At 39.2% G+C, this 144,179-nt stretch overlaps 5 protein-coding genes, 2 long non-coding RNA genes, 1 other non-coding gene and 2 pseudogenes across 11 annotated transcripts in view; 8 read left to right on the top strand and 2 right to left on the bottom strand.

Annotated features, from left to right (window-relative positions):
• The first annotated feature begins 6,993 nt into the window (after positions 1-6,993).
• Positions 6,994-26,373, top strand: LOC123640613 (liprin-beta-1-like). The gene is given in 12 exon segments (XM_045555204.1): positions 6,994-7,100; positions 10,502-10,531; positions 10,534-10,706; positions 13,301-13,387; positions 14,493-14,591; positions 15,532-15,663; positions 19,597-19,689; positions 21,505-21,670; positions 22,531-22,678; positions 25,280-25,355; positions 26,086-26,145; positions 26,287-26,373. Coding segments are annotated over 12 exon segments (1,215 nt in total). The 5' UTR covers positions 6,994-7,036.
• Positions 26,374-26,514: 141 nt separating this feature from the next.
• Positions 26,515-33,479, top strand: LOC123640612 (annotated as a pseudogene).
• Positions 33,480-41,190: 7,711 nt separating this feature from the next.
• On the top strand, positions 41,191-42,150 carry TAS2R14 (taste 2 receptor member 14). The gene has a single exon (XM_045554392.1). It carries the CDS (start codon positions 41,191-41,193, stop codon positions 42,148-42,150), a length of 960 nt encoding a protein of 319 aa, XP_045410348.1.
• Positions 42,151-56,092: 13,942 nt separating this feature from the next.
• On the top strand, positions 56,093-57,004 carry LOC123640052 (taste receptor type 2 member 13-like). Its single transcript, XM_045554391.1, has one exon. It carries the CDS (start codon positions 56,093-56,095, stop codon positions 57,002-57,004), a length of 912 nt encoding a protein of 303 aa, XP_045410347.1.
• Positions 57,005-65,559: 8,555 nt separating this feature from the next.
• On the top strand, positions 65,560-66,058 carry LOC123640051 (annotated as a pseudogene).
• A 10,640-nt stretch (positions 66,059-76,698) lies between these two features.
• Positions 76,699-94,232, bottom strand: LOC123640049 (C-type lectin domain family 4 member A-like). The gene is made up of 6 exons (XM_045554389.1): positions 93,849-94,232; positions 91,829-91,945; positions 88,548-88,649; positions 79,030-79,175; positions 78,209-78,324; positions 76,699-77,207 (listed from the first exon to the last, which is right to left on the bottom strand). The coding sequence occupies exons 1-6, from the start codon at positions 93,928-93,930 to the stop codon at positions 77,066-77,068; spliced, it is 705 nt and encodes a 234-aa protein (XP_045410345.1). The 5' UTR covers positions 93,931-94,232; the 3' UTR covers positions 76,699-77,065.
• On the top strand, positions 82,180-94,245 carry LOC123640050. Of its 4 annotated transcripts, none has more exons than XR_006735860.1 (4): positions 82,180-82,426; positions 84,162-84,240; positions 88,732-88,910; positions 93,855-94,245. It is a non-coding gene; the product is annotated as an uncharacterized LOC123640050 (long non-coding RNA). The 4 variants fall into 4 exon arrangements; XR_006735858.1 differs by having other exon boundaries at positions 93,711-94,245; XR_006735859.1 differs by having other exon boundaries at positions 84,145-84,240; positions 93,711-94,245.
• An 11,885-nt stretch (positions 94,246-106,130) lies between these two features.
• On the top strand, positions 106,131-106,237 carry LOC123640832. Its single transcript, XR_006736075.1, has one exon. It is a non-coding gene; the product is annotated as a U6 spliceosomal RNA (small nuclear RNA).
• A 13,710-nt stretch (positions 106,238-119,947) lies between these two features.
• LOC123640611 (C-type lectin domain family 4 member C-like) lies at positions 119,948-132,751 on the top strand (the record flags this gene model as incomplete). Its single annotated transcript, XM_045555202.1, has 5 exons — positions 119,948-120,056; positions 122,573-122,686; positions 127,027-127,172; positions 131,107-131,222; positions 132,593-132,751. Coding segments are annotated over 5 exons (633 nt in total), but the record flags the coding sequence as incomplete, so codon positions are not given.
• A 10,279-nt stretch (positions 132,752-143,030) lies between these two features.
• Positions 143,031-144,179, bottom strand: part of LOC123640048 — a 1,368-nt gene continuing 219 nt past the window's right edge. The window contains exons 2-3 of the long non-coding RNA XR_006735857.1: positions 143,625-143,666; positions 143,031-143,053 (exon numbers count right to left, since the gene is read on the bottom strand). This is a non-coding gene — a long non-coding RNA (uncharacterized LOC123640048). The remainder of the gene's footprint in view (positions 143,054-143,624; positions 143,667-144,179) is intronic.

The following is a 144,179-nucleotide window of genomic DNA, read 5'->3' as shown; positions in this document are numbered from 1 at the left end:
CAGTCTTGAGTCTGTCCTTTCCCCCAAACACTATATCAATTTCTGTGAGCATTTCCATCAGAATAAACACAGGGTGATAAAAATGTGGATATCTTGTTAGGGGTGTGTTACTTAGATGTATGCATTTGTCAGAACTCATCAAACTGTACAGTAAATATCTATGCATTTCTCTCTCTACATTATAACGTAATTCATACACATATAATGTATCTTACTCTACATATAGTAAGATACATTTTATATTTAGTTAATATATAATAATATACATTATATGATTATATGTATATATATTTTTTACTATATGTACAGTCACACATACATAGCCAGGGTCCAGTCACCACCTCCACTGCTCCCACTCTGCCCTGAGCCACCAACAGGACACCTCTCATGTGAATTATTGCAATGGTTTTCTGACTGTTCCTGCTTCTACTTTTGCTGCCCCTGCAGTGGGTTCTTAGGACTCATAGTTTTTAAAGCAGAAGTCAGACCATGTTGTTCCTCATCTTCAAACCCTCCAATGGCTTCCCATCTCCCAGAGCTTCATTTCACTGTTTGCATCACCCCAAAAATAAGGAAACAAGGGGCTTCTTCAGTTTAAACTGTGACTTTGAACCCAAGATCCACCTTTTTGTTTTTGGTAGTTATTTTCTTTGTAGCTTTTTCTTCAGCAAGTATTCAAAGAGGTATGTATACATTAGCCATTTAAATCCACAAGTAAATCTTCTCCCTTGTAAGACTTGTTGGATGGTGAAGTTTTAATTTTCCAAATGGTTTTGTCTGCCCAAAAGACCAAATTATAAATAGCAGGTTTCTAGGTAAGTATAGAATGAGGATAAAGAGACCTGAATATTCTGTTATTTTGGACTTCAGGTACATATATTTGGATTATTCCTCATCCTTGATTTGTGACATATCATCATTATAGGTCCATGTGTGTCCTACCTATACTCATCCATCTATTTAGTTAGTTCATTTTTTGAATGTGATTTTATTTAGGATTTCTAATAATCACCTTCATTCCTGATGTTTCAAGTACAAAAAGTGTATTTGAAAAGTACTTGTAGGAAATATTGTTAGAGAAATGTTGGAAAGTAAAAGAAAGAAAAACTGATAAATGATGCATTATCAAACAAGTTACCAGTCTGAGAGGAGCTTAATCCTCTGTGTAAATCTGGCAAGTAGTGTAGATTACATGAATCAGGAGAAAATGTGCTCTGGGGTATTTAAAGTTGATGACTGCTCCCAGGGGATGGTAATTCCCTGGCATTTCAGACCACCATGTGCAACGGCAGAGGGCTCCCTGATATCTTAGTTAAAGGTTGGGCTGGTGTGCATGAAAATATGCATGGGGCACCAAAAACATCTGCCCCAGAAACTGAACAATGCTATTAATACATATGTTTTAAGGGAATTCCTGATGAAATAGACTGAGTGAATTTTATGCTTTCAACTTTTAGCCAGCAACTAATGGTTCTTTCCCAGTTAAAATAAAGAATTTAGATGGAATTGACATTGGGATTCTTAATGCCTGACAAGTTTTAAAGACCATTGCTTAGTTTGATGAGTTGGAACAAATGTATAGACTTGTGTAAGCAATATCCCAATCAAGATATTGAACAGAAATTTCCCTAGTGTGTCCTTCATTCACTCACCCTTTCTTACAAGTAATTATTGTTCTACTTTCTATCATAGGTTGCCTGTTCTTGACTTTCTTATAAAAGGAATCATACAATACATAGTCCTTTGTGTGTGGCTTCTTTTGCTCAACCTATCGCTGTGTGTATTATTTGTTCAATCTTATTACTGTAAGATATTATTCCATTGTATTAGAATAATATTTCATTATATTAATTAATTATGTGAGGAAGCCCAGGGAACTTCCTCTCAGAAATGTTTTTGAGGATATAGGAAGAGCATGGGGTTTTTTTGAAAGCTTTTTATTTTTATTTTTATTGAGACAGGGTCTCACTCTGTCACTTAGGCTGGAGTGCAGTGACATCATCATAGCTCTCTGTAGCTGAAGGCTTTTTATTTAGCCTTTTCATTTTAAAACATACTTGGACCTAGCCCTGAAAATTGACATAGCTTTATCAACACAGATGCCTGCTAAATTAGGCTGCCTCTGGAATAGCTGAAGCCATGGGCAAAGCAGAATTTTAGTTAAGTATGGACGTTCTATTCTTAGTATTAGTACTTTACCACTTCCGGGTATGGCTCTTACACTTCTGTGTAGTTCTTTAAAACCCATTTAAAATTTATTTTAACTTAGCTTGTGGCCTTGTATACATACCTTATCCTGGTGAATATAACATGTGGACTTGAAAAGAATGTTTCTGCATTTGGGTGTTTTGTTCTGTAAATTGAATTAGGTCAAGATGGTTGACAATGTTGCTCAAATCTTCTATATTCCTGGGTTTTTGTTTTGTTTCACTTTTTGAGACGGAGTCTCACTGTCTTGCCTAGGCTAGAGAAAAGTGGTGTCATCATAGCTCACTGCAACCTCCAACTTCTGGGCTCAAGCAATCCTGCCTCAGCTTCCCAAGTATTAACAGCTGGGACTACAGGTGTGTGCCACCACACCTGGCCTATTACTGTTTTGGTTTTTTTTTTTCCCCCGCTACCTCATCTACTAATTGAAAAGAAGGTTTAAAAGGAAGAACAAATGATAGATGGGACAAACAGTAAAAAATGGCAGGAAGTAGACTAAAATCCAGCCGTGTCAACTATTATGTTATATATAAGTGGACTAAATTGACCTAATTCTCCCTTAATTCTGCTGGCATATGTATTTTGAAGCTTTATTAGTAGTTACAAAAACATGTATGCTTGTTATGGCTTATTGATGGATTCACTCATCATTATAAAATATCTCTCTTTCTTTCCTTCTAGTAATACTTATTGATTTGTAGTTTTTTCCCCTCATATTAATATACTTACTCCTGAAAAAAACCTACTTCTGCTTTCTTATGCTTACTATATGCATAGTATATCTTATTTTTCATCCTTATACTAATATATTTATTTATATTTAAAGTACACCTGTATAAACGGCATATAGTTCTTTTTGTAAAACTATTCTGATGATCTCTGGCTCTTATTACGGTTTATTCCATTTATATTTAATTTATTTATTTATACAATTTAGTTTAAGTTTGATATCTTGGCTTTTTATTTTTCTTCTATCCCAACCATCCATTGTTCCTCCATTACTGCATCTTTTGGACTAAATGAAATTGAAGTTTTTATTAATATTCCAGTTTATCAACTCAATTGGGTTTTTGCTTATATCTTTTTTTTTTTTTTTTTAATAACATAGTCTCACTCTGTCTCCCTGGCTAGAGTGCAGTGGTATCATCATAGCTCACTGCAACATCCAGCTCCTGGGCTCAAGCAATCCTCCTGCCTCAGCCTCCTGAGTAGCTGGGACTACAGGTGTGCACCACCACACCCAACTAATTTCTTTCTATTTTTAGTAGAGATGGGGTCTCACTCTTGCTCAGGCTGTTCTTGAACTCCTGGCCTCAAATGGTCCTCCCACCTTGGCCTCCCACAGTGCTAGGATAACCGATGTGAGCCACCACGCCTGGCTTATGATTTCATTTTACAGTTTTAGTGGGTTACATTATTTATTCTTATCACAGTCTACCATGAATTAGTATTAAACATCTTTGTGTATAATGCAAGAATTTTACCCCCTTCTGACCTTTGAGCCAGTAAGTTTGGAGCCACTCTGCATCACATGGTTTGGGGGTGCTCACAGGTAAAAGCTGTATAAATGTGAATCTTTTCCATTATGGTTCCTTTTTCTTAAGAGCTAAATTCCCTCCGGTTTCTACCTGGTCAATCTCCAGTTTCTTCAAAAATGTTTTTGTATTTCATATTTCATCCACTGTTTTGAATCAGTATGTGGGGGACAGTTTGTCCAATAACATTTATTCTAACATTACCAAACTGGAATTATCATTTTTTTACTTTTAGTAATGTTATAAGCACTTTTGAATTCATTACGCCACTCAAAAACTTGGCAGTAACCTTGTTACTTGGTAAGTTGCATCGTTCTCTTTTTTCTTTTTCTACAGTTATATTGAATTTGTATATATTTATAAATTTTATATATATTAATATATAATCAATATATGTTTATAATCCATATCAATTAGCTGATATGTAACCAATTTTTTCCCATTATATTGTATGCATTTATCCATACTACACATGTATTTCTTTAGTTTGTTTTGACATCTATATATCATTCCATTGTGTGACTATCCCACAGTTTATTCATCCCCTCTCACGTTGATGGATATTTGGATTGGTTTTATATTTTTGTTCTTGTAAAGAGTGCTTCTATGAATGTTCGTGTATTGCTCTTCATTGTACCTTGGAGTAAATATTGGCACATTGAAAATGAATGTGAATGTTTAATTTTAGATGCTAATACCACATTATTATTGAAAGTGGTAGACCATCTTACATTCCCACCACCATTCTATAAGAGATTCTGTAAAGCTGGGCATGGTGTCACATGCCAGTAGTCCCAGCTACTTAGGAGGCTGAAGCGGGAGATTTGCTCGAGCCCAAGAGTCTGAGGCCAGCCTGGGCAACCTAGTGAAACTCCATCAAAAAACTAGCAAACAACAAAAGATTCTGTGGATCCATATCCTCTACAACACTTGGTGTTGTCAAATTTTTTTCACTAATTGACTAGGTTTAAAACCATGTGACCATGGTTTTAAATTCCTCAGTTATTAATGATATTAAGCATCTCCTCATATTTTTCTTAGTTGAAAAATATTCCTCTTCTTGTAAATGTCTGTTCATGTCTTCACTCCTCTCATTGCTTTTTATTGATTTGTAGGCCTTCTACACTTGGAATACCATGAAGTAGACCACCTATATTTGACTACTGTTAATTTATTAGAGAGATCTTTGGCCTTTGACTCTGTCACTGCTTCCTGGCCACCTATTGAATGTGCAGACCCCTCCAAACTAGACCCCCTTATCCTCTTCCATTTTTCTTCCCTTATCCCTACCACCTTTCCCATGTTATATGTGCCTTTGTTGCTCGTATTTACCATCTTTTCTTTATTAGTACATGTGGGCTGCTGCATGATAAATATAGAGATTGAAAGTAAGCATTTATGAACTTTCATAGCAACTTAACATCCTCATCATGTTTTCCTTATGTTAAACAAAGGATTATTCTCTAATGAATTAGAAATTTTTATAAAAACTGGTTCTTCACTACTTTGAAAAGCATGGTCTAGGATATCTCATACCTTCATGTGCGAACATTTGCAAAGCTCATTGAACAGAACAGAGAAGAACTACTACTGTCATACTTGAAGAAGTGTTTGTGCTCTACACAAAATATAACTGCTAACAAAGATGAATTTTTTTTTCTATTTTAGTGAGATGGTGAGTGTGTTTTTCTAATGTGGGTGTTACTTTGTTTTATTGGTATTCCCACGTTTAAAGCTGAGCCTGGTGTGTGTCTCTTGGTTTTCTCTATACACATATATCATATGAAATCCAGCTTAATCCTTTGTGCTCTCAATTTTTATGTTTTGTGTCTTCCAGCCTGAAGTATGGTTATTAAATGTGTGCCCCACCTCTTTGGATTGTACACTGGCTGAGTGTGCAAGTCAATTTGTTAGAACCACCTCGGTTCATAACCTACTTCTTGATTCCTTGGTTTCGGGGGTAACAGTAAATCCATACCTTGAGTATTTTTGTACAGTAGTATTCCACATAAAATGATATTTTATACCTTCTGAAGTGAGTAAAGTTCTAGAAAACCATTAGATGAAACTATTCTAAAACCAAAGTAATATTTCCCAACCAATTTTTTGTATTTTGTTAAAATAAATGTATAGTAGGGAATTGAGTGAAGAAACTGATACCAGAACTATAAACATATTTGTGAAAATAAAGTGGTAAGTAAGATCTGGCTGCTTGGAAACAGAGGGCAAAGGTTTCTGTTAAGCAGTGCGCCCTTTCTTTCCAGGTATTTGCTGTACTGCAGCATCTGCAAGGTAACAAGAGCCTCATTCAGGTCTGTTGGGAGATTTTACAAGGGTGCTTAGTCTGGTACCTGAAATGAGTTAATTAATGTCAAAAATCACATTATCTTACCTTTTTCTTGTCTATGACCAAATGTTTTACAAGCATAATCTCAAAATATTTTTGACAGGTGAAACAATGAGTAGATTGTCACACAATTTCAGCATAGACCTGTCCTTCAGATAAAATCAGATAAGCAGAAATTCAGTGTTATACTGGAAGTCAGACAAACCTAGATTAAAAGCTAGTCTTTGCTATATTTACTTGATGTGCTCCATGTAAAAATCGAACATCTTTGATCCTCACTTGTAAAATGGAGATGAATGTATCCATTTTATAGGTTTGTTATCATTATTCAGGATTATGGATAACTTATATAAAAGTGTAAGAATCACTATGGGCACTCAACTGATAGGTAAAATTACATTACAAAATACCACTAGGGGTTTGTGTGTGTCTGTGTGTTTAGCATATATGTTAGTGAATCCTTTTATTAGAAAATTCTTAAAGCAAACCCTTATGCAGAAAGAGAAAAGCAAACAAGGGAGCAGACATTGGTGGGGCTGGTACAGGGAGGAATGAGCCAGCACCTGTCATGCCCCCAGCAAGCTTCCACGGCCATGCCGGGTGCGCTTCACAGAGTCCTAGAGCTCTGGAGTAGATAGAGCACGGAGACCATTCCACTGGATGTAAAGGACCCTGAGGGCAAGTACTGAATCTTCTTTATTACCTGGCACAGGTATGGCATGTGGTCTTGTGCTACAGATGATTGGCCACAGCTTACTAAAGGGTTAGGTTGATTCAGCTCCACTACTTCTGAAGTTCTCTTTCCATATTTTACTGCGAAGTGTAGTTCTAATTGGAAGCTGAATTAGCAAACCCACGTGCAAGCCTGTGTCATTTAAAGGATACAATGACAACATCATTATTTTTTTCAGGTCTTGGTTGGAATTTGCGCTTGACATATAAGAAGATGATGAGTGATGAAAGTGACATGTTGGCTTCGGCACCAGAGAAGATGAATGGCATCGGAGTAGGTAATCTGCATCCTCTGAAAGATGGAATCATTGCTGGGCATGGTGGCTCTCGCCTGTAATCCAATCCCAGCACTCTGGGAGGCCGAGGCAGGAGGATCACTCGAGGTCAGGAGTTCGAGACCAGCCTGAGCAAGAGCAAGACCCCGTCTCTAGTAAATAATACAAAGAAATTATCTGGACAACTAAAAATATATAGAAAAAATTAGCCGGGCATGGTGGCTCATGCCTGTAGTCCCAGCTACTTGGGAGGCTGAGGCAGAAGGATCGCTCAAGCCCAGGAGTTTGAGGTTATGGTGAGCTAGGCTGACGTCACGGCACTCTAGCCCACGCAACAGAGTGAGAAAAAAAAAAAAAAAGACAGAATCATGACATTTACTCTGCTTGCTTGGCTTTTTCATTACAAGTCTCTTATTACCTTTTCACTTTCTTACTTTCATTTCTTGGCTCCCTACAGTGCCTTTGGGTTCCCATGGTTTCATTTCTTCATTTTCTCCTTGTTTTTGTCATTAATTATCTGGCAGAATTATTCTCAAACTTAATTTTAAAATATCAAAAATTCCACTCCCATCCTAGGTCTTGGGTCAAGGATAAAGTATCTGCACTTCAGGTGATTCTGGTGTAGATGGTCTGTGGACCACACTTTGAGGGACGCTGCACAACCCAATATCCAAGAATGTTCTCATCTCTTCCCTTGAATCGACGTTCACTTTCCACCAATGACTCTCACACTTATTTTGTTATTCTTTAGGGACAGGGTCTTGCTCTGTTGCCCAAGCTGGAGTGCAATGGCTGTTCATAGGTGCGATCATAGCTCACTGCAGCCTCCAGCTCCTGTGCTCAAGCGATCCTTGGACCCCAGCCTCCTGAGTGGCTGGGACTACAGGTGTGCACCGCTGAGCCTGGCTTGTTCAATTTACATCTATTTACTATCCCAGTTCTTTGCTAAGCTTCCAGTCCCTATTTCTAAATGACAACCAGATATCTCCCTGAAATGTCCTATAAGTACATCAGTGTTATCATTTAAAGCACTGAGCTCATTCACTGTCTTTCCTTGGAAGTTCCTCTAATAGTCTTTTTCTGAGTTCGTTTCGTAACACTCCATCCACACTTTCCTAAGCCAGAAATTTAAATCATTTTAGACATTTTGTCCCTCATGTTCCCCATTTAGTTAATTAAGTTCTGCAAATTCTGCCTCCTCCCAGATTCTGCCTTTTCTTTTTATCCTCTCTAAAATCTGTCCTGTCTGTCCTACCATTATCGTTCTATGGCCAAGTAACCTTTCCACGTGACGCCCCTGAGACTCTTGCTTTCCTGCTCTAGTCCATCCTTCTCGACACCACCAGAGTCTCTTTTCTAAAACACGGATCTCATCACATGACTCCCTTGTCAAGGATCTTCAGCAGGTGTCTATCGTGAAAGCAGAGCAAAGGCAGTAAACCAGCACAGCTTTGTCTCGCACCAAGGCAGACGGGACTGACTAGCAAGTGAACCCTTGAGGTCTCCAGGAATGCTGGCTACCTGAGGTCTCATGTCACATTACAGTTTTTGTCTGAAGAGAGGAACTTTTATGTATTTAGGAACCCATTATAAGGAGGAGAGGGATGAATATGTACCAGTAGGTGGGGTTGTCACCCCGCATTGGTCAAGGTCAGAATGCAGTTGAGCTCTACTCCTGCTGGATTCTAGTTGTGCTGGCCCCGCCTGCTTATATTCTCTGGTCATAAATTTAACCTTATTCTGTTTGGTTGTTCTAAGTCCCGTTCACAAGGTTCTTTTTCTCCTGAGGGAGGTGGCATGCCATAGCTTGTTATACTTCTATGTGCTGGAGACCCTACTTCAATTTAACCTCCTGTTTTGTGAAGGCAATTTAACAGAAGGGGCTGTCACGGACACATATATTTTTAATAATATCATCAGGTGATGCTAGTGCTCAAAACTGCCCGAAGAGAACACCACAGCCTCCCTGGGTTTTAATGCTCTTGTGTTCCTCCCTCCCCCGGCATAGCCTTTTCAGTTGGTATTTTTCTGGGTTCTCATGTCAGCCTACGGGGCTCCTAGGGGATTGATTCAGAGGGTTGTGATGCAGCTAGCACTGTGCCTAGCGTGTCAACAGTGACCATGATTAGAGTTTGGCAGATACTGGTCTAAATCATTTGGTCCAGTATTAGGAAGTTCAGTAGAACAGACTAGCTGAAAGAATTTCTGTTTCCATGGTCACAATTGATCAAGCCCGATGGCCAACTGGGGAGAGAACGCAGGCATTGGTTTGTGTGTATCATCCAATTGCAGCCCTTCAAACATGTGAGGTGATAACCTGACCATCACAGTGACTGATTGGTTAGTATAAATGTAGTATGTATATCTGAGGGACCAGAAAATAAAAATCAAAGCGATAGACAGGTACATATGGTTGTTTTCATAATGGGTTGTGGGTCAGTCATATGAATTTAAAAGTAGTGGAATGTTTTCTCCTTTAAGTAATACAAACAAAAGTGGCTGTAAAACTTTTTTTTTTTTTTTGAAACAGGGTTTTTCCCTGTGTTACCCAAGCTAGAGTGCAGTGGCATCATCATAGCTCACTGTGACCTCAAACTCCTGGGCTCAAGTCCTCCTCCTGCTTCAGCCTCCCAAGTAACTGGGACTACGGCATGAGCCACCATGCCCATCTAATTTTTCTATATTTTATAGAGACGGGGGTCTCACTCTGTTGCCCAGGCTAGTCTTGAACCACTGGGCTCAAGCAATCCTCTTTCCTCAGCCTCCCAAAGTGCTGGGATTACAGGTGTGAGCCACTGTGCCCAGCATGTAAAACTATTTTTTAAGGCTGACATTAACAAGAGCATTTGATGCTGGGCTGCAAATGAAATCATAGGGGAAATGTTTAGACACATGTGCTTTGCGCATATATACACAAATGCACACATGTAATTCCATGAAATCTGGAGATTAAATTCCGGTAAGTTAAGTGGAAGGTGGCCTTCATGCCTTTGAAGTTGTGCTATGCAGCTTCTACTTCAGTATAAATCCTTTTCAGGGATTTTTGAAGATTTTATGGTCTGTATATGCATGGTTCCACTTGGCCTCATCTGCCACCTTATCCATGGTTACTGTGAGGCCAGCACACCTCACACCAAAGCCCACCAGGCTCTTTATCTGTCTGTGCTACACAGTTGGCCGCCTTGCTAGGTATTGGACCATTGATATTTACCCCCAATTATATGGTTTCTATTTTTGCACCAAATGGCTATGATTTATAGAGATTTACATGATTGAGTTATTGTTTTCTTGTTCCTTGTTTTGATTATTCCTCAGTGTGCTTAGACTGGTTTATCGTCTTCAGCTCTGGTATTTTATCTAATATAAATCCCATTGTCTCTCTCTGTGATTTTCCTTTAACCTAGATTCTAAGGCTCTGGAATATTCCAATGGGTTTCTGATTGCCAGTCTTCCACTTCTCTGTTCACAGGAAGCTTGCGAGCTCTGCACCTTGTGGAAGACCTGCGTGGACTGTTAGAGGGGATGGAAACAGAGGAGAAGGAAGGCCTGAGATGCCAGATCCCAGACTCAACAGCAGAAGTGCTCGTTGAATGGCTTCAGAGTCCAATGGTAGATGTTACAGGCTGTGTTGTGAATCTTTTGTTGCTTATTCCAAAATTCAGAACATAGCATAGGTGACTACAAAAAAAAAAAATTGTAAGGCAAGAGATTTACTCTGATTTTGTCCCTTAAGAGATTCCAATTTCATTTTGACTCTAAGGATAACTGTTTAAAAAGTGCTGTTAGTCTGCACTTTATGATTGCTGACAGGTCACCTGATTTTGCCCATCAAAATGGCTTTTAGACTGTGCCTGAATGACCTACAGTGGCTGACCACAAATAGTCCTGTACGAGAAAGAACCTTGCACATAACAGACGTTTTCTCAGTAATATTGGGAAGTTCACTCTAAAGCACCTGATGGCGATTCTGCATGGAAAGGGTAATGAACGGACACTTGAGAAAGCAGCAGAGGCTTGTGGCAGTGCTTGCTAGGAAGTGCCATCTAGTGGTTTGTGGCAATCATTTCAATTCTAGTTGTTGAATTAAACTGAGTTGAGTGTTACTCACTGAACAAGTCCTCTTGCTAGGCATCCTTCCCCCAAATTGATGACATGGAAGAACTGCCCTTTCTCTGGTCACAGTGGTAAATACCACAGTTTTAATATGTGATGATCACATGAAATCTAAAGAATATCACAAAAACAGATTCGAAGAGAAGGGTAGGAATGATATTATTTTGTAAGTGTTTAAAGGACCCTCAATTTTCAGTAAGATGCACTAATATGCTTGTGAGTTGATTGTGTTTATATAAAAACTAATGAACATTGTATGAAAGAATCGATTCTGATTTTGGATCTGTGATAGAAATGAAGCCACTTGCTTTGGGAACCTTGATAGTACAACCTGTTTGCATGTGATGTGGCACAAATACTGGTGCTCCCAACCAGTCCCGTGCTAAGTTCTTATGTTCCCACCCAATTTACCTCTCCACTTCCGAGTGCAGATAGTACCATCCATCCTTTTATGCTGGTACAGCCATACCACCTTCACAACCGGAGATATTTTACTTTTTAAAATATATGATAGCTTGCTATCATACTTTATATTTACTCTGCAAGTTTGTCCTGAGATTTAAGGGGCCAGGTTTGGTGATTTCTTTGGGGATGGCCTCCTGCTCTGAACTTAGATGTTTCCTTAGCCCATTTTACATCCTATCTCACCCTTCTTTACTGCATGTTTTTCTGAATATTTAGCATGTAGTGAGAAAGAAATTTACTATTGTTAGAGGAACCTATTCCCCTAGCCGACATCCAAAGGCCTCCAGTGACGGTAATAACTTAAGAGAGTACCTGTGATTAAACTGTTGACATTTTTTCAGAAATCATCAATGGCGCCAAATCTCATTCAGAGTAATATCCAAAGTGCTTACTGTAGGATGCAAGGCCTTATGGGATTGGTTCCCCGTGACTCTCGGACCTCACCTCTCTTTACAATGCTTCCCCCTTTTCAATCCACTCGAGGCACTTTGGCTGCTTCACTGATTCTCACACATGCCAGGTAAACTGGGCACAGGGCCTGGGCTCGAGCAATTCTCCTGCCTCAGCTTCTTGAGTAGCTGGGACTACAGGCAAGCACCACACCCAACTACTTTTTTCTATTTTTTCGCTTAGGCTGGTCTTGAACTCCCAACCTCAAGCAATCTTTCTGCCTGGACATCCCAGAGTGCTAGGATTACATCCGGCCTTGGTTGCTTTTTAAATTGAACTCTAGATGGCCCCATTTAACTATTTTTGATTCCAACTGGCTTTTATTCCTATTGTATTTGAATTAAGGAATCAGGAAATCTATTGGGATCATATATTTTATGGTTATGAACCATTTTAAAGCTATTAAAAGTCACATAAACTACTACATGTTTCCAAATGATGTTTTTTATGTGTCTTTCATGACTTGCATATGACAGCAGAGAAAAGAAAAAATCTATACTTTCTTTCTCAATCTATATTTCCTGTGGCATTTATACCATGCATAAATATACCCAAATCATATTTAAAAGCGGGGGCAGGAGGGAGGGGAAGAAAGAGTGAGCATCAATATATGCAGATGAGCCAGGTGCTAGGAAGGGCACAAGACAATTTACAGGCTCTGCCCAGGAGCTGAACATGACATTGTACAGACAAGCAAACTCACAAGAAGTTAATGAGTTTGAGGCAGAAAGGGATAAAATGCTGATAAGCGTGGCTGGTCAGCGCTACCAGAGACGTCATTTGTGGACTGAGGGTTTGAGCTTTCTGGGGCAGAGAGAAGGGCTTCAACAGTTGTGGGTGTGCACCGCACACTCCCAAAACTTTGCCTGCTCCTGGGCGTGTGTCTACTGTCAGGGAAGAATATTACCAGCCGCTGTTGCTTTGGGGTCATTATTCTCTCCTTGGTCAGAAATTGTTGTGTAGTTTGGCGAAAACATGCCTAAATGCTTCATGTGCCTGTCTTACCTATTTTGAGGTAAATGAACCGAATTCCATTCTCCTAATTTCTGTTTGGCAATGACAGCTGTGCTGAATTCAGTTCAGGCTCCTTGGATTAAAAACACGCGATTTTCATTTGCCCACAATACATGGATCTTAGGGAGGGTCAGCCTCACCCGTATTATTTCCTTTTCCAGACGAATGGACGCCTTCCTGGGAACGGAGACGTGTATCAGGAAAGGCTGGCACATTTAGAAAATGAGAACGAATCCTTCGTTCGTCAGGCAAGTGATTTTAAAGTGTTGATCTTTCCTCACAACATACCTATAAAGACTATTTTCAACTGGGATGGCAAATTCAAATGCTTACAGCCCCCAGACTGGTCACGGCAGCAAGTGCGGCAGGGAATGGTGAGGCCTGGGGCAGCCCAAGGGCGTGTGGACGCAGTCTAGAGGGAGCCGCCCTGACTCAGCCTCAGCTCCTCCAGGGCCAGTCTGAATAGAGGCCCAGTGTCATCTGATGCGACTTTCTGATCTCATCTGTCATCTGATCTGATTTTCAATATATAGCAGGATTTCAGACATAGGAATATCTATAGTATAAAAATCTGAAAGTTAGTATATATTTCTGAATCTGGATATAGACTTTTAATTTTTTAATTTTTTCAAATGATACCATGGGCCAGACAAAACACAACAGTGAGTGGATCTTGCTTGTGGGCTGAATTTGAGTTTGTTTCTCCATAATGTTTTAAAATGTTTGGCAGTTATTTGTCTTTTGTATTTTGAGCTAAATGAATTGAAGCATATTTACTAGGCTGGTGATGATTGAGGAAAAACTCAGAGGTTTGCAGTAAGCACTGAGGTTGAAGGAGTCACCCAGTCGCTAGATCCTCACAGGCCTTTGAATGTGTTGAGTTCTGATCTGAATCATCTTGAAAGATCTCATGGAATTTGAATTTTCTGGTTTCTTTTCCTCATTCTTCTTGAAGTATCCAAATTGGAATAGTCCTTGATAATTTCTCTTTCAAACATTAACTTCATTTCCTCTCTGAACCTCTAATACTGTCGTCCCCTGCCCCCAGAAAGATAATTAGTATGCACACAGTCTCTCTCATAAATGGTTGAAATGGTCTTAACCTATAAAGCACTGTACATCCCTAATCAATGCTAACTTTCTCCGAAATTGTATAGGACTCTTTAGATCAAAAAGCTACATATAAATAGGAATGTGAAGGACCACTGTCACCTTGTTAATTTTCAGATTATTTTTCTTTACAACCATCTGAGTGGGGGGATCATTGCAGTGCTTGTTCCATTTAGACAAATAAAGCATGCAATAGGACCCACATTCTTTCTAACTCGTTGCTGTATTTTACTCCAAATACAGATAAGTGTGTTAACAGACCAGCTGGAGGCTCATCGAGAGAAGATTAGAGATTTGGAGCACAGAGGGAAGTTGAATATCACAGAAGAAATGCTGCTGCAGGCTTGTGCAGAAGGCAGCAACAGGGTGGGCTATTCCAGCTGAGTTACTTGAGATGCTACATTTCTGTGTTGTGTTTGCTGTGATACAGCAGTAAATTTGGAGATTGACTTAGACCAGCACACTTTGTGCAAAAACCTAGAATAGCAGAGTCTCAAAACACACACACAATATAAAATATTTATGTAATTAGAATCTGGAATAAAATATTAATAGGATTGTAGGTTATTTTAATTTTTTTCTTTTTTTTTTTTTGGCATTCAGGTGGTTTTCTAACTCTCATCCAAGAGCATATATTTTATGATTAAGAAAAAAGACAAGTACCACATATGACTTTTGTTATTGAGGAAAAAACTGATAATGTATACATACATGCGCCCACACACGGTGCTCACATATGAGAGGCTCTGTAATATAGCAGATAATGTACACACTGGAGCAAAACGCTCAGGTCTGAATTCCTGGTCTGCCATGTCCTTGCTGTATAACATTTGGAAAATTCCTAACCTTTCTGTTTCTCAGCTTCCTCATCTTTTGAATAAAGATAATAGGAATTTCTACCTCATAAGATTGTCAGGAGGATTAAAAGACTATAGTCACTATAATACCTGGCACATAGCAAACACAATGTCACCATCATCATCATCAATGTTATCATCAGGCTTAAGAACATATAAGGTTTATATATGTGTGTGTATCTATATAACATGTATAACTATGTAACTATATAACATCTAAACTCCCCCAATAAACTGACATGTGTTTTTTGATTCTCAAAGAAGGGTAACTAAAGTTAATAATTTTTTAATTGTATATATTTAGTAATTATACTTTACTGCATCTTTTACTTGATTGGTGCTGGTTTGTAAACATAAATGAAATAAACTCACATGTGGCTGCTTCTAATAAAACAATTTTCAATGTATCTCTTAAATTCTAATAGGAACTTCTGCGCAGGACTTCTTTAAAAATTGAGAGATTTCATCTGCTGGCTGACATTCGTGACTTCAAGTCAAAAGTGATGGCTATGGAGAATGTCAACTTGGATTATGAAGACAAGTCTAGAGACACAGAGGTGAACCTGTCTCTCTGTCTGTCTCTCTTTTCCCACCCCCACCTCTCACACACAGTCCTATGGCAAAGTTGAAATTCCTTGGAGGTGTGTGCAGGGGAGGTAGTTAATTACTCTATGCCCTCACCCTGCTTCATCTTAAGAATAAACTTTAATTACATTGACATCTGATCACTAAATGCAAATGGCAATTTTTATTTAAAAAAATTCTTGTTAAGACTTTTGATATGCAATATTAATCTTTCCATTACCCTTTAAAAATACTTTTGACTTTAGGATATTTGGATCATCCATCCATCCATCCATCCATTTGTCCATACTGGTTTTCTTAATTTTGTAAATAATGCATTTAAATACATGGTTTTACTAGTAATTAATTATTTAGGCATCCTGATTATTTACTTAGTCATTAGATTTTCCTTATTTGTATAGAGAAGATGCTTATATTATCAAAATCACAGAACTTTTTGGAGGTCAGTTAATTAGGCCTTCTACTTTTGGTCTATTCAACACACAAATCATTCCAGTTAAATAAGGCTTACTATACTTTTATTAATTTGAGGTGTATTCTACAACTTGAAGTACCCATTTTAGTGGCTAAACAAGCTTTTTGTTTGTTCTCCCTATTTGATTGTTAATCTAGGCCTTCTAGTTTGTTTGTTTTGGGGGAGAGAGCATATCCCTTTGAAATCTATTCATTTGAAATGAAATGTAAAGACCTGCAGCAATTCCTTCTGAGGGCCATCTTCTCTCCTTTTTCTATTTCCTTTCTTTGGTTGGAATGTGGAGAGGTGTCACGCTGGATTAGAAGATGGATACCAAGAAGGAGAGAGGAGAGGAAATGCTTTATTCTTCCTCTCTATCTTTATCTCAGACATTTATTTTATGCTGACTGTATGCCATCATGATACCAGGCACATTACCTATGTTATCCACTCTATGAGAGGTCTTTATGGATTTGGAGATAATGAGGTTTACTCCATTGCTATTTTCAAAATCAAATTTTCTGTCAAAGGTCCAACTGTAACGGGAAGTCTTGGTATATGTCTTGCTTCCTCCCCAGCAAAAGGAAATCTCTTACTTGGTTCATGTTTTAATCTTAAAGCTCTTTGTCAATCACCTATATGAGCATGTTTCTCATCTGATTGAGACAGGAGCTGTTAAAATAAGACTTAGAAAGTTACTGAGTTTTAAAATTCCTGCTTTTGTGCTTTCTTTAAAAATCTGCTCTGATGTTTTCCTCTTTCTCCTCTTTTTTGTCATTCCCTGATCCCTTAGTTGCTACAGAGGGAGTAGCAGAACTCAGTCAACAGATGAGCAACACGGCAGTGGGGCTAGCTCTGCTGCAGGGAAGAAATTACGTAGATGGGCACAGAGGTGGCCTTTCTCCGTGCGCACGCAAAGTCTAGGGGAAGTCTTAGCCTGATGACTGTTGTTAGTTTAACTTGGGTACAAGATGGTAACGAAATGTTTTTGGTTTTGTTTTGAGGGGTAAGTCTCCAGAGTGATATTTACATCCCTTGAGTTTGGCTGCCGTTTGTATCAAACTTTTCCCCCACTGCTTCCTTACTTTCCCATGCATTCCCAATCACATGCAAAGTGATCTTGTCATCAAACTTCCAGTAAACTCAATGCCTGATCATTTTCTAATAAAAATTCAATGCTATTGGTAAAATGTAGTACGCATGTACCGGGAGATTATAGAATAGTTGATAAACTTTGTGATGTTATATATAAAAATAATTAAAATAGTCCTCAAAATTAAAACGGAATTGAATATTATTATGTTCCTGTTATTCTTTCCTTAATGAAAGCAACATATTTCCCTGGATATTTCATGAATTCAAAATATTTAACTTTGTCTTAGAATTTTAGATTATTTTGATATTAATTTCTAAGAAAATACTACCGTGAGGAAGAAGTATAGGCATTTCCAAAGGATTAGGAATAAAAGTCTTTAAACCTTGGAGAATTCAGGACTTGCCTGTCTCCGTTATTATAGATGGGAGATGGTTAGCGTCGCTCACCACTGCCCCCTTCTGGTGAGAACACACACGTCAGAGATGGAGTTCCTTGGGAGCTCTGGAGAGTTCTCTGAAAGGGAAAAGGGAAACTTCACAGGGATTTTATTTTTTCAAGAACTGAACTTTTGATAAGAAATTAATTAAAATAATTTGTATTTTATTGTTAAAAGTTTCACATGAAGGTGCTATTTCCAGATTTTCCAGCTTGAGTTGTCATGGGCAGATAAGATTTTTTTTTTTCAGATGGGAAATCTGTATTCATGTTTAAAGTGTTGCTCCAAAAGATAATGAGGTAGTTTTTTTTAAATAGGAAAAGGATACCAGTTTATAACTCCATTTTCTTCAGTTGCTTTTTCTTTGCAAATTGTCACTATTTCGGGAAGTGGTAAAGTATAACTATCTATGTATATGGAGTTGCCATACAAAGGAAAAATTTTATAAAATTGTGTAATGGCTATTTTGTAAATAAACATACAGCTAAGATTTCCCATTTTCCCTGTGTGTGGAGACCTTCGGGACACCGTGTAAATATATATCCACACACCCCATATTGATGAAGGGGGATCACTAAGGACTCATATCATGCAAAAATGATTCATTTAAACAAGTGAGAGAAACTGGCTTTTTTAAAAAAATTGAATTCTGAGCTGTTAGATAAGGAATCACAAATAAAATGTTATTGAATCATGTGAAACAGTTCTTGACCTCATTCATAAGAGGAGAAAATAAATTTTTCTGTTATTGAAATATAATTATTAATGAGTAATTACATAATAATGGTAGGTAGTAGTTTTCCCCACTTTACAAGAGATCACAATTTAGAAGCCTGTGGGTTTGCTGGGAAGTGTATTTCATTGTAGCATCCCTTTCCTAGTGTTTGTGAGCTTGAATTATTACGCTTGGAAGTTTAGAATAATCCCTGTTCACAAAGTTTTACTTTTTATAGTATTGTTCTGTTTTTTATTTATTTATTTTTTTTGCACTCTTGTATAATTCTATTATGCGGTTTATGAATTAGTAGCCCAGGAATAAATGTCTTGTAAAAAAAGAGGAGCAAAACATATTCACCATTACAGGGATCGTTGTTGCTTATAGTAAAAAAATTGCCTCCTACACAGAATATTTGAGCTTCTCTTTTGGAGGAGTTGTTACTGTTTAGCACTCTAATTTCCTTTTCCTACTTTCTAGGCTCTGGACATAAATATGAGACTAATTCTTAGAATATTTAGGCAAGTTTTACAAGTCAATTAGTCTTTTGTAAGAAGTGGCTATAGGAAAGGTGTCAAATTGTATTGTATTATGAAAACATCAGGATTGCTTTCTCTTTCATTTTCCAAATATAAAATTGTATTGTAATACCGAATATATGTGTAAACTGTAGGCCCTCATCCACCTTGAAGTTGAAAAATCTGATTAAAGGATTCAAATTTTACTCCATTCTCCCAGACTGGGTTGATAAGCAATCTGTATTTTTGTAGACAAATGAAGAAATCATAAAAAATATTTTTATAAATACCCATATATCACTGAAAAAGCCCTAAAGGTAAGTGGCATTACTAAAGAATATGGCTTATTTTAAAAGACGGAGTTCATGTAGTCAATTTTAGTCTAGAAATATCTAATAGATGATAGGAAGTCAGATATTAAGCTACCTTTCTTAATCAAAATTATAGTCACCTTTTATTTTCATAAGCCCCTCACTTTAGAGCAGGGCATTGGGGATTTAAAGCAGTGTTTCAATGGAAAGATGTGTTAGTTCTTAAGGAGATACGTCCATTTCCATTTGTCTCATCTAATTCATACAACTTTAACCTAGGCGCCATTGACTTCTTTAGATTTCCAAACTGCTATTTTGGAATAGATAACTGTGTTACCACTTTCCTAATGTACTTCCTTGTTTCTTTTTGGACAGAGGCTAAATCAGGAGGTCAATGATTTGAGGTTAAATGTCAGTGAAATGGACAGTGAAAGAACTGAGTATGAAAGAAAGCTTCAATCAACCAAAGTAAGTTTTCTCACTGGTTAAAAGATTTAAACAAATAGTTCTACTACTCATCTATAACCAGTAATATAAGTAAAATAGGTTTTCTGCTTAGTATGTGAGGAAGAAGGTATTTTGTAAGTGAATGAAGTTTTCCCCGGAGCTGGGAAGCTTCTTGAATTTAAACACTGCTGTTCTGAATAAAAACCAAGGCTTAACTAATGTGACAGAACATAACCTGTCATTTCTGTGAGTGACAGCTAACCTCCTTTCTAAACTGATGCTATTTTCTTGGTTATTTAGCTTGTCTTTTTCTATTAATATCTATAGTTTTCTTTCACTCCTCTGTCTCTCTACCAGTCTTGAATGGCCAAACTTTCTATCATGAAAATCAAGGTGGGTCAGCAGACAGAACAAAAATGGGAGAAAATCAACAGATGGAACAAAAATGGGAGTCATTGATGGGGCAGAAGACTTGGGTCATGGGATCCACGGCCTGTTGCTTTCTGTCTTATGTCTTTTTGCTGTGATGGTGGTTTTAGTGGTGTGTGCATTCGTTTTATACGTGCATCACCTGTTTATGAAAAATACATTTCAAGCTGATTAAAGGGATGGTGTGATCCCTAATATTGTTTTCAGAAAGATATGAAATAGTGAAAAATAATAAGCGGGTGAGTAAAAGTATTAATTTATAAATTAAATCTAACAGTCTCTGACTATCTGAGACCCAACCATGGTAAAGTAATTGTAGAAGCTCAACTATGAAAGAATTCTCTTGCATATCAACAGCAGAGACAGCTTTTCTCCTTAGCAACTTACTTGAAGGTAAATAAATATACAGTACTTTACTATATCATAGCAGTGAATAAAAATCACTGCTTAGAAACAGTATTGTGAGAAAAGGGCCGTACTTCTTGCTAGTGCTACTGAAAATTTCTTGTACTTGCGTCCACTCCTACTGTAAGTCAGCCTAACTTTTTTGGAGAGCTATGTTTTCACATAGTATGTGTAATAAATATCTTTAGAAACCTCTGAAAATGAAATGGGTTATTGAACATAAAGGTATACTTATTAGCATTGCATAACTATTTTTCATGTTAAATGCAGCCAACAAAAGTTAAATTTGCTAAAGCTAATTCTTTACTAAAGTAAAACTGAAATTAAAACATTAATAAATAGGTCAATGGACTAGAAATCTTTTACTGTTGCAAAGTTAAAAAATAAAAAGAGGACTTAAAAATGTGTTTCCTAAATGTATTTTTTCCCATTGTTTTTAGGAGATTCTGTTCTTTCATCTTAGTGATGAAGATGAATTATTTAGTTGTGAGATTTGGCTAACGTTGGTCATGACTTGCTACTTTACCCACTACATAAGCTCTCTGCTTGTCCAAGGAGCATGAGTGCTATCTTGAAACGCTGAGTAAATGTCAAGCAAGTCTTTTCCAATTTGGATTTTATTTTGCTTTATGACACTGAATATCTAATTTGATTATCTTCCTTGATTAACTTATATATGTATACATATTGTTTTTTAGTATTTAACATAAGATTTAATCTTTAGGGCTCTCTTGGCCTTAATTACACTGTAAAAGATCTATTTTTAATTTGATCACAACGAAACTTGAAATAATTAAAGCATGGCTATTATTCATTGGACTTCTATTAATAGTCTTGCTTCCTGCTTCTCATTGCCCCTGATTTCTGATGTTTGTGTCTAAATTCTTGTAGATTGTTGCTTCATCTGTAAAATCTAATTATTGATTTAAAGAGTTCAGATGCTTTCTGAATATTCAATTTTAGTCATAATCTACTATTTTAAAATGAATTTATAATTTATAGCATGAACTGGCATCTTCAAAAGAGCAACTGGAAGAAAAGGAATCTGAAATAAAAAGGCTACCAAAAAACTTTGTTTGCAAGATGAAAAGAAAAGAGATTGAAATTCTTGATAGAGGTAAGAATGTATGTTTAACATTTGTTATCTTGTTAAAATCCTCCAAAATCTGTAAAGAAACCGATGTTAGCCAATGTGTAATTTTAGCATCAAAGAGAGAGTACCATAAAGCAGCTAGGCCCAGGACTGCAGGGGATTCTCCATAACTCTTTACTGTGCCTGGGAATCCATTACCTTCCTCTTTTGCAGCTGGGGAAGGACAATTCTGTACGTTATTGGGTGGTCCTTTAAGATTACTAAATTGTAAATTCTCATCACAAGATGGCACACTGAATTGGGAATATACACATTAAGATACTGAGGCTGGAGAGAAAGTTGAGTCCCAGTCATTTTAATGCCACCCACTTATAAATGAGTAAAGCCATTATTTAGTGCTGAGCTTCTAGAGTTGGGTGAGCTTGTCAAGAGATCCTGCAGAGTGAACTTAGAACAGAATCTTGGAGCAGAATGGAGGAGGAGAGGAAAACAGGAGTGCTACAGCAAAGCAGGAACTATCAGTTGACAGATCTAGGAGAAGGAGAGTATCGTGACACGATGCTAAAGGAGATGATTTTAAAGGATGTACGAAGTAGTTCAAGGGTACCAAATGCCACAGCGATGTTGAGACTAATTTTACTAATATTACGAATTCAAATCACTTGAGGAAAGAATATGGCAATCCTTCACACACTTTTAATCTTCAAAGGAGTTGCAATTTTAAGTTTATTAACTTTACTCACAATAAACTGTAGAGTAGAACATACATTTGTGTTCCATGTTTAATATTTACAGGGTGCTCTTTGTAAATCACTGATTTATAGAGCAACAGAAGAAGGATTCTTAACAATTGCTAACACCAAGAAAATTAACACCTAATCCTGTTCATACCATATTTAAAAATTCATCAAGTCTTTGTTCTGTTCTTGGAACAGCTGACACAGAAAAGGAGACGGCAGAGCACCTAGATCGGGCTGTATCCTCTAAGAAGAAAGGTTCACGGGGGAACAGTACCTTTTTGGCATCTCCACCGTCTCAGGATTCCAAAAAGAAATTCAGAGGTATCATGAAACTCTTTCGAAGGTAAGTAAAAGAGTAAGCAAGTTGATTGGGCCTTGTCTTACATGTGGCTCAAATGTAGCGATAATTGGAAAACTGGCTAATGGGTATGGAATTGTAAGACTTTTGTATTTTTCTTATGGAAGGAAGGTTGTGATTTGGGATTCATTAACTCATTGGGTCTCAGTTAAAGTTTCAACTTGTATGTGTAAGTTAATGACATACAAAGAGGATAGGCTGAAATATGTGTGCCAGCTAAAAATGTTCTGATTAGCAAGTCTAAGGCCTCCTTAGGTATTAATAAGGCAATGTGTGTTGTGTCTTCTTCAGATGTAGGAGAAGTTAGTTGTCAACAACATTCAACCCAGATGGCATGTCTGAGTCTGAATTCAAAAGAAGAGGGACAGGGGCAACTTCAGGGTCCCCATTGGATTGGCCTTGAGATTTGGGACAGTCTAGCAGATAAGAACAGCCAAACTAATGGACTTTTGCATCTGTACTATTCCTCAAAGCTTCATGAGCTCCTGCAGTAGTACTGTCATTGGGTTAAACAAAGTCATTGGTTATGCTGGGCCTAGTGGACGGGTCCATCATCTATAGAGTGGTGCAATTTGTCAATGGTTGGTGAACAACTATACAGAAGGTGAGGGCTATGGGAACTAGTTGAGGAGCCAGAGCTAAAGTGTCAACAACATCTGTATTAGAACAGTTCTTGGACTTAAATTCTACATACACAATAATTATAAGTGCTCTATAGCATAGCTTTGGAAAGATGGGATGGCATGGTGGTTAAGAGTAGGTTCTAAAATGAGACAACTTGGATTTGATTTCTGGCCTTATGACTTTCTACCAGTTGAGTGACCTTGAGCAATGACTTCCGTGCTCTGTGCCTTAGTTTTCTCATCATAATAATTAGTCCCTACTGGAAAAGGGGATTTTGAAGATTAAATGAGTTAGTGTGTGTTAAGTGTCTGGCAGACAATAACTGTTCAATAAGCATTCGTAATTGATGGAGACTATGAAAGCACTCAAAGAAATAAATTCTACCAGAATTCTTAGATGTATCAAGACTCCATAATGTTTCATGTATTAAGAATGGTGGGCATGGTGGCTCATACCTGTAATCCCAGCACTTTGGGAGGCAAAGGCGAGAGGATCACTTGAGGCCAGGAGTTCAAGACCAGCCTGAGTAACATAGCCAGACTCTGTCTCTACAAAAAATGGAAAAGTTAGGTTGTGGTGGTCCACGCCTCTAGTCCCAGCTACTCAGGAGACTGAGGTAGGAGGGTCACGTGAGCCCAGGAGTTTGAGGCTGCAGTGAGCTATGAACGTGCCACTGTACTCCAGCCCTGGCAACACAAGACCCCCTCTCTATTAAAAAATAAATAAAAAAGACTGTAAGAACTATACACTCTTATCAAAGTTTAAGCTTAAAAGGGTGGGGTTGGCAACTATAAAGCACAAAGTGTTGATACCAAATCCTTTAAAAGAATAATGGGCTAGAAAGATTTTAAACACAGTCCCTCCCACACAGACAGAACACTGAACGCAGGTTTTATCAAGGAGGAAACTCTCCTTGTCTCGTTGGACATATGTTCTCTTTGGCCATAGCAGAGAAACTCCTTGTGCTAGTTTAAAAAACATTGTTTTGTTCATTTTCACATTTTTTTCCCAAACAGAAACACTCTTTGTGTGTCTCAGTAAAAGAAAACAGGAATTGTGCTTTGATTACTCTTTCCTATACTCAGTGATGGCTTATTGCCCTCTTCTCTTCAATGACCATCTGTAGAAAAACCATAATTTTGCTAAAGTTAATTCCAATTTGACTTGAGTTTCTTTCAGTATGAGTTTCCTGTTTGGGAATCCAGTCTTCAAACAACATTGGTTGTAACCGGCACAATGATTCATGTTGGTTCAACTTGATCTTTTTCTCCAGAACAGGTCTTGCTGTATCACATTAAATCTTTTGTGGTTTCATTGAAATAAAGACAGTGGTCTTAGAAGGTAACTTTCAACTCTGGTACCACTTCCTCCTCCAATATATACAAAAAATTAAGCTTTTCGTGGTCAAATGTGTATCACGAGGAAATTTCCGTGTCTATTGAATGTACAGTTGTTCAGCACTCATGATAAGCCAAAGCATTGGCTTTGGATTGTTTTGCTATCAGAGTCCAAATACTGATTGCAGTTGTCCTGTTTTTCCTATGGATAAGTCAAACATAAGAGGAAGATTTCTCCTTGTGCAGATTCAGCTTGTCTGGTTTATAATTGACCGGCATTGTAAATCAGGAAACGATACTTAAGAAATGATTCAAGGAAGACCAGCAGAGACTGGGTATTTCCTAACTTACCTGGATTTGTGGATGCTACCAAATTCAGATTATTGTTTCTTCTTTGAAATCATTCCTTCATATTCTCTCAATGAACATGTTATGGAGATAGGATTTACCAGCTCCTCCAAAAATATGTAGTGGATTCTTTTTTTGTTTTTTTTTAAGCCCCTCTATCTGCCTGAGCACCTTCTCTTTGGATCGTTTTCTCCTTTAAAAGATGTGCCAGGTTTGAAACCTCTGCAAGAGTCTCTTAAATTCTCAGTCATTAGCCTGATCGCCGTTTCCATAACAGACAGTCTCAGGGACCAGCCATTGCCTGCTATGGAATTTCTCTTCTAAGCATCACTGGAAGTTTTCTCTCCAAAAGAGTGAGAATTCTTTTAGCAGGCACTAGTCCTGTATGGAAGCAGAACAGGCATACAAGATAAGCATAGCCTCACCCAAAGAGACAATATAGTAAGGACCATTTTCTTTTGCTGATCTTTGTACACTGCACCTGCTAAGCAGGGATTATCTCCTTAGATATCTAAAAATAAAGATAATAAAATAATAGTACTTTCAGATCACTTACTACATTCCAGGTACTAGCCTAAGCACTTTCTAGATATTAATGTTCATGGAAATCTTAAGACATAGAGAGTGTTGTTATCCTCAAAGATAAGAAAACTGAGGCATGGAGAGCTGACATGACTTGCCCTAGGTCTCCAACCTGTCAGGCCGGTTCCAAAGCCTGTGCTATTTAGCTGTCTTATACCCTCTCAGTTTTAGGGAAATCTATGTATTGAAACAAGTCAGAAATGGACAGGTCATCCTAACCTTTTCAGATTAAACTCACGAGACTGCATATAGCTCTCTTAATCAGAACTCCTTTTGGTACTGTTACCAAAGTCAATACACTAGATATGTCAGTAAAATGTTTCTTCTAATTTTTCGCTTCTGATAACACTAATGAGAGGAGATTATCATCAAAAGTGCTCTGTTGCTCCTACCCCATTCAATACCATTTGAATTATTTCTTCTTAGAGTTTTGTTCATCTTGCTGCACATTCCTTGAAATTATGAAAATGAATATGTCATGTTGTGGTTTGTTCTTTGCAGATGGAAGATTCAGAAGTGAGACAAATAGATGCATTCTCTGAAGGCATCGACAATCTGACAGTAAGTTAGTAAAATGAATTGAAAATGTTATTTTAAAAATGTCTTTCAGAATAACCCCAAAGGACTGCATGCATTTTGGAGAATGCGTAGTTCTGAGCTCCTGGCTCTCACTGTGTGATTCCCTGTCTCCTTGTTTTCCAGCACCTGTTAAAAGAAGACGACATGTTTAAAGACTTTGCTGCCCACTCCCCCAGAGCCCGCATCACAGACAAAGACTCAGATGTTTGACCCTAGCACCTGGACACTTGCGAATGAGAGTGTAATTGTTTTTCCTCTATTTAATGTAAATATTTGTAATATATTCTATTTAATAAAGTGTTGCATTTAAGATGAGTCTTTTATTACAGTTTTTTCATTCGCATTCCCAGTATGGAGCATTTGGAGAGCAGGAACCAGTGTGTGAATGATTTTGTCACATCTGGGTTCACTGCAGCTATGTAAGTATGACATTATGTGCTTTCAAAATCAGTATATGGAATTCCTTTAAAAAGTATTCAGTGCACCCACTAAATGCCAGCCACGCCTCTACTTGCCTCTTCTTGTCTTTTTATGTATTTTTCTAAATATATGTGTACATACAGTACGGAGAAAATAGAGCATTTATTTTGTGACATAAAGAAGATGGTGAAAAGATCATATTTTAAAAAAAGTATGGTGATCCAGATTTCTTATACCAGCTGGTTCCTGAAGAGGTCAGAATGATCTTTCTTTCACCACAACTGAATTTTAACAATGTTGATTATTGGGGCTAAATTACTATATAGGAAAAACTCCTCTTTTGATGAAACACCACAAAATTGTTGTGCAGTTAAAGAATCTCAGCCATGATCTTGTATCCTTTTACCTCATAAGGAAGAACTCGAGGGACATTAGTATACTATTAACTTGACTATATCCAGAAGCTCCTTCTTCCAAAAAATTTGTAGAAATAATTTCTGAATAATCCAAAAACAAAACAAAAACCTTTACAGTGTTAAGTTTCTTATTTTTGTCTTTTTAAAATACATCATTACATCAAAACAATAATCTGTGTAAACATATTAAGTGTACATTTCTCAGGCTATCAATGAATGAAGCTTTTTAAAAATCTGAATATTTTTCTGAACATTTTGTTTCAATCAGAGTTCAAAAAAATTGAGGCTGCAAAATGAGTTTTATAATGGCTATTTTGTGATGATAAAATGTAGTTCATGTTTTTCTGTAGCTAGCAATGGGCCCAAATATTCTTTGTAAAGAAAACAGAAAGCTGCAACAAATATCTGCCATTGTATTTATTTTTTTAGGAATATTAGAAAAAATATTCTATTTTTTATTCAGTGCTACATAATTCCTCAGGGTAGCCTACCATTCATTATTTGGTACCTGTATTGGCCTCTTACTGTATTTGGGTTTTATTTTAATATGACTATGTGTCACCACTTGAAAAACTCAATTTGTTGTTATGAATAGAACCCGACTGAGAATACCAGGAGACTGTTACAGATGCTAAAAATTCTTTATTCAGGACAATATAACATAACTAACTGATGATATATAATAAGGTTGAAAAATTTTTGATGATGTATTTTATCTACAAATATCATTCACTGCTGGTATTACCATATGAAAGGAAATAAAGTTGATTGGTAATTGCCTCATATTTTTATTGTGGTTAGTATAAGTAGTCTGCCCTCTTCTATAGTTGTGTGATTTATTAGCAATGGCTGTAATTTTGGTTATTGTAGTTCTAATATGCAATTGGGGAGGGAAAACTGAAGGACTATTATTTTGGTAGTAAGAATAGAGCAATTCTAAATATGAACAAGTATATGCATAATTAGAACATTTCAAACTAGTTATCTTGAAAGATTCAAAATACTTATTTCTAACTAGATATTTTAACTTGGGAAAGTGAGCTTATTTAACTGAACCTTAAAATTTATTGTAAATATTTCTTTAGATGATGAGTTCACTGTATCAGCAATCACAATAAACTTTTTATTTAATTAACTATAGAATTTTCTTAGCTATGTCTGACTTTTTGTTTTCCTTAAGATGGTTTTAGTCCTTGAGCTTACAGAAAATGCGTTATTGTTTCATTTTTATGTTACCAAAAATCTTCAACTGTGTTAGAATAACAGGATCATGATTGATGTTGAACAGTTAACTCTGTGTTGTAAAATTCTCTGTAACTATTGTGTTGTCTTTTGGACACAACAGAAAGAACATCCAAAACTGAAAGGCTTTCAAAAAGAAAGGTAAACAATTATATACTTCACTATATCCTATCTTAATGGTTCCCGAAGTTCTAACATGAGACACGTATTCATTATGAGGCAAAGGGGTGGTGTCAGAGAAAGCTTTATAAGGTCATGTTTACGGGCCCCAGCTCTGGCCGGGGTTAGTCTTTGACTGTTTTTTTGGTCAATACCCAAAGAATGGATCATCTTTGAGAGGTGGGCTCACTCACATACATGCTCCCAGGAAACAAGTGTATAAACCAGAATATAGAACTATTTTTGGTGATGCCTTTAATGGTCTTGCAGCCTGGGATGTATGCATGAATGAAACCAGTTTAGTCTCACCCTGTGGGCATCTCTGTGGAGGAAGCCAAATTATAAGGTCAGTTGGTGAGCGAGGAGTCAGCGCAAAGGCACAGTAGTTAGAAGTTAAATGTTACCAAATTGCAATCATCTAGACCAGTCATTTTCACAGGAATATTACCTGCTTCTAGGACATGCACGACACTGGTTTTGATATTGCTTAGATGGGCATTGCTGAATTTTGCCACTTTAAACTCTACTTTTGTACGCTGGCCATCCCTTCCTATTTAATAGAGTTTTGTTTAAAAAAAAGTTAATGTGATGGAGTAACTATCAAGTACTAGTTTTTCCCTGGGCCTAGGAGAGATATAATTTCTCATTATGGATGTATTCAATCAGTTTTACCCTAATTTACTTATTTCCATGTACTTATTCTTTATTCTCCATATTCCTTATTTCCAAGTTCACAAAGATCCCTCTTGTACTGACTTCCATGAAAGTGGTTTTAGAAATTTTTCAAAAATGTATTAAGTGGCTCCTTCATAAACAAAATGTAACAATTTTGCTAAAAGTGTAGTTAAATAAATAAAGTATTAGTGAAGGAAATGTAATTTGAAAGGGGATCCTTGCCAGAGGGTCTGAGGAGAGCGTGCAGAGATATTTAAATAGGTTTAGTGTTGTTTCATTTGAACAACAGCAGCTTTGTGAGAGGTCAGATTCGACATAGGTTGCAGTTCTGCTTTAATTTCTTGTAGTTGCAGCTTTTTGCTTTAAAATTAAAGAATGTTTCTACTTAAAATAGGAAATTATTGTATGTTTCTTAGGCACTCCCTCCTAGGACAGAGGCAATGGCTGTTGACCAGGACTGGCCTGGTGTTTACCCTGCTGCAGCGCCATTTAAACCCTCTGCAGTCCCTCCCCCTGTTAGAATGGGCCATCCAGTAAAAAAGGCATGCCCATGGCAAAGGAGGGAAATTCAGAACTTTTAAAGGTAAGATAAGTCGTTGGTTCATTGGCTAAGACACCTAAATAAATACTGATCTTCCCCCCTTCTACCCTCCTTTATTTCAAGGCTCGGCATATAGTAGCAGCTTACTATATTTTAACTTAAAAATTTGTCCAGATCATAATGGATGTTGTAATTTGATTATGCATGTTAAAGAAGACTCAAAAAATCCTAAACCTTGAAAAATGTAATTAATGAGTCCTACGCTTCCCTTGTGGCCTTTTCTATTGAATCTTTTCTTTACTATATTTTCAAGCGGAACTAAGAAAAGTGAAATAACCTAATTTGAGATGGAGATTTGGGAGGTGAAGTTTCTGTTTTCAAAAAGGAATTTTAAAGCTTTCTGTCCAGAAAAATACAATATTATTCAGTAATATCATTTTAATCCACCAAATTTTACTTATATTTCTTAAAGCAAGATAGGTTATGCTCTCTTTGATAGGATCTACAGTGATTTATGAACTGTAGGTTTTTAAAAGAAAATAAGTCAAATTAAAAAAAAAAACTTTTTTAGAGACAGGGTCTTGCTGATTCCAGGCTGGAGTGCAGTGGCTATTACCAGGCACAAACATAGTGCACTGCAGCCTCAACCTCTCCAGCTCATGCGATCTTTCTGCCTCAGCCTCATTAGTAGCTGGGAATATAGGCACGCACCACCTTGCCTGGCTACGTGATAGTTCAATTGTAATGGGAAATATGAGTTAAGATTTAAACATCTGCAGTTTGAGATTCCATCATGACCCATGACAGCCCACTTAGTTTTCTCATTGTATAAATGGATAAAACAATAGTACCTGTCTCATCAGGTTTTTAGGACAATAAAACAACAATAACATAATAACACTGGTTATGTAACAAGCGCTATTCTAAGTGCCTTACATATTTTAACTTTGATTATTCCTATATTACAGATGAGGAATCTAAGGCACAGAGAGGCTAAGAAACTTTCCCAAGGTCACACAGATTGTATGTGTTGGACTCAGGATTTAAACTCGGGCAGGTACAGCTCCAGTGCCAGTATCTTCAACCACTTCATAGCCCTGCCTCTGGTGTGGTTCTGTACTTGGCACGTTAAAAGCCACTAAGAACTGTTAGTGGATACTATCCACATAAATATGTTAGTCAAGAGTTTAGAAATTTAGGTTTGGAATCTAGGCAAAATCCTAGATTAATGGATCATCCCCACAGGGCAGTTACATAAAGAGTGATGATAGATGAAGTGTCCAAACAAAAGTATGTAGAATAAAAAGAGAAGCAAGCACACAGTCTTCAGGGAACTCTTGACATTTAGAAATGGTCAGGCACAAGAAAAATTATTAAAAGAGATAGAGAAGGAACTGCCAGAGAAGTCAAGGACAAATGTGACCAAGGGAAGAAACACCCAACATGAGTGGACTGTCCATGTCATTCATGCAGTGATCATCCCAAGGGTGGGTCTGAGAAACAGCTCCTGGTCCAGCTGCCAGGTCAGTTCATGAACTTGGAGAGAGCAGTTTTAATAGCGCGGCAGAGGTGGAGTCTAGACTGCAAAAAGTTGTGGACGACATGGGAGAGGATGAGTGGCAGGTGGGCCAGTTAGTTCATCCTTTCAAGAAATTAACGGGTGGGGGGGGCGTCATGATAGATAGCTTGGGTGTGAGGAGGGTGCAGGTAGAGAGGATGATGTTAAAGAAGCGAAAGGCAAGGAGTGAGTGCAAGGTCCAGGGGAAAAGGACAAAAATGATAATCTGTGACTGCTTATTCAAAAAGCATCAAAAAAGTACCGTTAAAGGTACTAAAATATAAATCTTTTTCCATCTTCTACAGTCTTTCTCTTTTGACTGGTGTTTGTTTGCAACTAAATGTCATTCTAGGTGAAGAAAAATGATAATTATACTGTGAATTAAATTTTATAAATTAAAAATGGCAATTATCAGCACGAATTTTACTGCTCATCTTTGTATTGTGGAATGCCGATTTTAAATGCAAATATAAGAACATTGAACTTGTATGCAGAATTGCTGAAATCCCACAATTTGTATTTTGTAGTTTGTACATGCATATGTATATTGTTCTTACCAAACAGTAGAAACACTGCACAGAACTAACTCAGCTACTCTTATTTCACTTCTTGACATGCACACTGTATCAACACCCTACCTTTGCCTTACAGATGTGTAAGGAAGTACTGAAAGGAGAAGAAACTCAGTTGCCCTGTACTTTTCTTTCTTTGCTGTCATTTTTAGCATAAGTGGTTAGTTAATACAGGGAAGTGACAAGAGTAAGAGAAGATATGATAGGGTTACTTGGTCATTAGTGTTTTTTAGAAAGACATTTTTATGTGCAAAGCAAGTTCTGATTTAAATGGAAGGCTGTTATATGTACTGGATTTTAAAATTTCCCTAACTGACAGCTAAAGTTGCAGGACACAAATTATGGAGAGGTTATAGAAGGAAAAAATTGCAAAACAATGAAAGAGAATATATCTTTATTTGCAAGATAGCAAATGAGAATTCAACTTTCACTTCATCAGCCATGAAATATTCCAGCTATGGCAAAAACAGACAGTGGATGAATAAGAGTTCATATGAGCTGTTTGGTAATAACCGTGTTTTCCATATGGACAGCATCGAACTCATCCATTGTCATACTCCGGTGCTTTCCTGCTTGATAGTGGTCACTGAAATTAAAAGAAAAAAAGAACATTACTGCACATTTGTAAATTAAGTGCACATAGAATAGGTCAGGATATTAAAGGAATCACAATCCATGATATTATGCCTGCATTTTCTTTCTTTTTTTTCTTCTCCTGTTCAGACACAAGTTTTATACCTATTATTTTTCCATCCTAGCACTGGCAGAATTTGTTCTTGGAAATTTTACCAATGGCTTCATAGCACTGGTAAACTTCATTGACTGGATCAAGAGAAAGAATATCTCCACAGCTCAGCAAATTCTCGGGGCTCTGGCAGTCACCAGAATTGGTTTACTCTGCGTAATATTAAATTGGTATTGAAATGCGTGTAATCCAGATTTATATAATGTAGAAGTAAGAATTATTGCTCATATCGTCTGGGCAGTAACCAACTATTTTAGCATCTGGCTTGCTACTAGCCTCAGTAATTTTATTTGCTCAAGATTGCCAATTTCTCCAACCTTATTTTTCTTTACCTACAAGAGGAAAGTTAAGAGTGCAGTTTTGGTGATACTGCTGGGGACTTTGGTCTTGCAGTGGTAAACACGGATGAGAGTACGTGGACAAAAGAATATGAAAGAAACGTGACTTGGAAGATCAAATTGAGGAGCACTGTACATCTTTCAAATAGGACTGTATTTACGCTACCAAACTTCATATACTTTACTATGTCCCTGATATCTTTTTGCTATTAATCTGTTCTCTGTGTAAACATCTCAAGCAGATGTGGCTTTATGGCAGAATATCTCAGGATTCCAGCACCAAGGTCCACATAAAAGCTTTGCAAACTGTGATCTCCTTTCTCATGTTATTTGCCATTTACTTTCTGTCTATAATCACATTGGTTTGGAATTCTAACAGGCTGCAGAACAAACCTGTTCTCTTGTTTTTCCAAGCTATGGGAATCATCTATCCTTCAAGCCATTCATTCATCCAACTTTTAGGAAACAAGAAGTTAAAACAGACCTTTCTTTTGGTTTTGTGGCAGGTAAGTTGCTGGGTGAAAGGACAGAAATCCTCAACACCACAGATTAGTAAGAGGGACATTGAATGTTTTCTAGCAGAAAACAAACTAATGGTGTCTGAAACATTTTATATTTTCTGCTGGTTTTTCTATAGTATATACATTTGAAAGATTTCCAAAAGTATAACTGGAAGTATAACTTCTTTTACCTAAACTGATTATAAAAAAGAATGTGTGTGTGTGCATGTGTCTGAAAACATAAGAAATATTGACAATAACATATACTTAATTCTTTTCACACAATCTAATTATAAAAATATGGTAAGAAATTTCTCAGAATTATAAAGCCATCTGTATTTCATACATATTTTATGTCATCTTTCAATTGAAGAATTTATGATCTATATTTGTACGTTATTAAGAACTGACAATTTATCTCAGGAAATCATTGTCATTTCCCATTGTAATTTATACCACACACATGTACCGCACTGCATTTAGATTTCATTGCTTGAAGTTCTAATTTTTTGGATGGTAAGAACATTAAATTATAAATTAATAATAGGGATGTATCTTTGGGGTAAGTTTTATTCCATCATGAATCCTTATTTTATGTTTAGCATAAAGCAAACAATTGTTGTTAGAAAAAGATGCACACAATAAAATTCAAGAGTGACAAAAATACTTAGAATAAATTTTATGTGTGCCATAAACAGTATTGAGGAATATTAGATTTAATACAAGTATGTGAATAGTTTAGAAAAAAAAATTCCTACAATAGGAATGAAGAACAGGCTATGATCATGGCCTGTTTTCAATGCTGTTATAAGTTTCCATGTGCAGTTATGAAAGTCATTTCCTCCAGTTTTTGAATTAAAGAACACTTTTTTTGAAGTTGAGATCTGATGTCAAATATTTCAGTTTTTTTCTAAATCACCTCTGAGTTTCTGAATTGCCAATCATCTCCTTTATCTTCCATCCATAAAATTCTTTTTAAACTTCAGATAAGGCAACTCAAATCTTCCCTATCTTAAAAAATGCTCCAAATTATAAAAATAATATAGAAATTATAAAACATAATCCAATGAACCTTTCTGCAAATATTAAATGGCATCTATGAAACTTATAAATTAATTATAGAAAATGTCTTAAAGATCTGTTTTATTATATTACTATAATATTATATTACTATAGTATTTACTATATTAATTCTTGGTATTACAAAATGTTAACAATATTCTCTAAACCTTAAGATAAATCAGATCTGTATGTTATTTTTTTTTGTTTATCATATATCTCCCCCCCGTACAATGTAAGCGCTATAAAAGTAGAAATCAGTCTGTCTTACTTATTGTTGACTTCTAGGACCTAAAGCCAGCACATAGACTAGTTGGTCGAAAGTGATATTTTGATGAACAAATAAATTGGTGGATGAATGAATAAATGAACTATATTAAGGCTGATAAACCAATAGAAATGAAATCCATCACAAAATCTGCAGTTGCATGAATGTTCCTTTTCTGGTTTCATGCTGAGGTTATAGGCTTATTCAAATGGAAGCATTTCTCAGAGTAAATGTTTGGCTATTTCACAATTCTAGGGGAAATATCACTATAATATAGCCTTGATGCAGCTATATCAGGTGTGGTAAGTGAAGACAAGACGAAACATCAAAACTAGACAACACCTCTTACAAGAGTTTTTGAAAAGCTTGTAAAAGATTTTGATGTTTGCATTTTCATATTGTGAATGGTATGTTTTTATTGTGATATTTTATAGCTGGCTATTGTATACAAAAATGGCATTTGATTTTTTAAAAATTGACTTAGGAACTAGCTGCAGTTATTTTTACATAATATTTTTTCAGTATCCTTTCTAAATGAACTTTTTCATTGCTATATTATGAACTCATAGAAAAGTGAATAAATAATAATTGTACAACTGAATGAACATCTTAGCCTCAAGCTTTGAAAACCAGAGCCAATATCTGAGAGCAAAGTGATGGCATTTATTTGGGAAGGCAAGTACAGGGCAGCAATGGGGGAGACGTGGAAATTAAGGCAAGAGAAGACGTGAAACAATGTGATGTGACGTATGACTCTGCTGGTGGCCACTTCACAATGAGGGAGCAGCATGGTGGCCATGGTACCTGTGCACTTGCTCCCCGGGGCTTTTCCAGAAGGGCTACAAGGGGGAACCACATCTAGCATTAGTCCACGGAAGAGAGGAGTGGGAATGTATCTTCTTGGCTCTCTTCTGTCTTCTATTTCCCATCGGGCCAGGGTTCACCTGAAGTAGAACTAACAACTTTGCTTTTCCGCCTTACATCATTCAGCTCCTTGGTGGCCATTTAGCAAGTCAGGTCTCATGCCCACAGTGTGGCATTCCATTCAGTCCAAAATGGAAAGCTGGTCTGGACCAGGCAAGGTGCTGACCAGCAGAATAGGAAATGGTCAATAGAATCTGAGGAAGCACACAAGTTTGTATCCAATACAGTTCACTCCTTGTGCCACTCAGGTGTACTTGTGCCCTCCAATAGTGGCTGGATTTGTAAGTATATAACCTGTGCAGTTACACAGGGCCTTGTGCTTAGAGGGGCTCTGTGCTTGCTTTAATCCTCTGCACTTGCTGCTTTGTTTTTCAAACCGAGGGTACTCTCTGCTGAAGAGGGGATGATCTTGCACTAAATCACTAGGGGTTTGCTTTCCCCCTCTCCTATGGGCTTGTCAGAGACATGAACAGCATCCTGTAACGCCCACTATCCATGCCTCGAGCAGATTTGAATCTGCTGAATCATCTGGCACAGTGGCAGAGCAGCTTGCACCACACCCTGTATCTGCTGTAGAGCCGTCTCTTGTTCTGAGTTCCACCTGAAGCCAGTAGCTTTTAGGGAAACTCCCTACATGGGTCAGAGCAATGTCCTCAAACGTGGTATATGTTAGCGCCAAAATCCAAAGAGGCCCAACAAATACAGTGTCTCCTTTTTAGTGATAGGAAATATAAGATAGGACAATATGCCATTTACTTTAAAAAGGATGCTCCAACATGTGGACCAGACCACTGGACCCCTAAAAATGTCACCAATGTTATAGGTCCCTGAATCTTCTCAGGTTTATTTCTCTTCTTCTGATATTTTACTCTTGTTTAATGTTATAGTATTTTATGATGTTTAAGGAACTTGCCCCTTCCTGTTATGGGTACCGATTAATGTAACATTATTAATATATTGGATTAGCATGGTGTTTTGCAAAATGTCAAACTGAGAGCAGAAGTGACAGCCCTGCCATAAAACAGTACAGTAGTGCTATTGTTCTCAGCACACAAAAAGCATATTGTTTTGGTTTTCCCTCATGATGGGTGTAGATTAAAAAACATTCCCTGAATCAAAAGCCACGTACTAAGTGCCAGAGGCTATGTTCTGCTCAGTAGTGATACCACATCCTGGAGAGCATCTGCAAGTACCATTTAAGTTTATGACAATCTGCATTCATCCTATAATCCATCTGGTTTTGGCAGAGGCCAGATAGGTTAACTTAATAAGGCTACAAGAAGGACCACCACACCCTCCCCATATCTTTCAAGTTTTTTATGGTGGCTTCTATTTCCTTGGAGAATGTAGTTATTATTTTTTATTCATTGTCTTGACAGGAGGGGAAGGTTTCAGAGGTTTCCTCTTGGTCTTGGTTACAGCAATGTCCCTTACTCTACTGGTCAGGCAGTAATGTGAGAGTTCTGCCAGCTGCCAACCTGTCCATCTCAATTATCCATTCAGGAAGAGGTAAATTACTACAAATGCATTAGGTCTGCCCTGGGATAGACATGAGACCAAGCTCTAGGTAACATCTGATATTCAAAAACTCCCACTCCATCCAATGCACTGCAGCGTGTTTTTGGGTACCCAGTTATTAGTGCTAGTTCAGGTCCCACACCTAAAAGTCCCAGAGAAAATGAATGCATGCCCTTTCCTCTGGGCCCTGTTATCTGGTAAATGGCTACAGGTCTTGGAGAAAGCACCATGTGAATACCCCCTGAATACTCTTGTGAATTATCAAGGGCACTTAAACTTCCCTTCAGTCTCTGAACTTCCGTTGTCTGTATTGGCTCAGTCCTAAGAACTGGCTGAGAGACTTGGATTTGCCACTTCACAGACTAACTTTAGGAGTTAACTTTTCAGCTCTTATATTCCACTTGGTTTATAGTGTTGATCAAACTATGAAGCTTCTTCGGCTATTGGCTTATGAACCCACTCCAGTGAGGCTGTTGCCTCATTCAATCTGATCTTTGCAAGATCACCAGTGAGTCTGTGTTGCCAATAGTCAGCGTTCATCTCGCGTGAGCCATCAGCAGTATTGGACAAAGTTTACTCGCCTTCCAGGACACTGCCTTCTCCTGGTTTTTATCCTCATTCCCTGGGCACCACTTCTCAGTCTCTCTTGCTACTTTTTCCTCTTCTTCCTAAAATGAAAATATCGAACTGAGGGCTCAAGTTTTCAATTTCTAACCAGTTATGCTAATTTTGTTGGTGATCTCATACAATCTCCTTACTGATAATGTAGCCAAACAATTCAACTGAGATGAATAAGGCTTATCATTCATAGATACATTCATACTCATGTATACTATTTATTCACACATATTTACATATATCACATAACTATGTTTCCTTTAAATGTCAAAATTACATTCAAAAAGAATACTACCAAAAAACTAAGGAGAAAAAGGGAGCTTCAATAATATCTCATTGAAGTTCTGCTAAATCAGAGTTATGTTGACCCAGTATCTAATTTAGTTTTATTTAAAATAGCAATATAAGTATTGATAAATTGATGGGCAGGGGATTATAATTATAGATATTATGATCCAAGTAGAGAAATGCTTAGATAGAATTATCAATGATTAATCCATTATTGATTACTTGCATTTGGTATAGTAGTATATAAAACTTTTCTCAAATGCCAAAAATTAAAATGAAATACAATAACCTGTTCCACATACACCTAAACACCGTTTTGACACTGAAATGGATAAAGGCGCCGCTCATCTCAGAAACTGATTTCTGGATATAATGTGTGGGATTTATTCTTGTTGCCATTGTCAACTTGTCTCAAAAAGATTGTCACTCCCTAAGAACTATGGTTCAAATGAAAGCCTGGTGCTTCCAGTCTGGACTGCAGATGTTCAGGGGTGGGGGCCTCGGAGCCAGCCCCTCTGGGATGAGTGGAGCTCTCACTGGGGAGCTGAGCTCTGCTCTCAGCACCAGCACCCCCCACCCCCATAGTTGTTTGCATTTCTCTTCCTCTTCTTTCCTGAGATCAACTTTGTTACCTGGACATAGCCAAATCAGGGGACCTTCTTGCCTCTACATTGATTTTATGTTTGTGCGTTTATTACTAGGATTTTTCCTTAAAATTTGCCTTTTCAGTATGTCTCTTCTTTAAATGTAGGGTATTTGTGAGAATTTTCAAGATCTTTTGGTTTTATTTTCTTTGCTCCATGACACTTCAGGGGACTGAGAGTGAGGGTTAAATCTTCACACTGGAATACCCCACATCTTTCTCCGTCATCTTTGAAATTTATGATTTATGTTTTTCTGCTTTCTTTGGTAGCTGTTGCTGAATTTGTTTCATTGGCCCCTTGCTTTTTTAGCTGCGAAAGAAGAATAATCATGTCATGATACTTAGTCCCTTACCTTGTGACAACCCAAAATTAAGTGACTAAGCCAAAGATCTCAATCAATGGAGGATTGTTAAGCCAAAGTTTGATGATTCACCTGGGAAAAGCACAAGGGACAGATGCATCTGTGATTGTTTTTTTCTGAAGAGGGATTTGGGAACTCATTATTTAATAAGAGAGGATGTACAAAAAGAAAAGGGAGGAAGGGGGTGGGCAGTGGGCAGCAAATGGTTACATTCTTGTGTGACTTTAGTTAATGCCCAGGAAATCTACATTTTACATAAGATAAGGTGAGTGTTTGAAGAGGAAAAGGGAGTGAAGGAAGAATCAACATGTAGATAGATGTCCCTGAGTAGGTGGAAGGATGATTGACTCTGTCTCTGTTCTACACCTGGAAAGGTAAACTTACAATCAACATTATTAGTGTGAAATTGAACAGACTTTAGTTTTGGGAGCTGGTCTTGTCCTGTAGAACTAAAGTTACAATTTGCATGTCCTCCTTTAAGGGAGGCCAATAAGGAATTTCCTTATAAAGGATCTGTGGGGGAAGTGCCTCTAGATGCCTGAGGCCTTTTGCCTTTCCATGGGGATCTGGCTTGTGAATAATGTTAATAACAGGTATTCATTTGGAAGGAGGTGGTGTGTGACTCAGCCTCCAGGGTTGACCTTTTGCATGAGGAGTTGTTGAGGGGCAAGGGGTGGTCCTGAGATTTTTATTTTCTTTTACACTTGGCCAGGGAGTGTGTTGTCCATCATCTACATTGGTTCCTGTTGTGGAGGTCATGGAGAAGTGTTGCTGGGAGGGTGAGTGGATGTGGATAAAATCAGAAGGTATTTGGTACTAACTGAGGAATGTGCCCTACTAGGTAGGGGAGATGGATGGAATGAGGAGAATTCTTGCTTTTTGGATGAACTCATTCAGACCCAGTGACTGCTATATAGGACAACAGAAAGATTTCTCTCTTTTCAAATGCATAGAAAAAATATTACCCAAGTTTACTGAATATTTACATTTAATATTATGTAATATAAACTTGTAAGCCTTTTTAAAACAATGTCTTCACTATCACAATACTAAGCATGAACAAGATGCATAATAAATGTTGAAGAAGTAAAAAGCCTGAATTATTGGAAAGAGAAGGGGATTTAGATCCAAATAAATAAATAAATACATAAATCTGTGTGTATGCATGCACTTGTAAAACGTAAACAATAAATAAATATTATTCTTGGTGCCCAACATTCTAAGAATGATGACTTCTATGAAATTAGAAAACTGTTACTTTGTAGGAAGAGCTTTGGATAACTATGAATAAGTCCTTTTACAGAACTAACTTTTTTTAAAAAATCAAATCTTTTTAAAAAAATTTATTGTAAATTGACAAGTTATATACTTGTATATATTTACGGGGTACCAAGTGATGTTATGATTTATGAATCTAATGTGGAATAATTAAATCAAACTAATTAACATATTTATCACTTCAAGTACCTAAGTTTTTTTTTTGGTGAGAACATTTGAAATATACTCTCTCAGAGATTTTGAAATGTCCAATACAGTACTATTAACTATTTTAACCATAGTATGCAATAGATCTCAAACAAAACAAGGCTTATTTCTCTCTGAGGCTTTGTACCCTTTAACTGTCATCTTCCCGTTTTTCCCTACCCTTAACTTTAAAGTGTTTACAAAACCTCAGTGCTTAGGATGGGCTTAGGAAGCCACATATACCAATTTAGATTCTTGTTGCCTGCTGTATGTATTAGAATTTTGTAATAGTACTTACCCAGAACTCAGGTTGACAGACTCAAATATATAGATAAAGCAAAAAAAAAAAAAAAAGAAAGAAAGAAAGCAAATCAATGAAAATAAATAAATTTTTATTTGCATATTAGCAAATGAGAATTCAGCATTTCCTTCATCACCCACTACAAGAAACTTCAACCTACTGTATGTAAGGCACACAGTAATTGGATGAAGCTCAGCTGAGCTGTCTGGGGAACTACAAAGATTTTTATGAAGAAAGCTATCAATCCAGTCATTAGCTAGTCTTGATGGTTGCTGATTTAATATTGTGTACACACGTTTTTTAAAGGGAGTTTATTATTGAATTTTCAAGAATCAGATAAACATAATATTTTGAGATAAATGCATTAAGAAATCTTCAGCAGTGACATTAGACATTGGAGCATTCTCTTGCAGACAATGGGCAGGGTCATAAATAACACATTTGCATTCATTTTCATTGTGGAATTCATAATTGGAAATTTGGGAAATGGATTCATAGCACTGGTGAACTGTGTTGACTGGGTGAAAAGAAGAAAGGTCTCTTTGGCTGATCGAATCCTCACTGCTTTGGCAATCTCCAGAACTGCTCTGCTCTGGTTAATATTCTTAAGTTGGTACGTATCTATGTTTAATCCAGCTTTATTTATGTCTGAAAAATTCTCTAGAACACTTACTGTCACCTGGACAGTGGCCAATCATTTTAGCGTCTGGTTTGCTACAAGCCTCAGCATGTTTCATTTTCTCAAGATAGCCAATTTTTCCAACTCGATTTTTCTCTACCTAAAGTGGAGAGTTAAAAAGGTGGTTTCAGTGATACTTCTGGTGACGTTGGTCCTCTTGTTTTTTAATATTGCACTGATAAACATCCATGTTAATACCTGGATTAATGGATTTGAAAGAAACAGGACTTGCATTTCCATTTCAAGTAACTTTGTACAATTTTCCAGTCTTCTTTTATTCACCAACACTACGTTCACTCTCGTACCCTTTACTTTGTCCCTGACAACTTTTATCCTGCTAATCTCTTCCCTGTGGAAACATGTTAAGAAGATGCAGCATGGTGCCAAAGGATCTGCAGATGCCAGCACCACAGTCCACATAAGAGCCATGCAAGCCGTGATCGCCTTCCTCCTACTATATGCCGTTTTCTTTCTGTCTTATTTAATACCAGTTTGGAGCTCTGACTTGGTGGAGAAAAGTCTGATCATCACGTTTTGCCAGCCTTTTGGAATTGCTTATCCTTTAGGCCACTCATGTGTCCTGATTCTGCACAACAGTAAGCTGAGACAGGCCTCTGTTTCGGTGCTGCGGTGGCTGAGGTGCAGGTTCAAAGATGGGGAGCCCTCAGGCCATACACCATTTAGGGAATCCTCTTGAGTATTATAGAGGAAAATCAGTTTATAAGAAATTCTTGTATGTTATACAAATTTATACTTTCCCAATATTCTCCCATTATGTATAAATTATGAGTTTTATAAAAGTATGCTTGAAATAAACACTATCCAAACATATTACAACTTGGAAGAATATATATAAGAATGTATATTAACATACTTATACATAGGAGGATATGAATATGGACCACTTAAATATAGGAAGTCTTTATAGTAACATATCAATCTTGTATCAATCATTAACCTTGTTGAGATTTTTTAAATAAGAATGCAACCAGGTTTTCATAGGGACAGAAATTTAAAGTAACTCGTGAGTGATCAACAAATGCATAATTAGCAGCGATTTGATTATATGCATGTGTTATTAATATTGGTTTTATGGCAGAAATAAAAACTAATAGGTGAAAAATATAAAACAAATTAAAGGTGTGAGATAAAAGGAAGGGAATCATGGTTATGTGCTCTGTGTTTAATATTGTTAAATCTTCTACATAAGAGAATCCTATATATTTTTAGAAGTTATGAATTTACTCCTAGCCTATGTTCACAAAGAAATCCCTTCACATGCAGGCTCTGTGTTTGGAATGGATTGTCTTGTTGTCTTAATGTAGTTCATCTACTCATTTATTCATGGAATGTATCTGTGCTGAATATCTTTTGTATGTGTTTTTTAAAGATATTTTACTAAGAAACATATGCTATAAAATAAAAAGTGGGCCTATGTCATAGGTAGCCACTAAAAGAGGAAGATATAATATGTATGAGGCAAATAAATCTGTAATCTGTATACTTCATAACTTTCTAACACTCACATGTGAGTAACAACATTTTTCACATGAAGAAACTGAGGTTCTGTGTTACCCAGTAGTGAATGGAGACACAAGCTCAGAGCAGAGTAACAGTCCCCAGCAGAGGGAGACTCTCCCCCAAATTCAGATGACGCATCAGCAGGAACAGGCTGCTCATAACCACATCTCAATATGGTGGAAAAAACACATAAAAGAATATATAATTTTGGTGGTTATATTAAATGTTCTTAATTTTTTTCTATAATATTTGGTACCTAATTAATATGTTTCTAATTCAAGTAACTTTGTACAATTTTTCAATCTTCTTTTAGTCACCAACACTACAAACCAAAGTGACAGTTTCTGTTTGTTTATTGAGTTGGAAGCCAGCTTCTTTGCTAAACCATTACACGTGCTTAGTGTTTTCAGCTCACAGTTTGTCTTTTGCAGATAGAAAATTACATTATCTGCATTTATTGATTTATGATGATTATTTTTACTTCTTCCTTTTAATTATTTATAATTTAATTTTTTTGGTGTTGGTTTGTATAATGAACTGACTTGAACATTCAAAATGTTAAGTAATTGTGGTGATAACTGATATCTTTGTACATGGAGTAGTGTTCCAACAATGAACATACTGACTTTGGCTTTGAGATACATACCTTTTAAAATCTTTTTCAAAGAGAATCTTGTCTTATTTTTCTGCATGTGGCACTCTAATAAAATCTGTGCTAAAAAGCATCAAATGTATTTTGTTATTTACTAAGGTGATCTCTGACCAATTAAAATAATGATACTTGTTAACAGTGGCACCTAAAACAAAGGTATATTGTTAGAACAGGTTTCCCTCGGCCCCAGGAACAGAGAGGCAGAGTCACCGAGGCTGCAAAAGGCAAAGGAGTTTACTGGGTAGCTTGAGCTAGGGTCCAAGTCCCAGAGCACCAACGCAGTGGCCTCTCCAACAACCAGGACCCCGCCCTGGGGTAAAAATTAAGCTTTTATACTTTTCAGTAGGTTACATACGCTGGGTACACCATCCCTCCTCCCTCCCTCAGTTCATTTGTTCCTTCAAGACTGACTGACCCTGTTGGCTCCTGATTGGTCAGTTCCATGGTCATGTTAACTCTTGATTGGTCGGCTCCAAGTCTCAGGATCCTCCGGCGGTCATTGGCTCATTTCGGGAAAGGGGAGGGCCCGCACCGGGGAAACTGAAACTTAGGCCTATTCCAGGAAGCCTAGCCGGTCATGGAGTTACCTTTGCTCTTACAATATTTTCCTACTCTATGCATTCTTGATTTAATGAAATACCATATACACATTCACGTTTAGATATATTGAAACAAAATTTCACCGTCAGAGGCAAACTGGAATTTGGAAAGTATCTGCAAAGTAATGAGATAATCTCTAAAGGAGGAGGAAAACCTAATTTGAATAACAAGAGAAACCTTATCAAAAAATTATATGCCAGAAGATAATTGATTCATATTTTCAATGTGCTAAGGAATGTAACTATAATCCTGAATTCTTGGCTAAAATTTGGGATTGAATTAGATAATATTTCTGAATAAAAAAGACTAGGACTATTTACTAAAAATAAAGCTTTTTCAGTTTGGTGGAAAAAGCACATAAAAGAATACATAATTTTGGTGCTTATAGTAAATGTTCTTAATTTTACATCTTGAAGCCCTAATCCCCAGTGTGACTATATCTGGAGATAAGTCCTTTAAGGAGGCATTCAAAGGTTGAATGAGGTCATGACGATGGGCCCGGAATTCAGCGGGACTGGAAGACACCAGGAGTCCGTGGGCACAGAGGAAAGACCAGGTGAGGACACAATGAGAAGGTGGCCTGTCTGTAAGCCAGCAAGAGAGGCCTCATCAGAAACCAACCCTGCAGCCCTTTGTTAACTAAAAAGATAATGAGGGTTATACTTTGGAACAAGGAGAGCATTATTTCCCATAAAAAGGTCTTTTTACAACTGGCAGCAGCCATTCTGGCAAGCCTGAAAACACGCTCTTAGCCACAAGCCAGGTACACATGCTTAAAGGGAGAGAAAAAAGAACAGGATTTTATACTGATCAGGGTGGCTAAATATCCATATTTAACAAGCTACAGGAGGAGCTGTATTTATGAAAAGAGAAATCATGTGCATGTATAATTGTGCTTTATCTCTCCCATCCTGTCATGGCTGGGATCTCAGTTTTAAGGTGTAATGGGATTCCTAGGGCTAAGAGGGGTCCATTCAGTTAGCAGAGGGCTTAGGATTTTATTTTTAGCTCATATCCTTCATCTTGGATTTCCAGCCTCCAGAACCATAAGAAAATAACTTTCTGTTGTTTAAGTCATCCAGTCTGTGGTATTTTGTTATGGTAGCCTGAGTAGATGAATATAAAGACAAAAAATAAATTAAGATGGGAAAATTGCAATGGAAGAAGTGATGTTGAGCAAATAAAATGTTAAATATGCTGAGAAAATAAGTAAGCATTGGCTGCATGTAAGTTGTAATAAAATTGATATTTTATAGTTTAAAGCAAGCTAGTGTTAAAATTCAATATATAAACTGCGTACTCAAAATTACTAAACTTTATTCTACATAAATTATGCAGTTATACTTCAATATAAATGGTTAATAAAACAAAAAAACCTTCATAGCACATATTGGAAGGGATTGATAGTGCAAAGAAATTTTAAAACATGCCAAGAAATTTGCCTGGATTGAAAGAAGACAGTGATTTAATTGAAACATGATTAAAAAAAGAAACATGTTATGTATGTTAACAAATGTGTGTTTTGTAATAAAAAAATAGAAAAAGTAAGTAAACATCTAAATAGATGGCTTGGAAAAAGCAATAGCAACAATTCCATCAATCCAAGACAAAGCAGACAAAGAGAATTAGAAAAGAAAAGAGAAAGCATGATGAAAACCACAAGTAGGACATTAGAGATGAGTTCAGAGTTATCAAATATCACTACATGAATTAAGTTAGTGATTAAAAGGTAGAAACACTCAAATTTTAGATTAGTAAATATATGTTACATGTATTTATAACATATTAATATTAAATTTAATATATTTTATACATTTATAAACTTTATATATTTTAATTTCGTGTATTATATCTTATATACAAGAGTCACACCTAAAAGAAATAAAAAATGGTAGAAAATATGTGGGTAAAGATGTAAGAATACCAATGGTCAAAGGACTGCTAGGGACTTTCCAACATTCATTCTTCCCTTCCTGGTTCATGGCAGACCCCCTATATTATCATGTGCATTTTGGCATCCAAACTTTGGATCCTTTTGTTAGATGAGAGATAGACAAGCTTCCATCTAATTAAATCACTAGTATGTTTTTACTCATTTCTTTAGCTTTGTAATACGAAGCTAAATCTTAAACTAATATATCAACCAAACAAAACCTGATGGAGCAATATTAATATCAAATGAAATGCTTTTTAAGGTGAATTGTATCAGTATTTAAAGAGAGATATTTAAGTTAATAAAACACAATAAATAAGATATAAAAATTATGGCCATGAGTGCTTTTAAAAATATAGTATCAAAATAAATAAATCAAAATTTTAAAAATGGACAAAATGTTGAATCAATCTATAATAAAAATTCAAGTATTTCACAAACTGATAGATCAAGCAAAATTAGTAACTACAAAAAGGATGTGAATAACACAAGTAATAAGTTTAATTTAATAGATAAATGTAGAGTCCTTCACTAACAGAGACTGCACAATCATTTGAGTGAAACCTTTAACTTCTTCAAACCATAGACCATGTACTAAGCCAAAAAATTCTCAATAAATGCCAAAGAATGGCTATTACACAAAATATATTCGCAGATTACCATAATATAATACTTTAATGAAATAAGATTAACAGTAATAATATGCCATAAGTTGGGAAAGTAAATTACTCTCTAATTCAATCATAGCTATAAAATCTTTTAAAAAACCCTACACACATTAGGGTTAATCTCAAATTTAAAACCGAACAACAACTAAAGCACTACCTAAACTGAAGTTTGAAAATTTCAGCCAAAGCTGAAAAATTCATATCTATGAATGTATTTATTTAAAAAAAATTAAAAGATGAATGGGCCAATATTTAACTGAAGAAGATATAAGATTAGTGACAAAGTCATCTTTAAAAAGTAGAATGAAGTTAGAAACAAAATAATATTAATAATAATGTTAGTGTTAACTTAGTTTTATTGTATACAGACAGCTATACATCGGTTTTCTACATATATTATCATGATTAATCTTGAAAACAATCGTACTACATTAAATACTTAAGGAAACTGAAGAATAAAAGAAGCTAAGTACCTTGCACTGAAGAACGGGAATTGTTTAAAAAAAAAAAGAATGTGTGCTCTCTTTGATTCTAACAGATGCTAATTGCTTCTGTAAATATGGCTTGCTGGCTTAAGTGGAGCCGTGACAGGTACCGCAAGTTACTTCCTGATAAAAGGCTAGAGAGTCCAGGGGCCCTCCAACCAATTAACCATATAAGAAGGGCAAGGCATAATCAGAAGCCTGTCCCACAACTTAAAAAAACCCAACCAATCAAAAGCCAGTCCCGCGGCTTGAAAACCAACCAATCAGGAGCCAAGACAATCAGCCACTTTGGAAGGAGCAAATACATTAAGGGAGGGAAGGGGGAATCCATCGCCCCGTGCATGTACTCCACTAAAAAAAAGTATAAAAGACATGTGCCCCTGCTGCGCGGGGTCCCTGCCCATGGAAAGAGACCACTGCGTTGGTGCTCGGGGCTTGGACCCTAGCTCGAGCTAGTCAATAAAACTCCTTTGCCTTTTTGCAGCCTCAGTGACTCTGTCTTTCTGTTCCGGGGGCTGAGGGGAACCGGCTCTAACAGCACAAGATTACACAGATAGAATATGGGAAAATTGAAATGTTAGCACAAGCAATTTGGTTTCCAAGCTTGTATTTTTAACTATTTTATAACTTGCATATAATAAAGAAGAAATTGATGACATAGAAAACTAAAATAAAATACAGATGAGGGTGGACTAAAGGATTCTTTGGAAAAATCAATAAACAGACAAAAGCAGATATATTAATAGACAATGTTAGAAACATAATACTAGTACATAGTAAAAAAAGGTATATAAATACACTTTTTAAAAATTGTCTTTAATTTCTTGGCTTGGTAGCATGGGCACTTTCTGCAATACCAGGCTCTGGACTAAAAAGCTGAGTGTGAAAGAAAAGTATTTAAATCTAAATGAGCCTTCTGAGACTCATTTTTTATTTTGGAACTTACAGGACAATAATTTATGTCTTATGGCTCCTTAGAATTTTCTGTAAACTACATGAAATGTACGGGTGGTGGTGTGTGTGTGTTGGTGTGTGTCTATGAGTTTGTGAGCAATAAAACTAAATATAAGGAGTAGTTATCAGCTCCCAATGTGAGGGAATATTAGTTTTCCTGGGGATTCCTAGGGAGACTGGGAAGCTTTTGATAGTAAAAATTTGAAAAACCTATAGATGAGTTCCTTTAAGCCTTTCTACATGGATCTAATGTTTTTGTTAAAATAAACCCTTAATGGTAATGAGCCATTAAGGTCATCTCCGGATTACTAATCTCCATATACCAATTTAGCCATTTCCTGCACATTCTATGTATTAAGTTTAAAAATTTTAATAGCTAACATCTAAAATTTATGAACCCAAATTATGTAGAGGTTAGACAAGGCAAAAAACTGCAAAATGATGAAAGCGAATACACCTTTATTTGCATGCTAGCAAATGACAGTTCAGCTTTCATGCCAACATCAGCTATGAAAGATTCCAGCCTGTGTGGTAAGGACATGAAGTATATGAGTAGTAGTTATTTTGAGCTGCTTTGGGAATAAGAATGTTTTCCATAAAGACAGCATTGAATGTAGCAAATAGTATACTCTGGTGCTTTCCTCCTTGAGGTTGGAAACAGAATTTAAAAGAAAACAAAAACTTTACTGCACAACCAAACCAGGTGCCAGTAGAACTTAAGGTTAATATATTAAGGGATCACAACCACTAATAATAGGTTTGTCTTTTTTTTGCTTCAAGATGCAATAAGTTTACTACTGAGCAACATGTCCACTGTAGTAGTGCAGAATTTGTTCTTGGACACTTGCCAATGGCTTCATAGCACTGGTGAACTTCGTTACTGGGTCAAGAGACAAAAGAGCTTCTGAGCTAATCAAATTCTCACTGCTCTCGTGGTCTCCAGATTTGGTTTTCTCTGAATAATGTTATTAAATTGGTATTCAACTGTGTTTAATCAGCGTTATATCTTCTAGAAGTAAGAATTATTGCTTATATCACCTGGGCAGTAACCACCTATTTTGGCATCTGACTTGCAACTAGCCTTAGTATACTTTATTTGGTCGAGATTGCCAATTTCTCCAACCTTATTTTTCTTTACCTAAAAAGGAGAGTTAAGAGTGTAGTTTTCGTGATACTGTTGGGGACTTTGGTCTTTTTGGCTTGTCATCTTGTAGTGGTAAACATGGATAAGAGTATGAAGACAGAAGAATATGAAAGAAACGTTGACTTGAAAGATGAAATTGAGGAGCACTGTATACCTTTCCAAAAGGACTATATTTACTCTAGCAAACTTCATACTCCTTTACAATGTCCCTGATAGGTTTCTGCTATTAATCTGTTCCCCAGGCAAACATTTCAAGAAGATGCAGCTTTATGGTTGTGATGTGTGGGCCTGCAGAATTAATCCCACACACACATGGATACCACCACGGCTCACCATTGATGCTCTCTGGAGCAGCAGCACCTGAAGCTGCAGCTGCATCTGGTGCTGCTTCAGCCAGGGCTGCTTCAAGAGGATAAAATGTGGGGAGCAGCGCCTTGAGGTGGTGGAGGGAAGTGGCCTGAGGCCTGTACCTCGAAACCAGTCTATCCTCCTAGGCCTCTGGGCCTGTTGCCAGGGGCAACCTTGAAGAGCTTGGAAAGGTCTTCAGGGCCTTTTCCCCATTGTTCTGACTATTAGCACCAGGCTCCCTTTTATCCTGCTAATCTCTTTATCAAAAGGTCTCTCTGTGCATTCTAGGAGCCTCTCCTGAAAATGTTCTTTCTTTCTATTGTACATAGCCAGATGGTGAATTTTCCAAGTTTTTACACTCTTCTTCCCTTTTAATTATAAATTTGGCTTTTAGGTAATTCGTTTGCTATGATAACTGAGCAAAAGCTGTTAAAAGTAACCAAATCACTTCTTGTGCACTTTGCTGGTTAGAAATTTCTTCCACCAGACACCCCAGGTCATCACTCCTAAGTCTGGCCTTCCACAAAGCCCTCAAGCTTAGACAGGAGGCAGCCAGGTTCTTCCCTTCAGTGTAGCATGGGTGCATTTGCTCCAGTTCCCAGTGAGTTCCTCCTCATTTGCATCTGAAACCTCATCTGAACGGCCTTTACTTTCCATATTTCTATCAGCATTTTGGTCACAACTACTTAACCAACCTCTCAGAAGTTCCAAACTTCCCTCCTCTTTTTGTCTTCTTTTGAGCCCTCACCAGAATCGCCCTAATGCTCCGTCCCCAGCAACACATTCTTCTTCTGACCTGCTTCCCCAAACTCTTCCAACCACTGCCCTTCATGCAGTTCCAAAGCTGCTTCCATGTTTTTATGTATCTTTATAGCAACACCCCATTCCTTAGTCTAAGTTTCCGTCTTAGTCCATTTTGTGTTGCCATAACAGAATACCTGAAGCTGAGTAATTTATAAAGTAAAGAGGTTTATTTAGCTCATGGTTCTGCAGGCTGGGAATTTCAAGAAGCATGGTGCTGGCATCGCTCAGCCTCTGGTGAGGGCTTTTCTGCTGCATCACAACATGGCAGAGGGTTAAAGGGGAAAGAGACACAAAGAGGCAAAACCCGAGAGGTACCTTGTAACAGAGAAAATGGCTAAAAAATGATAAAAAGATTTTCTGTCTCTTTAAAACATTCTAACTCTTTTTGGGAACAAAAACCTACATGCCTGCCTCAGGCCAGTGGTCTGGAGGAGCAGGGGACAGTCCTTTGTTCTTAATATTACAGGAGATGCCTGGCAGAACTGTCCTTGAGGGTGGAGGTCCAGGTGGGCCTCCCAGATGGGTGGAGGTCATGAGATTGTCTTCCTGGGAGATGGGACAGATCAGAATGTAGCCTGAAGCTGAAAACTCTCCCTTAAAAACTTTGTATTTCTGCTTATTAGGAAGACGATGACATTTTTAGACAGGAGTCTCCATCCTCCTCATTTGCCACCAAATTAATAAACTCCTCTTTCCTTCTCATCAAACTGTTTGTCTTTGTTTCTCTGATGCAGCCTCGGGGCAATTGCTGAGCTTTCAGGAACACCTTGGCTTTATAAAAACACACACTTGCAGGAACATTCACACGAGAACTAATTCAGTCTCTCCAGAATGAGAATTCTCTCCCTGCCGCAAGAACAGCACCAAGCCATTCATGAGGGATTTTCTCCCATGACTCAAACATCTCCCAATAGGGCCAACCTCCCAACACCACCACACTGGGGGTCAAATTTCAACATGACTTTTGGTGAGGGCAAACCCAAATCATAGCAGGTTTATTATATGAAATACTGTGAAATACCTCAAACAATATTTTAAAAGAATATTTTTTAAATAAATAAATAATACATAGGTCTATGCCATACTATGTAATTATTAAGAAAGATGTTATAAAGCAGTACTGCTCAGTGGATTTCCTGAGGATCTTTTGTTAACATGATGTTGATAAATGTTGCATAGAAACAGTTCTCATTTTCAAAATAAATTTGGTAAGTACCAGATGAAGCACATTACACAATATTCTGTGCTGAAGAACCTCTCTGAGCACTTAATATGCTAAGATACTTTGTTAAAATCCAAGAGAAGGATGTGCTGTCTGAATTTCTTTGATCATAGAAACTTTTTCCTCTTATAAAACAACTTGAATAGCTAATGTTTATGACTTATTGATATGGAATGATAAGATTTTTATAGCATATTTGTGGGTGTTTGTGTATGTACACTCACATGAACATGCATTTAAGCTTTGTTTAGATGGAATAGAATATATTAAAATGGCCAAAACAATGGAATAAATATTCATGGTATTTACTTTTGTCTTTTAGCCTCTCAGTATGTTTTTTGAGTGTGAATATAGTACCTCTATGAGAATTAAAAATTAATTGCTACAGAAGTATTTATGACTAATGGTATAAGGGGTCTGATTTTGAATCCAAAGTGCTGGTTTTGAGTTCATTCCTGCTAGTAAATGATTTAAAATCTAATAAATGATGATGCTGGTAGTGATGGTGATGCTGATTGCCATCTCTTAATTCAGAAATCTGTCAATTCCATTCTTCAACCTCCTGCTAGTGTCCAAATTGAGGACTGTAATGTGTTCATAAGTTGCATTTAAGGGTGAACCAAACAGCTAAATCAGTGAGAGAAAACTGTCCATATTTGTATCTGAGAACACTAGACTTCATTGTTTGGGTGCTATTTTGAATATGGAAAATTATCACCTGTGGCTCTTATATAAGAAAGAAAATATGTGTTAGTATGGAAATTGCTAGCTAAATCATTTGAATAATGATAGCTATGATTTCATAAAGACCAATATGGCCCTATCCTACAGTAGAACTGATTTCTTAATGGCATTAAAAGAAATAGTAACAGAGAAGTACTGAAACAATAAAAATTATTAACCCCTTATTATATCAATCCCTTAATTAAAAATGAGAAATTATGATAAAATCATGGATTTTTCTGTCTGAAGAGAAGCCTAGTACAGAGGAGGATGTTTTCATGGTAGCTCTAATTGTGGGATTCACCACTGCCTCGGCTGAGGAAAGAACAGGGTATCGACTTCCATCACCTCAGTCATTCTCACCAGCTTATCTCCCAAACGCATTTCTTGATGGTAACACTAATCCATTGCTATGGGAGTTCTTTTAAGATCTTCATAGAAATGGTAAAAGGGCAAATGATAGTTTACTTGGATTTCTGACTGGTGCCTTGATGCATTTGTTAGGTTTCCCACATGCCTCAGGTTTTCTCTTTCTTGATGATGGCTCTTTCCTTCCCACTAACACTTCTCATAGCTAACATAAGGGTTATGTAGTTGGCACTGTTACCTTTCTAGGGTCTTGTAGCAGGGGCAGGTCTCCTTTAGGGCCTGTGAGAGTTGAAGGTGTCCTGAGAGGGAGGAATAAAGTAATTGTTATATAAAAAAAAAAGATGTACCTTTAGAATTAGGGGAAAAAAAGTGTTATCTTCAAGAGATTCTCAGGCCGGGCGCGGTGGCTCACGCCTGTAATCCTAGCCCTCTGGGAGGCCGAGGCGGGTGGATCGCTCGAGGTCAGGAGTTCGAGACCAGCCTGAGCGAGACCCCGTCTCTACTAAAAAAATAGAAATAAACTATCTGGACAACTAAAAATATATATAGAAAAAAAAAAAATTAGCCGGGCATGGTGGCGCATGCCTGTAGTCCCAGCTACTCAGGAGGCTGAGGCAGTAGGATCGCTTAAGCCCAGGAGTTTGAGGTTGCTGTGAGCTAGGCTGACGCCACGGCACTCACTCTAGCCCGGGCAACACAGTGACACTCTGTCTCAAAAAAAAAAAAAAAAAAAAAAAAGAGATTCTCATATCTTCTGTGGTCTCCCTATTATCTTCATAATATACTAAATCATATCTCTAGAATGGGGTTTTAGCTCAACATTTATTAAAAGGTAAGCTGAGGCACACTAAAAATTTATTTTAAAGAGTTTATTTGAGCAAATGGTGATTCATGAATTGGGCAGTTCCAAACAAGAAGTGGTTCAGGAGCTCTACTGAGGGAATTCAAAGGGGAGGCTTTGTAGGAGAGACACAGAAATTTTTCTCCACAATCCAAGGAAAATACTTTACACAGTCACACCTTTTATAGTCTTCTTTTCTTACCTGCTGTCTCCTTTTCCTTTTTAGTCCAGACTTCTGAAAAAGTCTTTCTGTGACTTTTCCCTAGCATCTATCCTCTTTCTCCCACAGAAGTGGGAGAACACTTTTCTTTAGTTTGTCTTTTTAATATTTTCTCTTATGGAAACATACCACCAACATGCAGCTGAAAATCACAACTCTGCTATGCATTCTCTACCTCTCTCTTATGTTTATGTCACAAGTTCTAAAGGACTATGGTATGTTTTTATATGCAAGCACTGCCCTGCAGCCCTCCCAAATTGCTGGGACTACAGGCATGTGACACCACATCTGGCTAATTTTTCCTATTTATAGTCCTCTGGCTAATTTTTTCTGTTTTTAGTAGCGAGAGGGGCCTCTCTCTTGCTCAGGCTGGTCTCGAACTCCTGAGCTCAAATGATTCTCCTGCCTCGGCCTCCCAGAGTGTTAGGATTACAGGTATAAGCCACCAAGCCTAGCCTCTGTTTGCTCTTAAAATGAAAAGGTATATAGGATTTCATCAGGCCTATATCAAGAGAGCAAATGGAAGTCTACATGCCACATATCTAAATATTTAATATTCATAAATGTATAAAGCTAACAAACTTAAAGAAAATATGTTCTATTCTACCTTGACAAATATACCATCATAGCAACAAAATAGAAAATATCTACATAGCTATTTTATAACTGAAATTTGCAAATCATCAAGGATGATGCAGTTATTTTGTGAATATCTGAGTGCTCTGTTGATCACCCAGCAAAGTTTGCATTAGTAATAAAATACAAATATTTATAATTCAAATAAATTATATATTTCTTAAATGAAAATAGCTTTTTTAATCCATCAAAATAGCTATTTATTAGACTATAATCAAAATTTTAAAAGAGTCTTATCTACATTAAGATTGAATTAAACAATCTTTCTTGAGTCTCCACATTTTCAGAATTTTGCTAATTCACTTCCCTTTGTATTGAGAGGGTGAGGTGGGAGGAGGAATGGTGACACTTCACAATGAATACAGGAGTTCCGCCTTATCCACACTTCTGCCTTCTGTGGTTTCAGTTACCTGAGGTCAACCACGGTTTAAAAATAAGTGAGTGTGACACAATAAGACACTGAAAAAGAGAGAGAGGGAGACCACATTCATGTAACTTTTATTACAGTATATTTTATATAAATAATTGTTCGATTTTATTATTAGTTATTATTAATCTTTTACTGTGCCTAATTTATAAATTAAACTTCATCACAGGAATGCATATATAGCAAAAACATAGTGTACACAGAGGTCGGTACTATCTGCAATTTCAGGCACCCACTGGGGCTTTTGGAACACATCCACCATGAATGAGGCGGAGTTACCTCCCGTGGGTAACGGAAGACTACCATTATCCGTTTCTTTGCTTGGCTCACGGTTTTGAAATTTATGACATAATGTAGTACTGCTTTCTTTGGTAGCTGTTGCTGATCTTTTAAAATTGATGTTTTGTTCACTTTTAAGTTTGGAAAAGAAATATGGAGGGGAAAGTGGATAAAGGCTGCAGGCATTTGGTGCCTACGGGGGCTGATGGCAGCTCTACTGCGTGGTGAAGAGGCAGGGAGTGAGAAAGACGAGCTTTGTAGACGAGCTTCTCTTCATTCACAAGGTTGACCAGAAACTGAGGACCCTTTTGAAATGACACAGATCTCTCTTTGAGTGTTTTATAAATCCTCAGTGGCAATGCTTCCTTCAGCTTCGTATTTATGAATCATATTTTTATCATCTTTGTAACTCAGAACTCAAGCTGGTGGAACCAAATTTTTTACAGGGGAGACAAGGCAAAAGTACAAAACAATGAAAGACAATGTATCTTTATTTGCATGGTTGCAAATGTGAGTTCAGCTTTGCTTCATAATCATCTATGGGATATTTCTGCCTGTGGTGAGGACATAAATATCTTAACTAGGGCTCAGCAAAGAAATTAAAGAACAATAAACACTTCACAGGAACAGCTATATGCAGCACATTGATTAACAAACCTTGGACATTTCGGACTTGACATCAGGCCAACGATTAAAGAAGAAGGAGGAGAAGGACGAAGAAGATTGTCACTGTACATTCAAGGATATACCTAGCATTTTAGAACAGCAAATAACCAGCAGTGGTATCAGATTTTGAGCTTTCTCTGCTCTGATATGGAAAGTACCCTGCAGCACATCTTCACTCTCATAATAATCGCAGAGTTCATGCTTGGGAATTTGAGCAATGGATTCATAGTACTGATAAACGGCATTGACTGGGTCAATAAAAGAAAGTTGTCATTAGTTGATAAAATCCTCATCGTCTTGGCAGTCTTCAGAATTGGTCTGATCTGGGGAATATTAGTAAATTGGTTTGCAACTCTGTATTATCCAGCCTTATTTGTGGCTGGAACAGAATTAAGACTGGTTACTTTTACCTGGGTAGCTGCCAATCACTTCAGTCTCTGGCTCGCTACAATCCTCAGCGTCTTTTATTTGCTCAAAATAGCCAGCTTCTCCAGCCCCACTTTTCTCTACCTGCAGTGGAGAGTAAAAAAAGTGATTCTGATGATACTGCTAGGAAGCTTAATTTTCTTGATTTTAAATCTGATACAAATGAACACACATATCAAGGACTGGATAGCAAGATATGAAAGAAACACAACTTGGAATTTCAAAATGAGTGACTTCGCAACATTTTCAGAGCTGGTTATATTCACTATGACTATGTTCACTCTAATACCATTTACTGTGGCCCTGATCGCTTTTGTCCTGTTAATTTTTTCCCTGTGGAAACATCTCCAGAAGATGCAGCTCTCTTTCAAAGGACACAGAGATCTCAGGACCAGGGCCCACACAACTGCCTTGAAAACTGTCATCTTGTTTCTCCTACTCTATGCTACTTTCTTTCTGTCGTTTCTCATATCATGGATTTCTCAGACAAATCAGGTCAAACTGGTGCACACGCTTTGTCAGACTATTAGAGTCATCTATCCTTCAATCCACTCCTTTGTCCTGATTCTGGGAAACTCTAAGTTAAGGCAGGCCTATCTTGGGGTGGCAGCGAAGGTGTGGGCTATAAGATGAAGAACATACAATTCCATAAGTCATTCAGACCATATTGTATAAACATTCTAGATAAAAACAGAAGTCTGTGAGAAGTTTAAGGATATATTTCTCCCCGGGTTCTTCCATTGTGAAGGTCATTGTAAATTTTTCAAATGAATATCTATAATAGCATCCTCCCTAAGAATATTACATATTTATGATGTGTATTTCTATGTTATCAAGCATTTGAAACTTATTTGAGGAAATCATTGATAGATTCTATTGTAATTTAAAAATGTGTGCCACATTTTTAAATTGGTATTTAATTATGAGGTATTAATTATGAAACCCCCAACCTTTGGGCTGACAATGGCCATTCAATTCTAAATCACTCATAGAGTATGGGTGTTTTAGGTACTTCTATTTAATTGGTGAGTTGAGGACAACTAGTTACTTGGAACAAAAATACAGAAAGTTTGGACTTGTGACTATTACTAGTACTGATGGGATGGGAGAACTGAGAAGATTAATAAGTTTAACATGAATAACTGCCACATAAAACAATGACCTTCCTTTCTTAGTAATTATATTGCACACATGTATACATGAATATTTTACTTCATGCTTTTGAAATAAACATTACTGAAGTATAATATACATATAATAAAATGCAACATTTTTAGTGCACATTTCAGTTAGAGTTTTGGCAATGTGTGACTTCTTGTGTGACTACAAGATCAATGGCCTTTGCAGCCCAACCTCTCCCTTCCCCCTAGGCAACTATTTATCTGCTTTTGGTAACTTTTAATATGAGAGAGTTCTTTTGTTTTCAGAATTTCATAAATATGTAGTCGTAGAGTGTGTACTGTTATAGATAGATAAGGCTTCTTTAACTCAGCATAATGCTTTTGAGGTTCATCTATTTTGTTGTAAAGATCAGATGTTTGTTCCTAAATAGTATTCTTGAGTAATATTCCCAAATAGTGTTGGATACACTATCTTTTATTAAAAAAAAATTCTCTTACCTGTTGAGGAACATTTGAATGGTTCTTAATTATTGGTCATTATGAATGAAACTGATATCAATATTCATACCTGTGTCTTTTTCTGGATATGTGATTCCATTACTCTTGGATAAATACCTAGGAATATGTCAAATCATATGGTAAGTTTAACTTTTTAAAAAATGGTCAAAATGGTCTCCAAAGTGATTATATCATTTTACATTTCAGCCAGCAATGTGGGAGGGTTTTGGTTTCTCCACATCCTGGCTAACAATTGGTACTCTGCTCTGTTTTGTTTTTTATTTTCACCATTCTAGTCTAGTGTGTAATGGCTTCTCATTGTGGTTTTAATTCCCATTTTCCTGATGACTAATGATATTGAGTGTTTAATGGGCGTTTGGTCATTCATGGAACTTCTTGTATGAAATGTGTTTTTAAACCTTTTCCTTATTTTTTAATTTAGTTCATTGTTTTGCCTTTTTGTCATTGAGTTGTAAAAGTTCTTTATATAGTCTAGACATAGTTTCTTTATCAGACATTTCTCCCAGCTAGTGGCTTGTCATTTCATTTTTTTTTACAGCAACTTTCAAAGGGAAGACTTTTAAAAGTTTTTAATAAAGTCCAATAATCAATTTCTAATGCTGGTACTTTTTGTGTTCCATTTGAGAAATCTTGCATACTCCAATGTTATGAAGATTATCTCTTATGGTTTCTTTTAGAAGTTTTATAGTTTCAGGTTTTGTATTTAAGTATATGATCCATTTTAAAATAAATTATGTTTGCAGCATGAAGTTAGAATTGGGATTCATTTTTAAAATAGAGAGATTCATTTCTTTCAGTACTATTTGTTAAAAAAGATTATCTTTTCCCATAGTATCAACTTGGCACTGTGTTGAAAACCAGCTGATCATATGTGTGGGGGTCTTTTTCTGGTCTGTGTTTTCTGTTCTATCCTCATGTCAATAAAATGCTCTCTTGATACCTGCAGTTCAATACTACATCTTGAAATGTAATAGTAAGTCCTCCAACATTGTTCTTTTTCAAAATTGTTTCCATTTTTCTGGTTCCTTTGCTCTTGCATATATATTTTAGATTTAGTTTATCAATTTCTTTAATAAATCTTTATGAAATACTGATTGGGATTGTATTGAATATATAGATAAATGTTTGGAATAATTGACACCTTAACAACATTAAGTCTTCCAATGCATGAGCATGGCATATCTTTTCATTTGTCTGGGTCCATTGTAGTTTTCAATGTACAATTTTTGGACATAGTTTGTTAAATTTATTGCTAAGATTTTTGTTTATGTGGCTATTATAAATGGAGTTTCTTTAAAAACATTCTAATTTCTAATGGTTTGTTGCTAGTATGTAAAAACTACAATTAACTTTTGTGTAATATTAACTTTATGTACTATGAACTTGTTAAATTCACTTTTTAGTTCTAGTAACATCTTTTGTAGATTATTTGAGATTTTCTGTGTACATGATCATGCTTTGTGTGGATAAAAGAGTTTTGTTTTCCCCTTTGCCATATTTATAGTTTTATTTCATTTTCTCACATTATTCCACTGGCTGGAACCTCCAAGACAATGTTGAACATAAGTGATGAGAGCACATATCCCTGCCTTGTCCCCATCTTAGGGTAAAGCATCTAGTTTTTCACCATCAACATGATGTTGTCTGTAGGTTTTTCATAAATGTCGTTTATCAGTGTGAGGAAGCTTCCTTTTACTCTTAGTTCGCTGAAAGCTTTTATTTTGAATGGGTGCTGATTTTTATACATCTATTGGAATGATAATATGATTTTCCCACCTCATTCTGTGAATATGGTGATTATATTAATTCACTTTTCAATTTATACCAGCCTTACATTGCTAGGATAAACTCTATTTGGCCCTCATTCATGAGGAGTACTGGTCCATACTTTTAATTTCCTAAAATGTGTTTATCTGATTTTGGTATCAGGATATTTCTACTTTCATAAAATAAGTTTGAGGGGGAGGTCCCTTCCTTCTATATTTTATGAAAAAGTAGTATTCTTTTGTTCTTAAATATTTGATAGAATTCACCATTTAGGTCATGCCTTGCTTTGTGGGACAGTCTTCAATGAAGAATGCAATTAAAAAAAAAACAAATATAAGGTTATTAATATTTTCGGTTCCTTTTTGTTCTGGATTCAGTAATATTTGTCTGTCAAGGAATTTGACCATTTTATCTAAGCTGTCTAATTCATTGAAATAATCTTATACATAATATTCTCCAATGTCTTAGTCCATTTTGTGTTGCTATAAAGGAATGCCTGAGGCTGGGTAATTTGTAAGAAAAGAGGTTTATTTGGCTCATGGTTCTGCAGGCCGTACAAGAAGCACAGCACTGGCATCTGTTCAGTTCCTGCTAAGGACGTCTGTGCTGAGTCCAAACATGGCAGAGAAAGTCAAAGTGGAAGCGGGCATGTGTGAAGAGGAACCAAACCAAAGGGATACCCTGGCTTCATAACAACCCACTCTCTTGGGAATAAATTCATTCCTCCTCCCACCCCAAAACCAATTCAGTCTTGGGAGAGCAAGAACTCACTCACTACCTCAAGAACAGCACCAGCCATTCATGACCCTCTCATGACCCACATACCTGCCCCAGGCCCCACTTCCCAGCACCGCCACACTGGGGATTGAATTTTAAAATAAGATTTGGTGAGGGAAAACAAACGACATCCAATCTGTAGTGTTCTGCCCCCAGTCCCCCAAATGTTATGTTTCTCTTACACTATGAAATGAAATTATCCCTTCCCAATAGCCCCAAAAGTATTAACTTATTCCAGAGTTAATTCAAAAGCCCAAAGTCTCATCTGAGACTCAAGGCAAGTTCCTTACAGCTATAAATATGCGAAATAAAAAACAAGATATTGGCAGAGCACGGTGGCTCACACCTGTAATACTAGCACTCTGGGAGGCCGAGGCAGGAGGATTGCTCAAGGTCAGGAGTTTGAGACCAGCCTAAGCAAGAGTGAGACCCCATCTCTACTAAAAAAAAAAAAATAGAAAGAAATTAACTGGACAACTAAAAATATATAGAAAAAATTAGCTGGGCACGGTGACACATGCTTGTGGTCCCAGCTACTTGGGAGGCTGAGGCAGGAGGATTGCTTGAGCCCAGGAGTTTGAGGTTGCTGTGAGCTAGGCTGACGCCATGGCACTCTAGCCCGGGCAAAACAGTGAGACTCTATCTCAACAAAACAAACCAAAACAAAAAACCCCAAGATATTTACTTCCAAGATACAATGGTTATGTAGGCATTAGGTAAACATTCTTATTCCAAAAAGGAGAAATCAGCCCAAAAAGGGGGGCAAAAGGTACCATGCAAGTGCGAAACTCAGCAGGGCAAACATTAAAACTTAAAGCTCCAAAGTAATCTCTTCCGACTTCCTGTGCTGCCTCCTGGGCACCCTGGCGCGAGGGGGGTTCGCAGGGCCTTGGAGGCTTTGCTGGGCACGGCCCACGTGGCTGCCCTCACACCTCTTCTGCTTGTGACCTCATCCCTCAGTGCTCTCACTCTCCCACTCTCCGCATCAGCCACGCTGGTTTCCTTGCTCTTCCTCAGACAGGCCGGGCAGCCCCAATGCCGGCACACTCGCACTGCTGTGGCCTGGGTTTGGAGGGCAGTTTCTCCAGACAAAACGTGGATCATTCCTGTACCCATTTTATGTCTTTGCTTGAATGTCACCTTCTCAGTCCTTCCCTAATCACCTTATTTAAAATTTCAACCTCTCTCTTCACACAATATTTTCCTTCTTTACTTACATTTGCAGCTTCTTATACACTATATTTATTTCAGTACACTATATTTCTACTTATTCGTTTAGAGTCCATCTTCTCATACTAGAATTAAGCTTTTTAAAGGCATTTTAAAAAATAATTTTGTTCATTGCTGTATCCCACCTCCTGAGATCTGGCACAAAGAAGATATGCAATAAGTATTTGTTCCCTGAGTAAATAAAATGACCCTTTTCCAGCGTGTTATTTTTTTCTGGATTCTCCTTCATATATTTCAGTTTCAGCTCTGTTTACATTTTGCATTTTCCTATTACAATCAGCCTTTGTTTTAGTCATGGACTTTTCTTTGTGAATTTTCCTAGGATGTGTCCCTTGGAGGGTTATCCAACTCATTTACTTCTTTGACTCCTTTAGGCCTGCATCATGTCTCTCATTGCTTTTTGAGTGTCACTGAATTTTGGATTAACGACTTCTACTTTGGGAGGGAAAGGCAGCAGCTGCATTACACAAAGAACGTGACTAATTGAGCTTCCCTGGTTTGCCATCATCAGAATTAAGATTAAATAAATTTAGCTCAGTGTATGGGAAAGTTTTGGGAAATGGACCCAAATCTCACTTAAACTCTGTGAGGAAAATAAACATGCTATGCATACCTCTATTTGGAGTAGAAGAGAGACAGAAGGAGAGGAAAATTTGAAACAACAAAATACTATTACCATTCATATGCCAAATAATTCTATTCTGATGATCTATTGTTGCATAATAAAATCATTCCAAAACTTCATGGTATAAAGCAACCACCATTTTTTTATGCTCGTAGATTCCATAGGTCAGAACTTTAGACAGGACATACCAGGGATGGCTTCTTTTTGTTCCACACTGTCTGCAGCTTTAGCCAGAAAGGCTTGAATAAGTGAGGGGAATTCATATGACTGGGGCTGAACTTATCTACAGCAGAGCGGAGAAATAGATCATTTGGCAATGACAGCAATGCTTGCTGTACAGTAGCTGATAGCTACATGCAGGTACTGAACACCTGTGATGTGGCTGATGACATTGAGAAATTGTACTTTTAATCTTATTTAATTTGAATTAATCTGTATTTTAAAAGTTGTATGTGACATGTGGCTAGAAGGTATCATATTGGACAGTGCAAATATAAAGTCTTCTTGGCTCATAGGTTTGACACTTGGGGTAAAAAGACTTTAAAGCTGGGCTTAGAGGGAACTGTTGTTGACAGAGAACCTATCTGTGGCCTCTCCATGAGGTTTGGGCATTGTGGCCTGAGAGTAGTCGGACTACCTACATGCGGGTTAGGGCTCCATGAGTAAATATTCCAGTGAGTAAGAACAAAACTGCATGGCTTTTTATGACTTAGCTTCAGAACTCCTATAGCATCTTTTCTGCCATTTCTAGTGAGTTCGTTTAGTCAGAAACCATCCTAGATTCAAGGAGAGGGTACACAAACTCCAGATGTCAATAGAAGGAGTGCCAAAGAATTTGTGGTGTGTTTTAAAACTTCCATAGACTCTAAAAGATTTTGGTATCATATCAGAGAGATTTTCTACATTTTCTTAAACTTTTAGTATTTGATAAATAATCTGCTTCAATGAGGTTAGTAATGAAGAAATATGCTAATCATAAACTCTAGATATATGTTGCATTTTCTAGATTGGGGCTTATACTTCCTTGCGCCAGGATGATGAATGAATCAAATGGATACATCATCAAAATGAGTACATTTTAAGGAAAGGATGACATTGTAAAACTATAAAATAAAATCTATCTCAATTTTGCATGTTAACAAATGGAGACAAATTCCAATGCAAAGCTTTACATGTAAAATATAACCAAATGCCAATAGCAGCAAGGAATATAATATTTGCCTTGAAATTCACTAGCTGATATCCTTGAGAAGAATAGTTACAGATTTCTTTTTTTTTTTTTTGAGACAGAGTCCCACCCTGTTGCCCAGGCTAGAATGCCGTGGCATCAGCCTAGCTCAAAGCAACCTCAAACTCCTGGGCTCAAGCAATTCTACTGCCTCAACCTCCCAAGTAGCTGAGACTACAGGCGTGCATCACCATGCCCAGCTAATTTTTTTTCTATATATTTTTAGTTGTCCGGTTAATTTCTTTCTGTTTTTAGTAGAGACGGGGTCTTGCTCTTGCTCAGGCTCATCTTAAACTCCTGACCTCGAGCAATCTTCCCGCCTCAGCCTCCCAGAGTGCTAGGATTACAGGCGTGAGCCACCGTGCCCGGCCTAGATTTTGCAGTTTAATTGGGACCTAATTTTGAATTACACCTTGGGGATTTCCAGACTGCACCAGTGGCCATCAACAAAATGGAAAAAAGATGCTATTGGACATCACAGCTTTGGATACATAAATCTACAACAGTGCAGCTAGACTCAGTCAATGCTGTATTGAAGGAAGAGACTCCCTATAAACAGACATGTCAAACGTGCTGGAGATCTTGTTTGTGATCATTTCTGTCATAGAATTCATAATAGATATTTTGGGAAATGGATTCTTTTTTTATTTAATCATTTTATTTTATTTTATTTTATTTCAGGATATTACGGGGTACAAATGTTTAGGTTACATATATTGCCCTTGCCCCACCCGAGTCAGAGCTTCAAGAGTGTCCATCCCCCAGACAGTGTGCACTGCACCCATTAGGTGTGTATATACCCATCCCTTCCTCCCCTCTCCCATCTGCCCAACACCCAATGAATGTTATTACTATATGTGCTCTTAAGTGTTGATCAGTTAAAACCAGTTTGATGGTGAGTACATGTGGTGTATGTTTTCCCATTCTTGTGATACCTCACTTCAAAGGATGGGCTCAATCTCTATCAAAGATAATATAAGAGGTGCTAGTTCACCATTGTTTTTGTAGTTGAGTAGTATTCCATGGTATGCATATACCACATTTTATTAATCCACTCATGTATAGATGGGCACTTGGGTTGTTTCCACATCTTTGCAATAGTGAATTGTGCTGCTGTAAACATTCAAGTGCAGATGTCTGTATTATAGGATGTCTTTTTTTCCTTTGGATAGATGTCTAATAGTGAGATTGCTGGATCAAATGGTATTTCTATTTTTAGCTCTTTGAGGTATCTCCAAATTATTTTCCACAGGGGTTGTACTAATTTGCAGTCCCACCAGCAGTGTAAAAGTGTTCCTGTCTCTCCACATCCACACCAGCATTTGTTGTTTTGGGACTTTTTGATAGAGGCCACTCTCACTGGAGTTAGGTGATATCTCATTGTAGTTTTGATTTACATTTCCCTGATGATTAGAGATGTTGAGCACTTTTTTATATGTTTGCTGGCCATTAGTCTGTCTTTTGAAAAGTTTCCATTCATGTCCTTTGTCCATTTATTGATAGAGTTGTTTGATTTTTCTTGTTGATTTTCTTAAGTTCTACAAAGATTCTTGTTATCAGCCCTTTACTGGATGTGTAGAAAGCAAATATTTTCTCCCATTCTGTAGGTTGTCTATTCTCTCTAATGATAGTTTCCTTGGCTGTGCAGAAGCTGTTTAACTTGATCAGGTCCCATTTGTTTATTTTTGTTGCTGCTATACTTCTTAACAATTTATTATGGCCAAGTTTCCTCAAGACAATTATTTTGGAAGCACGCTGCCATCCTAGTCTTTGTAAGCACGGCTGCGCCGGCTGGCCTTGCGGGTGGGGCTGTAAGGGAAAGTGCCAAAGCCACTGCAATAAGACAACTGAGGAATAGAAAGTTAAGGGACTGTCCACAGTCATGCAGCAAGTCTGAAGTAAGAATTCTACTAGCAAGGAAATGGCTGCCTCTTCATCCTCCTCCTAAGCTGGTGAGGTCAGTGGAAGTTCTGTCACTGGATCTGGTTTCAGTGTTTCAAACCTCGCCCCACTGTGGAAAGCCCTTTTCACCAACCCCAAAGGAGCTGGAGAGATGTTAGAAGATGGCTCTCAGAGATTCCTCTGTGAATCTATTTTCAGCTATCAAGTGGCATCCATGCTTAAACAGGTGACACATGATCAGCAGATTGCTGAGATGGGAAAACTAGCTGGTTTGGTAGAAGAGCTGGAGGCCCACGAGTGGCGGTTTATGCCCATCGAGCAGATGCTGGGGTTCACGCCCTCTTCAGGTGGATGCTGCCTGGATGGTCACCACTGGTGGCAAGTGCAGGGCCAGCAAGGGACTTTCTCACAGCTTACATAGCCCTCCAGAATTCACAGCTACATCGCAGAATTGTTAACTCACATTTGTACTTGGTTTGTCTGTATCTAGGCAACAAATACTTAAACATGTTATCTTTCAGGGAGAGAAGAAATGGCAGAGTAGAGGTGACCTCCTGGCTCTCTGCTCCCAGAGAGGGAGGTGAAGAACTCAGATGGCTACGCACGAGTGGCTCACTCTGCCCCAAGAATAGCATGGTGAAGCTGCAGAGAAACAGCATGGGACATCCAACACAGGAAAAAAAAAAAAAGGTGAATGGGAGATACAATCACAAAGCCTGGAGAGTGCGAGATAGACAGCAGAGAATAGAGTGTGGGACAACCATGCCTGTCCCGCCAGTGAGTGCGGCATGATCTGACCCACAGGAGAACGTCCTGCTTCCCCACTGACCTCCACACCCACTCAGACAGGGCCCTGCCTGAAGTCAGTGCAGAGTCGCGGCATGAGATGGCGGGCTCTGTGGACAGGGGACAATAGTGGGAAACATCTTGAACTCCCCGGTGCTCCGTGCTAAGACTGCGCTGGGTGGGGAGGGACTGGTCTGAGTGATCACTTCCCGTGACCCTGCGAGTGAGTGTGGTGACAGGCACCTCCCCTCTGGTGGTCAGCGGGGCCAGAACAAAGGAGGTGAACACTGAAAAGGAAGCTCTGCCCCTGGAAACCGTGGACGATTGAGCCGGCTCAGGGCGGGACAGAAACAGCAAAACTGTTTCTGCAGGACAGGCGTGAGATTGCGGGACTGGGGCACACAAGAGACAGGGGGTGTCCTGCCGATTCAGCCTGCTGAACTGGCATCTGCCAACTCCTGTGCGGTGGCCCCGGTGTAGCTCTCCGCGGGTGGGCGGCCGCCATTTGGGGTCCACAGCTCAGACTCTGGGGGTGCTGCGGTTTCTGAACACCCCTCCCCCAGCCCGGGGACTGTCGTGCTGGGCACGGCAGGCTCCACCCTTGGAGGTGGGGAGAAGCGAGAAAGACCGTTTGCTCTGTGTGGCTGGTTTGAAGCCGTGGGACCGGGACACTGTACAATAATTGACAGCCCGTTGATTCGGCTGCCAGACAGGCTTAGGTCATCTAATAAGAACATAACTCTCGGGCTTGATCTCCACATCCAGGCAGCTGCCAACAGTGGGGTCTGTAGATGGGAAGGAAAATCCTGGTCAGAGACCTTAGCAACTCCGCCAATCAACCCCTCCCCAGAGGAGCAGCCTCCCAAGCATGGTGGAAAAGCCCTGAATAACATATTAGCAGCTTCCCCTAGCTGCAGGTCAAGCAACCATAGAAGCGCGCGCGCACACACACACACACACACACACACACACACACACACACACACACACGAGGCCTGCAGGCATTAGCTGAGATCTGCCTTGCCCCTACCCCCACTTTAAGGGGAAATAGGGGCCAAGTAACCCTCAGGAGTGGCAAGATCCTTCCTAAAGATTGGGGCATTCGTATTCCTAATCTGGGAGAACAGAGACCAACACAGAGGCATCAGACTACCTCGATAACTGGCTTCTCCGTGCAATCTACAACCAATGACAGAGAGGGTAATCCCATAGCTTAACAAAGTGCCCTCCATCTCAAGCTATTAGAGGGCAGTGGAGTCATACACACAAGTGCAATCCACCACCTGGGAACTTAAGCTGGGGGACCAAACCCACTAATCTCCACTGGCAAGAGATGAAGACAACAGGTCAGAGGTAACCCAACTTGCTAAAATACCTCTAAGGCAATACAAGGAACATCCCTTGGGGGCTTGAAGTTAGGGGCACAAACCAGTCTCTGCACTCCCAGTTCTCAACCAAGTACTATGATAAGAAAGAACCAGCGAAAGAATGCAAGAAATATGAAAGATCAGAGAGAAAAATCACCCACAAAAGAAACCATGAGACCCTCAAAATCAGATATTAATTTAAATGAAATGATTAAAATGATGGAGGAAAAATTCCAAATATGGATTGTAAGAAAACTCAATGGAATTGAAGAGAAAATAGAAACTCAACAGAAAGAAGCCATGAGACCAGTACAGGAAATGAATGAAAAAATTCTCTAAAGAAATTGAAACATTATGAAACAACCAAACAGAAATCCTGGAAATTAAAGAGAAATTCAAGGAACTTCAAAACACAGTAGAAAGCCTTAAAAGTAGAATGGATCATGCAGAGGAAAGAATCTCAGAGCTTGAAGATAATGCCTACGTGATAAACAAATCAGATGAAGAAAAAGAACACAGAAGCAAGAGACAAGAACAAAACCTACAAGAAATATGGGATTATGTAAAGAAACCAAACATAAGAATTATAGGCATCCTGGAGAGAGAAAAAGAAAATACACAAGGGCTAGAAAATCTATTTCTTGGAATACTGGAGGAAAATATGCCTGGCCTGACCAGAAATTTAGATATCCAGATACAAGAAGCACACAGAACTCCTGGGAGACTCAGTGTGAAAAGACAGTCACCATGTCACATAATTATCAGACTGGCCAAAGTAAACATGAAAGAAGCAATCCTTCAAGCAGTAGGATGAAAACAACAGATAAACTTCAAAGGAAAACCTATCAGACTAACTGCAGACTTCTCAAATGAAACCCTACAAGCCAGAAAGGACTGGGGACCCATCCTCAATCTTCTAAAACAGAATAATGGCCAACCTAGAATTCTTTACTTAGCAAAATTAAGCTTCACCTGTGATGGAGAAATAAAGACGGTTCCAGGCAAACAATTACTGATGGAATTTGCGAAGATCAGACCTGCCCTGCAGGAAGTACTCAGACCTGCATTATACATTGAACAGCATAATAGACACTCACCAAAGTAAAATCACTCAGGAGTTAAACACCAGAACCTGGATTCCACATGGCTTGAGAGGTAAAACAAAGCAATAAGAATCTACCAAACAATATGAACAGAAATCTACCCCAATATCAATCCTCTCAATAAATATGAATGGCTTGAACTGTCCTCTGAAGAGACATAGACTAGCTGAGTGAATAAAAAATTATAAGCCAAGTATATGCTGTCTCCAGGAAATGCATCTAACCCACAAAGATGCTTTCAGACTCAAGGTCAAGGGTTGGAAAACAAACTTCCAGGCAAATGGAAGCCAAAAGAGAGCGGGGGAAAGACTCTGATTTCAGACAACATAAATTTTAAAATAGCAAAAATAAAGAAAGACAAAGATGGTCAATATATAATGGTGAAAGGAAAAATCCAACAAGAAGACTTAACAATTCCTAATATATATGTACCCAACACAGGAGCACCCAGATACACAAAGCAAACCCAATTTGATCTAAATAGCATAATAAACGGTAATGCCATAGTAGCTGGGAATTTCAACACCCAACTGACTGAATTGGGCAGATTCTCCAAACAAAAAATAAGCAAAGAAATAATGGTCTTAAACAGAGCTCTAGAACAAATGGGTCTAACAGACATCTACAGAACATTCCACCCAAATAAAACTGAATATACATTCTTCTCAACAGCTCATCGAACTTTCTCCAAAATTGATCAAATCCTGAGCCCCAAATCAGACCTCAACAAATTTAAAAACATAGAAATTGTACCATGTATCTTCTCAGACCATGGTGGTACAAAACTAGAGATCAGTTCCAACAGAAACACTCACTACTTCACAAAGTCATGGAACTTAAACAATCTATTGCTGAATGACTATTGGGTCAAGGAGGAGATCCAGTTGGGAATCAAAAGATTCTTTGAACTAAATGATAATGGGACACAAGTTATCAAAATCTGTGGGTTACAGCAAAAGCATTCCTGAGAGGAAAATGAATAGCATTAAATGCTCATGTCCAAAAGACAGAAAGCTCACAAATCAACAAACTAATAAACTATGTCAAGGAACTGGAAAAGGAAGAGCAAATCAATTCTAAAACTAGCAGAAGAAAAGAAATAACTACAATCAGAGCATAACTAAGTGAAATTAACAATAAAAGATCTATACAGAAGATCAATAAAACCAAACTTTGGTTTTTCAAAAACATAAACAAAATTGATAGCCCTCTTGCTAGATTGACAAGAACAAGAAAGGAAAGGACTTTAATAAACTCAATCAGAAATGGAAAAGGAGAGGTCACTACAGACATCACAGAAATACAAAACATTATCTTTCAATACTATCAAAATCTATGTGCCCTAAAACTACAAAATGTGGAGGACGTGGACAAATTCTTGGAAACACACAACCTCCCTAAGCTCAAGGAGGAGGAAATAGAATTTCTGAACAGATTAATATTGAGTGCAGAAATTGGAGCAGCAACAAAAAAAATCTTCAAAAAAAAAAAAAAAAACCTCCAGACCAGAGGGGTTCACATCTGAATTTTATGAAACTTACAAAGAAGAACTTATACCTATATTGCAGAAATTATTCCAAAACATTGAGAAGGATGGTATCCTCCCCAACTCATTTTACAAACCCAGTATCACCTTGACACCAAAGCTAGGAAAGGACAAAACAAAAAAAGCAAACTATGGACCAATATCCCTCATGATTATAGATGCAAAAATCCTCAACAAAATCTTAGCAAATCAAATGCAACAGCACATGAAAAAAATAATTCATCATGACCAGGTGGGCTTTATCCCAGAGATGCAAGTCTGGTTCAACATACGCAAATTTGGCCAGGCCTGGTGGCTCTCATCTGTAATCCTAGCACTCTGGGAAGCTGAGGCAGGAGGATCACTGGAGGTCAGGAGTTCGAGATCAGCCTCAGGAAGAGTGAGACCATGTCTCTACTAAAAGTAGAAAGAAATTAGCTGGACAACTAAAAATATATAGAAAAAATTAGCCAGGCATGCTGGCACATGCCTGTACTCCCAGCTACTCGGGAGGCTGAGGCAGAAGGATTGCTTAAGCCCAGGAGTTTGAGGTTGTTGTGAGCTAGGCTGATGTCACGGCACTCTAGCCTGGGCAACAGAGTGAGACTCTGTCTCCAAAAAAAAAAAAAAAAAATGCAAATCTATAAATGCAATTCACCACATAAATAAAAGCAAGAACAAAGAGCATATACTTTGTGAAGAAAAACCATTTGACAAAATCCAGCACACTTTTATGATAAAAACTCTTAACAAAATAGGCATAGATGGAACATTCCTTAAAATTACTAAGGCCATATATGATAAACCCACAGCCAGTATCATACTGAATGGGAAAAAACTGAAAGCATTCCCGCTTAGAACAGACACTAGACAAGGTTGCCCACTATCTCCACTTCCACTCAACACAGTGCTGGAAGTCTTTGCTAGAGAATCAGACAAGAAAAGGGATTTAAAGGTGTCCGAATGGGGACAGAAGAGGTCAAACTCTCACTCTTTGCTGACAATATGCTATTATATCTAGAAGATCCCAAGTATTCAACCAAGAGACTCCTGGAATTGATAAATGAATTCAGCAAAATCTCAGGATACAAAATCAATGCACACAAATTAGTGGCATTCATATACGCTAGTAATAGTCAAGCCAAAAATCAAATCAAAGACACAACACCTTTCACAATAGCATCAAAGAAAATTAAATATTTAGGAATATAATTAATGAAGCAGATGAGAGACCTATATAAGGAGAACTATGAAACACTAAGAAAAGAAATTATACAAGATGTAAACAGATGGAAATCCCTACCATGTTCATGGATTGGTATAATCAATATTGTTAAAAGTCTGTATTACCTAAAGTGATCGACAGAATTAATGCAAGTCCTATCAAAATACCACCATCATTCTTTACAGATTTAGAAAAATTAATTCTATGCTTCATCTGGAACCAGAGAAGACCTCATATAGCCAAAGCAATATTAAGCAAAAAGAACAAATTGGGAGGCATTAGTCTACCAGACTTCACACTTTACTACAAGGTTATAGTAACTAAAACAGCATGGTACTGGCACAAGAACAGAGACATAGATATTTGGAATAGGATGGAGATCCCAGATATAAAACCATCCTCATATTGTCATCTAATCTTCGACAAAGCAGACAAAAATACATATTGGGGAAAAGAATGTTTATTCAATAAGTGGTGCTGGCAAAACTGGATATCCACATGCAGAAGATTGAAACTAGATCCCCACCTCTCACCTCTCATAAAAATCAACTCATGATGGATAACAGACTTAAACCTAAGGCATGAAACCTTAAGAATTCTGGAAGAAAATGTCAGGAAGACTCTTTTAGACATTGTCCTAGGCAAAGAATTTATGAGGAAGACCCCCAAAGCAATCACAGAAGCAACAAAAATAAACAAATGAGATCTGATCAAATTAAAAAGATTCTACACAGCCAAGGAAACGATCATTAGAGTGAATAGACAATCTGCAGAATGGGAGAAAATATTTGCTTTCTACACATCTGATAAAGGACTGATAACAAGAATCTATATAGAACTTAAGAAAATTAATAAGAAAAAATCAACTCCATCAATAAATGGGCAAAGGACATGAACAGAAACTTTTCAAAAGAAGATAGACTAATGGCCAACAAACATATAAAAACTTGCTCAACATATCTAATCTTCAGGGAAATGCAAATCAAAACCACAGTTAGACATCACCTAACTACAGTGAGAATGGCCTTTATCAAAAAGTCCTAAAACAAAAAATACTGGTGTGGATGTGGAGAGATAGGAACACTTTTACACTGCTGGTGGGACTGCAAATTAGTACAACCCCCGTGGAAAGTAATTTGGAGATACCTCAAAGAGCTAAAAATAGAAATACCATTTGATCCAGCAATCCCACTGTTAGACATCTATCCAAAGGAAAAAAAGACATTCTATAATACAGACATCTGCACTTGAATGTTTACAGCAGCACAATTCACTATTGCAAAGATGTGGAAACAACCCAAGTGTCCATCCATACATGAGTGGATTAATAAAATGTGGTATATGCATACCATAGAATACTACTCAACTACAAAAACAATGGTGAACTAGCACCTCTTATATTATCTTTGACAGAGACTGAGTCCATCCTTCAAAGTGAGGTATCACAAGGGTGAAAAAACATACACCACATATACTTGCCACTAAATTGGTGCTAACTGACCAACACTAAGATGTTCACATGGTAATAATATGCATTGGGTGCCAGTTGGGGGTGAAGGGTAAACCCACAGCTAATGGAAGGAGAATGCACTGTATGGGGGAGGGACGTGCTGATAGCCCTGAGTTGGCCGGGGCAAACGCATTACATGTAACCAAAATGTTTGTACCCCCATAATATCCTCAATAAAATAAAAATAAAACATGTTATATTGCAGGGAAATTTTGTTTTAAAAAGTATTGGGAGTCAGATTAAGATAATCACTTCCAGAGAACCAGGAAGTTTAGGTTTAAGAGATATTTATAAAATTTTCACAAGCCAGATATAGCACATGCCAGAACTGGCCAACTGAAAGTTGCCTATATTGTCATCCATACAGTGCCTGGAAATCTTCACCAGTCAAGTCCAAGGTCAGGATCTGTGGTTATAAAATACATTTCTGACCTAAAACAATTCTTTTTTCAGATGAATGTGATCTCAACTCAGAATCTGTCCAAATGAAGAATTTTTAAATGTTTGAGGTTTTTTTTCTATTTTTAGACATCTAATTCTATAGATTTTAACTTTTTCTAATCTCTTCTAAACATGCCAAATACTGGCAAAAATAATTGCTTTTTGAATGTTACAGCACTTGTAATAATAGAAAAATACTTTTAAACACACAAATCCTGAGTTCATCTCATTGGTGGATTCAAACAATTCTATTGCAAATAAATTCTTTGAAAGAGCTTTAAAAAAATCATTATTTTGAATGCCATTTCATGCAATTTGTAAATTTCTATTTCTTTGGGGTAAGTTACTGGAGAATTATTGTGTTCCTTTGTTGGTGTCGTGTTTCCTTGCTTTTTCATGGTTCTTGTGTCCTTGCTTTGATGTCTGCACATCTGGTGGAACACAATTGCCTCTTCTGAACTTTACAGAGTAGCTTTAATAAGAAAGACTCACTTACAGATAGGTCTTCATATATCATTTGGAGGCTGTGGTGGCTTTGCTTCTGACTGTGTGCAGTGATACAGCCTCTGTTCAGGTTCTTCAGCTGTGATCAATGTCAGAGTGACTGTAGGTGCCTCAACAGCCTAGGCTATAGGAGTTTGTGGCAGCAGCTACATCAGCATAGGTTGCTAGGGTCCTCAGTGGCAAGGGCTTTTGTCATCTTCCTGTTCTTGTTTCTTGCCACAATGGTAAGACCTAGCTGAGGGGATCCCTTTTGGCATTGGATCTGACACAGCCCACAAGCAGCTGCAGCAGCACTGGGCATAGGTACTAAGAGCAGCCATAGAGCCAAGGTCCTGGGTTCAGGGTCTCAAAAACCTATTGTGGCAACTGGGGTGTAGGTTAACCCTCTAAGGCAGGGTTGGATGTAGATTTCCCACAGAGCCAGGGTCTGTGACTGTGAGTTACCCACCCCTTTAGCAACTCAGGCCCAGGGGGCTCCATGGAAGAAGGGGTGCTCAGGAGGTTTGAGCTTGGGGGTCACGGTAGAGCTACAATTCAGGAACCACAGCCAATAGGGCACAGTGGCAACTCAGGCCCTGGGGTTGAGGCACCACATAGTGAAGACTCTGGACCCTGGGATGGTAGAACACAGCAGTATCCCAGACTCTGTGAGGCCAGGTGCAACAGCAGGAAGGACCCTGGGATGGTGGAATACTGGTATAACTTGGCCACTGGGGGCCAAGGAACAGCACAGACATGATTCCACTCCTTCACCAATTAGATTCTAGGGAGCTAGTCCAATTCCAGGAAATAAGGATTTTATAGTTGTTCTGCCTATAGGACAAGGTGTCTCAGCTCAGCCAACACTCTGACATGGGATGACACATACGCTCAGCCCTGAATGTGCAGATGCTTGGCTCAGCCACCGTACGGATTCTCTGGGAGGTGATACAACATTTCAGCTCTCACCCAGGGAGCCATGGCTGTTCTGGGCAACCAAGGCACCAATTCCCTGGGAGGCAGGACACTACTTCAATTCAGACATGGTGGGATGTGACTGCTCTGGGCAGCCAAGGCACCGTCTTCCTGGGGAGGAGGGTGCCACTTCAACTCAGGCACAGTGGGTGGTGACTACCCTGGGCAGCCATGGCATTAGTTCCTAGGAGGTAGGGCACTGAGTGCTTCAGCTTGGGCTCTGGGCAACCAAGGAACCATTTCCCTGGGGATGAGTGGCCATGCACCCTTCTATCCCTGAGGCTTTGATGTCATTGAACCATCCCTCATTTGTGGCATGCCATCCCTGAGCTGAGAGCCGCTACACCCCACCCTGTGGGGCCAAGCTGTTGCAGAGCCACTTTATCTACCCCTCTCAGTTGCCACTGTGCTCTGCCCTCAGGGCTTGTGCTGAAGCAGCACACTGTACCCAGAGCAGGCCACACCCACTGGTTCCATTTCCAAGATGGTGTAGCACAGTAGCCCCATGAGACACAAGGTGTGGGGTATGGTATTGGTGCCTTCTCTGTGGGAGCACAGCTGTGTGGATGCCAAGCAGCTCCCTCAGCTGGGCTTTGCACCTGTGAGGACTGTGAGTCCCCAGTGTGGAGGACTATAGGTGTCCAAAGAGGTGATGGCGGCTGCTGGGGGCATCTTGCTTACCTTTTTCCTGTGGGGAGAAGTCCCTCCTGGTTCTGAGCTGATCCCAGCTGGGGGATGAGGTGGCAGAGGCAAGGTGTTTCCTTCCATGCTCTATGTGGCCATCCTGGGTTTTTGTGCTCTACAGGGTCTCTGCTCCTCCTTTGATGTACTCTGTCACTCTCCTTTAGTTATTCTCATCAGAGTGTAGTTGTTCAGTCATTCCTTTGGCTGTCTTTGTGGGGGGCACAAGTGCTAAGGGCTTCTAGCAGGCCAGCTTGCTGATGTCATTCCAGTAGGGACATTTAAACTATCTGAATTCTTTCAATACATGAACACAGGATATCTTTCCATTGCTTCATGTCTTCAACTTTTTTCATCAATGTTTTATAGTTTTCAGCATACTACTCTTGCACTTCTTTGGTTAAATTTATTCCTAAGTATTTTATTCCTTTCGACAGTTTTGGAAATGGGATTGTTTTCATTATTTCCTAGAATATATATTACAATTCCATGTTTATTGCACTGTTATTCACGATAGCTAAGACACGGAAACAACTTAAGTGTCAGCCAGTGGATGAATGGATGAAGAAAATATGGTATGTATATACAATGGAATATCATTCAGACATAAAAGAAGGCAATCTTGCCATTTGCAACAACATAGATGAATCGGAAGGGCATTATGCTAAGTGAAATAAGTCAGACGGTGACAAACACCGTATGATCTGATCTATATGTAGAATCTTAAGAAGTCAATCTCACAGAAACAAAGAGTGGTGGTTGCCAGGGGGTGGGGTGTGGGGGAAAAGGGACTATGTTGATCAAAGAGTACCAACTTTCAGTTATAAGATAAATAACTTCTGGAGATCTAATGTACAACATGGTGCCTATAGTTAATACTGTGTTGCATGCTTGAACTTTGCTTAGGAAGTAGATTTGAAATGTTCCCACTACACACAAAATAAGTTGGTAACTATATAAGGTGATAGGTATGTTAACTGATTGTGGTAATCATTTCACAAGATATATGTATGTCAAATCACCATACTGTACACCTTAAATATATACAATTTTATTTGTGAATTGTACATCCATAAAGATGGGTGGGGAAAAGAGAAAACTCAGACAGGTAGAAAAAAAACCACGTCATATAATTATATCAGTAAATAGTCCCTAAGCAGTCAGACAGAAGTTAGGAGACAGGCTCATGTTCCCTTCATGTGTACACAAAAGGGGTCTCCAGTATAGTCTCTGGAACATGAAAATGCCCAATAAATGCTCATTTTATGAATGAATGAATAAATGTATGCACCAGTTCTGTCATGAGTGAAATAGCTGCCTGGCTGCCTAAAATTCTGTGGAACTCCCTTACACATAAATAAAGAGCTTATTATCTATCTCTATAATGATGGATGCCAATCCAACCACACGTCCATGGAGAATGTTCAGTTCATAAGTAGATCTTCATCATCTCACAAACTGACCTTTGAGACTCAACACAAGGAAGGTCATTCCAGCCCCATGATGAAGAGCGAGTTTGTAGTACAACACAACGCTCATTGCCATTACTGGGCTCACCCGGATGCCAGAATCTGAAGGGGAGAAAAAGGATGAGGGCATTTCTTTAAACAGTGCTTTGAAAAAGGTTAGAGACAGTAAGGGGTGAGGGGCTGGGGATGAACTTCACAGAAGTCAAGGTCAGACATGTCCAAATCCACCCTCCCCACTCGTCATACACTTTCTCCTCCACCTGCATCTCTGGCGTTTCCCTTGAAAACTGTGCCCACATCACTCAGTACTTTCCACCTTATTGCTTTAAATATCCTCACAGCAGATATCCCAGAGACTGTCTTGTATTTGCCCACCTTTATATCCTGTTCCCGGGGCACTGTCAATCTTATATGATGAAACTATTTCACCCTGGCCCATTTATCAATAGAATTTTTTCCTTTTTTTATTGCACTGTTTTTGGAGTCTGAAGAACTGGTAAAAATCTCTGTACCTTCTACCTATCCCTGTTATTGTGGGCAAGTCATTTAATATCCCTGATTCTCAGTTTTCCTACATAAAAAATGGGGACTAGAGCAACATCAGTGCATATTTCACACAGTAGACATGAGGATCAAAGGTGGTCATCTACTGAAGTACTTGAGTTTTTAAAGAATTACATCAGTATGAGATATTATAAGACGATCAAAATTTAGCATTTTTGCTTTATGAGAAATATGAAAACTTTAATAGTTAGTTATGATCTTAATCAACATGAATTTGTATTATATTTAAAGATATAAATATACTGGTTAAAAGCACAGTAAAATCCACCTGGATTTGAGGACCATTGTTGACACTGTTGGTGGCCTTAGCTGAATTTTCTACACTCTCCAAACTCAATTTCCTCATCTCTATAGTGGGAAAAATAGTACCAGGTGCCTCATCGGATTCTTGTGATGACTAAAAGACATAATAAAATTATTTAACCCAGTGCCCAGGAGTTAAGAGTGAGCTATTCTAGTTTCACAGCCAATAGCCAGAACACCCCAAACTCCCGGCATGAGGTTGGACCCAGGACTCCTTTATCTAATTCTATACTCACGTGGTGCTTTTGTTGTATGGCGTCTGATCGACCCATTGCCAACGTCCCTGACCCTCCGGATCTGACAGCCCCACAAAATAAGCAGACTGTTTATCTAGATTCCGGGTGATGAAATCCTGAGGTAGGAAAAGAAAGGAGTCACAGCCTTTAGAGTACTCAGCCTAAACTGGGTTCTTTCTGACTTTAGAGAAATGAGGAGAAAAGGAGAGGATCCTAGGACTGCAGGTCTCCCCCTTCTGAGCATGGCAGGGTCAAAGACTCCACTTGTAAGTGTGATGTTTTGTAGATATGGGAAGAGATTTCTACCCATGAGCATAATGAATTCTCATCTCAGACTGACTTCTCCTCTTTTTGTCACTAAGAGATGCCAATCTTCAAATTTGTGCATGAGAAAATTTTGGTGGATTTAGTCATTCTCCTTTCATAACTTCAGAGATTCTTTAATTTCACTCCTGATTGTTTATTGTGATTGGTAATGATTTAGCATTATTTCCCTATTCAACTTAATACCTCTTCTCTGTTAGTTAATGATGTATAAAACAATTACACATTAGAATAACAACTGATAGTTCAGGATGAAACATTTTCATCCTTCAATTCTATCGCCATATGTTATATTTTTAATGCCATGATTTCTTTTGATTAGTTTTCTTGAAGCAGGAGAAGATATGAAACATAAAGACTTAGGGGTCTTTCCTAACTATTTTATTAAAGCCCTCTGCCACAGCACAAATATCCCAAAATAACAAAGACCTCCTTAGCCAAGAGAGACATACAAAAAGCACGTAGGGCTCACGACTCCATTGTCTATTAGAAAGTACCTGCTCATCCTTGGTGTTGATCACCAGCAAGTGAGCCTCCATTCTAGAGCAGTTCTTCTCACTCTCATTCCAAGATTTTGAGTCAGTAGCAATAAAGTAGCATTTGGAACTAAATGACTTCCAGTTCTTGGGGCAGCAGCTCCAGACTTTCTCTGTATGGGGAAAAGGGGCAAATAAATACAAGATAAGTAATCCCTTTTAAAAGTGTGTGTATTATTAAAATTAAGGACCAAAGGAGACCGCACGGAAACTAGAACTCCCATCCCCACCCAGGTGTAACAAGGATGCCCACTCCTCAGGTGTCAATGAAGCCAAGTCTACTTCAGTCAGGCAATAATGGGGCAAGACCCCCTTTCTACTATGGAGTGGTATCGGCCAAAGCCAATTAAAACATAATGTTTAAATAAGATCCAGACTCTGAGAACCTACTGCAAAAAGTGCAACATTCAATAGAGAATAACTCATACAAAGAACCAGGAAGTTCTCAGATGTAATAAAAAATGATAATCAATGGATGCCAACAACCAAGATAACAAAAATGTTACAATTATCTGACAAAGATTTTAAAGCAGCCATGATAAAAATGCAAGAAGGTACAAACTTGCTTGAAATAAATGAAAAAATGGGACGCTTCAGTAAATCAATAGGAGATATAAAGAAAAAACAAATGGAAATTTTACAATTGAAAAATACAATAACCAAAATAAAAGTCTCAGTGGATGGGCTCAACCCCAGATTGACAGTGAATTGGAAGACAAAACCTTAGAAATTGCCAACTGAACAACAGAAACAAAATATACAGAAAAAAGATAAATAGAGCCTCATATAGTGATCCTAAATGTGTATACACCAAACAGACCTGCAAATGTGTAAAGCAAAAACTGATACAATTGAAATGATAGATTTGACAACTACACAATTATAGGTGGGCACATCAATACCCTGCTCTCAACAATTGGTAGAACAGCTACACAGAAAATCAGCAAGAATATAGAAGAACTCAAAAACATCATCCACCACCAGGATCTAATCAACATTTATAGAACACTCTACCCAACAATATAATACCCATTCTTTTCAAGTGCCTGTGGAGCATATGTCAAGATAAAACATATCCTGGGGCGTAAAACAAATCTCCACAACTTTAAATCTTTGAAATCATAGAGAAAGTGTTCTCCAACCGCAATAGAAGCAAATTAGAAAATAATAAAAGAAAGAAAGTAAACAACACACTTCCAAATAATCCATGGGTCAAAGAAGTCTCAGGGGAAATTTTTTAAAAATACATAACTGAATGAAAATGAAAATACAAATTATCAAAATTGCTATTCTTCAATAAAAGGAATCAGGCTCCTCAAATAAATGTCTGATTCTAGGATAGGGAAATGAGTCCCAAGCATTTTGTAGTCCCAGAAGGTAAGGAAGTAGGAAAAAAAAAAACCAACATTGATGGTGCTATTTCAAAGGGTCACAGGATGGCCTGGCATACGGCTCACGCCTGTAATCCCAGCACTTTGGGAGGCGAAGGCAGGAGGACCCTTTGAGGCCAGGAGTTCAAGACCAGCCTGGGCTATGTAGCAAGACCTCATCTCTACAAAAAATTTAGACTACAAGCATGGTGGTAGACCCCTGTAGTCCCAATTACTTGGGAGGCTGAGGCAGGAGGATCACTTGAGCCCAGGAGTTGGAGGTTGCAATGAGCTGTGATCACACCACTGCACCCCACTCTGCGGGACAGAATGAGACCCTTTTTAAGAAAAAAAAAAAAAAGGCCATGGAAACCAAGTGAAAAAACAGCTGGAACCACAAAATAAATAAAGTACTATAGGATTATAATCTAAAATTTTAAACTAGTAACCATAAGTAAATGCAGATATAAACAAACGATTGGATAAGTTAATAAATGGGATAGAAGAGACAACTCTCAAATGCACAAGAATTTCAAATAAATCATATAGATACCAGTGATGGGTAATTTTATGTGTCAACCTGTCTGGGCCATAGTGCCCAGATATTTGGTTGAACATTGTAGATGTTTCTGTGAGGATTTTTTTTTAATGAGATTTACATTTAAATTGTTGAAATTTGAGTAAAGGAAATTGTGCTACATAATGTAAGTGGAGCTCATCTCGTCAGTTGTGGATCTGAACAGAACAAAAGGAGGACCCCTCTGAGCAAGAGGAAATTCTCCAGCAGACTGCCTTTGGGCTTCATCTGCAACACGGGCTCTTCCTGGTTCTGCAGCAGACTGACTGCTTTGGACTCAAACCACAACTCTTTCCTGAGTCTCCAGCCTGCTGGCTGCCCCATCAAACTTTGAACTTCTCAAGCCTTTGCAATTGCACAAGTCCATTCCTTAAGAATAAATGTCATTCTACACATACCTCCTATTGGTTCTGTTTCTCTGGAAAACCCTAACACAATACTCCACCCTAATGAATGGGGAGCATAACTCCTCTATCCTTAAGTGTGGGCTGTGCAAAGAGTACAGTATGGAAAGGAGAAATAAGAGTAACTTTATAGTGGAGAAACCTGACAAACACTACCTTGGCCAGGTGATCAAGGTCAACATCGACAGTCAAAAATCATTTTGATAGTATATACCCTTGATATGATGTGATGAAAGTAGGACTTTACATCTGTGATCTTCCTCACAAAAACCAGTAACCCCATTTTAATTACTAGAAAAACCTCAGACAAATTCTAGGAGGGAGACATGTTACAGTCTGAGTTTCGTGCCGAAAAATCAGTAATCTGCCATTCTGCTTCTGTAAACCTGCTTGCTTCTGCTTGCTACCCCCAACACAGAAATTCCTAAGTGACTACAACACCCATGTTCTGTGTAAGATTACAGCCCCCATGTTTTGTGTGAAGCTATTACGACACTCATGTTTTGCATGAACAGGATATGGCCCACAGCCCAAACTGCCCAGATCCTGTTACACCAAAGATAAGAAAATGATGTAATGCTTACTCAAGGCTTGTTTTTGTACACGTGCTTGCTCTGTCTTAGTGATTGTCCACCCACAAATTTACAATATAAAAACTTTCTGTTTCAAAGGCTCAGGGCTGCTTTCTGTGCCGCCTTTGGGCGGTACAGAGGATAGTCACTGGCCAGCTAATAAAGACTCCTGATTTGGCTCGATTCGGTCTTTAGGTGGTCATTTCTCGCGTCTCAGACCATAACATTTGGAGACCCCAGCAAGATTCTGCCCTAATATAGGGCACCTGGTGACCACCTCTGCCTGGAGACCAGGCTCGGAGTCGAGTGTCTTGCCCAGGGGAAGGCCTCTGAGAGACATTCCTCAGCCCCAGGCAGAGGCTTGACAACGCACCGGCCCCCAACACCTTCAAAACTGCAAATTCTTCTGGATGAGTCTTCTGGTTCTGTTCACCGGTGAGTTCTTTTCTGGTCTGTTTCTGGCTCGGAGTTGTCTTGGAGCCTCAGGAGATTGGCTAGATGCAGCTTCACTCCTCAGGCAGGTTCCAAGAGGTGAGACGTCACCTGGAACTTACTGTCAGGATCTGACTCTGTTTCCCTTTTCCTGAGTCCTGGTCAGATTCTTGGAATCTGATTCTGTTTCCCTTTTCCTGAGTCCTGGTCAGATTCTCGAATCCGATTCTGTTTCCCTTTTCTTCAGGCAAGTCCTGGGATGTGAGGCGTCACCTAGAACTTGCGAGTCCTGGTCAGATTCCTGGTACTTTCTTTCGGATTATTACTTTCATTTCTCTCAGCTTCGATTTCCATTTCAGTTTCACCTGTCATCTGGGTCCTAGGTTATATTTCCAAACTTTAAAGAATGGTGCGCGTTTATCATTGGGATCCATGATTGTCAGTTTCCTATCTGTCTTTTTCCTGAGGCCATCCGGGGTGGTAGAACCAGGCCTCCCTCTCCCTCTGCCTCTCTTTCTGTCTGTCCCTTTCTCTGTGTGTGGTCTTCAGATCTTTTTAGGTGGCTGAAATTTCTGGTTTTCTGGTTTTCTTTTTCCAAAGAGTGGGAGGCACCTAAGAGGGATGAGACCAGGGCCACTTGGTGGAAATTCTGGTTCTGATTTCCTGGTATTCTGGCTTCTGGGTGGTTAGTACAGAACCAGTCTAATATATCACCATTGGCACTTTTGGGTTGTTGGTCCTGTTGGGGCTTTGGTGTCTCTCTTGGATTGCATCTTAATTATTTGTAAGTGTGAAATTGTGTGTCTAAAATGTAAAATCACGTCGCCATCTAAAGTAAGAATAAGGCTGACCCCAGGGCTGCCCAACCTGTCCCTCCACTGCCATCAGCCAGGCACAGCGCAGTCAAGAATGATACTGTCTGTCTCTGTCTTTGTGGAATTCTTTTGAGTGATATTGGCCAATTGTGTTTCTGTTTGTTCTGGTCTGTCTCCTTGTGCTGTCTGTCTTTGTCCTTGTGCCTCATAAAAGGTAGTTCTTTTGTCATCAGTATGGACCAGTCCCAGTCTTGTGTCAAACATGGTCCGCTTAGATATTGAATTTTGTCTAATTCAGAGGTTATTTAAAGGTTGATTCAAAATATAGATTTAGAAAGAAAATAAAAACAAGATAGAAATAATCAGTGAAGTAAGAGAAAGAGATGTAAAAAGGCTATGAGTATATAAACATATTTTTGGTAAGAAAGGTTAAACAGAGAGGAGAATGATATTGTATGAGAAAGGATCTTGTATGGTAAACTTTTGTTCTAAAATGAAAGTTAAGGCAAAACAGAAAGTTTTAAGTATGTTGTAGCTGGTCTGTGCAAGTTGAGATAAAGTTCATGAAAGGGGATTTATGAAGAAATTTTGTATGTGATCCAATTGGTTACAATTTTTTTAAAAATTTGGTTTTCTAAAAATATTAAGGCCACTGAAAGTTTAAGAAAGACATATTGGGCTTGTTTGGTATGTTAAAACTATAGAGAAAGCATTGTCAAATAAGAAATTGTGTTAACTTTCTTGGGATTATATTTACATAAACATGTTATTAATATATGTTCTAAATTGTAAAATATTGATATATCTTCATATATATTATCAGTAATAATAGTTATTATGTTATGTTGTTCTGCCATAAAATTAACCAACTTTGTCAATTGTCTCCCTACCCATGGCTATTCTAAGAGTTTTGTCATCCATAGACAATTCCTGGCCCTGACGGGCAACCTGTGTTTGCCTTCCCCACCATGCACCCAGACTGGGAACCAAATGAAGAATGAGGTAAGGAGGCTCTCGATCGGTATCACCAGACTCTGCTAGGAGACATACGGGCTGTGGCTAAAAAGCTGACTAATCTGTCCAAGGTAAGCGAGACCATACAGGGACCTAACGAGTCCCCGGCAGTGTTTCTAGAACGTCTTTTTTAAAGCTTACCACCTGTATACGCCCATAGACCCAGAGCCACCAGAGAATAGACGTGCCATTAATATTGCCTTTGCCACTCAGTCGGCCCCTGACATTAGTAGAAAGCTGCAGAAATTAGAAAGATTTGAGGAAAAAATTGCTGTCTGAGTTAATAGAAATTGCCCTGAAGATTTATAACAACAGAGAGGATCCTGCGACTGCCCAGTCTAAAAGGATGGCTAAAATTCTAGTATCTGCTATGGTAAAACAAGAGCAATATAAAACTGAAAAAGGCGAGAGGCCCAAAAGATCAGAGAAGATACTAGAAGGAGGAAGACCAGCCTAAGCCGTGACCAGGGTGCCTACTGCAAAGAACACGGTCACTGGAAAAACGAATGTCCTCACCGAAAGCAGGGGGTGGCTAAGCCTGTGCCGGTCCTCATGGAGGTCACAGACTGATGGGGCCGTGGCTCCATTCTGATAAGCCCCCAGGAGCCCAAGGTAACTCTGAATATGGGGGACAAACCTATAGAGTTTCTGATTGACACTGGAGCCACCAAGGACCAAGCCACATATAAAAGGGCTACTGAGGACCTGCTAACAGAATTAGCTCAGGTGGACTACCATGTTCTGGCTAAAAAGGCTCAGCTTTGTATCCAGACAGCAACCTACCTAAGGTACAAACTAAAAAAGGCAAACAAATCCTCTCCACCAGTAAAATTAAAGCTATCCTAAAGGTCCCCCAGCCCCAAACTAAGAGACAAACACGAGGGTTCCTGGGGGCAGTGAGGTACTGCAGACTCTGGGTCCCTGAGTTTGCTGAGATAACAAAACCCCTGTATGCTAGCATAGGGGGAAAGAGGGATGCTCTGATCTCGACTGAAAATGAGGCTAAAGCCTTCAAGAGCCTCAAACAGACGCCTGTGAGTGCCCCTGCACTGGCCTCGCCCGGTTTGACCAAGCCTTTCCAGTTATATGTTGCTGAAAACTGAGGGATAGCTAAAGGGGTCCTAACTCAAAAACTAGGACCCTGGAACAGACTGGTTGCATACCTGTCTAAAAGGCTGGATCCCGTAGCATCTGGATGGCCAGGCTGCTTGTGGACCACTGCTGTGACCACTGTCTTGACAAAGGAAGCCTCCAAGCTCATTTTGGGGCAGGACTTGTATATAATTGCCCCCCCCACTCGGTGGAGGCTCTACTAAAAAGCCCCCCTGAAAGATGGCTTTCCAACTCACATATAACCCAATATCAGGTGCTGTTGCTAGACTCCCCCAGAATCCAGTTCCTAAAGACAGCCTCTCTCAACCCTGCCACCCTGCTCCTGGATGATGAGCCGTCAGAGCCACTCCATGACTGTCTCAAAATGCTGGAGTCTCTTACCAACCTGAGAGCTGACCTCACTGACTGCCCGTGGCCGGACCCCAACAAAGAATTATACACAGATGGGAGTATCTACATCTCAGAAGGAGTCAGGTATGCAGGGGTGGCTGTCATAACTGCAGGCCAGATTATCTGGGCACAGGCTCTCGGATATGAAACCTCAGCCCAGAAGGCTGAACTCATAGCCCTGACCCAGACCCCAAGACGAGAGAGAGCCTTTACAAAGGCACATGTACATAGGACACTTTACCAAGAGAAAGGACTGACTCCCCAGTGACAAGAGACAATGCTTTTGGTGACACGACAACAAGAAAAGTTGTGCAAAAACCATTGGGGCCTCTCCAAATTCTCCCTGTTCTGCCAGAACAGCTCCTGCCAAACTCTCCAAACTACACCAAAGAGAAAGTTAAATTAAGAAAAGCCCTGGTGAGTACGTGTGGTGCTTATTTTGGAATGGACATGCTTGAAGCTCAGACTCGGGGGGATGGGGGAGCATGGGCAATATATATAACCTGAACTTTTGTACCCCCATAATGAGCTGAAATTAAAAAAAAAAAAAAGACAAAAAAAAAAAAGCCCTGAAGACTAAAACTGATTCAGGAGGTTGGAAAATCCTCCCGGACAATAGGGTCTTAATCCCTGAACACCTAGGATGAGACCTAATCAAGCAAATATATCAGAACACCCACCTTGGCAGCACCAAGTTGACCGAACTTCTCCAGAGGGACTACTACATTCCTCAGCTACATCAGATGGCCCAGCAGGTAACAGCGAGATGCCTCGCCTGTGCACAAGTCAATTCAGGTGAAGGGACTAATCCCCCTTCAGGACCAGGTTAAGGGGACAAGCCCCGGGGAACAGTGGAAAGTGGACTTTACAAAAGTAAAACTAGACAAACACAGATATCACTACTTGCTTATATTCATTGACACCTTCTCTAGATGGGCAAAAACTTTTCCTATGAAGTCAGAGACAACACAGGTAGTTGCAAAGAAGTTAATGACTGAAATTGCTCCCAGATGTGGCCTCCCACTTGCATTGGGGTCCGACAATGGCCTGACGTTCATCGCCCAAACAACTCAATTATTAAATTACACCGTGCTTATAGACCTCAGAGTTCAGGACAGATAAAAAGGATAAATAAAACTTTAAAAACATTAAACAAAGTAAAGCAGGAGACTGGCGCAGACGGGATAAGCTTCCTTCCCTTTGCCCTACTAAAAATCAAATACATTCTGTATGTTGAAAACAACCATATGTAAAATCATGTTCAGCCGACTGACCCCACTCCCAAGAAAGCTCTGTTTCAGGTACAGCCTGGAGACCTCGTCTAGATAAGAAAAGTTCAGCCTGCCAGCCTAGAGGCCAGGTGGACTGGACCCCTGCCAGTGATCCTCACCATGCCAACAGCCGTGAAGGTTGCCGGAAAGCATCACTGGATCCACCACACGCAGACCAAAAGGCAACCCCAGATCAACTCCCTGAGAAATGGATCTCCCGCCCCACTGAGGACCCACTAAAGATAAGACTTTCCAGAGACTCCTCTGGTTCCTCCTAGTTATCCATTTTAATCCAGCAGACAACACCCCCCATCAGCCTATAAACTACACTTAGGTGCTTACAAAGACAATAAATGACACTGTCATAATTAGACAGGCCCGGAGAGCCTTAGCAAAGGCTGGGCTAGAGCCTGTCCAAGCTCCCTGCCCCTCTGCTGCCTCTGAAGACATATCTCTGAGTGGCCTCTTCCCCCTCTTCTCAGGCTGGGAGGAAAGACTGCCCTTTAAACACAAAATTCCACTCCGTACTTAAAAGATAAATCCTTAGACATAAGCTAAGCACCTTATTTACTTAAAACATTTATGTGAAGGGCAGGGTGGTACAGATAGCCAGAAAAATGCTAGAATAGATTGTGAAATCATTTTTAACAATATATATTGATATATTTGACAGTGCTATAAACACCAAAAAAAGGGGGGAGGTCAGTTTAAAAACACTTGTCATCTCTAGCATTCCTAATCCTCGTAGACGACAACACTTTTGTCAGCCATAACAAAACCAGTTATTCCCATTCTGTTGACGCTGCTCCTTGGCCCCTGCATCATAAACAGTCTAATTTCTTATGTTAAACAAAGAGTTCAAACTATCAAACTTATGGTCCTCCAAACTCACTATCAACATGTTTGTGATGTTAATGATTTGATTCCTCCTAAAAATCAATGATTTGATTCCTCCTAAAAACCAGTGGGGAATGTTACAGTCTGAGTTTCTCACTGAAAAATCATTAATCTGCCATTCTGCTTCTGTAAACCTACCTTCTTGCTCCTGCTTACTCAAGATAGTACCCCCAACACAGAAATTCCTAAGTGACTACAACAACCCATGTTCTGCGTAAAATGATTACAGCCCCCACGTTTTGCATGAAGCTATGACACTCATGTTTTGCATGAACAAGATATGGCCCAGAGCCCAAACTGCCCAGATCCTGTTACTCCAAAGATAAGAAAATGATATAATGCTTACTCAAGGCTTTTTGTACACATGCTTGCTCTGTCTTAGTAATTATCCACCCACAAACTTACAATATAAAAACTTTCTGTTTCAAAGGCTCAGGGCTGCTTTCTGTGCTGCCTTTGGGCGGTGCAGAGAGTAGTCGCTGGCCAGCTAATAAAGACTCCTGGTTTGGCTCAATTTGGTCTTTAGGTGGTCATTTCTCGCGTCTCAGACCATAACAGAAATATTGCTTTGGGATCCTTACGTAGTATAGTCAGCAACTGAACTCTAGGCATATTCATTTTTACCTGCCATGGTCACATTTTTTTTCACACACTCCAATGTTGTGTGAATCGGCTCTTTTGTAGTAGTTTTTTCTTCAAGAAGCTGAGAACATTTTTGAAAGAAAACTAGAAAAGAGAACAAAGACATTCATTTTCCTGGTTGCACTGTGACTTTAACTTTATTGTTACTTTCTTACATTCTTTATAGAAACAAAATCTACAAATGCCCAATTACTTGAGTAGATGGATCCTGACTGGAAAAGATTTCCTGTTTTGAAACCGTAGATCTCCAGGAATAGCTGAAAGATCAGCAGTTGGAAGAGGACACAACAGCTCCATCACAATGGGTCTACGGGGACTTCTCCACATGCTCCTTCAATACTCAACGTGAGATGCCTGCAGAGGCTAAACCTTGGGAGTGGGGAGGAGGGGAGGGCAGATAGACGCTTGTGTTCAAGGATGTGCACAGCCTGGGACTTTGCAGGGGTGGGGTGGAGAAGAATTAGCTAACTCTGAAAAGTTCTGGGTGATTCTGGAGAATGGAGAATTTGAAAAAAACCAACATGGAAAATGTTCAAGGGAACATAATTTTCTTCCTCTTCTTTCCTTTATTCTCTCCATTGCAACCAGCTGCTTCTCCTCAGCATACCAACCCTCTCATATCTCTCCCAATTTAAAACTAACCCACCTATTCCTCTAGGAACTGAATTTTCTCTCTTTCCTCCTTATCTTTCATTTGCTCCTTGACTCACCACATTCTGACTTTTGCTTCCACTGCTTCACTAACACCATCCTTGAAATGGATTATCAGCAACATGCTAGGCCCACATATTAGCCATCTTCCTATTTGACCTCCTTAAATATTTGACCAGAATTCTCCTCCCTCTTAGTTCTTAGGACACTACTCTGCTGTTTTTGCCTTTCTTTTCCTGCTACTGCTTCTTATACTTTTTTATAAGCTTCTCTTCTTCCATCCACTTCTTTTACAATGTGACATTTCCCAGAGTTCCATCTTCATCCCTCCTTCTCATACTAAGTTCTCTAAGTGATGTCATATATCCCCATGGCATCACCTGCCATGTCTATGTGAATGACATCCAAAGCTCAGACCTCTCTCCTGTAGTCCAGACAAATGTCTCTCCCACTAGACATGTCCATCTGGGGGTCCCACAGTTATATGAAACTCAACATGTCCAAAACTTAAATCGTCATCTTCCAACTCAAACTTGCTACTCAGCCTATATTGTCTACCTCTTTGAAAAACTTCATGATTTCTGAGTTTACCAAGTCACACTATTGGAACCACATTTTACTTCTCTGGGTCCCTTATTCCCCAGATCGAGATATTCATCAAGCTTCTACCTCTTTTATCATTCAAAGCTACCTCCTTTCTTCACTAACTCTAGCCATGGATCAGGCTCTCACTATTTCTCGACTGGATTTATGAATTAGCTTTCTAAATTCTCTCTCTGCCTCCAATTTTTTTCCTCATATACCCATTCTTCACACCTCTGTACAAAGTGTATTTTCAAAAGCCAAATTTGATTATACCAATTCCCTGCTTAAAATTCTACAAAGTCTCTCCATGACTGTAACACATTGCATTGGGCCACAATTTTTAACCTTCCCTATATCCACACTGCTTTGCAATGTGATTTTGCAACTTCTTCAATCAAGAAATGGGGTCTGGCCAGGCATAGTGGCTCACGCCTGTAATCCCAGCACTTTGGGTGGCCAAGGCAGGAAAATCGCTTGAGCCCAGGAGTTTTAGGTTGCAGTGACCTGTGATCATGCCACTGCACTCCAGCCTGGGCAACACAGTAAGACTCTGTCTCAAAAAAATAAAAATAAAAATAAATACAAATAAAGAAAAGAAATAGGGTCTGTTTCTCCACCACTGGAATCAGGCTGCTTTTAAGACTTCCTCTGGCCAACAGAATGCGCAGAAGCAATCTGAGCTAGGCCCAAGCTGAGACTTCAATAGGACTTGCTTACTTCGCTCTCAGTCTTGGAAGTCTGAAAGTTGCCATGTGAACAAACTCAGGCTAGTCTCATAAATGATGAGAGCAACGTAGCCAAATTGCTTCTGTCATTCCACCGACATCCCCTTCCTCAGAAGGCAGGTTGCCGTGAGGGGCACCCGACGACATGTGCACGAGTGAGGCAAGGCAGGACCAGAGGACTCGCCCAACTGGCACCAGTCTAACTTGCCACGCTGCAGAATTAGGAGCTAAATAAACAGTTGCTGTTTTAATCCACTAAGTTTTAGATTGGTTTAATAAGCAGCAAAAGACAATTGATAAAACAATCTTTAGGGGAAAAAGTCCAAATTCTTTATAATGGTGTACAGCACTCTTCATGATCCGAGTTCTGTTTCTCTCTCCCACCTACAGCTTCGCTTCTTAGTTCCATATGTTCCAGTCATGTATACTGACAGTTCGCCAAATTCCGTGCTCTCTCATATCTCCATGTCATTCTTGGGAGACACAGCCCTAAATGTCACCTCCCCTGGGAAGCCTGTCTGAGCTTCCTGTGCGTACACCTTACCTGCACAACAGTGACCATACACTGTCGTAACCACTGGTTCATTGGACCGTTCTCTACATTTCTTGAAACCAGGGGCTGCGGCTCTGTCTAGACTCTCTGTCTGGATGGGGTCTGACATATAGCAGATGGCCATTGCTACTTACTGAATGACCAGATGAATGAATAAAATATCTACCCAAATATGTACTAGTTTTATACCTTTTAAAATTTTGATAAGTTCTAAAAGCCAAAGATATGCAGCAATCCACCTATTTTGCTAAATTGGCTTTTAGATCTCACACAGTCTTGGGCAGGACAGAAATAATTAGAGTGAAGTTCAGTGGAGAACTCTTCTGGAAATACTTTTTCCCATCTCTTTCTTGTCCACCTGCGCATCCCAAAATATAAGTGTGCATGCAAGTAGGACTGGCCTTATAAACACTGCTGAGAAAATACAGATTTGTCCTCCCTTATATGGTGTCTGGTATAGAGACCCCAGAGATTTCACTGTACAATACACACACACACACACACACACACACACATGCACATTTACTCTTCAATTTCCCTAAGGAGAATGAATTCCATTCCTTTTACAGGAAAGTAACTAAATCCAAATAAAGAATAAAATTCTCAGTGGATTCCCATGAATTATGTCTCCCTAGAGAAAATTTTATTTCAGATTTCTAGATAAACTCATTTTCAAATGTCAGTTTCTAACACAGACCTTCTCTTTGTGTACGGCAGACATTGCTTATTGATTTAGTTGGCATACTTACTGATAAAAGCAATAAAGAATGAGATTTTCAATAGCAGGAAAAGTATCAGCAATGAGGCCCAAAACAGCTTGGGAAAACCGGGATTACTTTTGTGAGGGGTGGTCCTTTCCTTGGGAGCTGAAAGAGAAACCAAATGAGTTTTTTTTGATCAACAATAAATTCTGTCCTTACTTCCTCTTCCTCCTCCTCTTTTTCTTCTCCTTTTTGTTGGATGACTCACAATTACAATGGTATGACACTTGAAATAATATGAGAATAGGAACAGAAAGGAAATGATAATGTTCATTGTAGAAACTTTAGAAAATCTATAGAAGCAGAAATTCCTACCATTGAAGATAACTGTTTTATTAATAATTTGCTATATATCCCACCAGCAATTTTTAAAATGCACATATATGTACATTTTGGCATGATTGATACATCATATATACTGGTTTCTGACCTACTACTGTCTTTTACACTATATCATGAACATCCTTCACACCAGATTTTCTTCTTTAACACTTTTTATCATGGTTGAATAGCATTTCATCATATATTTAAATAATCTTCCAGAATGTTTCCAACTTTACTTTTAAAAATGCTATAGCAGATAAATCCTCATAATCATCCCTCATCACATATTCAGGATGAGGTCAGCCTTTTTACTCACCATGTCGTAATCAGGAATTCCTAACGTTATGATATGTTGTCAAGTATGAGGGGACTCTCAGTACTATATAATATGATTTCATTTTTAGAAAAATACACAAACATATTTGTGTATATTCTCATGTGGAAGGATATACACTAAAATGCAAATTATGGTTTTCTCTAGATGGTAAAAGTATAATTTAAATCTCTGTGTACCCCTGGTTAACTTTTTCTATAAAAATCATTATTACTTATATAATAAAGTAATTAGGCCGGGCATGGTTGCTCACGCCTATAATCCCAGCACTCTGGGAGGCCAAGGAGGGAGGATCATTTGAGATCAGGACTTCGAGACCAGCCTGAGCAAGAGCGAGACCCCGTCTCTACTAAAAAATAGAAAGAAATTATCTGGACAACTAAAAATATATAGAAAAAATTAGCCAGGCATGGTGGTGCATGCCTGTAGTCCCAGCTACTTGGGAGGCTGAGGCAGGAGAATTGTTTGAGCCCAGGAGTTTGAGGTTGCTGTGAGTTAGGCTGACGCCATGGCACTCACTCTAGCCCGGGCAAAAGAGCGAGACTCTGTCTCAAAAAAAAAAAAAAAAAAGAAAAGAAAGAAAGAAATTATACAAAGTTTTTAAGAAGAAAAAAACAATTTTCCTGAGCACTCTCCATACTTCCACAGAGGCGTTCTAGAAAGCGTGAGAAGTCCTGACTCCCTCCCTCCGATAGCGTCTTGTACTCCGTATGCATTTTTTTCTCTCTTCTCTATCTGAGATCTCACACATGCCACCCAAACTGCCTTTTATCTACTCCCAAACTTAATTGAGTCTGTCTCAGAGATGCAACATGCAATAGATTTTCTGATTTCAGAAAAATTTCCCTGGAGATTTAAGGAACTTTCTTTTTAAGACTTTCTAGTCTTTCATTTGCAATGGCCTTTTGTTCCACTCCACTACTAACAAATACACTCTCCTTACTGTCCACCCACACTCTTCCCCTCTAACCAAAACACAAATCCCACAAATGCATCAGTAACCCCAGCATCTGGGCTCATGGTTTCAGAAGCTGTATTCGGTCTCTCAACCCCAGACTAACTCAGCCTTAACCTCAACACAGGACCACAACTTCTCAGCATTAGCTTAGGACTATAGCTGATTTCTCACACCTAAGTTTTCTTATAGTCAGCAGAGTTAGAGCTAAAGACAGCATCATAAAATCTGTACAATCCCTTAATGCTTACCTACAGGCAACTCAATCTTCTGGGACTCCTGTGTTTCCCAAACACGGCCAGAGAACCAGCAACTGACATCACCTATGCCTTGTTTACCATCCCTCTCTTCATCCTTCATCCCATTAATTCTGACCACCAGAAAATGGTTGTTACCTGCAGGAGACTCTGAGTTGGTGCCTGAGGAGTTGGATCCATTTTTGAACCTCACTTGAGCAGAAGTGATTTCCAAAGCCATGTTCAGAAGAGACCTTCTGCTTTCATCAGAAAATCTGTTTCATCTCTTCCTTAAAACCTCTTATAAATGAGAACCAAACATGGTGATAAATTATCTCTTTCCTGTCACTCAACTTGGTGCGAGCAGGGGCAGCAGACATGTGAGTACCCCGACCGGGATCTCGTGAGAACCGGAACTGCGGCGTGGGGGCCACGCCGTCCGCAGAGGCCCCGTCCTCGGGATCAGCGCGGTGGGAGCCACAGCTGAGACAGGCGCTGGCAAACGTACAGAAGCGGGAACTCAAAGCCTGGAGGAAAGAAACGGGAAGGAAAGGAAAAGAGGAACCAAGCAATTAGAGAAGTCTTTCCTGAGAACTGTGTTCACTGAACTCACCAGAAAAAATAAAATTCGTGTGCTTCCTCCCACATGCGGACGTAATTACTCACGGATCAACAGCCTGAACAGGCCGGGCGCGGTGGCTCACGCCTGTAATCCTAGCACTCTGGGAGGCCGAGGAGGGAGGATCGCTCCAGGTCAGGAGTTCGAGACCAGCCTGAGCAAGAGTGAGACCCCCGTCTCTACTAAAAAAATAGAAAGAAATTAGCTGGACAACTAAAAATATATATATAGAAAAAATTAGCCGGGCATGGTGGCGCATGCCTGTGGTCCCAGCTACTTGGGAGGCTGAGGCAGGAGGATCACTGGAGCCCAGGAGTTTGAGGTTGCTGTGAGCTAGGCTGATGCCATGGCACTCTAGCCAGGGCAAAAGAGCAAGACTGTCTCAAAAAAAAAAGAACAACAACAACAAAAAAAAACCCCACAACCTGAGTGTTGCATTCATCTCGTCATTTTTGCCTGATCAGGTAAATTCTTGGTACCATAGTCTGAGAGGATCAACAACAAAAAACTCACATGTCAGCCTCCCCACCTTCAAGGCTTGGCCTTCTCCGGCACAGTGGGGAAGGCAAAGCTTCAATCCTGTGGCTTCGGAAGCTGCTCCTCCCTGCACTGGGCTTTCCCTCCTCCTCGTTTGTAACTAACTCCACTGGAGTCTCTGGTCATTGTGCTGCGTGTCACCTCCAGCCCTCTGCAGAGTAGCTCGCTTTGCTGGATGTCGGAGGACGGGGCCAGCTCTTACCGCACACTTCTCTAGCCTTTTAGTCCTCAGACCACCACAGCAAAAGGGTACCCAGGTACCTATGACTGTTTTAACAGTTAGGATAATTAAATGGGGTCACGTTATTGAAGGGGATAAACTTAAACAGAGTGCTAAATATGGCTTTTTCCAAATCCATCATGTGGAGTCTTTCCACAGACCTGCTCCCAGCTCACACCTGGATTCTCTGACCTCACCTCTCCCCCAGTGATCCTTCTTCTTTTAACCTCCCCGACCTTCCTTCTCCTGCACCACACAATCTCACACTCACACACACACACACACACTGGTCCCCTGGCCACCACTTAGACTCCCGTAGGCTCTAACACCCCACACAAGATCCCCCCTGGGTGGAAGCCCTCCTCACCTTGTAGGGCTCTGACTCCCACCCTGGGCCATCCCAGCACGTGGACAGCCGCTCTGTCCTGCTCAGTCTCTGAAACCCACAGGCCCACCCTCTGCATAGACACTGTCTGTGTCCTGCTTGGGCTCTGACGCCCCATGTCAGGGCCTCCACCCCGCAGCAAGGACGCCCACCTTACCCCACCTAGGCTCTGGGCTCCCACACTGGGCTACCCCCCCACGGAGACGCTCCTTATCCTGCTTGGTCTCTGAAACCCACACCGGGTCTGCCCTCTGCAAGGATGCTCTGCCCACCCTGCCTAGGCTCTGAGTCCCAACCCACGCCGGGCCAACACTGTGCATGGGATCCCTCCTCACCCCTCCCAGATGCTGACAGCCCCTCCACGAGGACCCCTCCTCACCCACGTGGGACTCTGACTCCCCACAGAAGGTGACCTCATTCGTGGATGCCCTCCTCAGCCTGCTGCAGCTCCGACTCCCTGCACCTGGCCACCCCACCACAGAGACGCCCCCTTTACCTCTCAGGCTCTGACATTCCACACCAGGCTGGCCCTACTGTGGACACCCCCCATGCCACACACAGACTCTGGTTCGCCATGCAGGAACACTGTCCCACCCCCGCAGGGATGTTCTCACTCTGCCTGGGCGCCATCGCCACTGTCAGGCCATCCCCCTGCACAGTCACTCTTCTCACCCTGCCTGAGCTCTGACACCCTGTGCCAGACCACTGCTGCTCCCCACCCCACCCTCCACTGACGCCTACCTCGCTGTGTCCCATCCTGCTTTACTTAGGGTTGAATCACGTAGTAAGGAAAGGGAAAGGGCTATCACAAAGGATACGGGAAGGATAAGGGAATTACAAGTTCTCCACAATTAATTACTGGACCTTACAAGCACTTGCGTGTGGACAGGTGCACACGCACACACCTCCTCCAAAAAATGGTCATTGAGTCTCGGAGGCTTTATGATCTAAGCTCATAAAGACAAAGCAAATATATTCATAAAGTTCTCTCTCTGTCCTTGGAATAAGTCACATTATAACTGGATTATATTGTATCACAAACAACCCCAAAATCCAAGTGGCTTACAACAGCAAACATTTATTTCTCGCTCACATTACATGTGAACTTAAGGTCTGCTTGAGGTTGACTGTAACTCTGCTTGGGTCCTCTCCAAGTGTTTTCTCATTCTGGAAGCCAGGATCATAGAGTAGCTCCTTTGAGCTGAACCATGTAGTAGCATCCTCTATCCGGATAAGGTGTGTATTACATTCTCTCTGATTCTGTTGGCCAATGCAAGTCACCTGGACAAACCTGTGAATGGGGCAGGGAAATATACTCTTATCAATGGAAAGATATGTCAAAGGCATCAAAGTTTAAACCTCTCACATAGAAGAGCATAAACATTTGGAAACAATAATACAATCTTCCCCCAGTCCCTTTAACTTATTTAGCCAAGAGATCTCTTGGCAGTGATCTCCAAAATAGGGCACAAGTAAGTACTCTAGGTCATATAAAAAGGATCCACTAGGTCATATAAAAGAGGATCCAAAGACATAAAATATTAGGCCTTCTATTTATATATATTTAAAATGTTAAGTAAAATAAGCTTTACTAATATCATATGGATTTGGTATTGGATACGTGTTGTGTGCGGCATGGTACCTATTATGAGGGGAGAGTGGAAATTCCACAACTCTGAGAAGTTGATAGTGTACCTTCACTTGTCTGTTTGCTCTCCACATGTTGCATCACGTTGCAGTTTACCTGGTAATAAAGAATTTGCCTGGCCAGGTGCGGTGGCTCATGCCTGTAATCCTAGGACTCTGGGAGGCCATGGAGGGAGGATCGCTTGAGCTCAGGAATCTGAGACCAGCCTGAGCAAGAGTGAGACCCCCGTCTCTACTAAAAATAGAAAAAATTAGCTGGGCATGTTGGTGTGCGCCTGTAGTCCCAGCTACTCAGGAGGCTGAGGCAGGAGGATTGCTTGAGCCCAGGAATCTGAGGTTGCTGTGAGCCAGGCACTCCAGCCTGGGCAACAGAGCAAGACTCTGTCAAAAAAGGAAAGAAAGAAAGAGAGAGAGAGAGAGAGAGAGAGAGAGAGAGAGAGAGAGAGGGAGAAAGAAAGAAAGAAAGAAAGAAAGAAAGAAAGAGAAAGGAGAGAGAGAGAGAGAGAGAAAGAAAGAAAAGAAAGAAAGAAAGAAAAGAAAAGAAAGAAAGAAAGAAAAGAAAGAAAGAAAGAGAGAAAGAGAGAGAGAAAGAGAAAGAGAAGAAAGAAAGAAAGGAAAGAAAGAAAGAAAGAAAGAAAGAAAGAAAGAAAGAAAGAAAGAAAGAAAGAAAGAAAGAAAGAAAGAAAGAAAGAAAGAAAGAAAAAGAAAGAAAGAAAGAAAGGAAGGAAGACAGAAAGAATCTATCTTAGTATATGGAAATAAGGATGGAATAAACAGAAATTTTTATTTTTACTTTAAACATTTTTTTACTATTTTGTATTTTATGAGCATGTGTTTCTTTTATAATAAAAAACAGCAAATTAAATTTTTTTGCTAAAAGTTAATAAGGTAATGTTCTTTTATTAGAAACTAATCATATATATAAATATTTTAATTTCAAATTTTACTTGTTCATAGACCAAAACAGGTTTATTTTGCCAGTATAACCTAATTTCAAAAGATTTGCAAATAAAATAAAATAAAATAAAATAAAATCAGTTCATTTTTGCTTTGTTTTATAGACACTGTACTTGATCAAAATTAAAAAATTTATGCGTCAAAGAACATTTATGTATCAAAATAATCAAGACACAAAAGGTCAAGAAAGTGAAAAGATAACCTACAGAATGGGAGAGAATATTTGCAAGTTATATATCTGGTAAGGACTCAGTATCCACAACATATAGAAAGAAATCCTAAAACTCAATAACAATAACAAAAACTAGACAGTGCAATAGTTATTAGAAAAATGCAAATCAAAACCACAATGAGATGCCACTTCATACTCCCTAGGGTGGCTATAATAATAATAATTATAATGAAAGCAGAAAATAAGTGTTGGTGAGGATGTGGAGAAATAGGAGAACCCTTGTACATTGCTGTTGGGAATGTAAAATGGGGCAGCCACTGTGTGTGAAACAGTTTGGCAGCTCCTCAAAAAGTTAAACATAGAATTACCATATGATTCAGCAATCCTGCTCATAGATATATTCGAGGGTAATAAAAACATATGTTCACACAGAAAATTATATATACATGTTTGTAACAGCATTATTCATAATAGCCAAAGGTTGGAAACCTTTTCATCAATGGATGAATGGATAAACAATTGTGGTATATACATATCATGGAATATTATTCAGCCATAAAAAAGAATGAATTACTGATTGCTATGGTTAAAGACTCAGGCATTGCCAATGTGATGATATTAAGAGGTGGGGCCTTTTAGATGTAATTAGCCATGAGGCCTCTGTGAGTAGGATTAAAGCCATTATTAAAAAGGCATCATGCAGCATTGGGCTATCTCTTGCCCTTCTGCCTTCTAAGTGAGAACACAACATTCTTCCCCTCTAGAGGATGCAGTAATCACCAGACATCCAAACATATTGTTGCCTTCATCTTGAACTTCCTAGCCTCCAGAACTGTGAAAAAAATAAATTTCTGTTCTTTATAAATCACCCAGTGTCAGGTATTTTGTTGTAGCAGTACTAAAGGACTGAGACACTAATACACACTACAACAAGGATGAACCTCAAAAACTCCATGCTACATGAGAGAATCAAGACACAAAAGACCTGTTTTCTTAAGCCCTTACTCAACAAAATATTGTGTCAGCTGAACTAACTGGCCTTGATGCAAAGACAGTCTTAGCCTCATCTTTGGTGAAAATGAGATGGATTTTATCTGACTTTTATCCTATTCTCTTACCAATTGTTATTTGTCCAGACTTCTTTGCAGCTGAGCCCTGACTCATTCATATGACAGGAAGCTGGGAATTTGTGACCATCTAGAAGGAAATGAACATATTGCTAGGTTTACAGATGCGGAAAGAGCATGTAATCTAAAATCAGAAATTTGGATCTGAGTTTCATCTTCACCACTTATCACTAGCTGCATTGTCTTAGATAAGTCGTTTAATCTCTCTCATTTTTGGTTTTCTCAACTGTAAAATGGGAGATAATACTTATTTTGAGGTTATAAAAATAGCTCTAAACGCATTTTGCTAGTTGCAAAATGCTATGCAACACTTTCTTCTTTCTTTTTCTATCACTTAAAGATGCGTATTAATGATATCAGTCAAATCATCTTTTCGAAGCAGCTGGAATTATAGCCCGTAACACAAAAGCATTGGCATCTATCTATCTAGTTCCGCTGTAAAATTCTATGGGTTTGCTCTTTTTAATTCATACAATTATTTATGCAAATCTTTTGAAATTAGGTTATACTGGCAAAATAAACCTGTTTTGGTCTATGAACAAGTAAAATTTGAAATTAAAATATTTATATATATGATTAGTTTCTAATAAAAGAACATTACCTTATTAACTTTTAGCAAAAAAATTTAATTTGCTGTTTTTTATTATAAAAGAAACACATGCTCATAAAATACAAAATAGTAAAAAAATGTTTAAAGTAAAAATAAAAATTTCTGTTTATTCCATCCTTATTTCCATATACTAATTCTATGTTCTTAATTCTCCGACTGAGTTAATTCAAAAGAGTTGTCTTCAAGCTCTGAGATTCTTTCTGCTGCCTGGTCTAGTCTATTCTTAAAACTTTCCTCTGTGTTTTGTATTTTCTTAAATGAATTTTTTATTTCCAGAAGTTCTATTTGGTTTTCTTTAAATATGTCTATCTCTTTAGTGAATTTCTTACAACCCATGTTTGGAATTCTTTATCTGTCATTTTAATATTTTCATTTTGTTTGGTATCCATTGCTAGAGAGTGGTGTTCCCTTTTGTGGGTATCCTTTTGCTCTGATTTTTCATACTTCCAGAGTTCTTTTGCTGATTCCTTCTCATCTGAAGCAGCTGTCACTTCTTATTTTTGGATTTTCTTTTGTTTAGATGAGGCTCTCCCTTCCCCGACACTTGTAAGGGTGTGTCTGTAGAATATGTTGGGTAAGAAACTTTGGCTTTGCTTGTGGGTTTTGGTGGCAGTCTAGGTTCTGGATGGATGCCTTGCTTATAGATATCCTTAGTGTGGTGGTTTTCTCAGTTGCTAGTAGTTTATAAACTGTATCAGTGGTGGGCTACATGTGTGGGCAGATTCCCTGTCTCTTTGATGAGGGAGGGTAGAGGTCTTTGAAATCCTTTCTTTTTCCCCATCCCTGTGGTCTTCTTAACAGTGTAATTGTAATGGCATTCCCAGTTTAATCTCTGAGACAGTAGTTTGTATTTTGGGTAAGAATCAATGACACCCTGTATGACTGAGTCAGTAAATGCTGTAAAGGGCTGTGCAAATTGACCTCCCTGTCAGTAGATGGCACTTCTCAAAAGGAGTGGGCTGTTGTGTTGTTTTGGGGACCTGTGACCAGCTCTATTCCCTTAGGAGAAACATTCAAATGCCCCAGGTGGTGGGTAGGGTCCTGGAACTTCCAGGTGAGTCCCAAGTCTCCATCACAGCCAAGGCAAATAAAAGAATAAGAACAAAAGACTCACATCAGAACAAATTATGGCACATTTTTTTTAAAGGGCAAGAGGAAGATCCTAAAATCTTCCAAAGAAAAAGTGGAGTCACATACATAGAAATTAGGATCAGAGTGGCTATGTACTGCTCAACAAAAACATTGACACCAGAAGATGGTACAGCAATGCCCTCAAAACCACAAAATAAGATGATTTTTAATCAAAATTCAACACTCATAAAAAATATGAATTGTGAGGGCAAAATAAAGCCATTTGAGGAAAATAAAATTTGAGAATTTTACCTTGCATGTTTCTACTCTTATGAAGGGACCAGAAGAGTAATCAACAAAATGGGGATGTAAACTGTAAACAAAGTGAGTATGGGACTGAATCTCCTATAATCTTAAAAAAAAAAAAGAAAAGAGAAGAAAAGAAATCCACCTAAAAGTCCACTGGCACCATCTACAAAAACCTATATAACAAGGTACTCCCATGAATCCCAAAATACAAGTGAGTAAAGACAAACTGTCAGCTACAAGATCTCCATGGTACTAATGTCTGCACGGTAGAAAGTAGAGGGAAGCACCTGGAATTGAAAACTGAAAATAACCAATGCGTATTCACTTAAAAGCTTACCAAGTCAGTGTGTGATGAGCAACTAAAACTAGGACAGGTTCCATCTCCAATAGCTGCTAAGTGCAAGGGTCTGCAGTAAGGTCTGAGAGGCTGGGATGTCTGGGTTTCCTGAATATTCCAAATGAACAGTCAAAGCCCCACACTGAGAAGAAAACTGCTGGCAACAGGATCTAAATTAAGCAAGACAGGGACAATAGACACAAAGGAAAAAGAAAATCTAGATCAAAGTAGAAGAAGGGAATGGAGCCAGGAGATATCACAAAGTAAGCTGCCATTATTTTTAATACTTCACAAAAACAACATAAGAGGAAGTTTTAGAGCTGTGTTATCTAATATGTAGTTACTAGCTACATGTGGCTATTAGGCACTTAAAATATGGCTAGTCCAAACTGATGTGTAGCAAAAGTGTAAAATTCACACCAGATTTCAAAGATTTTTGTATTAAAAAAGTAAAATATTTCATTCATAATTTTGTGTTGATTATACATTGAAATGATAATATTCTACAATATCAGATTTTAAAATATTATTAAAATGAATTTCTCTTTTTTAAAAATTTTTTAATGTGGCTAAAAATTTTCATATTATATTTCTGGCCTGCATAGCACTACTATCAGAGCCATGAAGTTAGAAAACCTATTATAAGTCACACTTTCATTTTGAAAAAATTCATAAAGATTAACTTTACATAAAAATAATGAATAGGCCGGGCGCAGTGGCTCACACCTATAATCCTAGCACTCTGGGAGGCCGAGGCGGGTGGATCACTCGAGGTCAGGAGTTAGAGACCAGCCTGAGCAAGAGCGAGACCCTGTCTCTATTAAAAATAGAAAGAAATTATCTGGCCAACTAAAATATATATAGAAAAAATTAGCCGGGCATGGTGGCGCATGCCTGTAGTCTCAGCTATGCGGGAGGCTGAGGCAGGAGGATCGCTTAAGCCTAGGAGTTTGAGGTTGCTGTGAGCTAGGCTGACGCCACGGCACTCACTCTAGCCAGGGCAACAAAGCGACACTCTGTCTCAAAAAAAAAAAAAAAATAATGAACAGAAGATGGCCCTGCACTCAATGTGGAAGGTGTGTGGGTGCTGGAGCTCCATCTGGACACTTCGTAGAGGACACAAAGCTGCTCCTGCTCCCCAGTCATGTAGGATATTTTGGACCATTTGTTCCCAGTGTCTCCTGAAGACTCTGGAGGAACAGAGAGGAGGAGCCAAGATGGCAGACCAGGAACACCAGCTGCCAGATTGTCTCCGAAAGAAGGAAAAGTTTTAGATGAAAAAGAAAAACAAACAAACATAGATTGTGTGTCATTCCGAGGGGAAAGAGCCAGAACCTACCAGAGATTCCACAGGAAGAAGCTCTGAGCAGAACAAGAAGGCACAAGATATTGGGCAGAGATAAACCTCTGAGCAGCTTGGAGTTCAGGGAAAAGGGTAAGTGAAGTGGATTGTTTCTCCCTCCCTCACATCTCCAGCAGTCAGTGGGCTCCCAACCTGCTGGAAATCCTTCTTCCCTCACAAGCCCAAAAGCTTCTGCCGCCAGTGAAATGGGAGCTTCTTGAGGACAAAGCACCAGACTGCCAGTGCCCTTGGGATCACTTCCCATTACCACAGACCTGAGCCAAGACGGCAGGTGCCATATTGCTTCTCCCACTGTACACCTTTCTCCTCCTCAGGGGGCTTCAGCCCTTCAGTTTTCATCTTGCTTGTTCCCACTCAAATATTTCCCAACTCTAGCCCAGATGGGAGGAGTCACAGGGGGTCAGTGGGTAAAAGGGGATCTGCAGGACCCCACAGCCTGGACATTCTGGTCAGGCTGTCTTCAGGAGAGAGGGACACATATGACCAGAGTGCTAACTTTCCTCCATTCAGTCTCTTTTCTTCCCCTTCTCCTCCCCCACCAAGAAAGACAATTGAGCTGGGGCTGTCAGAAGTGCCTGCTTCCTGTGTGGGTACATACACCACACCAAGCCTTCTACAGAGAGTGGGCCTCACCCTTTTCTCTTAAAGACCTGCAGCAAAATAAGGAGTACACAGACTGTGAGCCCCCAGCTCACCAGTCCTCCCTGGTGCTGCTTGCCCAGCTGCTCCATCAGAGCAGGGCACACCCCAAAGCAGAGGGACATTAAACCTGCTTGAGCACCCCATAGGCAACTTAGGACCAGCACAAATCTCCTTGGTATGGTCAGGGATTGATCTTTAGGAACCTGGGGACAGCCCACAGGCCATATCCCTTACCCCCAGGACTCAACAGTATTGATCATGGGCACAGAAGGAAGATCCGTGAACTAACCTCAGAGCAAAAGGATACCCACAAAAGGGAATACCACTCTCTAGCAATGGATACCAACCAAAATGAAAATATTAAAATGACAGATAAAGAATTCCAAACATGGGTTGTAAGAAATTCACTAAAGAGATAGACATATTTAAAGAAAACCAAATAGAACTTCTGGAAATGAAAAATTCATTCAAGAAAATATGAAACACAGAGGAAAGTTTTAAGAATAGACAAGACCAGGCAGAAGAAAGAATCTCAGAGCTTGAAGACAACTCTTTTAACTCAGTCAGAGAATTAAGAACATAGAATTAAAAGGAATGAACAAAGCCTACAAGAACTATGAGGTTATATAAAACAGTCAAATATAAGAATATTAGGCACCCCTGAGGGTGAAGAAGAAAATACACAAGGGCTGGAAAACCTAGTTGAGGGAATAATTGAGGAAAATTTCCCTGGTCTTGCTAGAGATTTAGATATTCAGGTACAAGAAGCTCAATGAACACCTCGGAGATTCATTGCAAAGAGGCAGTCACCAAGACACATAGTCCTCAGACTGGCCAAAGTCAGCACAAAGGAGGAAATCCTGCAAGCTGTGAGGCAAGAACATCAAGTTACTTACAAAGGAAAACCCATCAGGCCAACTGCAGACTTCTCAGCTGAGACATTATAAGCCAGAAGGCATTGGGACCCCATCCTCAGTCTTCTAAAACAGAGCAACTGCCAGTGGAGAATTTTGTATCCTGTAAAAATAAGTTTCATATATGAAGGATAAATAAAGACTTTTCTAGACAAGCAAACACTGAGATTATTTGTCAAGACCAGACCTGCCCTGCAGGAAATAGTCAGAACTGCATTATACACAGATCAGCACAATAGACACTCACCAGTGTAAAACCATCCACAAGTTAAACCTCAGAGCTCATATAAAACAATAGCACAAGAGGTAAAACAAAGCAATAAGGTATTATCCAACAGGATGGACAGAGCAACATCACACTTATCAAGTCTATCAATCATGTGAATGGTCTGAATGCCCCACTCAAGAGACACAGGCTGGCTGAATGGATGAAAATACAATGCAAGTATCTCCTGTCTCCAGGAAACACATGTAACCCACAAGGACTCAGACAGATTCAAGGTGAAGAGATGGAAAAAAATATTCCATGTAAATGAAAACCAAAAGAAAGCCAGTTTAGCTATTCTCATATCAGATAACATTGACTTTACATCAACAATAGTAAAGAAAGACAAAGATGGTCATTATATAATGGTAAAGGGAACAATTCAAAAAGAAGACCTAAGAATCCTAAATATTTATGCACCTAACACAGGAGTGCCCAGATTCATAAAGCAAACCCTACTAGATCTAAGGAAAGAGATGAACAGCACCACTATAACTGCTGGGGACTTCAACAACCCACTGGTTGTTGAAGACAGCACTGGATAGATTGCTCAAACAGACAATAAATAAAGAAACACTGGACTTAAATTGGACTCCAGAACAAATGGGTCTCACAGACAACTGCAGAATATTTTACCCAAAAAGTACTGAATATACATTCTTCTTATCAGTGCATGAAACATTCTCCAAGATAGATCATATCTTAGGCCACAAAACATGTCTCAACAAATTCAAAAAAACAGAAATCATACCATGTATCTTCTCAGACAACAGTAAAATAAAACTAGAAATCAACTCCAATAGAAACATTCAATTCTACACAAAGTCGTGGAAATTAAACAACCAGCTGCTGAATGATTATTGGGTCAATAATGAAATTAAGGTGAAAATAAAAATATTCCTCAAACTGAACAGCAAAGGGGACACAAGCTATCAAAATCTACAGGATTCAGCAAAAGCAGTACTAGGGGAAAAATTCATAGCTTTAAAATGCCTACATCAAAAAGACAGAAAGATCACAAATTAACAATCTATTGATACATTTCAATGAACTAGAAAAGTAAGAGCAAACCAAACCCAAACCTAGCAGAAGAAAAGAAATAACTGACGTCAGAGCAGAACTAAATGAAATGAAAAATAAAAACGCTATAAAAAGGACCTATGAAACAAAAAGTTGGTTCTTTGAAAAGATAAACAAAATTTATCTAGATTAACCAGGAACAGAAAATAAAGGACCCAAATAAGCTCAATCAAAAATGAAAAAGGAGTGCAAGCTTCGTCAGCACATATACTAAAATTGGAACGACACAGAGAAGATTAGCACGGCCCCTACACAAGGATGACACGCAAATTCGTGAAGCGTTCCATATTTTAAAAAAAAATGAAAAAGGAGATATTACAACTGATACCACAGAAATACAAAATATCAACTGTAAATACTCTGAAAATCTCTACACACATAAACTCAAAAACATAGAAGAAATAGAAAAATTCTTGGAAACACACAACCTCCAATACTCAATCAGGAAGAAGTAGAACTGAACAGACCAATAATGAGCAAAGAGATTGAAACAGTAATAAAAAAGCTTCCAGTAAAAAAAAAAGAAACCCAAACCAGAAGGATTCACAGCTAAATTTGACCACACCTACAAAGAAGAGTTGGTACCCATACTGCAGAAACTATTCTACAACATTGAGAAGGAGAAAATACTCCCCAACTCATTCTATGAACGCAGTGTTACCTTGATATCAAAGCCAGGAAAGAACACAAAGAAAACTACAGACCAATATCCCTTATGAACATAGATGCAAAAATCCTCAACAAAATACTAACAAACCAAATTCAGCAGCACATCAAAAATATAATCCACCATGACCAAGTGGGCTTCATCCCAGGGATGCAAGGATGGTTCAACATATGTAAATCAATACATGTGATTCACCACATAAAAAGAAGCAAAAACAAAAGCCATCTGACGATCATTTCAATGGACGCAGAAAAAGCGTTCGACAAAATTCAACACACTTTCAGGATAAAAACCCTCAAAAAATTAAGCATAGAGGGAACATATCTCAAAATTATAAAAGCCATATATGACAAATCCATAGTCAACATCATACTGAATGGAGAAAAGCTGAAAGCATTTCCACTAAGAACTGGAACAAGACAAGGGTGCTCACTGTCACAACTTCTATTCAACGTAGTACTGGAAGTCCTAGCCAGAGAAATCAGGCAAGAAAAAGAAATAAAGCTTATCCAAATTGGGAAAAAGGAGGTCAAACTATCGTTTTTTGCTGAGGATATGATCTTATAACTAGAAAACACCAAAGACTCCACCAACAGACTTCTGAAATTGATAAATAAATTCAGCAAAGTCTCAAGTTACAAAATCAATGTCCACAAATCACTAGCATTCCTATACATCAATAACAGTCAAACTGAAGTCAAATTAAAGACTCCATACCATTCACAATAGCTAAAAAGAAAATAAAATACCTAGGAATATATATAATCAAAAGGTGAAAGATCTCTACAAAAAGAACTATGAAACACTGAGGTAAGAAATTGCAGACAACACAAACAAATGGAAAGACATATCATGCTCGTGGATCAGTAAAATCAACATTGTTAAAATGCCCATACAACCCAAAGTGGATTACAGATTTAATGCAATCCCTACCAAAATACCAATGTTATATTTCACAGATCTAAAAAAATAATAATTCTACATTTTCTTTGGAACCAGAAGAGAGCCCAAATAGCCAAAGCAATATTAAGCAAAAAGAACAAATCTGGAGGCATCACATTACCAGACACCAAGAATGCATATAGAAAAATAACCACATAATTGTCAAATTTGATCACATAAAGGTTAAAAGCTTTTTTTTCTTTTGAGATAGGGTTTCAATCCTTTGCCCATGCTGCAGTGCAGTGGTGTGATCATAGCTCACTGCAACCACAAACTCCTGAGCTCAAGCGATCCTCCCGCTTCAGCCTCCCAGTAGCTAGGACTATAGGTGCGAGCCACCACGCCTGGCCTAAAAGCTTGTTTTTAAAAAACAAGACTACAAAGTCAGAAGACAAGTGATTATTTGAGACAAAATGTTTAACTGGAAAAGGATTAATATTCAAAGTACATAAAAAGGTGCCACAAATCCAATCGAAAAGTGAGGCAACAGCATAAGCAGGAGGAAAAAAGATGGCCAATGTATGAAAAGAGCATAAACTCACTGTAATAAGATAATTGCATATAAAATATTTTTCACACAATATGTTGACTAAATATTTTTAAAATAATGTGTTGGCAAAGTACATAGAGAAACAAACAGTCTCAGGATTTATATTGGGTATATAAATTAGGCAGAAGATAATGTAGCAAGAATCTATCAAAATTTAAAATGTGTCACTTTTTACCCAGAAATTCCATTTCTGGAGAATCTATCTTTTAAATTTTTCATTTAAGTATATACTATATGTAAAAGATGTACAGTGATTTATTTAGTATCAAAAATTTGGGAAATGTTACTATCAATGAGGACAGTGGTTAAATTATGGCAAATCCATACATTGGAGAACTATTCAGGAGTTAAACAGAACAAGCTAACATTATCATATACAAATACATGGACATAGAAGGAACTTCATTATTGATTTTTTAAATAATGTAAAGAATATACATATGGGATAATTTTTTTTGTATTAGCATACACATGGGTAGATACACACACACACACACACACACACACACACACACACACACCATGCTTTAGAAGGTGTCCAGGAGGATGCATACAAAATGATTGACAGTGGTTGACTTCGAAGAAAGGACTGAAGAGAGAAAAGGGCAAGCAAGGGGGCACTTCCCCACTTTGCCCTATATACTTCTGTACCATTTGAATCTTTTAAAATGAGAATATATCAATGCATTAGTCTGTCATATGAAACTTAGAAAATTTAGAGCTTTCTTTCATACCTGAAAACAAATTCTAAATTCTGATTTAAAATGTTTGTTACAAATCACAATTTCACTGATAATGTACTTTTAAAAAGTTCTAGGCAGGGCGCGGTGGCTCACGCCTGTAATCCTAGCACTCTGGGAGGCTGAGGCGGGCGGATCGTTTGAGCTCAGGAGTTCGAAACCAGCCTGAGCAAGAGTGAGACCCCGTCTCTACTAAAAAATAGAAAGAAATTAGCTGGACAACTAACAATATATATAGAAAAAATTAGCCAGGCATGGTGGCACATGTAGTCCCAGCTACTCAGGAGGCTGAGGCAGAAGGATTGCTTGAGCCCAGGAGTTTGAGGTTGCTGTGAGCTAGGCTGATGCCACAGCGCTCTAGCCAGGGTGCCAGAATGGGACTCTGCCTCAAAAAATATAAATAAATAAATAAATAAATAAATAAATAAATAAATAAATAAATAAATAAATAAAAATTCTAGCAGTCAACTTAGCTTAATCTACTGCATATTATGAATACTGCATACCTATGATGTAGGTACTATTATCCTCACTTTATATATGAGGAAACTGAGGCAAACAAAGTTATTTAAATAATTTGTCCAAGGTCAAAAAGCCAGTAAGTGACAGAGTCAAATTTTGTACCAAGGTAGGCTGTCTCGTCCCAAAGCCATGTTCCTGACCACTAGTCTTTGCTGTCCATTAGTCATCTATTACAGGTGGAGCTGGGAGGAGGGGGGGGCTTTAAAATTAATAAGTATAGGCTGGGCGCGGTGGCTCACGCCTGTAATCCTAGCACTCTGGGAGGCCGAGGCGGGAGGATCACTCAAGGTCAGGAGTTCGAGACCTGCCTGAGCAAGAGCGAGACCCTGTCTCTACTAAAAATAGAAAGAAATTATCTGGACAACTAAAAATATATATAGAAAAAATTAGCTGGGCATGGTGGCACATGCATGTAGTCCCGGCTACTCAGGAGACTGAGGCAGAAGGATTGCTTGAGCCCAGGAGTTTGAGGTTGCTGTGAGCTAAGCTGATGCCACGGCACTCCAGCCTGGGCAACAGAGCAAGACTCTGTCTCAAAAAAAATAAAAAAAATAAAAAATAAATATATTCCCAGCCAGGCGCTGTGGCTCCTGCCTATAATCTTAGCACTCTGGGAGGCTGAGGCAGGAGGATTGCTTGAGCTCAGGAGTTCGAGACCAGTCGGAGCAAGAGCAAGACCCCATCTCTACTAAAAATAGAAAACTTAACCAGTTGTGGCGGTGCACACCTGTAGTCCCAGCTACTCAGGAGGCTGAGGCAGGAGGATGGCTTGAGCCCAGGAGTTTGAGGTTGCAGTGAGCTATGATGACACCACTGCACTCTAGACAGGGCAACAGAGAGAGACTCGGTCTCAAAAAGAAAAAAAAATGTCAATGTATTTCCCAAAGGCAGTAATAACAAATACTAAATATTAAAAAAAATAATATATTCCTCAAATATTTATTCAAGTATTAAAATCTCAAAAAAGTACCATTTTGTATTTTCTGCCTGCCCAAATAGCTATTTTTCTACAATACTAACAAACTTTGGATCAGGTGCAGACTTAGACTTCATATATAAAATGCCCCCAGATGGTCTTCATTTCTTTCTCTTTTTAAATGCCTCTTTCCCTGTCACGAGAAGGCTGAGCAGGGTAGCAATGGTGCTCCAGTTGCTAGAGTGCGTTTGCCCTCTAGTGGTCGCATGCAAATATGCAGCCAGGCGCAGCATCCGCACAAATTGCTTCAATGACATTTCTTTCCTATTACAGGTGTAGTGGAACACACATTATAAGAAAGAAGACAATACTGAAGAACAAACAAAAAATACATAGTGGGACTTAATGTATTATTTTAATTGAGGGGATGACACTATCCTTAGATTGATGAGGCAGAACATGAAGTCACAATGGACAATTATTTTACTACTGGCTCCAATGCAGGCAATTCAAGTATACCAGACCATTTTTTAAAATATACCACCCCTGTATCGTATGTCTTTCAAAGGGGGACCGAAAATAAAAATCCTGGCAAAATTTTGAAACATATGCCAGGCCACAAAATTGCTGTGAAAACCATCACAAGCCTATACATCCCCAGGCTAAGAAACCTCAAGTAAATAAAATTCTCCCTTTTCCTTTCTTCCTCAAGAGAATATGTGATTGATGGCGAGCTCTTGAGTATGAGTCCTATCGTCACAAACCACATGTATTTTCTTAATGTACAGTTAAGAGGCAATAAAAGAAATGCTTTTTATTGGATTTTTTATTTCAAAATATTAAAGGGGTACAAATGTTTTAGGTTCCATGGATTGCTTTTGTAATGCCTGAGTCCCGGCTATAGGTGTGCCCATCACTCAAATAGTGTTCATTGCACCCATTAAATAGGTTTTTGTTTCTCCTCTCCCCTACCCGCTTTCCTGCGGTTGATTTCTACTGAGTTTTACTTCCCTCTGTGCACATGTGTGCTCATCGGTTAGTTCCAATTTTATAGTGAGTACATGTGGTATTTGTTTTTCCATTCTTGGGATACTTCACTTGGGAGAATGGTCTCCAGTTCCATCCAGATTGTTGCAAAACATATTAATTCATCTTTTTTATAGCTGAGTCATACTCCATGCTATACCACATTTTATTAATCCACTAATGAATTGATGGGCATTTGGGTTGATTCCACATCTTTGTAAATTGTGCTGCAATAAACATTCGAGTGCAGGTATATTTTTGAGGAAAAGTCAAATTCATCAAAAGATTTGAAGTGGCAGCCGGGCACGGTGGCTCACGCCTGTAATCCTAGCACTCTGGGAGTCCGAGGCGGGTGGATCGCTTGAGGTCAGGAGTTTGAGACCAACCTGAGCAAGAGTGAGACTCCGTCTCTACTAAAAAATAGAAAGAAATGATCTGGCCAACTAAAAATATACATAGAAAAAATTAGCCAGGCATGGTGGCACATGCCTGTAGTCCCAGCTACTTGGGAGGCTGAGGCAGTAGGATCGCTTGAGCCCAGGAGTTTGAGGTTGCTGTGAGCTAGGCTGACGCCACGGCACTCACTCCAACCCAGGCAACAGAGCGAGACTCTGTCTCAAAAAAAAAAAAAAAAAGATTTGAAGTGGCTTAAAATAAGGTATATGTTTATAATAAACCAGTTTAAATACAGAATTCTTTTACCTTTAAAAAGAGAAAAAGTAAACACACTAACTGGTGACTCTATCTCCAATAACTATACTTGAACATTAAATGCAGCACCAATCCTCCTTGTCTCTGGGGTAAAAAGGAAAACAGAGTGACTTATTATGTTGTTTTATAAGAGAATTTAATAGTTCCTTACAACTTTGCTCCTTGCAACAAAGTTCCTTAAACTTTTTTCTGGTACCAAATTAAAACAGTAATTTATTACTTAGAAATTTATACGTGGATCACTAAAGCATTTAATTTTCATCCCATCATTAGTTTTTGTACCACTCTTGACCAAAGTTGAGGACTTAAAATTAAAATATAGCTTGGCATATAATTTCTGTCCTCTTTTACACAGTGTTGTCCTGAGATCACTGTTTAAATATAAACTTCGAATATCTAAGCAGTGATATCATCATTCTGCTATTATCTTCCTTTAATATTTGAGAAATAATTAAATCTAGTGCTGTCTGATGAGAAACTTGGAGTGCTGCTATTTTGTGTTTCTGAATGTAGAATGTCAGAACCTTTCCTAAATTTTCTTAGCTTAATTATTTTTTTAAAATCTTCTCTTATTATATTCTTAAAGACTTCCAAAAAAATAAACTGAGACTTTTTTAATCACTTGCAGAAACTGGGGAATGAGGATAGAACTTCAATGGTTCAAAAGTAGAATACAGAACAAAAGGAAAACCATTCCAGAGCTTGCTAGCCTTCGCACTGAGGAGCTGAAGGAATGCAGTTCTGTAGTTCATGCAATTCCTTTTGATATCATCCAGACCTTCTTCAATATGTTTGTGAAAGAGACTAGTAGTTGCTTCTCAAATCAGTTCTCTGTCTTTCTTAGTAAAAGAATCCTAATTTTTAGTCTGGCATATTGCTACTCAGCTAAATGTATATTTTTCCACAGCCATTTCTATAATTAGGTTCAGCCATAGGATTAAGTTCCAACCAAACAGGGACACGTAGGTGTGTTGTATGAGACTTCCCAAAAGGGTTCTTAGGAGGAATGGCTTGATCAACGGATAAATGGATAAACAAAATATGGTACATACATATACAACGGAATGTTGTTTGGCCTTAAAAATGAATGAAATTCTGGTACATGATACAGCATGAATGAACCTTTAACACATTGTGCTAACAAAATAAGCCAGACACAAAAGGACAAATTTGGTATGATTCCACTTATATGAGGTACCTAGAATAGACAAACTTATAGAAACAGAAGTGGAATTGTAGTCAGCAGAGGAGTAGGCAGTGGGGAGTTATTGTTTAATGGGCACGGAGTTTCCATTGGGATGATGAAAGTGTTCTGGAGATGGAGGGTGCTCATGGTTGCACAACAACATGAATGTACTTATTGCCGCTGAACAGTACAATTAATAATGGTTAAAATGGTAAATTTTATGGTATATATTTTACTACAATTTAAAAAATAGGAATGGATTGGATTTTTGACAAAGGTGCAAAATTCAATAGAAGAAAGATACACATTTCAACAAATGCTGCTGGACCAATTGGAAATCCATAGGTTAAAAAAAAACAAAAAACCTCCACCTAAGTTTCATACTCTATATAAAAATTAACTCAAAATAGATCATAAGAGAAATCTTCAGGATCTAGAGCTAGGCAAAGAGTTCTTGGAGTTGACACCAAAAGCAAGATCTATAAAAGGAAAAATTGATAAATTGTACTTCATTAAAAACTTTTGGTCTGTGAAAAATCTTAATAGGACAAAAAGACATCTGCTTATTTGCAGAGGGAAAGAAATTTAAAAAAAAAAAAAAGGACAAAAAAACAAGCTACAGAGTGGGGAAAATATTTGCAAACTACACATCTCACAAAGGACTGGTATCTTGAATACATAAAGAACTCTTGACCGGCCGAGAGTCTATAATCCTAGCACTTTGGGAGGCTGAAGCAGGAGGATCGCTTGAGGCCAAAAGTTCGAGACCAGCCTGGGCAACATAGTTAAACCCCATCTCTACAAAAAAAAATAGAAAAATTAGTCAGGCGTGATGTCAGGCACCTGTAGTCCCAGCTACTCAGGAGGCTCAGGCAGGAGGATTGCCTGAGCCCAGGAGCTGGTGGTTGCAGTGAGCTATCATGATACCACTACATTCTAGCCTGGATGACAGAGGGAGACCTTGTCTCAAAATATACATATTAGGCTGGGGGTAGTGACTCACACCTGTTATCCCAGCACTCTGGGAGGCCAAGGTGGGAAGATTGCTTGAGCTCAGGAGTTTGAGACCAGCCTGAGCAAGAGTGAGACCCCATCTCTACTAAAAAATAGAAAGAAATTTGGCCAGACAACTAAAAATATATAAAAAGAAAAATTAGCCGGGTGTAGTGGTGCACGCTTGTAGTCCCAGGTACTTGGGAGGCTGAGGCAGAAGGACTGCTTGAACCCAGTAGTTTGAGGTTGCTGTGAGCTAGGCTGACACTACGGCACTCTAGCCAGGGCAACAGAGTGAGACTCTGTCTCAAAAATAAATAAATAAAAATAAATAAATAATAAATAATTAACATGCAACTGCCATATGACCTAGCAAGTGTACTTCTGATCATTTACCTCAGGAAATGAAAACTTATGTTCACACATAAACGTGTACACAAATATTTCTAGCAGCTTTACTTGTAATAACCCCAAACTGGAAACAACCTTCACCAGTCAGTGGTTAAACACACTGTGGTACAACCATGCCGTGGAATACTATGCAGCGATAAAAAGGAATAAATTATTGACACATACACACAACATCCTGGATGAATCTCCAGAGAATTATGCTGAGTGGAAAAAGCCAATCCCCAAAGGTTAAATACTGTAGGATTCATTTATATAATATTGTTGAAATGACATTTTATAGAAATGGGCCGGGCGTGGTGGCTCACACCTATAATCCTAGCACTCTGGGAGGCCGAGGTGGGAGGATTGCTCAAAGTCAGGAGTTCGACACCAGCCTGAGCAAGAGTGAGACCCCATCTCTACTAAAAAATAGAAAGAAATGATTTGGACAGCTAAAAATATATATAGAAAATATTAGCCAGGCATGGTGGCGCATGCCTGTAGTCCCAGGTACTAGGGAGGCTGAGGCAGGAGGATCGCTTGAGCCCAGGAGTCTGAGGTTGCTGTGAGCTAGGCTAACTCCACAGCACTCTAGCCCAGGCAACAGAGTGAGAAAAAAAAAAAAAAAAAAAAAACTAGTCCTCGGGGTCACACAAATAGGGTACAGGTTAGATGACGAAGTTTCAGTGGAAGTTATACAGAGTTATATATGGAAATGTCCTTTCACACACTCTTCCCTTCCTGTCTTTCTCTGGGGTACCTTTTCTTCTGTATGGCTCTTCCCTTTTCCCTGTTTCTGGTGTGGGAGGCCCAGGCCTGGGTATGGCCACGGGGAGAAAGGAGCACCACAGCCATCAGCTGGAAGGAAAACGCACGCAGTGGGAAGCCTGGATAGACGCTGCCCCAGGACTGAAGGTGAGGGGAAGGTATTTTGATTCTCTTTTCCCTGCCTCCTCTTGAAATCAGCAGGGTCAGACCAGGGTGTGAGCCTCGGTAAGGGACTGCCCTAGATTAGGTAGAAGAGTCTTAGGACTAACATGGTCCAGACCACTTTCTTTCTTTTTTTTTTTTTTTTTTTTTGGAGACAGAGTCTCACTGTGTTGCCCGGGCTAGAGTGAGTGCCGTGGCATCAGCCTAGCTCACAGCAACCTCAGACTCCTGGGCTTCAGCGATCCTCCTGCCTCAGCCTCCCGAGTAGCTGGGACTACAGGCATGCGCCACCATGCCCTGCTAATTTTTTCTATATATATTTTTAGCTGTCCAGATAATTTCTTTCTATTTTTTAGTAGAGACAGGGTCTCACTCTTGCTCAGGCTGGTCTCGAACTCCTGACCTTGAGTGATCCTCCCGCCTCGGCCTCCCAGAGTGCTAGGATTACAGGCATGAGCCACCACGCCTGGTCCAGACCACTTTCTTTATAGGGTTTCTTTCTGAAAATTATTTTTCGGGGTGGGTTGGAAATAAAATGCCACTGTGTAATGAGATTTTTTTTCTTTGTCAACAAGTTATTCCCTAAATTGTTTAAGTCTGTCAGCCCTAAGTTTGATGTAGATGAAGCAACTTTGTTTATAGTGCAGCAGCTTGCATTTGGCATAAATAGGAAGTTTTAAGTGTAAGAGAGTTGTCTTATAATGTTATAATTTGAAGAACTGGTAATTTTCTGGCAAACAATATTTTAAAAGTATGTGCACAATGGGGCTTGTTCTCTTGCTGCTATTGGAACCTTCCTGGCACCAGGTACATAAACCCACTAGATGGTGACACACGGAGTGGTGAGAGACCCTAGTCACCCCAGCCATCCCATGTCAATCCTAAACCCGCCAGCCCCAGCAACCTGCCAGCTCCCTGCAGACACAAGTGAGCCCACTGAGATGGATCCGATCCAGCCCAAACCAGAATTACCCCATGGAGTTCAGCCCAAATTGCTGACCTTCAAAATTGTGAACTAAATTTATGGCTGTTCATTTTAAGTTTTAAGGTAATTAGTTTACAGCAAAAGCTAGCTGACACCCTGTCCTTATTCCAAACCTAGACATCACATTCAAAGAACGTCCCCAGTGCAATTCCCTGGTAAGGAGATTTAGGGCAGTTCAAATTGTTGATTCGTATGCCTTATCTTTTATAAAAGCAGTGTGCATTGATTCATCCTAACAGCATGTGCGCCACGTTTCCTAGTTCTGCCAGCTGCACTCCACCTGCTCCTCCAACTAACGGGTTTCACTTCCCTGACAGCCCACAAAATTCTTCAAACAAACCATCACATCCTCTCGGGAGGCGGGGCCGCCTCACTCTCTTGGCCCGACAGATTCTGCCTCCCCGGGCTCACCTTGTTCATTCTGTTCCCAAGTGCATCCCCTGCCTGACCTCGCATGGTGTGCGCTGCCCTCCTCCCCCAGGCTGCGAGTATGTGTGACTATCGTGCTGGCAGTCTCATCTGTCCCGTGTTGGATGTTGTATATTTGGCCACCCCCATTGACCTGGGGTGGGACTCCCTCCCTCAGCAACCAGGTGAAGAGGAAGTGAGCAACACAGCCACCCATTCTTGTCTACGTTTTGTCCTGTTCAGCTGTAGCTTTTGCCACACTCTCTGGTCAGACTCAAAATATTCTGCCGGGATGTCTGTACCTGACCTGGACCTAATGCAGTTCCACTTTTATTTGGAAAAATGATTTGTCATTCTTTCTGCTTTTTTGATTTGTTTTATTTTAAATTATTTTTCTAATTTTTGCCTTTGCTCCTGTCTTCTTAGCATTGTACATTCAAGGATTACCCTCGTACTCTGCACCCCAGTACAAGACAGAGGAACAAAAGGGGAGAAGCCCCTGGGCAGGGCAGGGGGTGTTAGGGGAGCTGTGCGTGGGAGGCAGACAGGAGACCAAACAGGACTTCGGGTTGTTTCAGCAGGTACACGGCTTAGAACGGATCTCATTGGTTTAGACGCTAAAACATCTCAGTGTATGGCTGCTAACTCAACACTGTTTGCTCCCACTCTTGCCTCTACCATTGTTAAATTTAGTTAAACTCTGGGGAAGATTCCAGGATACCTAGGCTATTTGTTTCTGTGTCTATTTCACCATTACTTGTAACTGTCCTTCAACTCAAGCATCTCTGTTTCACTAGCAGAGGCTATAATGGATTTCCTCTATTTTAGATTACTCATCTGAGAATATATCGCCACCAATGATTTAGCAGAGGGCAGGATCCACACTGTAGAGACTGCACGTGAGGAAGAATCTCTGAATTCCTGCTATGCAAGAGCCCCACGTTTGACATCATACAACCCCATACTTCTTCTTGTGCCTTAGAACACTCTTCTCTTCAGCTGAGATTATATGGTATTACTGACCTCAGCCCAAACCTGGCCCTGACTCAAAAGGAGTGTTTTAACAACCCAGGCAGATAGAATTCAAGAATCTTCCACGCCTGTAATCCTAGCACTCTGGGAGGCCAAGGAGGGAGGATCGATCACTCAAAGTCAGGAGTTCGAGACCAGCCTGAGCAAGAGCGAGACCCCGTCTCTACCAAAAATAGAAAGAAATTATATGGACAGCTAAAAATATACATAGAAAAAAATTAGCCGGGCATGGTGGCACATGCCTATAGTCCCAGCTACTCGGGAGGCTGAGGCAGAAGGATTGCTTGAGCCCAGGAGTTTGAGGTTGCTGTGAGCTAGGCTGTTGCCATGGCACTCTAGCCCGGGCGACTGAGTGAGACTCTGTCTCAAAAAAAAAAAAAAAAGAATCTTCCATTCAGCAGTCACTTTTCCACCCTGTGTCTATGGGTACAGTTGTTGTTTTTCATCTCAGTCCTTACTGCAATATGACTTTTGCTCATCCTCCTAGGCTGAGGTAGTGCAAAATCTTCAAACATGATAAATGTTAAGTACATGAATGAAACTTTACATAAAATTTAATACAAAGAAAAATAATTCATTAGAGAGCACAAAATTTATTTAAAGCCTGACTGATTTCCTTGGGACATATAAAAATCTATCTTGCACATCTGACTGCACCGAAATCCAATAGAAAAAATTTTCATGTGTAAAACTAAACAAGTAATCAGACTTGTACCCATGAACTGCTTTTCACGTATTTCTCAATTTCCTCTTTTGTGTTTCCTCATTTCTGATGATAATATATGTTTTAAACTAGAAGCTTTAGCTCACTGCAGAAAGTCTCCTGAGTCACATCTCCTCCTTTGCAAGAGTAGACACAGAAGGATCTACGAACCTGGCCTGTTTGAATGAAGCAAGACCCCCAGGGTAACATCTTCAGGGACAGCTCCTCAGCCTCCTGGTCAGAGGAAGCCAAAAGGGTGTGTGCACACACAATGGTGCCAGAAGAACATCTGCAAGACAGAGGTGAGCACTCATGGTCTTCTCAGGTCTAGAGAAGGTAGTAGGAGCATGAGGAAGTGGGAAAACAGGCACTAAGGTGATAAGAATGACTTTGGGAGAGGAAGTAGACAACTTTTCATCAAAGAATAGTGAATCCAAGGAAAGAGGAAAGGAGAAAAAACCAAAAACAATTCATCCCTAGAAGCCTTTAATAGAATATGAATTTAGTGCTTGCTTCAGCAGCACATATACTAAAATTGGAACAGTACAGAGATTAGGATGGCCCCTGTTTGTTTTTTTTTAATGTAAAAAAAATAATATGAATTTAACTATACAAAGAGGTGAGAAATTGAAGACAAAATGATATTGGAGAGACTAGGTTCAGTGGCTCACACCTGTAGTCCTGGCACTCTGGGAGACCAAGGCGGGAGGATCTCTTGAGGCCAGGAGTTCAAGACCAGCCTGGGCAATAGCAAGATCCCATCTCTACAAAAAATAGAAAAATTGGCCAGGTGTGGTGACTTGTGCCTGTAACCCCAGCTACTCAGGAGACTGAGGCAGGAGGATCGCTTGAGCCCAGGAGTTTGAGGTTGCTGTGAGCTATGATGACACCACTGCACTCCAGCCCCAGCAGTGAGTGAGGCCCCAACTCTAAAAACAATAATAATAAAATTTGATATTGGAGAAAGACAAGGAATCATGGGAAGGATGCGAGTGAGATTCAAGGGGAAAGAGAGTCGGGAATTGGCACGTGCAGTTCACTCTGGTTGAGTTTTGCCTGGATTTGTCTTGGGCTCCAGGGTACTATCTGGTCTTTTGTTCTAGGGAATTTCTATGATCTCTTCTTGCTTTCACATTTTTTCTGTTTTAGTTTTGTTCATAGACTTTATTGTTATTTTAATTTTTTTTATTTCTATTTTTTTTTCCTATATCTCAAGACACCAAATAAACTTTCCTGTTCTAAGGTCCTTGGGATTCTGGTTTCCCAGGCCCCTGGCAGTGGAGATTGTAACTGTGCATCTGTCTTGCTGATCTGACAGAGAAAGGATTCTGGTGGCTCCAGGTGAAGGTCTGGTCTGTGGCTGCGGTCTCCATCTCACTCCTCAGCGCCTGTTTCATTGTGCGCTCTGTGGGTAAGTTCTTGGCTGAAACGCAGGGACCTCTCGAACCTTTCCCAGTCACTTTCTATAGATTTCCTGAAGAACTAGTTTCCCCTTTCTTGACATAAAATGAAAACCCTGAGAATGCCATGATTTCCACGGAATAAGTTAGTACTACTATTATTATCAGTTATTATTTGGATAATTATCTATACTTCTAGGCTTACTTTGCCCAGTCTTAGTCACATTTTCCCACATGTGATCATAACTGGTTTAGTGAGCTTGGGCTGCCACAACAAAATACCATAGACTAGGTTAGTTAACCAACAGAAATTTATTTTCTCACAGTTCTGGAGGCTGGAAGTCTGAGATCAAGATGTCAGCATAGTCGGGTCCAGTGATGTTATAGACCCCCAAATTCATGCTCATGTAGCTGAGCAAATGCCAAACGTCATGACGCAGGTGCTTGGTGGCAGAGAAAAGTTTATCTGATTTGGCCAAAGTAAGAAGACAGGAGAGCAAGAACTCTCAGATCCACCTCCCCAAAGGGATGAAGTAGGGAGGTTTTTTGCAGGAGGGGGTAGTAAGGGAGGAGGCTCCAGGAGACCGAGAGTGGAGTCTGTGTTTCTTCAGTCTCAGATAACATCTTGAGCAACCAGACTTCTGAATATAAGCAGCTAACTTCTTCCTTCACTCCTTCTGCAAAGCAAATTCATAAAGTTTTCCTGTTTGCATTCAACAGTAATGGGAAAAAATAAATAAATTTTTCCTGTGACCCTGGAATGTTTGTACTGCTTGACCAAAAACCAGTACACTGGCAGTTAATGGCTACCATGAGAACAAAGGGTATTGGGCAAGAAGCAAGTGGTTACCAGGTTGCCCAAACAAGGGTCTATTCAGAATTCACATTGTGTGGTCACTAAAAAGGCTGGGGCACTAAAACCGCAAGGGGCCGGCTACAGTGAGGGCTCTCTTCCTGGCCTGCAGAAGCTGCCATCTCACTGTGTTGTCACCTGGGTGGGGGGCAAGCTCTCTGGTGTCTCTTCTTATAAAGGCACTAACCCCATCAGGAGGGCCCCACCCTCATAACCTCATCTAAACCTGATTACCTCCCAAAGGCCCCATCTCTAAATATCATCACACTGGGGGCTGGGGCTTCAACATATGAATTGGGGTGAGGGACACAATTCAGTTTATGACGATAACCCCAGCTCGATGTGTATGCCGGTGGTAGTCACCATCTAGGATTCTATCTCCTACTACTACGTTTATCAGTTCGCCAATGTTGATCTGTTCCTTTGTTTCCAAAATATCCCTCTATTGGAAGCATAAAAACCATACCTTCTCTGAGTCTATAACTGTAATATTGTAAGTTTTTGATCTTCATATGGGAGTCTTCCCAACATGACAAGGAAAGTTGTTCAAACAATAACACAATAAAGGAATAAAGAAGTAAGCTATCCAGAATAAGCAAATCCATGGGGAATGAAAAAAAAAAAAGAAAGAAAGAAAAAAGAAAAAAAAAAAGAAGTAAGCTAATTGCCGGCTCCCTTTGCCAAGGTTTATATTTTTATGAGATCTCAGAAATTTCTCTGCTTTCTCTTTTACTATTTGGTTGTCAAAACTTGCTCTATTATCTGATAATGTGATTAGAAATAGAAATGAACCATGTGTGAGGAAGTTACTGAGTATGACGATTTCCTATGTTGAGTGCAAATGTGTGATAATACAGTCTTCAGTCTCCTCCCAGTTGTACAAACATCTCACAGTTCAGTGTAACCCTCAGAAGCAGAATTATTACTAACGTTAAACCTTATTTTACTTTTTACAACAAAGGGCAAGAGACAAAGGGGCTCAAGGACAGTTACTTACTCGAGAGGAAAGAAGACATGTAGGAACTTAAAGACATAAAGGGAAAATAGAAGACTGTGACCAGATTTAGTCTCAAAATCAGAATAATGAGATACATGAGTAAAGAATTAAGTGAGGATAAGCAAAAAGTCAGATCTTGCTCTACGTGCGTGCCAATTAGCAGAAGAGCCATTTTTAGTGAAAGATGCCTAAATGTCTCCAAAAGGTTAGGCTTCACCCTGTTTTTAATTTTACCCCCATCTATTTACCTGTAGTTACAGTAATCAGAAAATTTCAGAAAAACTAAAAGACCTGTGATCTTTCCGGATTAACAGAATTAGGAAGATGCTGTTAGCTAGTAAGTCAACAAATACTTACTGAATACCTTCCATGAGTAGCTCACTTTCTAAGTGCTGGGTATGCAGCATGAAATTCCTTCCCTAGACTGTACATTCTAGTGGGGAGAGACCAATGTATATATGTAAACTTATAAACAAACAACATAAATGAGTACAAGAAAGGGATGGCCACACATTTTTTTGCCAGGCTTGCACAGAAAGAAGCATGGGAGGAGAGCGGTGTGGGTTGACACGGGATGGGAGAAAAAGAGGCTGTAGACCCTATGAGAGCATAAGGCTCTATAGCACAACATAGATCCACTTAAAAGAATGAGAACTAACCTGCTTTCTCTTTTTCAGTGACTTACAATAATTCTGTGTATAGCAAAACCATCAAGAAGCTGTCCAAGTTACGAGAATATCAACAGAATTATTCAAGTCTGACCTGCGTCACTGGAGAAAAGGAGGTAGAAGGTACAGCTTTGCAATGAGCAACAAGACTTCCTTTACTATTCATCAAATTCCCAGTTCGATTTTTATTTTATTTATCTTTTTAGAGATGGAGTCTTGCTCTGTCACCCAGGCTGCAGCACAGTGGTGTGATCACAGCTCACTGCAACCTGGAACTGCTGGGCTCAAGCCCACCTTGGCCTCCCCAGAAGCCTAGTGTGATACATTACATCTTTGGCTCTGAAAGTTTCAAACTGCAGGCTGGTTCATGCTGCTGCTCTCTTTAACTAGCCACTTGGATATCTTAAATAGACGTCTCACAGTTAAAGTACCAAACAAGGGTCCTCAGAACTGTCTGTCTTCCTCCTGCCTCTTCATTGCTAAAGCCCAAAAGTCAAGATTTGGTCTTAACAGTTCCTCTTTACTCAACATCCTCACCCCCTCATCCAATTCATCACCAAGTTTAACAGTAAATAAGATCCATCTCTCTATAGAGCCCTGAATTAACTGAGAAATAAATATACACAGGATTCAAATAAGAATAAAATTATCAGCTTTCTTGATGGTAAAACTAAATTGTAGAGTGTGGCTTAGAGTGAGGTCAAAATGTTGCTCCCTGGTCCAGGCCTAGTCCCCTCCTAGGGAAATAAGTGGTCGTCTGTGTCCGGGATCAGGGACTGCCGGGCACGGAGCCAAAGGGAGGCAAGCTACATCCGAGAAATGCCTTCATGGCCTTAATCCTCTGCAGGAAAGAAACAGGGACCCAACGGATGTCAGACTGTTTTTTCAAGAACAAAATAACTCACTCTCCACTCATAGGGAGAAACTGAGAGGTGATGAGATAGTAAGAGCTTCTTCCTCAAAACTACCACAAGAGGGTAGATGAAACAGGTTGTGACAAAAATGGGGTATGGGGAAGGAAAGAATGGCTTATTCTTTCTTTTTTGTTCCTGTTTCACATTTGTTTTAACAATGGCTATAGTATAACCTAATTAGCAAAGTTTACCTTTACTATCAAACCAGTAAGTCAAACCAGACTTAGTGGGTCAGAAAAACTCTAACTTTTCTATTCACATAACCATATTAATGTACATTTTGGGAAAAAAAAAAAGAACACTGACAAATTCTAAATGCACTTTCGATGGCATTGTTAGAGAAGTCAAGTTTAAATTATGGAAGCTCTAATATAATGATTTTATCCATTTTTATAAGACTATAAAAATTTTCTGGCCAGGTAAAGTGGATCACACCTATAATCCTAGCACTTTGGGAGGCCGAAGCAGGAAGACCACTTGAGGCCAGGAGTTTGAGACCAGCCTAAGCAACATTGCAAGAGCTAGTTTCTACAAAAAATACAAAAATTAGCTGGGTGTGGTGGCTCGGGCCTATAGTCCCAGCTACTCAGGAGGCTGAGGCAGGAGGATCGCTTGAGCCCAGGAGTTTGAGGTTGGAGTGAGCTGTGGTGCCGCCACTGCACTCAAGCCCAGGCAACAAAGCAAGACCTTGTCTCTAAAAAAAAAAGAAAAACTTATGATCTAATTTGTAATAACATATAGCTAAAATCATGTGTCATATGAAGCAAAAACTAAGATACAAGGCATTATATTACTTTGTTTTTGTTTTTTTTTTTTTTTTGAGACAGAGTCTCACTTTGTTACCCGGGCTAGAGTGAGTGCCGTGGCATCAGCCTAGCTCACAGCAACCTCAAACTCCTGGGCTTAAGCGATCCTACTGCCTCAGCCTCCCGAGTAGCTGGGACTACAGGCATGAGCCACCATGCCCGGCTAATTTTTTTGTATATATATTTTTAGTTGGCCAGATAATTTCTTTCTATTTTTAGTAGAGACGGGGTCTCACTCTTGCTCAGACTGGTCTCGAACTCCTGACCTCGAGCGATCCACCCGCCTCGGCCTCCCAGAGCTAGGATTACAGGCGTGAGCCACCGCGCCCGGCCTAGGCATTATATTACTTTGGAAAATGTGTTTACATTGATATAATTAACCCTGGCTTGAAAATATAATTAACTTGGCTTACGAAATAATTAAATGTAAACACATAAAAAATCAGAAATAATTCCATTAATTTTGGTAAACATGATCAAAATTTCCTCTTTTTAGTGAAAAAAAGAGATACATATTTCTAAAAACTAATTGTTCTAGCAGCTAGCATATGATTTTATTTTTTGTTATTAGAGGTTGAAAATAACATTAGAAAAGGTGAAATAAGAAAATTGGCTGTAATTGGCATAAATATTTCATGATATGATTGATGATAACATAGGTTTTAATCAATTATGAATAATACACACCGAATTTAAAAGGAATTATATAATTTTGAATTTGTCAGTTTTATCCAGTGCAATTTGAAAATTTTGGTAGTACCAGATATTTCCCAGTGTATTTAAAAGTGTCAGTGTCACTAACCTGTACTGCGTCAGCTATTCGAAGGTAAATTTTTTCTTTCCAACCACTGGCATACCCTAGTGATGACTAGCTATTGAGAATAGCTGAAAAGAATTGCCTCCAATTCTAAATCATGAAAAAAGCCTTTTTTAGCGTTCAATATTTCTCCTCAAATCTCTCTTTGCCCTCATCAGAATCTGCCTCTAGACTTTAGAGTCTGGATCAAAGTGTTCTTTGACAGTAAGTAGGGTACGAAATAGGTGAGGTCACTGTATGAAAACTGTCATGCTACCACCGCCCACACTCAACTATGTGGCTGACCTCACAACATCCCTGTCAGAGCCCAAATACTCCATTCATAATGCTTAAAAGTAAATTCATGTGGAAAAAAATGTTTAAGGCAACCCTGTGGAATGGAGATTTCTAGTGCCTTGATTAATCATTAAAGGAGGCTTCTGTAAAAATATTTCAAATAGTCCTTTCCCACTGTGGAGTTTTTTTTCCATCTTAGGGCATAGTGATTTTCAGGACAGATGAAAGATATGCCTTTGTTTTGTGTAATATAGAAGAGCTAACGTGGAAAGGAAAACAGAACTTATATGACAGTAGGAAAGAATACATATTTATTGCTGCCACATACCTTTTGGAAAGCCTTGGGGTATGCATACCCAGTGTGAAGATTTCTAGCCAAAGGCTATTTTTCAAGGTTAGGGCTCCTTCAGGACCTGTGAAGTAAATTAATTCTACCTAATAAGTTATATCTTAAAAATATAATTTACTATATTTGTCACTCACACCTGTAATCCCAGCAATTTGGGAGGCCAAGATGGGTAGATCGCTTGAACCCAGGAGTTGGAGGCTGCAATGAGCTATGATTGTGCTACTACATTTCATCCTGGGTGACAGAGTCAGATCCTGTCTAAAAACTAAATCAATAAATAATCCTATTTGCTGGGCAAATAATCCTATTTGCTTCTGCTTCGTACTTTTTCTTCAAATAAGAACTATGAATAACATAACTTGTCAAATTGTTTGGGTATAATATGTACCAATATTTACTTTGTCATAATATATGCCAATGTATAAATATTTACATATCAAAACATAAAGAAAAATAATTATTTTGACATGGACTACGTATTCATAATTTGTTAGAGGGAGTATATATGATCTATAGTGCTGAGCTGACAGTGGCAAAAACTGGTACTTCTAAAGGGGTGCTCTTAAGTCTTTTGCATATATTATGTCACTTCAATCCCTCAAAATTCTGAGAAACATCCCCATCTGCAAACAACAAAAAAATTTAAGACTGACTGGTTATATAATTTTCTCAAAATTACAGTGCGGAAAATGAGGTTGCAACCCAGGTCTGTCTTATTCTAGACTCATTCTTTGTGATGGGATGCTTCACTCTGATAGATAGTTACATTTATAATTATTAACGATACATAGAAAATTGTCAAGACTATTTTTGCACAGGATGTGGAGAGGGTTCTTATATGACCCACATTGAATGACAAGGACTTGGAGTTAAAGTATTTATCTGTAAAATACTCTTTCTGGGTTTAAACCAGAGGCTATGAAACTAAGGCTCATGGCCCAAAACCAACCGGCTGTCTGCTTTTGTAAATAAAATCTCATTGGAACAGAGCCATGATCATTTATTCACATATTATCAATGGTCGTTTTCACACTGCAATTGTAGATTGGAGTAGTGGCAACAGAGACCACACGACCCACAAAGCCTAAAATATTTGCTATCTGGCCCTTAACTAAAAGTTTGTCAGTCCCTGTTTGGAGTGAAATGATCTAGGGATTAGTAAATATACCAGTCAATAAATTCAGCTCCGGAAAATTTGTGGAAATTGTTGACGGAAACCAACCAAAACTTAGTGAGCCATATAACTTTATATGAAAGGTATTCTCTCAATATTTTTTCTTCTCCTATGCTCATTCTGGAAGACTGGAGCTGCTGCCCAACACTGTGGAGTTCATTTCAGTCTAGCTGCTACTTTGTTTCTACTGTGAGGCAATCTTGGGCCGAGCATTGGAAGAACTGCTCCATGATGGGGGCTCATCTAGCCGTGATCAGCACTGAGGATGAAGAGGTACTTTCTATATAATAGGCAAGGAGGTCAGCTGGCCTATTTTTCTTTCTTGACTGAGGAAAAGTGTCTTTTTCTATTGCCCTGAAAGTTGGAAGACAGAGAAAAGACTTCTGGTTTAAAAAAAAATAAAGGAAAATCTCCCTAATATGGAACATTTATTTTTCCTTGTTTGTCTAAGTTGAGACAGAATGTCACTCTGTCACCCTGGGTAGAGTGCAGTGACACAATTGTAGCTCGCTGCAACCTCCAACTCCTGGGCTCTAAGCGATCCTTCTGCCTCAGCCTCCCAGGTAGCTGGAACTACAGGTGCACACCGCAACACCCAGTTGGGTTTTTTTTTTTTTTTCTTTTTGATAGAGAGAGGGTCTCACTCTCGCTCAAGCTGGTCTCAAACTCGAGCTCAAGCAATCCTCCCACCTCGGCCTCCCAGAGTGCTAGGATTACAGGTGTGAGCCACTATGCCTGGCCTGAGTTCTAATTTCAGTTACTGAATTTTTCAAATCTAGAATTTCTCTTTGCCTGTCTTTCAAATACACTGTCAAACTTTATAATGTTCAATCGAATGTTCAAGTTTGTCTTTTATCTTTAAGAACATAAGAAGCACAGTCGTTTTATAGTATGTCTTAAACGGTCCTCATGAGCATAATTATCTTTCATTGTGTGCTAGACATTGTATTTGAAAAATTATTTATAAAAATAATTGGAAGATTAAGATAATGTTTTCTTCCAGAGAGTATTTTCATTTGCTCTTGCCATATGCCTTGGCACAAGTCTTACATGACATTAATACAATTTCAGGGCTTGAAATTTCTATAATATCCAAATGATTCAAAGCCAGATGATAATTTCTATGAGGTCTGATTCACTGCCTATTTACCCTCACCCCTTTCTGGAATCTAATTCTTATATCCTAATGCTACAAAGTTGTCAAAAGTGCTGTTCATCCTGTCTGCCCAGCTGTGTTGTAAATTTGTATTTGTCTCAACTTCCTATACCACACCCGGCACAGAGTCTAAGCACTCAACAGAATGAATGAATAAATGAATGAATATCGTGGAAATGGAAGTAGGTACACACAAGCCACTAACAGTGTTGCATATAGGTTTGTATGAATTCAAATTAATCTGAAAACCTAAGCCAAAACACCTTTTCTTATTTGTACAATATTATTTGATTTTCTAAAATTTGATTCTCGGCCGGAGCGGTGGCTCATGCCTATAATCCCAGCATGTTGGGAGGACGAGGTGGGAGGATTGCTTGAGGTCAGGAGTTCGAGACCAGCCTGAGCAAGAGCAAGACTCCTACTACAAAATAGAAAAAAAAAAAATTAGCCAGGCCAACTAAAAATACAAAAAATTAGCTGGGCATGGTGGCAAGTGCCTGTAGTCTCAGCTACCAGAAAGGCTGAGGCAGGAGGATCGCTTGAGCCCAGGAGTTTGAGGTTGCTGTGAGCCAGGCTGATGCCATGGCACTCTAGCCCAGGCAACAGAGTGAGACTCTGTCTCAAAAAAATCCCAAAATTTTCCAGTCAGCAAGCTGATGCAAAAACAACAACAACAAAAAAAGAACTTAAAAAATAGATAAATAACATTAACAAACAAATAAAATAAAATTTGATTCTAGATCTCTATGTTTCCCGTAATGCAGTGTAATATACTGGTTAAGAATACTGACCATCAAGTTAGATCTCCATCATTTATTAGTTGTGTGACCTTTGGTAACTTTATCTTCCTAAGTCTCAGTTTCCTCATATATAAAATGGGGACAGAAACAGTCTCTTCCTCATAATAGTAGTTGTAAGATTTAAATGAAATAACTTATAAAAACTCATGACACAATACTTGGCACATAGTATGACAATTAATAATTGCAACTACTACTAGTATTATAATAAATTTCTTTTTTTATTCTATTGCATCTTCTCAGAAGAAACATCTTTGTCTTATTTATTTTATTTTATTTTATTTATTTTTTTTTTTTTTGAGACAGAGTCTCGCTTTGTTGCCCTGGCTAGAGTGAGTGCCGTGGCGTCAGCCCAGCTCACAGCAACCTCAAACTCCTGGGCTTAAGCGATCCTACTGCCTCAGCCTCCCGGGTAGCTGGGACTACAGGTATGCGCCACCATGCCTGGCTAATTTTTTCTATATATATTTTTAGTTGGCCAGATAATTTCCTTCTATTTTTAGTAGAGACGGGGTCTCGTTCAGGCTGGTCTCGAACTGCTGACCTTGAGCGATCCACCCGCTTCGGCCTCCCAGAGGGCTAGGATTACAGGCGTGAGCCACCGCGCCCAGCCTATTTTATTTTTTTGAGGCAAGGTCTCAGTCTGTCTCCCCAGCTAGAGTGCGGTGGCATCATCACAGCTCACTGCAACCTCAAATTCCCGGGCTCAAGCGATCCTCCTGCCTCAGCCTCGTGAGTAGCTGGGACTGCAGGCTTGAGCCACCATGCCCGGCTAATTTTTTTTAGTTTTTGTAGAGACGAGGTCTCGCTATGTTGCTCAGGCTAGTCTTGAACTCCTGGCCTCAAGCAATCCTCTCACTTCAGCCTCCCGAAGTGCTGGGATTACAGGCGTGAGCCACTATGTGCAGCCAAACATCTTAATTTGAAAATGACCTGTAAGCATTAACGTTTGGACTGTGCCATGTGAAAATTTAAAGTAAATATAAACTTTAATGTCCTGAAGAAAAAAAATAGAAGTGCTGTTGAACCCCTCTATTGCCTCTTCTGGATCAGCAAAATGTCCCTAGAGCAAAAGTGGCCATGATTTCCAGGCTCATCTCTTGGGATTTCCATTCTCTTTGACATCTTGGCCTGGTAATTTTTCACTATTCTCTGAGCTCTTGAGATATTGAGTTTTTTCATATTTCATCTAGTTTATAAAGTTGATTTCATCAAGAAGTTTGATCCAAATTACTTAATCTACCATTATTGGAAATAAAGTAGAAGTCCCACTGCTTTGCATTTAGTAGAGATATTAGAATTGATATCTCCCGTTTATATGAAATTCAATTTACAAAATTGCTTAGAAATAATTAATTGCCTCAGTGAGAAGTCATATTTTGAGAACTTGAAAAAAAAATCAAGTTGCAAGAACCCACAATCAAGAATTGATACATATGTGAAAATAAAGCATCCCTGAAATTTCCCCAATAAAAATTGCTCAGGTAAAAATTGATTATACAATGTTGGGGCTTGTGAGGGGACTGTAATTATCATCTTCCCTGCAAAGGCTATGAATGAAGACGTTAAAAAGCATAAAGCAGGAAGGACAAAAAAAGTTACCTTTATTGTTGACAAAGGTTAAATAGGAAAATGTCAATTTAGTGTAACTTAAGAACCAGACTGCCTTACCCCACCAACAAGACTGTGACTGGCTCACACTAAGGACAGAAATATCCATGGGAAATCCAACAAGGCCTCTTGCTGTCTGTGAGCGAGCTTCCCGGAGAAGGAAGGCATAGTTGTGCTATGAACGCTCAGTTATGATTCCCAAGCGTATCAAGCATACCCAGTTATTCTTACCAAATTTCCCGGTCAGAAGAGCCACTTCTCCCCTGGGTATGAATAAAGGGCAGAGAGAAACCTTAAGATCTACTAATTCAACTCCCTTCACAAGAAGAAAATATTAAGAGTGAGGAAGAAAATTCCCCACGACATGCGGAGCTTTGAAGAATCTGATCATTTAGCAAAGAAGTAAGGAAAGTGAGAATTTATTACGATCATGGCTAGAACTCACTTCTGTACATGCTAAACATCATGCTCACAAGTGATGTCTCTGATCCTGCCCCCTCAGCCACAGCAAACCTGGGTAGGGGCCCCTTGTGGCCATTCCTGGATTCCCTTCTTTTCTTCTCTTGCCCCTAAGGCCATAAAGAATTCAATTCAACTTGAGTTCTCTAAACGCTATGATTCTTTTCTTTTCTTCCCTCAGGATTTTATCATCCAGAATCTGAATGAAGATTCTGCCTATTTTATGGGGCTGTCAGATCCAGAAGGTCAGAGACATTGGCAATGGGTTGATCAGACACCATACAACAAAAGTGCCACGTGAGTAGAGAATTAAATAATGGAATCCTGGGTCATGCAGGGAGCTTAGGATGTTCCATCTGTGAGCTCTTAAGCAAAGAAACAGACAATAAAACTCACAGCACTTTTTTTTTGAACCTAAGTCTGTTTGACATCAAAGGCTGCTACATTTAACACATTGACTGCCACACTGGAAAAAACAATTTTTTCCTTGGGGCCACGATGTTTTATTATGAAAATAGTATAAAAACTTCAAAAACAAAATGATCCTTTCTAATTTAATGAAAAATTTGTTATTTTTTATTGTTTTCTGCGCGTGAATTATATACAACTTGAAAAATAGTTCTCACGGCTCCCAAGGTGAAGAGATGTGTGAGTTACATATGCTTCACAAGGCCCCAGGCTCGAAACTAGCATGAGTTAAATACAACTCACGTGGCAGTTAATGTGTTAAGTTTCTAAACAAAAAAAAATTCATCAATAGTATAATCAATTACTAAGATTCAATATTTCTCATAAAGTGAAAATGTTAATTCCGATAGTCTTATAATTACTCTTTTTAGATAACGGGGTCTCACTCTGTCACCCAGGCTGGAGTGCAGTGGCAAAATCATAGCTCACTGCAGCTTCAAATTCCTGGGCTCAAGTGATTCTCCCACCTCAGACTCTTGAGTAGCTAGGATTACAGATGTGCACTACCACACCTGGCTAATTTAAAATTTTTTTTGTAGAGACAGGGATCTCACTATGTTGCCCAGGCTAGTCTCAAACTCCTGGGTTCAAGTGACCCTCTGGTCTTGCCCTCTGAAAGTGCTGGGATTACTGGTATGAGCCATTGTGCCTGGCCTAATTACTCTTAATTATGTAGGTTTTTTTTTACAAACTTTGAAGTACTTTAGTACACATTACTACTTTGGCCATTCACATCAACTATGTGAAATATATAAGGATATTACTCTAGTCCCATTTTCTTAAATAGGAAAACTGAAAATCAGGGAAATTAAATTACTTGCATAAAATAACAGAGAGTAAGTAGCAGGTCTAGGGAATTTGCCTGTTCTTCAGCTTCCAAAAGCAGTGCATAGAAAAAAAAAAAAAAAACTGGAGAGGGGGGAGGAGGGGAAAGGTAAAACCTACTTAATAGGTACAATGAACACTATTTGGGTGATGGGCACTCATAACCCTGACTAAAGCATTATAAAAGCTCTCCACGTAACAAAACCATTTGTACCCCCTTCATATTTTGGAATTAAAAAAAAAAGAGAAGGGGCATTTGGGTATATCTGACCTTGCCTCTCACAGTTTAACCCTGGCCGCTTCACAGTCTCCAACCCTTTCCAAAATGTTATTTGTTTATTTTGAAACACTATCATCCTTTTTCTCCCTTTCAGATTCTGGCACTCAGGTGAACCCAATGACCCTTTAGAGCGTTGTGTCGTAGTAAATTTTCGTCATCCTTCACGAAAATGGGGCTGGAATGATGTTCGTTGTCATGAACCTGAGAAGTCAATTTGTGAGATGATGAAGATCTACTTATAAATGGAACATTTTCCACGGAAATGTGTTTGGATGGGCATCCACCATCATAGACAGATAATTTGCTCTTTTTATTTATATGCAAGTTTTATACAAGGGATGCCCATAAAAGTTTTCAGTAGTCTGTCACCTGTTGCATTTAGGACAGAATCAGTTCACACATTCATTCATTCATAAAATGAGTGCTTATTGAGCATTTTTCATATGCCAGAGTCCACAGGAGAGCCCATTACAGACAAACAGAGGGAGAATGAGCCTCCTCTCCTACTTTCTGACAGCTGGGGGGTCAGGTACCTGTTATGGGCTGACTTGTATCCCTACCCTCCAAATTCATATGTCGAAGCACCTCCAGTACTATATTTGGAGAATCTTTTAAGAGGGGATTAAGTTGAAATGAGGACATTAGGGTAAGCCCTAATCCAATCTGACCGACGTTCTTATAAGAGGAAATTTGAACACAAAAAAAGACAGCAGGGGTGCATGTGCACAGAGGGACAACCTCGTGGAGATGCAGCAAGAGCCGGCCATCTGCAAAGGAAGCAGAATCCTCGGAGCAAACCAACCCTGCTAGCACCTTGGTCTTGCACTGTCAGCCTCCGGAACTGAGAGAAAAATGAGGATTTGTTGTTTAAGCCACCCAGTCTGTTCTATTTTGTTATGACAGCCCTAGCAAACCAGTATGGTACTGATATCGGTATTTGATGCCCTCTTCCTGTGTTTGGTCAAAAGGTTTTCATTTCTTTCAGATTTATTACCTTTACCTAGAAGCATACTATGTGGCGGGATGAAAAGGAACGTGTCCACAGAAGGCAATGTTCTTGCTGTGGTCCAGCAAATTATTTGGGCTTCTTAACATTCTGTGTTCAGTCTTGGGCTGGCACCTCGCATCAGTGTGCAGAGAAAGCGGAATGAGAGATTATTCTCCTGGTGAGCTGGCATACAGAATTATCTTCCTTGTCCTCAGATATGTCAATAATTTTTTTTTTTTGGTTCATAGTTTCACAGAAACATAGTTTCTGTGGATGGATCACCACCCAAAAGGCCCCTCACTTGTTCTCATTCCTCTTTTCACTGAAGTCCCTACAGGTCACTTTATGTCTATTACAATAAAAAACACATCACATTTACAATACAGCCTATAACTCGTTGCTCTGGTATACTGATTAGAATTGATTACGGTAAAGCTGGTTCCATCTATGACTTTACTTTTACAGACTTTCCCAACCTGAATTCCTGAGATTATGCCCTGATTATCTGCATACAACTAAGTCATTTCATTTCTTCAGCTACTCATTTCCTCACTAGACTTTAGGATTGGTTATTTTTAAAAATCTGACCTTAAACACTGCATGTAGAATTTACCAATTTAACTCCCAGAGAGCAACTTGACACCATTCCTCTCATTTGTCCATCTACATGAATAGTTTTTTGCTTGTTTGTTTATTGATTTTTGTTTTGTTTTTTTTTTTTTTTCTCCATTGCCCAGGCTAGAGTGCATTGGCATGATCATAGCTCACTGCAACCTCAAATTCCTGGCTCAAGAAATCCTACTGGTTCAGCCTCCCCAATAGCTGGGACTACAGGCATGTGCCACCATGCCTAGGTAAATTTTTGTTTTTGTTTTTTTTTTTTGAGACAGAGCTCTGTCGCCCAGGGTAGAGTGGTGTAGCATCAGCCTAATTCACAGCAACCTCAAACTCCTGGGTTCAAGCGATCCTCCTGCCTCAGCCTCCCGAGTAGCTGGGACTACAGGCACACACCACCATGCCTAGCCAATTTTTTCTATTTTTAGTAGAGACAGGGTCTCACTCTTGCTCAGGCTGGTATCAAACTCCTGGCCTCAAGCGATCCTCCCGTGTCGGGCTCCCAGAGGGCTAGGATTACGGGCGTGAGCCCCTGCACCTACCATACATTAGTAGTTTAAACCTTGTTTTCACTTTATAATCACAATCCTAGGGAGCTTTTAAAAAATACCTCACCCTGGGCATCCATATTTTTTAGTTCCTGAGGATAGAGAACTTCTGATCTACATTTATTGTTGTGCAATAGCATTTTATGCACAAGCTCAGAACTACGAGGTGAACACCTCCTGAACAGATGCGATTACATTTGATGACTGTATTAGTTTCCTGCTACTGCTGTAACAAATCAACACAAACTTAGTGGCTTAAAGAAACACAAATTAATTTTCCTACAGTTCTGGAGGTCAGAAGTCCAAAATGAGTCTCAGTGCCCCACAGTCAGGGAGTCAGCAGGGCTGGTTCCTTCTGCAGGCTGTGAGGGGAAAATCTATTGCCTTGGCTTTTCCAGCTCCCAGTGGCCGCCTGTGTTCCTTGGCTTGGGGCCCCTTCCTCTACCCCCAAAGTATACTTGTCCTATATCTGCTGCTCCTCTCCTCTAACTGACCCCTCCTGTGCGTCTCTCTCATAAGGACCATAGAAAGCAAGAGAAAGAGAGACGAAGAGAAAAAGGGAGTAGGAGAGGGAGTGGGACCCTGTCCCAAGAAAAAAAGAAAGAAAGAAAGCCTTCCTCTTTCCCCCATAAGGTCTACATTCTCCCAAATATATTCTCTTGTCCTATCTCTGTCCTCCATTTGATAGTGAAAGATGTTCTTGTGTCTGTTCTTACGAAATGATGCTCCCTCCGCAAACTCTGCAGGAAGAAAACTGAGCACAGAGCTGGAGTTTCTCTGAAACTAAAATGTAACTCTGGGTCCCGGGAACCAGGAAACAGGAAAGATATCACTTAGCACTTCATACAGCAAGTTACACACATCATTTCTTCCTAGGTTATTTGTTACTAGACTGTCGCTGTTTTGAAAAAATGGATCGTAAGATAAACTGATTTTAAATCTCATAAAGAATTCAAAAGAATAAGGCCGAGCACGGTGGCTCATGCCTGTAATCCTAGCACTCTGGGAGGCTGAGGCGGGCGGATTGTTTGAGCTCAGGAGTTCGAGACCAGCCTGAGCAAGAGCGAGACCCCGTCTCTACTAAAAATAGAAAGAAATTATATGGACAACTAAAAATATATGTAGAAAAAATTAGCTGGGCATGGTGGCGCATGCCTGTACTCCCAGCTGCTCGGGAGGCTGAGGCAGGAGGATTGCTTGAGCCCAGGAGATGGAGGTTGCTGTGAGCTAGGCTGACACCAGGGCACTCTAGCCCGGGCAACAGAGTGAGACTCTGTCTCAAAAAAGAAAAAAAAAAGTATATAGGTCATAGACAGTACAAAAATAAACATTCAAGCCAGGCATGGTGGTGCACCTATAGTCCCAGCTACTGGAGAGGCTGAGGCAAGAGGGGAGAGGATTGCTTGAGGCAAACCCTGTGTTGAAGGCTATAATGAGCTATGATAGTGCCTGTGAATAGCCACTGCACTCTAGCCTGGGCAACACAGCAAGACCCCAGATCTACAAAAAAAACCACAAAACACACACACAAAAAATACCTCAAAATGGATCTAATGCCTAAATACAAAAGCTAAAACTATAAAACTCTTAGGAGAAAACATAGGGATTATCTTAAGGACTTTGGATTTGGCAATGGTTTTGTAGATATAATACCAAAACACAAACAAACAAAAGAAAGAATAGGTAAATTGGACTTCATCAAAATTAAAAACACTACTTCAGCCAGGTGATCAAAGTCAAATCAACAGTGGTAAATCACATTGATAGTATGTACCCTGATAGTATGTGATGAAAATAAAACTTTACTTCTGTGATCTTCCTCCCCAAACCTATAACCCCAATCTAATCATGAGAAAAACATCAGACAAATTCCAACAGAGGGGCGTTCTACAAAATGCCTGACCAGTATTCCTCCAAGCTGTTAAGGTTATTAAAAACAAGGAAAGTTTCAAGCAGAGCTACATATGAAAACAAAACAAAATAAGGAAAGTCTGAGAAACTACCACATTCCGAGGATGATCTAACATTAATAGACTGGAGGGAACTTAGCAAGGCCCACTTGTTCAGATTCTCCTCTGTGTCTCTGTTTTCATTCCTTTCCTCCAGGTATGGGGGAGGCCCTCTGGAATGAGAGTCATATGATCACTTTAGAGGGATTCAGAGAATTTTTAATGCCCTGTTTCAGGGGAGAATGGGTGATTGATGCGTCAGAAAGACTTTCTTACTTCTGCTTTTTCTCAAACGCCAAGGTGCCTTATTCTGGGGTAGCATGTCCCAAACCCCATGACTGCCAAAACCATCAGATAAAAGTTTGATGGGGAACTTGATAATAAATATATCAGAGTAACAACACTTTTTTTAAAATTTTTATTTATTTATTTATTTTTTTTTTTTGAGACAGAGTCTCACTCTGTTGCCAGGGCTAGAGTGCCATGGCGTCAGCCTAGCTCGCAGCAACCTCAGACTCCTGGGTTCAAACAATCCTCCTGCCTCCGCCTTCCGAAAAGCTGGGACTACAGGCATGTGCCACCATGCCCGGGTAATTTTTCTATATATTTTTTAGTTGTCCAGCTAATTTTCTTTCTATTTTTAGTAGAGACGGGGTCTCGCTCTTGCTCAGGCTGGTCTCGAACTCCTGAGCTCAAAAGATCCACCCGCCTCGGCCTCCCAGAGTGCTAGGATTATAGGCGTGAGCCACTGCACCTGGCCAGGGTAACAACACTTGAACCCACTGATCAATCTTCACATTACCAAACCACAACCAGGAGGACTACACCCCCTACTTCGATGCAACAGGAAGTTCACAGCCCAGCCAGAAAGCATTCTTGCCCTCTCCCCACCCCAAAATAACTACATTAGCTTCTAGATCTAACTAGCTGTTTACAGAAAATACAGGGGACAGAGAAACATGTTAAATGACAGTTAGATGCAATAAGGCCAATTCAGAATATGGGAGGTTTTATAAAACAATTTACCTTGTTTCTTCGACAAATAAACAACAAGGGAATTTAAAAAAGATCAGAGACATAACAACCAAATGGGTGGACCTTGTTGGGATCATAAGCTAAACAAATCAAATATTTAAAAAAACATAAAAAGTATACTCCACTCCTACTGCTTCACTTGACTAGCCTTAAAAAAAAATTATGAGGCAATTGGGGAAATTTGAACATTGACTATTGATTTGGGGTGGTGTGATGATTAAAAAATAAAAAAGGAGTTCTTAAGAACTAGTTGGATGGAGTGGTTGTATCTAGGATTTACTTTAAAATCAGCCTGTACAGAGTAGAGGGTATATAAAACTGATCATGTGATTGATTAAAATATTGAACCCAGTTATGAGTACATAGAGATATATTATGCTCTCTCCTTTTGTGAATGTTTGAATGTTTCTATAATGAAAACTTTAAAAGGAAGGGATTAAGTTTAAGGTTCAAAAAATCTATAGACAGGTTTTTTTGCTTTGTTTTGTTTTGACCTATCTGAATGTCTTGCAGGTGTTGAAGCTGTGTGTGGGTCTCAGAACAAGTCTCTGTTCTGCGGCACCGTCCCAGATATCACCAGGCTTCTAGCCTTCATAGCCCTGCTGGCTACGATGCCAGTAGCGCCGTCCCAAATACAGCACCACCAATTTCACCCTCACTACCGGTACCACATATGTATACTACTTTCCAATGTGCCTCCTGGGGGTGGTGTTCATTCTCCTGAAAACCACTGCTTTACATGCATAGTCACTGAATCTTCAAAAGCATCTAAATAATGCCTTGCTACACAAAATGTGATGCCCAGACCAGCAGCAGGTGCATCGTCTGAGGGCTTGGTAGAAATGTGGAACCTGAGGTTCCACACCAGACCTATGAATCAGAATCTGCATTTAACAAGATCCCCCATGAGAGCTGTATGCACATCAAAGTTTTCGAAGCATTTCTATAAAATGGGTATCATTATCCCTATTTTACAGCTAAGGCAAAGGAGGCACAGGTAAGAAATTTGCCTAAGGTCACACCAATAGAAATTAGTGAAGCCCACGTTAGAGTCCAGGCAGTCAGACTCCATAGCCCTAGTCTTAACTATTTGGATTGGAACACAGGAATAAAATAGAATAAAATGGAAAGAATGGAAGCTTTGCCCCTAATAAAGAGCTCCTAATTTCAGAGGTAAATAATGTTGATCCCAAGGATACAGGCAGAGAGTAGGCAGGTGGAGATGCAGAATGGAAGAGGAAGGCTTAAGCTGAGAGGGACGCTAGTGGTCTTGCCTCTCCACCTGATCCTAAAGGGTTGGAGCAGCCCGAGAGACTTGAGATGAAGTATATAATAAGTGAAATTTACCCTCAAGTATCTGTTTTAAAAAACAGAGAAAAAATAAAGTGTTAAATTAGATGTGGCTATTGTTAACAATTGGTGTAGCCAGGTGAAATGTACACAAGAAGCTCATTGACCTAATCTTGCAACTTTATGTGGTTTGAATTGTTTTGTTTTGTTTTGCTTTTGAGACAGAGTCTTGCTCTGCTGCCCAGGCTGGAGAGCAGTGGCATGATCATAGCTCACTGCAGCCTCAAACTCCTGTGCTCAACGTGTCTTCGTGCCTCAGCCTCCCAGAAGCTGGAGCACACCACCACACCGGCTAATTTGTGTGTGTGTGTGTGTGTGTGTGTGTGTGTGTGTGTTTGTGTGTGTGTGTGTGTGTGTGTAGACAGACCCTCTATATGATGTTCAGGCTGGGTCCCAACGCTTGATCCCAAACAATCTTCCTGCTTTGGGCTCCCAAAGTGCTGGAATTACAGGAATTACACTCTGGCTGAATTTTTTTTAAGAGTAAAATAAAATGAAAAATATTATGAAAGTAAGCAACAAAAGTAGAAACCAAGAGCTTTCATACGAGTCAGAATACATATACTTCAACAAGAAAGATCTACAGCCACTCACATCTGTGCATCGTCCAATCAGCAGGCCCTCCCCATGCTCTGAGCGCTCGTCTTGGCCATTGGAGCCCAGGTCTGTCCAGGAGTGGTCGGCACAGGCTCATGGTGGTTCTGTGTGGGGTGCAGGGCTGGGCCCCGATGCTGTTGCCAGGTGGACTGAGCAAGGCCCCTCATTACTTACTTTGCAGGTTGTTAAACCCTGAATTCACACAGCTCACAACTCATCTTTTAAGTAACATTAGTAGACTCATCTTTTAAACCTGTGCCTAAGCATGTCACTGCGAACTAAAATAAAATCTTAAGTGCCCACCAAAAAAAAAAAAAAGACAGATCTAAAGAGGAAAATATCTGCTGAAAGCACTGACTTGACACAGCTGACTTCCTTCTCAGATAAGCCTATTATGTAACCTTGAGCAAGTTCATTATTTCTGTGCTTTTTTCTAAAACAATGAAGATAAAATGAACTACCTCAGAGGTTTTGAGCATTATATGAGTTGATGCATGTAAAATATTACACTTAGAACAATGTCTAGCACTCAAATGTAAACCATTATTGTATTTTTTAAAATTTAAATATATCTGAAGAACACTAAAGGACATGTAGAATGCATTTGTTCTTTCATGTTCTTGGATATTAAATCTCATTAACTTAGAAATTTAACATTATTGCAATAAAAATAAACTGACTTTTTAAAAACTAGTCACTGATTCTCAAGTTCATAGAGAAAAACAGTAAAGTCAGCTTCACTACTGGGAACAACTTGCGAGTTACAAAACCCCAAGACTGTCCCACATTTGTCCTTGCTGGTAGACCATGATGGGTTTATTGCTAAGTAGGATAACCTCTGCAGACCAAATGTGGTAATGTGAGTGAATGTTAATATTTAACATCCCTTTATAACATCTCCACTGTTGAACTTTGCTATTTCTGTTGCGACCGATCTTCTAGGTATGTACTTTGCGTTATAATATTCTTTTGATCTGTTCCCCCCTATTCTGAATTCCAACAGCTAACTTTTCTCTATCTTATCAACAAGGCATTTCTTTCTTTCTTTCTTTTTTTTTTTTTTGAGACAGAGTGTTGCTTTGTTGCCCAGGCTAGAGTGAGTGCCGTGGCGTCAGCCTAGCTCACAGCAACCTCAAACTCCTGGGCTTAAGCGATCTTCCTGCCTCAGCCTCCCAAGTAGCTGGGACTACAGGCATGCGCCACCATGCCCGGCTAATTTTTTATATATATATTTTAGTTGGCCAGTTAATTTCTTTCTATTTTTAGTAGAGACGGGGTCTCACTCTTGCTCAGGCTGGTCTCTAACTCCTGACCTCGAGCGATCCACCCACCTCGGCCTCCCAGAGTGCTAGGATTACAGGCGTGAGCCACCACGCCCAGCCTAAGGCATTTATTTCTTCACCCCAGGTCTCCAGCTGATTTTCTCTTTGGTTCCCCAATTTGGTCACACTCTACACATGATACTTGGAGAGTAGAGGACAAATTTTACATATCTTTGTATCCCAAAGAGAATGTTAGATCTATATACATGAGTCATTGAAAGAAAATAAGGTTCAGGATGCTGGCTCACACCTGTAATGCCAGAACTTTGGGAGGATCAGGAGGGAGGATCACCTGAGGTCAGGAGTTCAAGACCCCCATCTCTACAAAAACAAACAAAAAAAGAAATTAGCCTCATCTGTAGTCCCAGCTACTCCAGAGGCTAGGGTGGGAGGATCATCCCTTGAGCTCAGGAGTTTGAAGCTGTAGTAAGCTATGATGGTGCCACTGCACTCCACCCTGGGCAACAGGCAAAACTCCATCTCTAAAATCTAAAAAAAAAAAAAAAAAAAAGTAAAACAAGATATTTATTCCCTCCTGCAATATTATGCAATATATTTGGTCATTTGGTCTTATTCAGTTTTCTGACCGCTAGTCCTTAAATCCTTGCAACGTCCGGAGTGGTATCTTTTGTATGCTAGTAGACACCTGTGGCTGGGGATTCCAGCCTGGACTCCAGCCTGGATGGCAGCTGGTTGCCCGGGGAACTAACCATGTAATTAGAGGGTTGGAACTTTCACTTCCATCCCTTGGACCTCTTGGGAACAGAGAGAGAGGCAGGGGGTGGGGAGGTGTTGAAGGTTGAGCTGATAAACCAATGGCCAATACATAATAATGCCTACATAATGAAGTTTCCATAAAAACTCAAAAGGACTGATTTCTGAGGGCTTCTGGGTAACTGAACACGGGTAGACTCCTGTAGGGTGGCTTCCCCTGCATGTCCCTTCTCCCATACCTCGCCCTGTGCCTCTCTGCCATCTGGGTGTTCATCTGTATCCTTTGTAACCTTGGAGTAAAGTGTTTCCCTGAGTTCTATGAGCCACTCTAGCAAACTAATTGAACCCAAGGAGGGGGTCTCGGAAGCCCCCATTTATAGCTGGCCAGAAACACAGGCAAAACAACGTGGGATTTGCAATTGGCATCTGACGTGAGGGATAGTCTTATGCAAGAGACTGAACCCTGTCGCTATCTCCAGGTAGTGTCAGAATTAAACCAGGGAACACCTAGCTGGTTATTTACTGTAGAATTTCTTGCTTGGTGTGAGGGGGAAACCCCTACATACCTCCTATCAACAACCTATTAAAGCTCCACTTTTCTTCTACCTCCTTCCAGTTTTTACAGCTCTTGCAGGAAGTTGATATACCTGTGCCCTTATTTTCTGACCTTACCCAAATGTTTCTTGCCAGTGGGACAGCATCACAGGATATTTAGAATGCCAGATATTTACACTCTAGGAATGTGATGAGGATAAAAATTGTTCTTGCTAGCTGTGTATTCAAGGAACAAATATAAAATCAAGAACAAGAATTTTTAAAAGGTATTCAAATGTCAGTTTTATTGTTCATGTACACATTTATTTGCTACTACAAAGTAAAAATACAGCACATCAAAATTTCCTTTCATTGCAATTTTTTTAAGACCAGAAAACCTAATCAATTAAGCTCTAGCCAAGCTACCCAATGTTTCCTGCACATTCTTCTCCCACCAGTTACTTTGCCACAAATTCTTGATGTTGAGTTTTATCTCACTGACTTTAGGTTTCTAAAACACATGGGAATACTTCAGACCTATTGGGGATTCTTTGGGTGAAATCAAAAAGTAGAGCTAAAGTATAGTGAAGTTATTCAAATACACTAAACTACACAGATCCCTTATAATCTACTGGTATCAAGGTAATAGGGAAAAGATACAAGAAAAAGATATCACAGAACTCTTCATAGGTTATCAAAATCATTGCTATTATACAGTCTATCCTAACAAAGAGTAACTTCTCAACTTGGTATGTAAAGTTACCAGCCAAAAACAAAGCATAAGGTTTATGGTGAAATTGGCTCAGTGTCATAATTCCCTATTCTAGCATTTTCAGAAGGATCCCATCTGTGATGCACGCAGAAACTGCACCTACATTTGAATGGTTCACTTCTTGATTCACTCTGAAAAAAATGAAAGAGGTTATTGGGATATTGCACCGCAAAGAAATGTAACAAACTCTGAAATCTAATGCTGTTTAAGAAACAGGGAACACAAACACAAAGTGTGTGTGGGGGAGGGGTCAAAAGCAAAACATTTTAGGAGGAAAAAGGGAAGATTGAAATATGAATAACAAAGAATAGCAGCTTGTGGGTCACTTTGTAATGGTAACAGGTGAAGATTGTCAATAACATCAGAGTGAACCCTAATATAAAGTATGGATTTTGGGTGAGAATGGTATGGTCAATGTAGGCTTGTCACTTGTAACAGATGTGTGCAACTCTGATATCCAGAGTTGACAGTGATGGAGGCTGTGTACGGTGGGGCACAGGGCATATAAAAAGTCTATATTTTCTGTTCAATTTTTCTATGAACATAAAACTGCTCTAAAAGGAAATTTTCTAAAGGTACAAATATGAACTGCTTTCTGCAGAGTCCCCGGGGGATTCAGAAAGTACAAGCCAATTCCCTGTTCCTCCTCTCCAAAAAGGAAAAACCAGATACTCACCCACATGCATTTAAAAAAAAGTTTACCTGAGTTCCTCTAAGTCCAGTGTCTGCTAGTTGTCTTCCATCCTTCATGGGAAGAAAAAAAAAGACTGGAAACTCTTGTCAAGAAAAAGATGACTCAAGCATAACAAAACTGATACATGTAACCAAAAACATTTGTACCCCTGTAATATTTTGAAATTTTAAAAAGAAAATATTAAAAAAAGAAAAAGAAAAAGATTACTATTATCACACATCTACCCTGAAGAGAAGTTGAAGAGTCTTAAAAATGAGTTAAGTTCCCATGAGTGGCTTCCCCTCACCACTAATTATTATTATTTTTTTTTTTTGAGACAGTCTCACACTTGTCACCCAGGTTGGAGTTCAGCAATTCTGCATCCTCAAACTCCTGAGCTCAAGGGATTCTTCTTGCCCCAGCCTCCCAAAGTGCTGGGGCTAAAGGCGCATGCTACCACACCCAGCTAATTTTAATTTTTTTGTAGAGATGGGGTGGGGGTCTACTTTGTTGCCAAGGCTGGTCTCCAACTCTTGGCCTTAAGCAATTTTCCACCTCTGCCTCCCCCAAGTGTTAGGATTACA

Source organism: Lemur catta, chromosome 6 (genome assembly GCF_020740605.2).
Source record: "Lemur catta isolate mLemCat1 chromosome 6, mLemCat1.pri, whole genome shotgun sequence".
In the NCBI taxonomy this organism is placed as follows: Eukaryota; Metazoa; Chordata; class Mammalia; order Primates; family Lemuridae; genus Lemur; species Lemur catta.
The sequence above is the reverse complement of the archived record's forward strand: the minus strand, read 5'-3'. Positions and strand labels throughout refer to the sequence as shown.

Coding starts and splice junctions, on each gene's coding strand:
- LOC123640052 (XM_045554391.1), top strand. CDS start 56,093: ATGGAAAGTACCCTGCAGCACATCTTCACTCTCATAATAATCGCAGAG.
- TAS2R14 (XM_045554392.1), top strand. CDS start 41,191: ATGGGCAGGGTCATAAATAACACATTTGCATTCATTTTCATTGTGGAA.
- LOC123640049 (XM_045554389.1), bottom strand. CDS start 93,930: ATGGCTTTGGAAATCACTTCTGCTCAAGTGAGGTTCAAAAATGGATCC. Junction 79,176..88,547: donor AAAAAATGTGACCATGGCAG/GTAAAAATGAAT, acceptor ATACAGAGAAAG/TCTGGAGCTGCTGCCCCAAG. Junction 77,208..78,208: donor CCATACAACAAAAGCACCAC/GTGAGTATAGAA, acceptor TCTCCCCTTCAG/ATTCTGGCATCCGGGTGAGC.